Source organism: Oncorhynchus tshawytscha, linkage group LG20 (genome assembly GCF_018296145.1).
Source record: "Oncorhynchus tshawytscha isolate Ot180627B linkage group LG20, Otsh_v2.0, whole genome shotgun sequence".
NCBI classification, from domain to species: Eukaryota; Metazoa; Chordata; class Actinopteri; order Salmoniformes; family Salmonidae; genus Oncorhynchus; species Oncorhynchus tshawytscha.
The window spans coordinates 27600544-27736754 of record NC_056448.1 but is presented as its reverse complement, the minus strand read 5'-3'; the positions used below and the strand labels follow the sequence as shown (position 1 = coordinate 27736754).

Genomic DNA, 136211 nt, shown 5'->3' with positions numbered 1-136211 from the left:
TTCACTTACATTGCTAGCAAATGCAGCTAGCCAACGTTAGTTTAGCCTACTCAAACACTCGGCTCAAACAGAGAGGGATAGTATGTTAGCTAGCTGACTGTGGCTATCCAACACGGGAACTCTTCCAAGTCAAGGTATTCATTTATTTCCACCGGGTCCCGCCGGTGTAACTGCTAAAACTGCTTGCTGACTGTACACTGTACTGCATGATTGTGGCGGGTTTACTAATGCGTTAGTTCTATTAGCTATGTTTACTATGATGTTAGCTAATATGGTGACAACGATGTAGGCTATGTGTAGAGGTTAGCGGTTATGATATGATGGTTTGGCTTGGAAAGGTTTTTTCGCCTGGTCACAGACAGTTGATGTGTTGTGCGCTGAAGTCTACAAACAAAGGGAAAATGTGAGAGCTAGATGTAAGCTAGAGTGTGGAAGGCGGTATTGAATGTGTGCTGTCTGTTACCTGATTACTCAAATTTATCTCGACCTGTACACAAACGTTGTAAACTTGGCTAAGGTTGTAGCAACCTCATGATGTGTATAGGGAAAATGTGAGTATCATATAGTAGCCTAAACCTATCGATGTTATATTGTTGTACATCAATGTTACAATATGCTGTAATAGAAATAAGGCGATGCTCATTAAAAAAAAATGTCCTTCCTAATCTTAAATGGTACCGACTGCCATTGATTTCCAAACATGGCCACATATAGAGAAATCAGATTTGAAAATTCCTAATAAGAAACTTTAGGTACATATTGTATAAACACAAACTCACTTCCTGGACAACTTCCTTGACAACAAACATGGACAACTTTGACAAAAGGCTATCAGAATAAGTTCACAAATAAAAACATTGTTATGAGTTGGAACTCCTGGAAAGAATTTGGGGAGGTATTGGGCGCAGGAGGCCGGTGGCATCTTGATTTGGAGGACGGGCTCATAGTAATGGCTGGAATGGAATGAATGGAATGGTATTGAACACATAAAACACATGGTTTCCATGTGTTTGATGCTGGATTGGCGCACATTCAACAAATCTGATACAATAAAGTGGATATTTGTCAAATCTGTCATGAATGATGTATTGTAACAGGCCCACAATGGGGTTACTAAAATCAGATTTTGATATTTGGCTGTTTTTGCTGCATAACATTTAGAAGTTGTCCCTTTTCAGGTTTAGAGAAAGTGACTGCTAAATGCTAACTCCTGTTCGTATAAGCTGGTAGCATAGCTAGCATACAGAAATCGGTGGTGGTAGTCAAAGTAGTTTTCAATTGTAATGCAGTTGATTGATAACGATGACATTAATATGTATTTGGTTGACATCCATACAAGCATTATACTCCGAATTTTAGCTCAACAGAGTGTGAAATACACATATAAACAATAGCCTAAATGTGGGCAAAGTTTTGCTGGGGGGCAAAGGGGAGATTTGGGATAGAGATTGAGGTTGGAAAATGGTGTAGCCTTTTTAATTTATGTTATCTTGGCTGAGCTACTAAGTCAAGCACCCGGAAAAGGACTCCAACATTTTAAAAGAGGTAAGGTCTTGTCTTTCCTTTAGCCAGTTGCTTGTAATTACCTGGATGGCTATAGCGATTAACCCTGAATCACTACGAGTGGTGCAGTACAGTCCAATTTATTGGATGCAGTATGACAGCTCCTCAAAGCACAAGAAGTATGAGAAATGCTGACTTCTGCAGAGAGGCATTGCAGTTAATGCTTTACAGCCACTGCAGATGTGGATTGACCATGAAGAGTCTTTGAGGCACATGGTAACGCCTTACAGAGCTCGATTTGGCATCCGCAAGCCTCCAGAGGCTCCGCAATTGTCTCACACCCTCAGTATGGAGCCTCCGGACCCCATTTTCAGATCATGCATAAATAGTTTTTTATCCTTCTTCTGCTATCCCGAGTCAATCCTATACATATAATGTATTGTGCTGCAAAAGTGAGTATAATTTCCTAAATAAATGTACTCCACTGTACAAAGGTTTTGTATCCCTACTTGAGTTGTGTTGGTGGTTCTACCACAGGGTAAGTAGTGCGTCAAGTGCATTTTCCAAGGGCCACAGCTTGAAACTAGATGTAGGAAGACTTCCCCTGACAGCAGCCTCTCCACCACCAAGATCCTTGCAGTGCCTCCTCATGGCAAAACATATGGTTACTAGCTTACTTACGAATTAGGCAAAACTACTTGTGATCTTGCAGTAGCAGTGGGTCTTAGAGGAGTAATGTGCATGCTCACTGGAATGTGGTCACGCCCAACCACTGCCCCAACTATGGGTTAATAGCCAGTTAAAGAGCTCCAAGCATCAAAGGGTGGATGGCAACTGTTGCCTTATAGTTTTCCAATTGTAGAAAATATACATTTGATTCTTTATTTGTGTTCTTATATCCATTGATATGTCTGGTTTCTATCAGTTATTCATAGAGTCATGTAGGTAAATAGTCCAGACTCATTAAAGAGTAAGGTTATTGTAAGTACACATGCTGTATAAGGAAATTATTTATCTGCACATTAACATAAAAATATGGTCAACAAATACAATGTCATCAAAGGTCTAGACTTGATTGTATCAATACTAATATGTTGGGGTGTGGCTAAGGCAATGGAACTTAGATGTAAGAAGCATGCGTTGAGCAAGAAATTGGATTTAGGTGCAAGTTTGCTGCCAAGCTGATGTGTGGCAGTAAATTGCTGTTTTCTTCATTTACAAGGACATGATATTCAGAAGATGTTACCCCGCATCTCAATTTTTGTTTTAATCTCTTTTAAGCCATTACTTATTCAGGATTGGTGCGTCCCCCATGGACAGTTGAGCGAATGTAGGCTAATGCGATTAGAATGAGGTTGTACGTAAGTAACAAGAACATTTCCCAGGACATAGACATATCTGATATCTAACTGCACTGTCCAATTTACAGTAGCTATTACAGTGAAAGAATACCATGCTATTGTTTGAGGAGAGTGCACAGTTTTGAACTTGAAAAGTTATTAATAAACAAATTAGGCACATTTGGGCAGTCTTGATACAACATTTTGAACAGTAATGCAATGGTTCATTGGATCAGTCTAAATCGTTGCAGATACCCTGCTGCCATCTAGTGGCCAAAATCTAAATTGCACCTGGGCTGGAATAATACATTATGGCCTTAATCTTGAATTTCAAAGATGATGGTCCAAAAATATACACATTTTTTTTTTCTTTGTCTTTTACCAGATTTAATGTGTTATATTCTCCAGGTTAGATTTGGGTATGTCATTTTGGGCGGAAATTTAAAAAAAGGGTCTGATCCTTCCACAGGGAGGAATACACCTTTTCCCTCAAGAGGGTTTATAGCAAGATAGAGGAAGTGTTTTTTTGCAGCTGACTAGCTCCCTGCAGTGGTGGCCTATGTCCAGCCTCCACCAGCAAATCTTTCAGCAGCAGGTTCTGAAGGACACGTTTTCCTGCGCTGTATGCAGAGGTGAGTGATCTCTGACCTTCTCAATGACTGCCATAATGAAAGCAGTGTGTAGGTCATACTATAGTCTTTTGGAATTTGCGTTTAATTTAGCTGATAGTCCTTGCTCATCCAACAGGACGTGTTACACACAGGTTTTTCAGCATTAGAGACAAGGACAATAGAAAGTACAGTACTTTGCCCTCTGGGGAGCATAAGGCAGCAACAAGCACTTGCCATGCCTAATGGTCCTTGGCAACATTTTCAGCTTCCCCCCAGACAGGCTCTTGGTCTTCATTCCTTTGTGATTGAATCAGAACTAGGGGTTAAGGTTCAAAAATTACATCAAAAACATGTTGTCCTGTCTAATTTGGTAGGGACAAATCATTCACTAAACGCTAAACCTGAACAAAATATTGTAATAATTAAGGTGGAAATTGAGCAAGTTGAGGAGACAACTGCTTGGAGTAACCCTGGATTGTAAACTGTAATGGTCAAAACATAATGATACAACAGTAGCTAAAATGAGGAGAGGTCTGTCCATAAAGCACGGTTCTGCCTTAACGCTATCAACAAGACAGGTCCTACAAGCCCTAGTAGAGAGATTGACTTCATTACTACTTGTATTTGTGAGAAGTATTGACATGTTGAATGCAGCGAGCGGTCGGTTTAAAATTCTAGCACACAGCTCAGACACCCATGCATACCCCACAAGACATGCCACCAGAGGTATCTTCACAGTCCCCCAGTCCAGAACAGACTATGGAAGTCACACAGTACTACATAGTCATGACTACATGGAACTCTATTCCACATCAAGTAACTGATGCAAGCAGTAAAGTTAAACTTAAAAGTCAAATAAAAATACACCTTATGGAACAGCGGGGACTGTGAAGGGACACACACAATAACATACGCACTATACACACACACATGGATTTTATGTTGTAGATATGTGGTCGTAGAGTAGTGGCCTGAGGGCACACAGTGTGTTGTGAAATCTGTTAATGGTTTATAACTGGCTTCATTTTGCTGGACCCCAGAAAGAGTAGCTGCTGCCTCTGCAGCAGCTAATGGGGAGTCGTAATAAATACAAAAGGCCAGTTGAAAGTAGGCTCAGCAAAGTATCCCACTCAGAAACCAGATCATAGACATAGCATTACTTTAATTTATCATTTTATTCATACACATTTATGGGGTGATAAGAGCCAAAGCAAAGTAGCTGTTACTGAAATTATAACACTCGAGGATAAAGTTCTTAAAAGAAAAAGCATGGAAAATATACAAGACAGTCAGCCATCATACCATAGATCACCGGGTGCTTCGCAGGTTCGAGGCTCCACCTTCAACTCCTCCTGTAACACACAGGTCATGTTGGAAACTTAGGGGTTAGTGGTTTCAGTGTAAGGGGCTAGATGAGAGTAGGAGGTAATGGTTGTCCTCCCACACCAGACACCTCTTCTCAAACACTGGCTTATCATCACTCACCTCTGACACACCACCAGGTAAAAAAGGGGAACATTCCTAAGTGTGTGTGTATGTATGCATTTGGGACACGAGAGCTCACATGCACTTGGCCAGGTGCCTAAACAGGATATGTCATCACACAGGGAGAAAGATGGAAGGAGCAGTGTGTCACAGGTTCCCCTTGTGTAGGCCAGGTTACTGTAAAAGCACTGTGACAACTGCTGATGTAAAAAGAAAAAGGCCAAATATAGACTTTTGATTGACTGATTGTATAAGTAGATATCCACTTACCCGTCATGTGGGAAGTAGCAGTGCCAACACTGCCAAGTGGCTGGGATGTCCTCCACTGAGTCCACTGTCCTCTCTATCCCAAACAACTCCACCATCTGCACCCCAGCTCCCTATGACCACAGTTTGACGCATTGGCCCACCAGACTAATCACACAGTTGGGTGGAAGTGTCTGGAAATTAAATCAAAACAACTGAGAGCACATAGAACAGTGAACACACTTACCTCACACACAAAAAAAAACGAGTAGGGCAGAGTGACTAAAACAACTGACACATGGAGGTTGAGATGAGTGTGTCCTGGTGATAGGAAGGTCATGTTTTTCGGGACGCTCTTCTGCAGAGGGAGCAGCATCAGAAGCAGCAGGCTAGAGCTTTCACACACTAACCCCTTCAGAGAGGACAGAGGGTACGACAGTCTGCCTCCTCAGTTCCAACACACACATACAGGTTAGAGCCTTCAGATACATACCCTCTAACAGAGCACATCAGGAAACACTGCCACCTTAACTCACCACACAAACACATGCACACACAAAGAAACCTATGATTCTCAGTGCAGACTTTAAACCTGTCCATGTGAAAATGATTACCATGTGTGTGCTCATCCATTCCTGTGTTTGCGTGTTACCTGTAGGAAGTGGTCTAGCTGCTGCAGCAGCTCCATGTCTATGGATGTTCTTCTCTGCTGAACATGTGTAGGATGTGAGGGATTGGAGTATAATTCTGCATCCAACGTCTCTATGGAGAACAAAGACTCTACAGTTAAATAAAGTGAATTTAGTTAAATCGCACATTACACACAGTCCCTGTCCCTCTAGAAAAATATGTCATTATACTCTAGTATAGGGGTATTCAGGAGTTTCCCCAAACTTTTTATAGGTCCGTACCCCTTCAAACATTCAACCTCCAGCTGCGTACCCCCTCTAGCAGCAGGGTCAGCACACTCTCAAATGAAGTTTTTTGCCATCATTGTAAGCCTGCCACACACACTATACAATACATTTATTAAACATATGAATTAGTGTGAGTTTCTGTCACAACCTGGCTCGTGGGAAGTGACAAAGAGCTCTTATAAGACCAGGGCACAAATAATAATCAATAATTTTGCTCTTTATTTAGCCATCTTACATATAAAACCTTATTTGCTCATCAAAAATTGTGAAAAACTCACTATAGATTAATGAGAAGGGGGTGCTTGAAAGGATGCAGATAACTCTGCAATGTTGGGTTGTATTGGAGAGAGTCTCAGTCTTCAATCATTTTCCACACAGTCTGTGCCTGTATTTAGTTTTCATGCTAGTGAGGGCCAAGAATCCACTCTCACATAGGTACCTGGTTGCAAAGGGCATCAGTGTCTTAACAGCACAATTTGCTAAGGCAGGATACTCTGAGCGCAGCCCAATCCAAAAATCTGGCAGTTGCTTCTGATTAAATTCAATTTTCACAGAACAGCTTGTTGCAATTTCGATGAGGCTCTCTTGTTCAGATATCAGTAAGTGGACTGGAGGCAGGGCATGAAAGGGATAACGAATCCAGTTGTTTGTGTCATCCGTTTCGGAAAAGTTCCTGCAAAATTGTGCATCCACCTCAGGTGCTTCGCTATATCACATTTGACATTGTCCATAAGCTTGAGTTCATTTGCACACAAAGAAAAGACCTGTGTTGTCCTTGTTAATGCAGACAGAGAAAAGCTCCAACTTCTTAATCATAGCCACAATTTTGTCCCTACATTGAATATAGTTGCGGACAGTCCCTGTAATCCTAGATTCAGATCATTGAGGTGAGAAAAAAATAAATCACCCAGATAGGCCAGTCCTGCGTGATCAAATCAAATTTTATTTGTCACATACACATGGTTAGCAGATGTTAATGCGAGTGTAGCGAAATGCTTGTGCTTCTAGTTCCGACAATGCAGTAATAACGAACAAGTAATCTAACTAACAATTCCAAAAAACTACTGTCTTATACACAGTGTAAGGGGATAAAGAATATGTACATAAGGATATATGAATGAGTGATGGTACAGAGCAGCATAGGCAAGATGCAGTAGATGGTATCGAGTACAGTATATACATATAAGATGAGTATGTAAACCAAGTGGCATAGTTAAAGTGGCTAGTGATACATGTATTACATAAGGATGCAGTCGATGATAGAGTACAGTATATACGTATGCATATGAGATGAATAATGTAGGGTAAGTAACATTATATAAAAGGTAGCATTGTTTAAAGTGGCTAGTGATATATTTACATCATTTCCCATCAATTCCCATTATTAAAGTGGCTGGAGTAGAGTCAGTGTCATTGACAGTGTGTTGGCAGTAGCCACTCAATGTTAGTGGTGGCTGTTTAACAGTCTGATGGCCTTGAGATAGAAGCTGTTTTTCAGTCTCTCGGTCCCAGCTTTGATGCACCTGTACTGACCTCGCCTTCTGGATGACAGCGGGGTGAACAGGCAGTGGCTCGGGTGGTTGATGTCCTTGATGATCTTTATGGCCTTCCTGTAGCATCGGGTGGTGTAGGTGTCCTGGAGGGCAGGTAGTTTGCCCCCGGTGATGCGTTGTGCAGACCTCACTACCCTCTGGAGAGCCTTACGGTTGAGGGCGGTGCAGTTGCCATACCAGGCGGTGATACAGCCCGCCAGGATGCTCTCGATTGTGCATCTGTAGAAGTTTGTGAGTGCTTTTGGTGACAAGCCGAATTTCTTCAGCCTCCTGAGGTTGAAGAGGCGCTGTGTGAGTGGACCAATTCAGTTTGTCTGTGATGTGTATGCCGAGGAACTTAAAACTTGCTACCCTCTCCACTACTGTTCCATCGATGTGGATGAGGGGGTGTTCCCTCTGCTGTTTCCTGAAGTCCACAATCATCTCCTTAGTTTTGTTGACGTTGAGTGTGAGGTTATTTTCCTGACACCACACTCCGAGGGCCCTCACCTCCTCCCTGTAGGCCGTCTCGTCGTTGGTAATCAAGCCTACCACTGTTGTGTCGTCTGCAAACTTGATGATTGAGTTGGAGGCGTGCGTGGCCACGCAGTCGTGGGTGAACAGGGAGTACAGGAGAGGGCTCAGAACGCACCCTTGTGGGGCCCCAGTGTTGAGGATCAGCGGGGAGGAGATGTTGTTGCCTACCCTCACCACCTGGGGGCGGCCCGTCAGGAAGTCCAGTACCCAGTTGCACAGGGCGGGGTCGAGACCCAGGGTCTCGAGCTTGATGACGAGCTTGGAGGGTACTATGGTGTTGAATGCCGAGCTGTAGTCGATGAACAGTATTCTCACATAGGTATTCCTCTTGTCCAGATGGGTTAGGGCAGTGTGCAGTGTGGTTGAGATTGCATCGTCTGTGGACCTATTTGGGCGGTAAGCAAATTAGAGTGGGTCTAGGGTGTCAGGTAGGGTGGAGGTGATATGGTCCTTGACTAGTCTCTCAAAGCACTTCATGATGACGGATGTGAGTGCTACGGGGCGGTAGTCGTTTAGCTCAGTTGCCTTAGCTTTCTTGGGAACAGGAACAATGGTGGCCCTCTTGAAGCATGTGGGAACAGCAGACTGGTATAGGGATTGATTGAATATGTCCGTAAATACACCGGCCAGCTGGTCTGCGCATGCTCTGAGGGCGCGGTTGGGGATGCCGTCTGGGCCTGCAGCCTTGCGAGGGTTAACACGTTTAAATGTCTTACTCACCTCGGCTGCAGTGAAGGAGAGACCGCATGTTTTCGTTGCAGGCCGTGTCAGTGGCACTGTATTGTCCTCAAAGCGGGCAAAAAAGTTATTTAGTCTGCCTGGGAGCAAGACATCCTGGTCCGTGACTGGGCTGGATTTCTTCCTGTAGACCCTGCCACATGCCTCTTGTGTCTGAGCCGTTGAATTGAGATTTTACTTTGTCTCTGTACTGACGCTTAGCTTGTTTGATAGCCTTGCGGAGGGAATAGCTGCACTGTTTGTATTCGGTCATGTTACCAGACACCTTGCCCTGATTAAAAGCAGTGGTTCGCGCTTTCAGTTTCACACAAATGCTGCCATCAATCCACGGTTTCTGGTTAGGGAATGTTTTAATCGTTGCTATGGGAATGACATCAACGCACGTTCTAATGAACTCGCACACCGAATCAGCGTATTCGTCAATATTGTTATCTGACGTGCGTGATGACGAGTTTCTCACAAGCAGTCAGACAAGTGAAAATTATGGTCAGTAAAGAAAACTAAGCTCATCTCTAAAAAAAGAATGTGTCAATAAGTTGCCCCTTGATAACCAGCACACATTGTACATTGTAAAAGCATTATATGGTCGCTGCCCATATCATTGCATAGTGCAGAAAATACACAAGAGTTCAGGGGCTGTCATGCCCTGACCGGAGTATTCTTTATTTTCTTTGTATATTTTGGTTAGGTCAGGGTGTGACGAGGGTAATGTGTGTTTTGTCTCATCTAGGGGTTTTGTACTGTCTAGGGGTTTTGTAGGTTTATGGGGTTGTTTACCATCTAGGTGTTTATGTAAGTCTATGGTTGCCTAGATTGGTTCTCAATTAGAGGCAGGTGTTTATCGTCGTCTCTGATTGGGAACCATATTTAGGCAGCCATCCTCTTTGGGTATTTGGTGGGTTATTGTCTGTTATACGTTAGCACATTGTTTCATTAGCAGTCACGTTCGCCTTATCGTTTTGTTGAAGTTTTCTTCGTGTTCTTCCTGCAATAAAGAAGAATGTATTCTAACCACGCTGCGCTTTGGTCTACTCCATGCGACGATTGTGACAGGGGCCTTGCTTTAGCAAAGTTAACCATTTTCAGTGTAGTGTCCAAAACATCTTTCAAGCTGTCAGACATTCCCTTGGCAGCAAGAGCCTCTCGGTGGATGATGCAATGTACCCAAATGGCATCATGAGCAACTGCTTGCACATGCGTTACCACTCCACTACGTCTCCCTGTAAAGGCTTTTGCGCCATTAGTACAGATACCAACATGAGCAGCAGCTGCGTTTGGCTACATTTGAACCGTTAGTGGAATTCCTGCGAGAGAGTAATGGTTAATGTGATTGGATGTTAATTATTTGACTAGGCTACCTGTATTTGACATTGTGTGGTTATTTCACTGAACACCAGCAGGTATATCTCACTGGTCATCCCCAAAGCCAAAACCTCCTTTGGCTGCCTTTCCTTTCAGTTCTCTGCTGCCAATGACTGGAACGAATTTCAAAAATTGCTGAAGCTGGAGACTTATATTTCCCTCACTAACTTTAAAACATCAGCTATCTGAGCAGCTAACCGATCGCTGCAGCTGTACATAGGCCATCTGTAAATAGTAATCTACCTACCTCGTCCCCATACTGTTTTTATTTACTTTTCTGCTCTTTTGCACACCAGTATTTCTACTTGCACATCATCTGCACATCTATCACTCCAGTGTTAATTTGCTAAATTGTAATTACTTCGCTACTATGGCCTATTTATTGCCTTACCTCCTCACGCCATTTGCACACACTGTATATAGACTTTTTCTATTGTGTTATTGACTGTACGCTTGTTTATTCCATGTGTAACTCTGTTGTTGATTGTGTCGCACTGCTTTGCTTTATCTTGGCCAGGTTCCAGTTTTAAATGAGAACTTGTTCTCAACTTGCCTACCTGGTTAAATAAAGGTGAAATTTAAAAAAAAAAAACATTTAAAAAAGATGGTTTAATTTTATTATGGGCAGTGAAACGAAAGCTACTCAGGCGAGAAAAAAACCTCACCCAAATGTATAGCCCTGTTGGAAAATATAAATGGACTGTTTGAAAATGTGAAGCAAAAAAGTTTAAAAAAATAAAATAATAATTAAAGTTAATTTTTTATTTGGGTACCCCTGTTTGGGAATACCTGCTCTAGTATATACGAAGCCATACCATGCAAGACAAGGAATGGCAGTGCCTGCCTGTACATGTGTAGTGTCACCGTCAACCAAACCAGCTTCAATCTCATGCAGTGGTGCAGGTGTAGTAGTGGCCATATGCAGTATGCCCACCTATTGCTCTACAGATATACTCACGAACTACCATTGAGAATGATTGAACGATCCATTGTACTTCCTTAAATCTCTGCCATTATTAGGTGGAGGGAATTACCACCTACATGTACCATACAGAGTAGACAATTGTTGATCATTAATTCATACTCACCTGATGGCAGAGAAAGGGTCATGGTAAAAACTCGGCATGTCAAGCCGTGTTAGTTGGGGCTGGATAGTCTTGAACGAGCTTTGTAACCTACCATAGACAGACATGCATACATACACACACACACACACACACACACACAAGCACACTCACCGGTATGATAGCTAGCTAGTTTTAGCTCAATGCTTGTTGGCTTTTAATATAATCTCCCTGTCTTGTCTGTAAAGCCACCAATAATTGAAGGCAGCTAACTAACTAACGTCAATTATTGGTGACTTTAATTTATAACTAACCTGCGAAAGATAGCTAGCTGGATATGTTCAGGTAATATCAGTAACACAGCCTTTACTTTGAAAACAACTAGCGCCGTAATCATGTTGCAGCCCCTCCTCTCTATGCCCACACCATCTCTGTTCAATCTTGTGAACGAATGAATTACTGCAGTCGAAATGATTATCCGTTTTGGTTGTATAAATTCGAGAAATTGATTGAACGAACAGAACACGGATGACATTTGAACAAACAAATATAAAACGATCATGAGAATATATCATGGGTAGCCATGGAAAAAGTAATTTATCAATAAACCTTGCCATTTACACTATAACGTGTAAACGTTAACGTGAGTATAATAACTGTATAATAGATTAGAATATAATAACTGTTCCCTGAGATTCTTTCAAGCTGCAATAGAACATTTATGCAAAGTTAACCAAGGAGGAAGGATACCCTCCTCTTCCTTCTACGATACGGCAGACTGCAAAAAGAATGTTGTAAACATAATGTGCAGAGTAGTTCACTATCATGAACGAGGTGGAGTGAGTAATTCCACATTCACATGCTAGTACTTACTAGGTAACTCGGAAATGTCCAAAAGACTAGATGGTTGAAGTACACGTGCCGTCAACCAGTTAGCAAGTCGTACATTTCCGAGTTCCAACTAGCACTTGAACGCGGCATAAATTCTGAAAGTCTTCACGCTCTCTCCCAACCAAAATAGTTTCTCCTGGATTTTGCACCGACTCGGATAAATTATTTATTCTCGGGATAACAATAAGATCGTGCAGAAACATGGTAAGCTATTACTCCAAAGTAAATCAAGAAAAGGGAATTGTTTTGTGTTCAAAAACGATTTATTATAATTTGGAATTTAACTTCAGATGCACGGGCTACTTCCACTTTCCTTTTGCCCATGTTGACGGAATAATGTTCTATTACATTACTTTTGAGACTAGGGAGGATTCATATAGAGCCTAGTCTATATTTTATGATAATACAGAATACTTTGTAAACACCATTGACAAGTGGTTAATTAAATGCGTATTTGAAACGCTGCTTTGTTTGAGCATTCACATTGGGTGCATCTCAATAGCTAAAAGTGGGTTCCTCTGCTCGTCCCTCTCCATTCGCCTGTAGTCTAGTGAGTTCAAAGAACATGACAAACAGGTAAGATTAAATTCCACATGCTTATGTCGGGATTTATTTTACAGTTTAGTTTTCAGATATGGCGCAGATGAGAAGGAGAGAGGAAGACAGTATACTTTGAGACATACCCCAGCATATCCTTGCCTAGCTGGAGGTCGTTGACACATTTTATTGCACCTACAGGATAACAATTTAACATAGGCCTATTCATATTTCAGAGGTGTATCATAAGATTGACTTACTGTAAATCAAAAGACAACATATTGTAAAATAGATATTAATTTGAGTTTTCAGAACAACACGGTTCAATCAAATGTGGAATTGATTTGACAAATACATTATATTTGAAAGGGTATCATTTTTCTTCATATTTTGTTGAATAAAAACATCCATGAATACCACCCCATGCATTATTTTGCTGTAGCCAACAATTACAAAAATACATTCCTTGACAGCTGCTTGGTTTACAGTTCTTCCTTTTTAGAGTGCTACATTTCAGCCTTGACCTCAGGGTGAAGTTGCCCCTATAAATGCTGATCTGGGGCCACTTGAATGGTTAAGGTTAGGATTGGGGAGGGGGAACTGATCCTAGATCTGTACCTAGGGGAAACTTCACCCTGTAGCAAAACACATTCTACCTCTTCCACTGGCTAAAAAAGAGAATCTCTTAAATCTCAAGGGATTTTTGTTTCATATTATATTTGTTAGATATTCTGTTCCAGGTGGTTACAGGTTGAGTGACATCTTCAACATTTCTGAGGATGATATAAATATCTTGATTCAATTATGAGATCTTCCTGAAAAGGGGTGACAGTTACAAGCAGGAGGCTCATTATATTTTCAATAAACATGGTGTGGTGTTGTATAATATGCAGTATCCTGTTCATATGTTTTTCAACCCAGTTCATATAAATTTATCAACATTAAATCAACACCAGCGCTTTGACAGAACTGTAGGAAAATATTTTTATTTAATTCACGTACCATCTCTCTCAGCCTGACAAGAACAGTCGGCTGCGTCAGGCTCAGGAAGAGGCGGAGGAGGTGAAGGTCATCATGATGGACAACATGGAGAAGACCGAGGAACGCAAGGCGAAACTGCAGGACCTTGACAAAAGGGCTGAGGAACTGAAGTTAAAAGTGAGACTGGGATTGCTTTTTAATTATTATTATTTACACACACACCATTTTTATTCTGACCTGATCCAATTCAGATATCTTCTTCAGATGCATCACTTTTTAATATAAAAGCTGTTCAGACCTCACTTTGGCCAAGCCTTCCACAACCGGAGGTCCTTTTTGGTGTTCAAGATAGACAGTGGTGTTTTATCAGAACGGTGAATTGACTTTAGTGCTTGATTGGTTTGTTTGTTTAGAGCAAGTCCTTCCACAAGACCTCAATGAAGGTGAAGGAGCAGAAGAAATGTGACAACATCAAGGCCAAATGGAAGCTCATTGCTGTTGTTGCAGCCTCGGCCATAATTGTCATTCTAGTAGCTACCTTCATGTTGGTCAACAGATCAAGCCCTGAAAACACACATGATATAGGCAGTATCCCAATGAACGAAGGAGGCATTACACCAACAACCATTGGGCCTGGGAAGTAGGCTAAAGCCTAGAATCAATAGGGCTGAAGAGGAAACAAATAGTGGGCACTACTTGAAGGATACTAATATCGGTCAAAAGTATTTTCTAGCTTCTGTTGTTGATACTTTACTTGTCCTTGTACACCCATTGGAGACTACTACAGATCCATCAGGGAAGATAAATAACTTATTAGGTGCAAAACTTGTTAAAGAATTGCATTATTCAGAATCTTGTTGGGATTACCAATTATCTGTAAACTATTACATCTGATAATATTGAAATCAGAAACGGTAAGACATTAGGGGTGATGAGAGATTTGATCTATTTCCTTTCAACAGCATTTATAATGCATTACTGTACATCTTGGGATACATAACTAAGGGTAACCTGAACATAAAGTTGTATTTTGTAGTTTATTTGAAAATACCATATTTTCAAATACTCGTGGCAATAATTACTTTTGATATTCAAATACAGGTCTCAGAAAAAAAAAATCTGTATTTTGAATACGTGTTTCAGAAAATACTGCAGAGAAATAGCTATTTTTTGAAGAAAAATATTTTATGGTTGCCAAATATTTTATGAAAAACCAAAAACTACAACAGTTGCATTGAAATATAATGACCATAAGCACATGGTTTGGAGGGCTCCTAGATATGCATCTTAATATAGCCTAGAATTAAATACATGAAGGACATGGAATCCCCTCAACATTAGAGTAGACCACTTTTGCAGCTTAAAAATGACCAACAAATATACAGTATTTTCATAATGATTGAGACAAGGTAATACAGTAACACTTGACATCAAGTTCTTATACATGTGTAGTAATTTTGTGACAATAGCGACATTGTTGTTACATAGGACTTTGGAAATTGCTTTATAATTGCACAATGGAGTTATTACACAAGTGGAATAAGGATAGTCATAATTCCTCGTGTACATGAGTTAAAAATTCAGCTCATTGCTATGCAATTAAAATGCAATTACCAATTATGTAACATGCTAATAAAATTTTGAAGTTTTATTACAGGCACAAGAACAGTTAAGTGGAATGCTAATGGTTACAAAATATGGCTATTAAGTGTCAAAAGGAAACTAAATATCTCAAAACTTAAATAACTATAGCCAAGGTATGTGTCAAATCATGTTAGTTTGTATTCTGAGTAAACTGTCTCTTTAAATATGTTATAGTGTGTGTTTGAAACAACACTTACCCACAGATGGACAAAGAGTTAAGTTGTTTTTGCTAAGCATCCAACTTGCTGTTTGCAGATGGCTTTGAATTTCTCTGCAGTAATTTCAGGTGTCATAAAATTGCAACTTTCTACCTTTTCAGTGGCATGTTGAGTCAGTCGAACGTCAACTGATTTATACTTATCTTTACAAAATATCATTGGTTTGACTTGATTATTTACTCCTATGGCAATGGACATTTACAGAATGTTCAGATGTGTTGTGTATATCAAATATGACTGTCAAACAGATTGGTATAGTATAGGAGATTGTGTGCGAGCGCTATTCATTATTTATATCTTCAACATGCAGTTGCAGATCAACTAACAAACTTTAAGGCAGACAATCCAATAGTTTCTTAAAAAGTAGCCACTTCCTGAGATCGGTATTGAAATATAAAAACAAGGTACTTGCTTTATCAGTTGCGTATTGAAATGGTTTTAGAAAAATAGTCATTTTTTGGGATCTGTATTCAAATACTTTGTCACCTCCAAAGTAAATATGTTCCCCCTTAAATGGTTACCTTCCACAAAGCATAGTTAAAACTAAAGTTATCCCAGATCTGAACCTGAATAACCTCACATTTTCAATGACACCATTCATTTCCCAAAGATATATCCAGACAAAAATGTGTTTATATTTTACTGAAGGTACACACCACCATTTACTCTGTCATTCTTGAAGGACTAGTTGATAGACATCACATGTTGACAAAACAAGGCATTCCATTGTCAAGATCAGGATTTAACTGACAATATAATTCCCTTTAAAATTGGTCTGAGAAATGTATTTCAACATGCAACACAATTTTTAGAAATGAGTGTAACGTCCCTCAATGCTGAACTGATTGATAGTCACATTAAATAGGCAATAGCAAAATGCCCTTGCTTGCTAAACTACGTTTGTAGTGTAAACACAATGGGATTATGTTGTTGACAATGACACCTGTTCAACCCTTTTATAAACAGTCAACAGGAACTCCCCAATAGCCAGCTGTGTCTAGTTCATTGACCAGTTGAATGGACATTCAGTCAAAAATATGTTTTGTTATCTTGCAATTGCATTATTGATTTATTTTATCCAGTAAATTAAAGTTGATTTAAAAAAAAAAAAAGTACATTAACCCTGATTGCTCATTATTTCAACACGATTGGCTGGCAATTACCAATAGGCTATTTTGTCTAAGTGATTTGAATGCATCAACCTTACTGCATTCCAAAGGGGAAATAATCTCCTTTCCCTCATCACAACTCTGCCAGATGGTTTAGAATGTTTAAATTCCCGTAATACATACTTTGACTCTCTCCTTTCAACCTATCCAATCATTTGGAAAAAGTCAAGGACAAACTAAATATAACGTTTTTAAATGGAATTCAGCCTAGGGCACATGGCATTCGTTTTGCATGCCAGTTTACCCCGGTGAAGGGATTTTGCACTTAATTCAAAAACCTGCATCTCCAGGAGTGACATCGAAAGACAACTGTTCCACCCAATGAGATGTATTAACCGTAAATGACTGAACGGGGTGCTCGTTTGAAGAAACTGCGCATCCAGGGGCGTCATTTCAGCAAAACAATTAAGCTAATTTACTGCATTTCTACACAATTTAAAAACAAAAACAAAGACATTATCACCTTGTTTCATTCACATCAATAGGGGACTTGCCTAAGCATCAGTGTAAATGGTGCATGTCCGTGGCAGTGAAGTCAGAGGCGCAGGAAAACAAACTTTGTATTAACACCGTCGTTTATAAGTGCTAATAAAACTCCAAAAATAAGTGGGTACAAAACCCGTCACACATCGACACATGACTTGCACATAACATAAAATAATAAATCTCCGACAAGGACATGAGGGGGAACACACATGTAAAATACACACATGTTAAATACACATGTAATTGATGGGATTGGAACCAGGTGTGAAGGAAGACAAGACAACAAAAAAACAATGGAAAATGGATCAGTGATGGCAGAAGGTCGGTGACGTCGACAGCCGAACACCGCCTGAACAAGGAGAGGGACCGACTTCGGCGGAAGTCGTGACAATCAGACTGTTACCATATAATATTCGGTCTGAAATAAGTATGCCTAAAATAGAAGAAAATCTCTACAAGCCAGAATGTCGAATAAAATGATATTTACAAGTACTTTATCGGTTGCCTGTACCTTTGGTCCTTTTGACGGTAGGTGGAAATAGGGTCTCCACAGGAAAGTGTTTCCCCGACTTTTTAGTAAATTCTGTCTCTTGTATTTTCAATCTCCCAAGGCATTGCAGGTGATGCACAATATGTTAACAGTAGCATAATGTAAAGGAATGTAATCAGCTAGAAGTGTTTGAAATCTACCTTCTGATTGCATGGGCCAACTTTCAGTCTGTGGTGTTTGTCACAGTGCGAATTGCAAACCAATAAACAGACCAGCGTACTGAAGGTCGGGTTGATAACACTTCCCTGTGGATATGTTGTCTCTGATTACCTCCGAAATGGGGACAAATCAGCTGACAACATGTAAAGTAAATTGAAATTAAACATTCTGACTGTTCGACAATGCTGCGCTATATGTTGGAGAGGTGAGTAAGTATTTCACTCTCTGGGTTCTAAAATAGGCTAATAGGTGACTTAATATTCCACAAACTCATGTCATTAAATAATTAACTAGCTCAGCACCGCGATTAAAACGGTTTGATTTGACTAAACTAGCAGTTACCCTACCTTCTCAAAGCCATCTACTACAGCCATTTTACCTCTGCACTGCTTGGAGAAAAAGTCATGCTGTTTCGATGAGATATCCATAAAACCAGTCCGCCCGCCGGCATACAAACAGCCTTCCCTCCCGCTCCCAGGCATCTACATGGTCCTAAAGTCAGTCCTTTTGTATCGCTAAACTGCATTTGCCTTCGGGATTGGAATGATTTTATAATAAACGCAACAATTAACGGTTCTGAGTTACAGTTCATATAAGGAAATCAATCAATTGAAATGAATTCATTAGCCCTAATCTATGGATTTTATATGACTGGGCACAGGTCCAGCCAATCAAAATTCATTTTTCTCTACAAAAAGAGAGAAATAATATTCTACAATGTAGAAAATAGTAAACAATAAAGAAAAACCCTTGTTCCAAACTTCTTCCATTTAAGAATGATGGAGGCCACTGTGTTCTTGGGGACCTTCAATGCTGCAAAAAATGCTTTGATACCTTCCCCAGATCTGTGCCTCGACACAATCCTGTCTTGGAGCTCTACCGAAAATTCATATGACCTAATGGCTTCGTTTTGGCCCTGACATGCACTGTCAACTGTAGACAGGTGTGTGCGTTTCCAAAACATGTTCAATCAATTGAATTTACCACAGGTGGACACCAAGTTGTAGAAACATGTCAAGGATGATCAATGGAAACAGGATCCACCTGAGCTCATTTTCGAGTCTCATAAGCAAAAATGTCTGAATACTTACGTAAATGAGGTATTTCTGTTTTTACATTTTTTTTATACACTACCATTCAAAAGTTTGGGGTCACTTAGAAATGTCCTTGTTTTTGAATGAAAAGCACATTTTTTGTCCATTAAAATAACATCAAATTTATCAGAAGTACAGTGTATACATTTTTAATGTTGTAAATTACTATTGTAGCTGGAAACGGGCTGATTTTTAATGTAATATCTACAGTGCATTTACCAAATTATATTTTGAAAGAGGGAGCAAAATATTTTAAGCATATGTTTTCTTTTCAGTCTCCTCTATTTCTCTTCTATTTCTTTTCAGTCTCCTCTATTTCTCCTCTATTTCTTTTCAGTCTCCTTTATTTCTACTGAATGTAATTCAGGATTTCTTTCCTAGTAATAATAATAATAAGGGAAATTTAACAAATGTACAGAAAGACCAGTGTGAAGGCCAACTTACAGAAGAGGAACTTTTTTTTCAGTCTTTAAAAACACTAGGACTTGATGGTATACCAGTAGAGTTATATCATACCTTTTTTTGATGTACTCAAAGATCCATTATTAGCATGTTTTAATTACTCCTTTAAAAATGGTAGACTTTCAGGTACTCAACAATAAAGTCTGATTTCATTACTACTAAAACAGAACCCAGGTGGTAAGTATAAAGATCCAGTCCATTTAAAAAACTGGAGGCCTCTTACACTTCAATGTTGTGATTTGAAAATCCTGGCGAAATGCATAGCACGTAGAATTAAAAAAGGTTTTACCAGATATTGTTCATCCTGATCAGACAGGTTTTTTACATGGGCGATATATTGGAGATAATATACGACAATTACTTGAAACAATTGAACATTGTGAAGCATCAAAGATACCAGGCCTGGTCTTCATAGCAGATTTTGAGAAGGTGTTTGATAAAGTATGACTAGAATTTATATTTAAATGCTTGGATTACTTTAATTTCGGTGAATGTCTTATACAATGGCTTAAAGTTATGTACAGCAACCTCAGATGTAATATTGTAAATAATGGTTACTTTTCAGAAAGTATTGAGCCTTTACTAGGAGTAAAACAAGGCTGTCCGTTGTCTCCATATCTATTTATTATGGCCATTGAAATACTAGCTATTAAAATGAGATCCAACAGGAACATCAAGGGGTTAGAAATCCAGGGGATAAAAACAAAAGTGTCAATGTATGACGATGACTCTGGATCTGTTGTAACTTTAATGTGTTACAGAGTTAATGTTTAAGTTTATTCTTTGAGCTGTATCTAAAGATATTTCTTTAGATTTATTTGCATATGTAATTGTATTGGGTTGTGTTGAATTACGCTTTTTGACTGCAAGTCCCAGAATGCCTTGCGAGAGGAATGAGTGATAACGCGCCAATTATGTGCAGGTGCTAGTGATTGTGGCTGACTTTCCGACAGCATTTTACCTGCATAGCTCTGTACCAAAACAAAGTTGTTAAACGTAACGTAAACAAGTATTATTACTAAAAGAAGCTTTCGTATCAACGTCCCGAGTCATTACTTTGAAGTTAGTTAATCTAAAAGGATCCCTGCACAGTCTCATTGAAGATCTTGATCACTTTTCTAGCCTCTCTGGACTAAAATCTAATTATGACATATTAATTATGACATATTACGTATTGGATTGTTAAACGACACAGTGTTTACACTACCTTGTAGTTTACTAATAAAATGGGCCGATTGTGAAGTAGACAACTTGGTATTCAGATCTCAAATCATATAAATGAAGTTACCACAATCAATTTCAATAGAAAGTTTGCAAAAATAGATAAGATTCTGCAACCATGGAGAGGTCAATACATGTCTATTTATGGAGAAATTACATTGATTAACTCTTTGATCGTATCACAGTTTACTTACTTACTAATGGCACCGCCTACTCCAGAGGACTCGTTTTTTAAAATTATATGAGCAAAAATGATTTGGAATGCTAAGCCAGACAAAATTAAATGTGCCTATTTATATTGTGAATATGAGTTTGTGGGGATAAAATTATTAAACATTAAAGCTTTAAACCTCTCACTAAAAGCATCACTCATACATAAATTATATTTAAACCCAAAATGGTTCTCCAGTAGATTATTAAGAAAGGGTCATCCATTGTTCAAAAATGGCCTTTTTGCCTTTATACAGATTACAACTTCTCATTTCCAACTAAATGAAAATTAAATGTTGTTGAAAGTATCTTCCTTTTTTATAGAAGCCATATAAAGCTGCTTACAATTTCAGTTTTATCCTCCAGAAATGATAGAACAAACATTACAACAAATGTTATGGTTAAACTCAAATATACTGATGAATAAAAAAACATTCTTTATGGATTTATTTTTATTGTATTATTTTTATTAATGATATTATGAATACAATCGGTGAAGTTATGTCAAATGTGCAGCTATCGAAAATATATGGGAACGTTTGCTCAATCCAAATTTATAACCAACTGATTGGAGCATTAACACAATAATGGAGGAGGCAAGTGAAAAAAGGAGAAGGTGGGGAATTTATTTGCCTGCCATATATTAACAATACAAATTGGCTGAAAGGAATTGGCATAAATAGAAATACATATACCAGTTTTATTTGAGGACAGAAATGTTGACAGCTGCTCCATACAGGTTGCAAAATAAATGAGAAGATATTTTTGATGTACCGATTCCATGGCACATGGTTTATGAACTGGTCCAAAAAACAACACTTGATTCAAATCGCAACATTAATTTAAAATCTACCTTACAAATAGCAGTGTTGGGTGATTTGGAAAGCCATAGTCAGTCAATAAATAATATAATTATACTCGTAGGAAAGTTTTTCATCTTTAGCTCTCAATCTGTGGATACTATACGATTAGAAAGGTTAAAAATGTATGTAAAACATCACAGCACAATTGAAAAATATATGGCACATGGAAACCAAACGAGGGTGGTCTATGGTGATAGGTGGGATGGGCTGAGAGTGGCTGAGGGGTGGGATTAAAGAGCTGAGGTCTATGGTGATAGGTGGGATGGGCTGAGAGTGGCTGAGGGGTGGGATTAAAGAGCTGAGGTCTATGGTGATAGGTGGGATGGGCTGAGAGTGGCTGAGGGGTGGGATTAAAGAGCTGAGGTCTATGGTGATAGGTGGGATGGGCTGAGAGTGGCTGAGGGGTGGGATTAAAGAGCTGAGGTCTATGGTGATAGGTGGGATGGGCTGAGAGTGGCTGAGGGGTGGGATTAAAGAGTTTATGTAATGTATTATTGTTATATGATTGCTTTATATAAAAGTACCATGAATGTAAAATGTATATGTAAAATATATATGTAAAATGTATATGTAAAATGTGTATGTAAAATGTATATGTATATTTAAAATATATGTAGCAGAAAAGCTGTAAAAAACAACAACAAGATATGTGTCCTCCGAAGAGGGGTGGTGGTGCATGGGTTAATAATAAATAAAAAAATTACAACAAAAAAACCATGTTTGGCAAAGCCTCTCCTTGGTGCAATCCAGAATCCTTGCGACTAAACCCTAAACCTTAACCCTTACCCTTACCCTAACCATGACCATAAACCTTACCTAACCCTGACCTTAATCCTAACCTTAACCCTTACCTTAACCATTTTCAATTTCAACTTCATTGGGTAGGGATGTCGCATAGATAGCATAGACCATTGACCAATACATAGCATCAGCAATCCAGGGTTTATACACATCACTGGTTCCACCTGCTTTCAAAAGGAGCGCACCTATTCATGCAGGTTCATATAAACTCTCCACCCTCTCCTACTTCTCCCACTCGATGGTCCGATATACAGTAAAGCATCTGACCAATAGGAACACGGAACATATCAAACACAGGAAACGACTACACTTCTGATTGGGTGATAGAGGAGCTCTCGCATACAGGGACAGAATTTTCGCTCACCGTTTGCAGATGTATTTACTATAAATACATGAAAACTAAACCACTATCGTAAATTGCACCATTCAAAGGTAAGGACTATTCGGTGAAATACCTTATGTGAGCTGAACGATAATTGTCTGATTTAACTGTGCGGTATTGGGGTGTCAGATTTCAACAAAATGAACCGGCTTCTAAAGGGTCGGGCAAACTGTGCGGCTGTTTTCTCTTTTGAAATGAGCATATCAGTTAAAAAGCGTAATTGAGCTGTGCTAAATAAGCCATGAATATAGATTTGCTCATAATTGCTATATCTAATTAATAGTTTCATAATATACAATGCGGATTGATGTTTGAAGTTGTTTTGAATAGGATCAAAATGGGAACCTTGCAAGAACCCAGTGCTTTGACAGCCAGACTGCAAAACACTCTCATGTCTTACCATAGCCTGGATGAGACTGAGTGGAGGGTAGCCAAGAAATCGGTGGGTGATACAGTATTTTCACAGTCTATTTAATCACCTCCTATACTGTAGGCTCAAAAGTTAATTGATTGGAAACGATGTATACCACACACCATATACTGTCTTCACCCACTTACACTTTCAATTCCTCCTAAGCTCATTTTGTTTGTGCAAAACTGCGCTGGCACCAGACTGTTTCTTCTGCTTCTATGGGGTTTCCACTATCTTGATGTTTTTTGTAATCTTACATTGTAGAAAGATGTCACGGTATGGAGAAAGTCATCAGAGGAGTTTCGTGGCTATCTGTAAGTATGGGCCTTCTTTCAGTAATGACCCTGGGCATGAAATCACAAATATCATGCCTATATTTTGTGTTTTAGCCATATTGCAGTCAATGCATTCCCTTTTATTGATGAAAAAGGAACCCACTGGCCACATACATAAATTAAACGTCTATTCCACGTTGGTTCAACATAATTGAATTGAAATGACGTGGAAACAACGTTGATTCAACCATTGTGTACCCAGTGGGAAGGTTTATTTGTCTGATCTGATGTGTGATGGTTTTATCTTGCAGGTATAAATCCCAGGGTATGGTTGACGATAACCCCAATAGAATAGTGGATTACATACGCCCTGGGCCTTATCGATTAGACTGGGATAGTTTGATGACAGCAATGGACATAATAGAAACCCTTGATCAGGTAAACCCATCATCCCTTAAGTTTTCTTTGATAACATGATCAAATGGCAAAAGTACAGTGGGGCAAAAAAGTATTTAGTCAGCCACCAATTGTGCAAGTTCTCCCACTTAAAAAGAAGAGAGAGGCCTGTACTTTTCATCATAGGTACACTTCAACTATGACAGACAAAAATAGAAGAAAAAAAAATCCAGAAAATCACATTGTAGGATTTTTAATTAATTAATTTGCAAATTATGGTGGGAAATAAGTATTTGGTCAATAACAAAAGTTTATCTCAATACTTTGTTATATACCCTTTGTGGGCAATGACAGAGGTCAAATGTTTTCTGTAAGTCTTCACAAGATTTTAACACACTGTTGCTGGTATTTTGGCCCATTCCTCCATGCAGATCTCCTCTAGAGCAGTGATGTTTTGGGGCTGTTGCTGAGCAACACGGACTTTCAACTCCCTCCAAAGATTTTCTATGGGGTTGAGATCTGGAGACTGGCTAGGCCACTCCAGGACCTTGAAATGCTTCTTACGAAGCCACTCCTTCGTTGCCCGGGCGGTGTGTTTGGGATCATTGTCATGCTGAAAGACCCAGCCACGTTTCATCTTCAATGCCCTTGCTGATGGAAGGAGGTTTTCATCTCACGATACATGAACCCATTCATTCTTTCCTTTACACGGATCAGTCGTCCTGGTCCCTTTGCAGAAAAACAGCCCCAAAGCATGATGTTTCCACCCCCATGCTTCACAGTAGGTATGGTATTCTTTGGATGCAACTCAGCATTCTTTGTCCTCCAAACACGACGAGTTGAGTTTTTACCAAAAAGTTATATTTTGGTTTCATCTGACCATATGACATTCTCTCAATCTTCTTCTGGATCATCCAAATGCTCTCTAGCAAACTTCAGACGGGCCTGGACATGTACTGGCTTAAGCAGGGGGACACATCTGGCACTGCAGGATTTGAGTCCCTGGCGATTTCTTCAAACCAAGCTGCTTACCTATTGCAGATTCAGTCTTCCCAGCCTGGTGCAGGTCTACAATTTTGTTTCTGGTGTCCTTTCACAGATCTTTGGTCTTGGCCATAGTGGAGTTTGGAGCGTGACTGTTTCAGGTTGTGGACAGGTGTCTTTTATACTGATAACAAGTTCAAACAGGTGCCATTAATACAGGTAACGAGTGGAGGAAGAAGAGGAGCCACTTAAAGAAGAGGTTACAGGTCTGTGAGAGCCAGAAATCTTGCTTGTTTGTAGGTGACCAAATACTAATTTTCCACCATAATTTGCAAATAAATTCATAAAAAATCCTACAATGTGATTTTCTAGATTTTTTAAAATCATTTTGTCTGTCATAGTTGAAGTGCACCTATGATGAAAATTACAGGCCTCTCTCATCTTTTTAAGTGGGAGAACTTGCACAATTGGTGGCTGACTAAATACTTTTTTTGTCCCACTGTTATCTTATTTCTCTCTTGAAGATACATGTAGACTGCACAGAGGTTTTTTTTGTGTAATTCTTATTTTACCACACTTAAGTAGACCCACTGCCCTAAATATTACTCAATTTGTCAGAATAATGATATTCCATCTTCTTATTAGGTTATATAAAAGAGCTTTGTCACAGTTAGCATGTTATCCCAAATGAATCAATGGCTAAGTTTATCTCTGTCTGTCTGCAGGGCTGTTGTGTGATGAGGTACACAACTGCAGGCCAGCTGTGGAACATCATAGCTCCCAGAGAGTTTATTGATTTCTCCTACACCACAGACTACCAGGATGGACTATTGTCCTGTGGTGAGTAGCAATGTGCAGTGATGGAACCACAAGAGAAGTAGCATAATGAATACAAATGTGTTGTGTGTTTGAAGTCTGGAGTTGCTTTCTTCTAACTACAGTATTAGTATCTAACTAAAATGCTGAATCCCAAACAGCCTCACAGGTTAGATTTTTAAAGATTGTGATCCAGGAAATGTTTTCTGTGTAATAACTCTGTGTCTGTGTCATAGCTCTGTGTAGGTGTGTAATAGCTCTGTGTCTGCGACTCTGTCTATGTGTGTAATAGTTCTGTGTAGGTGTGTAATAGCTCTATGTCTGTGACTCTGTCTATGTGTGTAATAGTTCTGTGTAGGTGTGTAATAGCTCTGTGTCTGCGACTCTGTCTATGTGTGTAATAGTTCTGTGTAGGTGTGTAATAGTTCTGTGTAGGTGTGTAATAGCTCTGTGTCTGTGACTCTGTCTATGTGTGTAATAGTTCTGTGTAGGTGTGTAATAGCTCTGTGTAGGTGTGTAATAGCTCTGTGTAGGTGTTTAATAGCTCTGTGTAGGTGTGTAATAGCTCTGTGTCTGTGTGTAATAGTTCTGTGTAGGTGTGTAATAGTTCTCTGTAGGTGTGTAATATATCTGTGTCTGTGTTTAATAGCTCTGTGTCTGTGTAGGTGTTTCCTTTTCTGTTCAATTTCCAAAAGTGGTGTTTAACTGAAACATTTAAATTGTTCTAAACTTTAGGGAGTACATTTTTTAAATCTTTCCTTTCCACAAGGTCTATATGCAGGGTCAACTTATTTTAGGGAGACCCGGAAGGCCACTCCAGGAAGTTGTCTGACCACAGATTTTGTCTGTCTCCACTATCCACCAGGTATCAGTGTGGAGCATGAGGAGCAGCACCAGAGTTATGTCCGGGGCTTCAACCACCCATGTGGCTGGTTCTGTGTGCCCACCCCAGATAGCACCACCACCCCAGCCCAGAGCCTCCTGACAGGGTACATTCAGACAGACCTCCGGGGTATGATCCCCCAGTCTGCCGTGGACACAGCCATGGCCAGCACCCTCATCAACTTCTACACTGACCTACGCAGGGCTCTGAAGAAAGCCTAACCAGTACTAGCCCGGTTGCCAGATTGGTTTATGCTTTAGCCAACTCTGTCGTATTTGTTGTTATACTGAATGCATGGGATGGCAAGGGAAGTAAGAGGAGTTGGCTAAAACACGTTCAAATCTGGCGACTAGGCTAAACCAGTACATCCTAACAGCACTCCTTTTTCAATACACCAGTCGATTGATCAGTCAGTCTATACTCCACCCTCATAGAGGGCTATAGAGATCCAACTCCAATTCACACCAACTCAGGGCAGGATCCAGTTTAGGTTGAAACAGGGTAGGAGTTAAAGGACATGGTCTGACCTGGTCTGCTGCTCACTGGACTTTGGAGTTGTGACTTGTTATTTGTCTGCTCTTTAAATCATTATATAATACTGAAAATTGCTACGAGATTAAGGTATTACACAAACACTGAAGCACTTGATCATAGTCAATGTTTGCCTTTTTTGTTGATCTTTTTTGCTGATTTTGGACAAACATCGAACATACCCAACAGATTAAATTGTTGGGGGTAGATAGATTTAAAAAATATAGGTAGACAGACAGCCAATACAATCAATGCAATGTTGCTTTTAGTTGAAGTTACAAGTGAAAGTGTTTGCAGGACTATACATTGGAATTTGACTGGTGTGTCACGCCCTGATCTGTTTCACCTGTCCTTGTGCTTGTCTACACCCCCCTCCAGGTGTCACCCATCTTCGCTATTATCCCTGTGTATTTATACCTGTGTTCTCTGTCTGTTTGTTGCCAGTTGGTCTTGTTAGTTCAAGTTAATCAGCGGTTTTCCTGGCAGCGCCTATCGTTTCCCAGCCTCTCTTTCCTCGTCATCCTGGTTTTTGACCTTTGCCTGTCCTGACCCTTTACCCGCCCGTCTGACCTCTCTGCCTGACCCTGAGCCTGTCTGCCGTCCTGTACCTTTGCTCCACCTCTGGATTACTGAACTCTGCCTGTCCCTGACCCTGAGTCCGCCTGCCGTCCTGTACCTTTGCCTTACCCTGGATCTTCGACCCCTGCCTGCCTTGACCTGTCTTTGCCTGCCCCTATTTCTACAATAAACATGGTTACTTCAACAGCCTGCATCTGGGTCTTTCCTTGATCCCTGATATGGTGCTAATATAAATCGTTGATGTCCATCAAATGTCTTCAACGATAGCTACCGATAACAGTATCCAGCCAGACATGCATCTATCTGTTTATGTTTTTATAATAATGATTAACTGTAACTCTTTGGACTATAATAGTAGATATCAGACACTGATTTGACATTCATCCCAAATATTCCTCGGTGAGGAAATAACAAATGTCACTGTCAGACAAAATCCATGATAAAAAGAACTACAACAATATGAGTAGGAAAGCATGGTACTGTACACTAAAAGCCTAATGTAAAAGAGTTTGCAAAACCTTTTTGAATTATTTTCACATCTGATGGATAACCAGCTCAATATCAAGTACAGCATATTATGTACACTGTAGATTGATGCATTCTTTCCAATTTCATGTGTGTTTTTATTTGTATCCCTTCTTGCCTTTCTTAAATTATTGTTCTGTAATCTAACAGAAGGAAGAAATTGGATGCCACACGTACCTTTTTTGATCCTTCACACTTCTCCCTATTGTTCCTTGCCTTAGGACTAAATGAACATGAGAAGACAACTTAACAATTCTATACTGAACCAAAATATAAAAGCAACATACAACAATTTCTAAGATTTTACTGAGTTACAGTTCATATAAGGAAATTAGTCAATTGAAATAAATTCATTAGGCCCTAATCTATGGATGTTTTACTGTTGTTTTATTTCTTTACTTACCTATTGTTCACCTAATACCTTTTTTGCACTTTTGGTTAGAGCCTGTAAGTAAGCATTTCACTGTAAGGTCTACACCTGTACACCTGTTGTAAGGTCTGGGCCTGTACACCTGTTGTATACGGCGCACGTGACAAATAAACTTTGATTTGATTTGATAGGCCATGGGTGAGCCTGGGAGAGCATAGGCCCACCCACTTTGGAGCCAGGCTCACCCACTGGGGAATCAGAATTAGTTTTTCCCCACAAAAGGGCTTTATTACAGACACAGTTTCATCAGCTGTCCTGTTGGCTGGTCTCAGACGATCCTGCAGGTGAAGAAGCCAGATATGGAAGTCCTGGGCTGGCGAGGTTACACTTGGTCTGCGGTTGTGAGGCCAATTGGACGTACTCCCAAATTCTATAAAATTATGTTGGAGGCGGCTTATGGTAGAGAAATGAACATTTAATTCTCTGGCAACAGCTCTGGTGGACATTCAGCATGTAAGAGACATCTGTGGCATTGAGTTGTGTGACAAAACTGCACATTTTTGAGTGGCCTTTTATTGTCCCCAGCATAAGGTGCACCTGTGTAATGATCATGCTGTTTCATCAGCTTCTTCATATGCCACACTTGTCATGTGGATGTATTATATTGGCCAAGGAGAAATGCTCACTAAGGGATTTAAACTAATTTTGACACAAGATTTGAGAGAAATAAGCTTTTTGTGTGTCTGTAAAATTTCAGGGATCTTTTATTTCAGCTCATGAAACATGAACCAACACTTTAAATGTTGCGTTTATATTTTTGTTCAGTATATTTTCTAAGTTTGATAAACAAAAACTAAAAACTAAAATGAAAGATATTCTTTATAGGACAAGCAGCCCCTAGGCAGATATTAGTACGGTTATTTATTTTAAGTTATTGTTAGAGTTTGTTAAGTTATTGTATGCTACTATAAAGGCTGTAATATTTAATCAGGGTTGGGATGTAATGGATCCTTTGTAGTATTTATTTTATAGTACAATACTAAAAAACATGCTCTGCTTTGCCCCTCTTATCATTTTGGAATTCTTCATACATTTTCTCATGTGATTCAAGATGTCCTATGTTATGTATATTAAAGTTAATTAAAGTACGGTCTTCATGTCTCACCCCATCGCCCTTTCTTGGTCTAATGTTGGGTATGAATCTATGTCATTAAAGGTACACTCCTTTTACTTTGGTTTCCACCACTGTAAATCATTTGTTTGTAAAATGGTAAACACAAACGTTATCAGTCAAATCAAATGTATTTTATTTAGCAGTTCTTTACAGATACCTAGCCTTAAACCCCAAAGAGCAAGCAATGCAGAAGCAGAAGCACAGTGGCTAAGAAAAACTCCCTAGAAGAAACCTAGGAGTAGTGGAGGCTGCTGAGGGGAGGATGGCTCATAATAATGGCTGAAATGGAGCAAATGGAATGGCATCAAACAAGGGGGCAACTTTGGTTTTAGAAGTGGGGGAGACATAACTTTTTTATTCAAGTACATCATTGCCTCTGGGGCAAAAATTCAATTTTTGTCCCCTCGGGGGGACATGTTGTGCCCCTGGATATAATTGATAAAATTCCACTAATTCCGCTCCAGTCATTACCATGACCCCATTCTCCCAAATTCAGGTGCCACCAACCTCCTGTGCTAAGAAGAAACCTAGAGAGGAACCAGGCGCCAAGGGGTGGTCAGTCCTCTTCTGGCTGAACCAGTTGGAGATTTAAGAGTATATGAGGTCATTAATGCCAGATCGTTTTTCAAGACGTGTAATTGTTTATAGATGACCAGCAGGATAAAATAATAACTATGATGGCTGTAGATGGTGCTCAACACTTTTTTTTATTTAACCTTTATTTAACCAGGCAAGCTAGTTGAGAACAAGTTCTCATTTACAACTGCAACCTGGCCAAGATAAAGCAAAGCAGAAAAAATGGCATGGCATGAAGAGGTAGGCAATAAATAGGCCATAGTAGCAAAGTAATTACAATTTAGCAGATTAACACTGGAGTGATAAATGAGCCGATGATGATGTGCAAGTAGAGATACTGGTGTACAAAAGAGTAGAAAGTAAATAAAAACAATATGGGGGTGAGGTAGGTAGATTGGGTGGGCTATTTACAGATGGACTATGTACAGGTGCAGCGATCGGTTAGCTGCTCGGATAGCTGATGTTTAAAGTTAGTGAGGGAAATATAAGTCTCCAGCTTCAGCGATTTTTGCAATTCGTTCCAGTCACTGGCAGCAGAGAACTGGAAGGAAAGGCGGCCAAAGGAGATGTTGGCTTTGGGGATGACTAGTGAGTTAAACCTGCTGGAGCGCGTGCTACGGGTGGGTGTTGTTATCGTGACCAGTGAGCTGAGATAAGGTGGAGCTTTACCTAGCATAGACTTATAGATGACCTGGAGCCAGTGGGTCTGGCGAAGAATATGTAGCGAGGGCCAGCCGACTAGAGCATACAGGTCGCAGTGGTGGGTGGTATAAGGGACTTTGGTAACAAAACGGGTGGCACTGTGATAGACTGCATCCAGTTTGCTGAGTAGAGTATTGGAAGCTATTTTGTAAACGACAACGCTGAAGTCGAGGATCGGTAGGATAGTCAGTTTTACTAGGGTAAGTTTGGCAGAGTGAGTGAGGAGGAGGCTTTGTTTGCGAAATAGGAAGCCGATTCTAGATTTGATTTTGGATTGGAGATGTTTAATATGAGTCTGGAAGGAGAGTTACAGTCTAGCCAGACACCTAGGTATTTGTAGTTGTCCACATATTCTAGGTCAGAACCGTCCAGGGTAGTGATGCTAGTCGGGCAGGCAGCGAACGGTTGAAAAGCATGCATTTGGTTTAACTAAGAGCAGTTGGAGGCCACGGAAGGAGTGTTGTATGGCATTGAAGCTCGTTTGGAAGTTAGTTAACACGGTGTCCAAAGAAGGGCCAGATGTATACAGAATGGTGTCGTCTGCGTAGAGTTGGATCAGGGAATCACCCGCAGCAAGAGCGACATGATATATACAGAGAAACGAGTCGGCCCGAGAATTGAACCCTGTGGTACCCCCATAGAGACTGCCAGAGGTCTGGACAACAGGCACACTGAATTGACACACTGAACTCTATCTGAGAAGTAGTTGGTGAATCAGGCGAGGCAGTCATTTGAGAAACCAAGACCTGTTGAGTCTGCCGATAAGAATACGGTGATTGACAGAGTCGAAAGCCTTGGCCAGGTCGATGAAGACAGCTGCACAGTACTCTTTTTTATCGATGGCAGTTATACCTTTAGTACCTTGAGCGTGGCTGAGGTGCACCCGTGACGAGCTCGGAAACCAGTTTGCACAGCGAAGAAGGTACGGTGGAATTTGAAATGGTCAGTGATCTGTTTATTAACTAGGCTTTCGAAGACTTTAGAGAGGCAGGGCAGGGGGGGCAGAGCTGTTGGCTGGGCTTGGGGTAGCCAGGAGGAAAGCGTGGCCAGCCGTAGAGAAATGCTTATTGACATTTTCAAAAATCATGGATTTATTGGTTTTGATCGTGTTACCTAGCCTCAGAGCAATGGGCAGCTGGGAGGAAGTGCTCTTGTTCTCCATGGACTTTACAGTGCCCCAAAACATTTTGGAGTTAGAGCTACAGGGTGAAAATTTATGTTTGAAAAAGCAAGCCTTTGCTTTCCTGACTGACTGCATGTATTGGTACCTGACTTCCCCGAACAGCTGCATATCGCAGGGACTATTCGATGCAATTGCAGTCCGCCTGTCACGTCCTGACCTTAGTTCCTTTTTTATGTCTCTATTTTAGTTTGGTCAGGGCGTGAGTTGGGTTGGGCATTCTATGTTTTGGTTCTATGTTTTGTATTTCTGGTTTTGGCCTGGTATGGTTCCCAATCAGAGGCAGCTGTCAATCGTTGTCTCTGATTGAGAACCATACTTAGGCAGCCTGTTTTCCCACTATGGGTTGTGGGTAGTTGTTTTCTGTTTTGTGTTGCTGCACCTTACAGGACTGTTTAGTTTTTGTTTCACTCTCTTTGTTATTTTGTTTAGTGTTTCTGTTCCAATAAATAACATGAACACCTACCACGCTGCGCATTGGTCCGATCCTTCATACTCCTCGTCAGAAGAGGAAGAAAACCGTTACAGAACTACCCACCAAGAAAGGACCAAGCAGCGTGGTAACGAGAGGCAGCGATATCTGGAGAAATGGACATGGGAGGAGATATTGGACGGCAAGGGACCCTGGGCACAGGCTGGGGAATATCTCCGCGCCCCAAGGAAGAACTGGAGGTAGCGAAAGCTGAGCGGCGGCGATATGAGGTAAGGCAGCGCAACAGGCACTAGAGGCAGGGGGTCACACAGGGAGATTGGCGGAGTCAGGCGATAGACCTGAGCCAACTCCCCGTGCTTACCGGAAGAAGCGTAGTACTGGGCAGGCACCGTGTTATGCGGTCAAGCGCATGGTGTCGCCAGTACGTGCTCACAGCCCGGTGCGCTATAGGCCAGCCCCCCACAAGTGCCATGCGAGAGTGGGCATCCAGCCAGGGCGTATTGTGCTGGCTCAGCGTGTTTGGTCTCCGGTACGCCATTTCGGCCCAGGGTATCCTGTGCCGGCTCTGCGTGCTGTGTCTCCAGGGCGCTGGGAGGGTGCAGTGTGCCCTATGCCTGCGCTCCGCCCGTGCCGGGCGAATATGGGCATTGAGCCTAAGGGAGAGGTGCGAGTGGTATGCACCAGATCTCCAGTGCTCACCCACAGCCCGGTTCAACCTGCGCCTGCACTCTGGAGGGTCCGGGCTGAAGTGGTCATCCAGCCTGGAGGAGAGGTGCCAAGGCTGCGCACCAGAGCTCCAGTGCTCCCCCACAGCCCGGTCCATCCGGTGCCTCCTCCACACACCAGGCCTCCTGTAGGTCTCTCCAGCCTGGTGGGTCCTGTGGCAGCCCCACGCACCAGGCTGTCTCTCAGTCTCCTCCCTCCAGGTTCTCCCGCCTGTCCGGCGCTTCCAGAGCCTCCCTCCCATCCGGAGCTGCCAGAGCCGCCCGTCAGTCAGGAGCTGCCAGAGCCGCCCGCCTGTCCGGCGCTGCCAGAGTCTCCCGCCTATTCAGGGCCCACTGTAAGGGCCCCCAGTCTGGGGTCGGCGGCGAGGGTCGGCGCTCCAAAGGCGCCACTTAAGTGGGCCAAGACTATGGTGGAGTGGGGTCCACGTCCTGTGCCAGAGCCGCCACCACGGACAGACGCCCACCCAGACCCTCCCCTATGGGTTTAGGTTTTGCGGCCGGAGTCCGCCCCTTTGGTCTGATCCTTCATACTCCTCGTCAGAAGAGGAAGAAAACCGTTACACCGCCACAGGATGTTTTTGTGCTGGTCAAGGGCAGTCAGGTCTGGAGTGAACCAAGGGCTATATCTGTTCTTAGTTCTACATTTTTTGAAAGGGGCATGCTTTTTTAAGATGGTGAGGAAATTACTTTTAAAGAACGACAAGGCATCCTCGTCTGACGGGATGAGGTCAATATCCTTCCAGGATACCCAGGTTGTTTGACCGCGGACCCATAGCGGATACAGGCAATAAGGCAGTGATCGCTGAGATCCTGATTGAAAACAGCAGAGGTATATTTGGAGGGCAAGTTGGTCAGGATAATATCTATGAGGGTTAGGGTTAGGGTTGCCCATGTTTACGGATTTAGGGTTGTATCTGGTGGGCTCCTTGATGATTTGTGTGAGATTGAGGGCATCTAGCTTAGATTGTAGGACTGCCGGGGTGTTAAAAGCATATCCCAGTTTAGGTCACCTAACAGAACGAACTCTGAAGATAGATGAGGGGCAATCAACTCACATATGGTGTCCAGCTGGGAGCTGAGGGGGGACTATAACAGGCGGCAACTGTGAGAGACTTATTTCTGGAGAGATTCATTTTTAAAATTAGAAGTTCGAACTGTTTGGGCAATTGACCTGGAAAGTATGACAGAACTTTGCAGGCTATCTCTGCAGTAGATTGCAACTCCTCCCCCTTTAGCAGTTCTATCTTGACGGAAAATGTTGTAGTTGGGTATGGGCTCATTGTGGGTGAAAAGATACATTAATATGACATGACTGTTCTAGTCGTGTGTGTCAGATTAGCCTGAGAAAATGCTCATTACTCTCAATATTCACACACAAATGCTCTATAATGTCTAAAATACAACCTCTTATTGTTTTGTGCAGCATGTTTGCCCCCTGGTGGTCAGCTAATGGATGTTCTGCACTTTTCAGTTGTGCAAGTTCTGTACTTGTCAAATCTCTGCTACTCCATCTGCAATGAATACCTGCAGGTGCGCTTGATTTAATGTATTTGATGTGTGGATGATAGCAATTAAATCGGTAAGTGATACAGTATTTTCACAGCATCTGTGTCGTGATCCCCGTGACCACTGTCAGGGGGTCCTTTAACATCAGTGAGGTGAAGGTTTTTTTCAGTGTTTGATAGTCACGTGCACAGGGTTTCAGGTGTGATTGCAGGGTACAGTGAACATTGTGTGTGTGTGTGTGTGTGTGTGTGTGAGGCAGACAGGCCCCTTCAGACAACCTGTTGCTGTTTAACGGCCTTAACGGCCGCTGCTGCAACCTGGTCCTTATGAGTGTCACATAACAACATTGGTCTGGGTGCTGGTCTTTTTCTGCTTTAGCCAATTTGCTGTTGTCTTTCCAAACTTGCTAAACATAAAGCAAGACAACAATGTGATGTTTTACTGTTGAGTTTAGAAACAATCGGATACCCAGACTATCGCATCAGGGATTATGTTTAATCAGTAACAGATCTTCTACTGGGTTGTGTTGTACTCTGCTGTATTCATTATAATGTGTCCTTTGTCAGTTTATTTGACCTTAGGGAATCACAACATCCCTGCAGAGAGAGAGAGAGAGAGAAAGAGACTGAGAATTAAGGGAAAGAAAAAAAGAGAGAGATAAACAGTGATAGACCACCTCTAGGCTGTGCCTACACTTTCGATACCCAGTCATAAATTAGTCATCAGTATCACTTCCCTGTTGTGATCTTATTTCCACACAGCCCTCTAGTCTAATTGCAGGTGCGCTCGATTTTGCTGATCTGACCTGGCCATTGGGAGGACAGTGCACTTTAGGACTAATACATGGGTCATGCGGTGTGCCGGGAGAGCTAAATCGGCGAGAAGCTACAGGTAGATCGTACTTTTTCGACTGACGTCACTCCCAGGGATGGGCTTGTCACGTGGTTAAAGTCTGCGCTATCTTGTGGAAAACAACCTCTGAGCTTTAAGGGAAAAAACTGGGAGAAAAACTACTGGAGATAACAAGCTAATTTAGCAGGGGCAAAGGTAAGCCCAAACTATTTCAACAAAGCACTCTAATAATCACAATTTTTGTAAATGACCACGTAGACCGAAGTCTATAGCTTTACCATAACATATTCAGAAGCTACTTTTCACTCCAGTGTTGCCGGAGAAGGGAGCCAAGTTTCTAATTCGTCGCAACGACTGCATTCGAATAGCTTATTTCCGATAGCCTTACCAAATGCACAATCCACTATTACGTCCAAGTAGGTTATGAACCTGTCTTTATTATTAAATGCGACAAACTAAATCCAACATTCACAGACAGTGAAAAGGTAGGCTGAACTGCCATTACAGCGAACGTGCCCTTTGAAACAACCGAGTCAGGGGTGCTGGATACAATATAACGTTACTGTATTAAGTTATATTTTGTTTCAAGTCAAGTGATAGTGTAATAAGCAATAATATAAAGATTCGTATGGTAGGCCTAATTATTCCTGTCTTTCAATGGTTGTTTTACTTCACCTGTGAAATACCCTTATGTTTTTGTTAATAGTATTATAGATAATTTGAATGGTTTGCTTTCACAAATTACAGGGCAATTCAAAATGCATTTTGAACAATTAAAATGCATTGTTTTATTTGTTTTATCAGTAGGCTATAATGATATAGTGCTTTAGCCCTGGGCTACTCTTTTCTTTTACCACCTACAGTGGGGCAAAAAAGTATTTAGTCAGCCACCAATTGTGCAAGTTCTCCCACTTAAAAAGATGAGAGGCCTGTAAGTTTCATCATAGGTACACTTCAACCTCGACAGACAAAATGAGAAAAAAAATCCAGAAAATCACATTGTAGGATTTTTAATTAATTAATTTGCAAATTATGGTGGAAAATAAGTATTTGGTCACCTACAAACAAGCAAGATTTCTGGCTCTCACAGACCTGTAACTTCTTTAAGAGGCTCCTCTGTCCTCCACTCGTTACCTGTATTAATGGCACCTGTTTGAACTTGTTATCAGTATAAAAGACACCTGTCCACAACCTGAAACAGTCACGCTCCAAACTCCACTATGGCCAAGACCAAAGAGCTGTCAAAGGACACCAGAAACAAAATTGTAGACCTGCACCAGGCTGGGAAGACTGAATCTGCAATAGGTAAGCAGCTTGGTTTGAAGAAATCAACTGTGGGAGCAATTATTAGGAAATGGAAGACATACAAGACCACTGATAATCTCCCTCGATCTGGGGCTCCATGCAAAATCTCACCCCGTGGGGTCAAAATGATCACAAGAACGGTGAGCAAAAATCCCAGAACTACACGGGGGGACCTAGTGAATGACCTGCAGAGAGCTAGAACCAAAGTAACAAAGCCTACCATCAGTAACACACTACGCCGCCAGGGACTCAAATCCTGCAGTGCCAGACATGTCCCCCTGCTTAAGCCAGTACATGTCCAGGCCCGTCTGAAGTTTGCTAGAGAGCATTTGGATGATCCAGAAGAAGATTGGGAGAATGTCATATGGTCAGATGAAACCAAAATATAACTTTTTGGTAAAAACTCAACTCGTCGTGTTTGGAGGACAAAGAATGCTGAGTTGCATCCAAAGAACACCATACTATATTGTGAAGCATGGGGGTGGAAACATCATGCTTTGGGGCTGTTCTTCTGCAAAGGGACCAGGACGACTGATCCGTGTAAAGGAAAGAATGAATGGGGCCATGTATCGTGAGATTTTGAGTGAAAACCTCCTTCCATCAGCAAGGACATTGAAGATGAAACATGGCTGGGTCTTTCAACATGACAATGATCCCAAACACACTGCCCGGGCAATGAAGGAGTGGCTTTGTAAGAAGCATTTCAAGGTCCTGGAGTGGCCTAGCCAAATCTTTGGAAGGAGTTGAAAGTCCGTGTTGCCCAGCAACAGCCCCAAAACATCACTGCTCTAGAGGAGATCTGCATGGAGGAATGGGCCAAAATACCAGCAACAGTGTGTGAAAACCTTGTGAAGACTTACAGAAAACGTTTGACCTCTGTCATTGCCAACAAAGGGTATATAACAAAGTATTGAGAAACTTTTGTTATTGACCAAATACTTATTTTCCACCATAATTTGCAAATTAATTAATTAAAAATCCTACAATGTGATTTTCTGGATTTTTTTTTCTTCTATTTTTGTCTGTCATAGTTGAAGTGTACCTATGATGAAAATGACAGGCCTCTCTCATCTTTTTAAGTGGGAGAACTTGCACAATTGGTGGCTGACTAAATACTTTTTTGCCCCACTGTATATGATTTTGGAGACTTTAGTCAATTTTTTTAGTCAATTACATTGTAGAATGTGTATCCATTTAATGTGTGTATAAACCCAAATACTAATCTTTTGTGTCTGCAGGTGATTCCTGGATGTATGTATGATCTGTATGTCCAGACAAGGTTTGCACTCTGACCTGCAAGCCAATGTAAGTCGTGCTGAGTGACTGCGTGTGAAAGAGGTATTCCAACACAGTATGTTCATTTATCATAATCTAATAACATAATTTATCCTCTCCAATTGAAGATGGCATGCTGGCTGATGATCATCAATAATATATTTTTGTGTCACTACTGCTAGTAATTAAAGCAACACACTGCTGACTATCCAACCCTTACAAAAAAAGATAGCGGTTTTGAAACTGCAGTAAAAGTGTAGTAACTGCAGTCGACTGTGGTATTTTGGACACAGTATTTGCAGCAGTTGTACTGCACTCTAACTCAAATCGAATGTTATTGGTCACGTGTCAAATACAACGGGTGTAGACCTTACCGTGAAATGCTTACATACAAGCCCTTAACCAACAATGCAGTTCAAGAAATAGAGTTAAGGAAATATTTACTAAATAATGTCAAGTTTAAAATCAAAAAGTAACAGAATAAAATGACATAACAATAACGAGGCTATATACAGGGTGTACCGGTACCAAGTCAATGTGCAGGGGTACAGGTTAGTTGAGGTACTTTGTAAAGGGACTATGCATAGATAATACACATTGAGTAGCAGAAGTGTATAAAAAAACTGCAGTTAGTTATACTGCACTCTGACTGCAATCTTTTTTTGGAAGGGAAATTACTCTAGTACTCAATAGTCCAATGTAGGCTAGCCTATTTGCCCACTTCCTTATTTAGTTGTGGCACAAAAATGTGTTCCTGACTCAACTTCATTCATTGGTACTTTTAGGGTGTTTTCACATATTGTCGTCTTTAAAAGAACTGATTGCCGTCCTCTTTAAAGTGCTAAATAACTCAGTTCACTTCAACTATTTTGTCCTCTTTGCATTGGCATTGCTATGTTTAGAAAGGAACCAAGATATTTCTCCAACATGCACTCTGGATTTTTTTACATAGAGCAGGACAAACCATCTTTTTGGGGGGGGAACCTGAACATCATTAGATTCTCTCTTGTGGCACCTATGTGAGGGTTTAGGGCAGGGAAAAGGTGTTGCAGTAGTCTAGTGTGTGGTACGGGAATAATGACACATGAACCTGGGGAGTGTTGTGTTCACATTGTCCTAAAAATGGGAACCTGACTACGGAATTCAAGCGAACCGGACTCCGATCACCTCTTGATGGTCTCAGTTCGGTTTGCTTCAGGGGATCTTTTGAGGGGTCTGAGTTTCTTTGGCTTGTTCACACTGCACACTGCACACTGCTTAAAAAAATAAGCAAACCGTAAAAAAAAAAAGGCTGAAAGGGACCAAGTGTGAAAACACCCTAAGTGCAGCTACTCCAGTTCTCTACCATTCTTGATGACCTATGGTTTAGGGTTAATCTTCTATGGTGCTTAGGTCAGCATATAGTTTTGGGCTGGTATCTATGGTTTGGTATACCATTACATTGTGCATGTTTGGTTATCAGTGGTGTGCCTGTTTTTTAAGTTTGCGATCTGGGATTTCTGATTGTTTTGACACATTTCCTGCTTCTGCTTTCCTCATTTATTGTGCTCTTGTAATCTCTTCTTGCTGTACTTATTTCATCATCATGCCATTCATCCTAAAAGATTTTTAATACTTTTGTGAAATATAAAAAGTTTTGATATTTAGCTGTTTTGAAAAGGGCACTATAACTTTTGTGTGTGTGTGCAGGGCTCATCTCTTTCCCCATGACCTCTGGAGGAGGTCCCTGCGGCCGCACTGAGCGTGTCCGTCATGAACCCCATTACGACCAGGTCCCGCCAGGCTCCCTACGCCGAAACGACCCCTTTGACCTTCAACCCCTGAGGTACCAGCGGAGCACCGAACTAGCCCTGAGCTCTGATCCCCTTCCGCCCCCTCCCCTGCCCGACCAGCCCCCTGTGGGGCCCGAGTATGACCCCAGCGTCAGTGAGGACAACCCAGACCCTGACCCAGATCCACACCTCGAACTAGACCCTGCACTCGACATCAAACCGGTCCACCGTTTCATCCCTGACTCGTGGAAGAGCTTCTTCCGAGGGACCAGTCTCCGCAGCAGCAAGCCCTGCCCCATGCCTGCCTCCTCCTCCTCCTCTAACAACAACAACAGCACCAGTGGCGGGGTGCGCTGCTCGCCCCCACACTCGCCCTCCCTGCCCAGATCCTACCGGGACCCCTATGGGGGGTCGGGGGGAAGCAGCTACAACTCCCGCAAGGAGCTCCTGGGAGTGGGTGACCACCAAGAGTCAATTTCGGGACGCACACTCCACACGGCGCTCACCTACAGCGAGCGGGTGGAAGAGTACCACGAGCGCTACGGCTACATGAAGTCCTGGGCGGGCCTGCTGAGGATTCTGGGATGCGTGGAGCTGCTGCTGGGTGCAGCGGTGTTCGCCTGCGTGTGCGCGTACGTGCACAAGGACAACGAGTGGTTCAACATGTTTGGCTACTCCTCGCCTGGAAGTGCATACGGAGGCTACGGAGGTGGGATGTACGGAGCGGGCACCGGAGGGTCCTACTACTCGGGTCCTCAGACTCCGTTTGTGTTAGTTGTGGCGGGGCTGGCCTGGATCGTGACTGTGATATTGTTGGTGATAGGGATGACTATGTACTACCGCACCATCCTACTGGATTCCTCCTGGTGGCCCCTGACAGAGTTTACTATAAACCTGGCCATGGCCGTGCTCTACATGGCTGCAGGTGGGTGGGAAGTGAACTACACACTTTAGAGAGAGAATGCAATGCTATGTCAATGTAAACTATGATGATGGTTACTATTATTTGTGGTTCTTCCAACTGCTTAGCTGGTTATAGCATGATACTTGTAACACCAGTGTTGTGGTTGACTCCAGCATGGGCCATACATTTTATAATAATATACAGTAACTGTGTTGACTCGTTGGATAAAAGTATTTACTAAATGACCATACTACTATCATTATTAGCTGTAGTCTACGTCAGGGACACCACGCGGGGCGGTCTCTGCTCCCTTCCCATCTTCAACAATGGCATCAACGGGGCTTTTTGCCGCACCGAGGCCGGGCAGACAGCCGCCATCATCTTTCTGTTCGTCACCATGGTGATCTACCTGATCGGGGCCATTGTGTGTCTGAAGTTGTGGCGGCACGAGCAGGCACGCATGTACCGGGAAAAGTATGGCCTGGAGGTGAGATTGTGGGTGTGTGCCTGAGGCACGAGGTTAAATGTTAGAACTGAGAAAAAAGTTACATTTCTGTGAGGATGTCTAAGTTGCAGGTATTATTTGCATTCATTGGTGTCTGATTCAGAAAATCCAACAGTTGATGCAAGCTTGGCAATGAAAATAAAGCTGTTTGAACCACTACACTAATGAGAAAGGCTGAGAGGGGTGTGAATGAGTGCATGTGCGCGTTCACACTGAGTGATGGTCCATTGAGAGAGCATTGTTCATTAGTGGATGGGGGTTGCCATGGTAGCTTGCTATGTTCTATGTTAATTGCTAGGCGGCTCAGGTACCACTTGTTCTATCGCTTTCATTCAGTTCTCATGTGAGGAAGAAAATCTGTTCTAGTTATGAAAACATTGGAGCAATAGTTTTTGGTAACATTTTATTTGGATAGTCCATCTGTAGATGCTCTACAGACTCATTAACATTTAAACTATCTACTAACCTTAACCCTTATTCTAGAACTAACCTTAACCCTTATTCGAGGACTAACCTGACCCCTTATTTTAGAACTAACCGTAACCTTGCTTATACACAGATAATTTGACCATCTGTACAGCATCTACAGATAGACTTTCCAAATCAAGTGTGACCTTGTCTTTCTGTATGCTGTATACATTGAGTGCGCAAAATATTAAGAATGCCTGATCTTTCCACGACAAACTGACTAGGTGAATCCAGGTGAAAGCTATGATCCCTTATTGACGTGACTTGCTAAATCCACTTTAGTCAGTGTAGATGAAGGGCAGGAGACATGTTAAAGAAGGATTTTTAAGCTTTGAGACAATGGAGACATGGATTGTGTATGTGTGTCATTCAGAGGGTGAATGGGCAAGACAAAATATTTAAGTGCCTTTGAACAGGGTATGGTAGTAGCTGCCAGGCGCACTGGTTGTATCAAGAACTGCAACGAAGCTGGGTTTTTCACGCTCAACAGTTTCTCATGTACATCAAGAATAGTCCACCACCCAAAGGACATCCAGCCAAAGGACACAACTGTGGGAAGCATTGGAGTCAACCTGGCCCAGTATCTGTGTGGAACGCAAAAGGGGGGGTGCAACTCAATATTAGGAATGTGTTCATAATGATTTGTACACTCAGTGTATATGCAGTCTTATATTACATAAATATAAGCTCTTTTTTTGTTGCAGAAGTGTCATTTTAGACTTACACAACTTCTGTTTTGTTATTACGCAGATGCATACGACAGATTTCCCTGCGGTGCGGTCTTTGGTAAGCATTTACTGCTGAGCTTAATGTTTTTATTTATGGCTTAATGCCAACAAAGAAATCTATGGTGTTGATCAGCTCCTTAGTGTTACACATACTCCAGTTACATCCATGGTCTATATTTCTATGGTTCTGTCTTTGTTCTTCTTTCTCCCAGATGCCGGTTCCAGAGCCAATTCAGGGGTCTACTGTGGTTCCCATCCAGGCTGCGGTACCCAAGGCAGGGCCACCGAAGGTTCTACAGGGAGCTATCCCTTCTGGTCACATCCCCAAACCAGTCATCATGCCTGACTATATAGCGTGAGTGGCACCTTCACACACAGGGCAGTGGGAGAGTAGTTGATACAGGGGTTTTATTGATAGAATTCAAGCACCATGTTCAAATCTGAATTTAGTTTATTTGAAAGTTTTCAGGGAATGCACAGAGATTGCATTGGTGCATGGAATTATGCTCAGGATGTTAAATTATTAGGACAAATATCTGCCCTGTAATGTTAAGCGGGTGTAAAAAAAAAAAAAAGTCAATTTTGCACAAAGGTAGAATGTGCAATGCTTACTGAGTCCTCTGGCGGGATTGTAAGTAGAATGTCATGTGGGCTGATTGTACTTCCCACTAAACAAAAACCATGAGCCATATGCAAATTCAAGCTCTGCCTAACCAGTCTAGACAGGAATTGTAATTTTATTTCTCTGGACATTTTGGGGGCAAGTCCTGACTTGTTTGGGGGCAAGTCCTGACTTGTTTGGGGGCAAGTCCTGACTTGTTTGGGGGCAAGTCCTGACTTGTTTGGGGGCAAGTCCTGACTTGTTTGGGGGCAAGTCCTGACTTGTTTGGGGGCAAGTCCTGACTTGTTTGGGGGCAAGTCCTGACTTGTTTGGGGGCAAGTCCTGACTTGTTTGGGGGCAAGTCCTGACTTGTTTGGGGGCAAGTCCTAAGCGTTCAGGAGAAAAATAGCTTCTTTGCTGTTTTTAATTCTACACATTTTCGCCACTCGTAGTGAGCACAGTTTTGAATTTTCGGCCTTCCTGATGTAAATATCCTTTGTTTTTATCACTCCCATAACAATGACCCTGTTTGTTCTTATCCCTCTAATAATCATTAAGCCTGTTTAAGTTTAACACTTTACATTGAGTTGCCCTAATGCCTTGCAACTATTTTAGTACTCAGAATGTAATTACCCAGTTCTGCATGGTATGTACATATTAGGTTACATTGAATAGTAATAAGACAGGAAAATTGTGTTTTAATTAGTAAAGGGTGTAGTAACTGTGTATTTACATTGACAACAATAACTGTATACCTTAATAAATATACATTTTGTAAAGTAAATACATGAATACTTTGCAGTAATACATTTAATTTCTGTAAAGTGTGACTGATCTCTGTTTCACTGTAGTAAGTAGGCTACCCTGTGTTCTTTCTAGACCTGTTTTTGGAAGTAAAGTTACACTGTCTGCCATGGAGGAAGCCCCCTTTGCTTTCTGCCCCTCGTGTTGTAATAATGAATCCTCTGTGCCTCCGCTGCCCACTCTCTTCCCCCCTGCAGTAAGTACCCAACCATCCGTACGGTCGATGAGCGGGACCAGTACCGGGCTGTGTTCAATGACCAGTACTCTGAGTACAAGGAGCTCCACGCCGACGTGCAGGCCACCACCAGGAAGTTTGACGAGCTGGACGCCATGATGCGTGCCCTACCCCAGCACCCCAACAGTCAGATGGTGATTGGCCATGTCCTGCTGTTACGCAACCACACATTCACTTCCTGTTTATTATTTTTTGTTCTTTTCTTGTTGATCGCATCTATTTGGTCTAAGAGTCTTCCTCTCTCTTTGTCTGCTGTAATTAACACTGATATTAAAAGAACTGGATAGGTGACAGGAAATAGCATTATAAAAATCAGCCATATTGCTTTCACCTAGCATGTTTTCAGATCAGTGCCGATGGAGACGATGAGAGGAAGCCATATTGAGAATATCAACACTAAATAGTTGTTCGTTCTGCTCTCATTGTGGTGCTCTGCCTCACCCCCCCCCTCCCACGTCCCCCCGTCCTGAGACTTCCTTGAATCCTCCCCCTCTATTTCCTCTCCCCTGTACTTCTCCTCCACCCTCCACTTCCTCTCAAAGCCATCAAACTGTACTTTCGATTCCTGAAGTTTCCTGATTTTTGAACTCATTACAATCTTGCATGATCTTTTTTTCACCAGGAGTATGACCGCGTGAACAAAATCCTTCAGGAGTACCAGAGGAAGAAAAATGTGAGTTTGTCCCCTGCCTTTCTCTCAATCATTCAGCTGCCCATATTGTAACAGTTGCCAACTCCAATTGGCCCTATATTCAGATTAAAAGACCTAGCCTATCCTTGTAAATTAAGCACCATTAGCAGACAGGGTGTAGTAAGTCACCTGTGTGCCAGTGGTTGTTAATCTATACTGCCACTGTGGGAAAGATGAATCGAGCATGAGTGGGCAGAGAGAGGAAGTGTGTGTGTGTTCTTCTATCCTTGTGGGTCCTTAAAATCACCAAGTAAAACAAGGAAAATTCTCCTTTGTGGGGACATTGGTTATTTTAAATTCAGGGGTTCGGGTTACAATTAGGGTTTGGTTTAGAGTTAGGGAAAATCTTTTGACATTTTTTTTAAGGAAATGTATTTTAGGTCCCTCGAGGATAGAAGAAGATAACGTGTGTGCTTCTGTTCCGGCATGAGGAAGTATTGAATTTCCTTGCAAACCTTCTCACATGAATGGGCTCATTGTGTTTTCTCGAAACCTAGAGGTAGAGGAAACGGCATCACTTCATATTCAGCACAGTGCTGATGGTCTCTTTATTTAAAAGGAGTGGGGTCAGGGAAAACACACAAGCTGAACTTGTATAAAAAAGTAGTACTAAACTTCTTCTCCCTGGCACACTCTGCTAACTCACAATGCTGTTTAATATCACAATTATCCACACTTGAGTTCTACATGTGGCATGTTATTGGCCTTACATTGTCTTTTTGACATTTGACACAGAGCTAATTCATATGCATTATGCTTAGCCCATAAGACGTTTCTGCCATGCAATGATGCATATGCCAGTAACTCTTTAAACTGGATTTCGATTTGCCAGAGCATTGCAGGATAACTGATAGGTTTGGTTAGTTTGAAAATTCAAGAAATCTGAAACTTCTCTTCTCTCTCGCTGTTAGGATCCTACGTTCCAGGAGAAGAGGGAGCGCTGTGAATACCTGAAGAACAAACTGGCCCACATTAAACAGAAGATCCACGAGTACGACAAGGTCATGGAGTGGAACGATGGCTACGGCTAAACCAGCATGGCCTATCTGTTTGGGGAGACCACTGGGAACCAGTAGGAGACCAGTTAAAACTAGTAGGGACCAGTTTAAAATAATGGAAAACATATGGGGACCAGTGCAAACAGATGGGAGCCATTTTTAGTTTAAATTTGATTAGGAATGAAACCGGTTCAGGCTGGTTGGAATGGTGGTTTAAAATGGTTTCCCTTTCCTTTCAGAGACTGCACTTCTTTTTGAACCAGAACATTTTCTTAATTAAACCCCAAAAGAAACTGGAGTGTGTGTGCGACTGTGTGTGTGTGCGCATGATGAATTGACCAAAGGGGCATCTGGAGCAATGCTTTACTTTTTTTTACTGAAAATGACCTTGATATGCAAACAAAGACCAGTATGGTACTGTAACTGGACATACCACTGTATCTAAGGCCTTCTAATCCATTTCACCGTACTCACGCAACACCAGCTGCTCAAGTGTTTCACAAAGGGAGAACAGGATTAGGCTACAATCCTTCAAATGTATCATGGAAATTGTTGCATGTGTTTACATATTACATTTGACATGCTTTTATCAATCACCTTTTTCTACTCCCTCCATTCCTTGACTCCTAGCTCACTGACTCATTGGAACACTAGAGTGATGACGATTGTCATGTTGCAATCCATTTTGTTTTTATTCAATCACTGTGCAAACTTTACAACCACTGTTCAACCACTGTCCAACCACTGTCCAAAGTTAACTTATGAGGTAACTGTGATACTGGCTCACTTTGGGTATGGTTTACTACCTGAACTCTTCAACTGCTATATCTCAAGACTGTCTGTGTTATACACTGACCATCTGGAGGATTTGTGAATTTCCAAATCATCATATTGTGAGAATCAGGTAACATACAGGTGTCCCTCCTGAGTGATGATTATGCTTTTTGGAAAGATCACACACAATTTCTGCTATATTTAATGACCACACTAATTTCTGTGTAGTTTTAGTACCATGTTCTACCATTTCATTAGACAACACTACTTATTTCCTCCACGTGTGTTAGGCTAGCAGTTTGTAGTAGTGAATAACCTTTGCATGTGCCTTGGTGTTTTAATGTAAATAAATGACTGTTATATTTATGTCTTGTCTTCTATCATTTTGTGACTATGAACGAACATATGTTTTATTGCATTTAAATGTTGTCTTCCTGTATTAGACCAAATGTGATATTTAGAAAGGTTCTTTTGAAAGTCATCCATGATGAATTGGTGCTTGCTGTCTTTGAGACTACACCTCTGCTATTGCATGTCTGTTTTTGTATTATTTAGTAGTAGGCCCTACAAGCAGGGCTGTCAGTTTGCCACTGTCCTTAAAAACCTACAGTAAAATGTCAAATTGAAAAACAAGCACTTGTTGTTGATAGCTCACAGGGTCTGCAGTTTACTTTTGTCATTGATGTTACAGTAAAGTATTTTTGCTGATGGAAAATCCATTGGTTAGTCTGCTTTATGCAAACTTGTGTGAAATAGGCCTACTGCATTTGCAGGTATTCAATGACACTTGTAACAAACTAGATGTTTTCCATTATATGTATACCGCAGTTTGTAGTTTCTGGCTTCTGACACTTGTTTACCACCGAACTGAATGGAAGACATACAGGGGAAAGAAAAAGGCTAGCCTAGGCTACTCCCAGAGGAAGCCTCTTGTAGGCCTATCAAGCAACCAAAATAAAACATTAGTGCACGTGCATTTGACTTGGATTATTTTCGTTTTGTTTCACTTCTGTTGACTTTGTTTCGCTTCAATACATTTTTCGTTGTATCAACTCTTCATTGTGGTACAAGCCTGCCTGATGGAGATGAGAGGAGGAAACCAGACACCCTTCACGTTCGGGGGCGGGGAAATGTGTGTGTGTGTGTGTGTGTGTGTGTGGTGGGGTGGGGGTGGGGGGTGAAGGGGCGGGTCATATTTTGACGACGCCACACCTGAACAAGGTGTGGCCTGTTATTGAGAATCGGACGGAATTTCACCAGAAACCACTGGTGTCAGACGCGCTGACTATTTTCCAACAGGTGAGTGGTTCGGCTTTATTTTGTGGAACATTTGTTTCATTGTGAAATCGTGTTTGTGGTAAGATCACATGATCTTTTTTCGCAATGTTATCTTAATTTAAAATGTGTTGTTGGAAACTAAACAAGTTTTTTTTTGTATCAACATTTGTTCAGCCTAGTTCAAACGCTTTACTGATATTATTTTATTGGTTATGAGTAGCCTATGATTTAACAACGATCAACAGCTAGATTAATTCAAGGACCGATTTCGCCCCCCCTAATTACAAATAGTTTGTCGATTGCAAATTGACTTCAAGAATCTATAACATGTTTGCCTAAAACATAATCATTTCAAACCTTGCTTATATTTGTTTTTACAGTCTTATGTCCAACAATAAAACTTGGGGGGGGGGGAAATTAATCCACCCGCAGGTCAAATTCGTCATGTGGCAACCAGTTGGGGAACCCTCATTTAAGAAATCAGTAATGCATGTCAGTTACTGTGTCATTATTCAGGTTCAAAATGTTGCAGATATAAATTTAACCTGGTTGACAAGCCATATGGCTTATGTGGATTAGAGAACAATGCAGATAATTGTCCTCATTATTTAAAGATGAATACCCCACTGAAAACACCTCTTTGTTGACTGTTTTTTTTGTTTTCACACCTGTTCTCACTGTTTCCCATGGGGAGGTAGCCTTGTGTCATTATTCACTGTGTTTTGTAACTCTCCTGTAGACACTGAGGCAGTGAGCTGTATGTTTCTTTGCTTTATTCTAATGTTTTTTCTCCAACAGAGCTTTAAAGAGAGAGAGACCCTTCGGGCACCTGTGGATTCAGGAATGTCTTCCAAACACAACGGGAGTCCGCCTCCCTATGAGTCAGATGGATAGTGAGTCGTAACTTTTACTTTACCCCTACTATATCTTTGTCAAAAGGTTTATGACCTTCCTGACCTGTACATATTTGATATACTTGTTGGGTGGAAAAGGCATGAACTTTTACCTAAAGGTTTGATCTTGTATTATGTTTATCGAAAACCATAGTAGTGCAATAACTCATACTATACGAGGTGTTTGCTCAATAGAGATTATAGCTTGTGTTGTTGGCCCAAGGCAGTTTATAGCTCTCCTCTATATGTGTCTCACACACAATTGTCTTTGCTAACTCGCTCATCCTACAATTTATGTTCCTACACTTGACACACCCACTCTGTTACAATCCACGTTTAATCGGTTGTCTGTCTCCCTCTGCAGTCATGAGCCACCCCAGCCGGCGTACTCCTACTACCCTGACGATGAGTTCCAGCACTTCTACAAATGGACGTCTCCCCCGGGCATCATCAAGCTGATGGCCATCATCGTCATTGTCCTCTGTGTGGCCATATTTGCCTGTGTGGCCTCTACGCTGGCCTGGGACAGCCAGGGGGCCATGTCTGGCTTCGGTGGTTACGGGGGCAGCTCGTATGGGGGCAGCTCGTACGGAGGCGGTGGTTACTCCGGTAGCTTTGGTGGTGCTGCCTATGGTGCCGGTAACAACTATGGCTACGGCGGACTCGGAGGGAACTACAATGACCCTCGCACTGGCAAAGGATTCATCATTGCCATGGCAGCATTCAGCTTCATCACGGCCCTTGTCATTTTCATCATCGTGGTGTCGAGGCATGGCCTGTCGGAGTCTAGAAGGTTCTACCTAGCTGTGGTGATCATCTGTGCTATCCTGGCCCTGCTGATGCTCATAGCGACTATAGTGTACCTGGTGGCGGTGAACCCCATGGCTCAATCTACAGGGTCGATCTATGGGAACCAGCTGGCAGGCCTGTGTGCCCAGTACCAGGTCCCCCAGGTTTCAGGAATGTTGGTCAACCAGTATCTCTACCATTACTGTGTGGTGGAGCCTCAGGAGGTGAGTGTACTTTGTGTGTGTTTGTGAGAGAGGGGATGTATGTATGCCTCCTTTCGCTGCATACTTCCTCTCATCTCTGTGGTGGTGTCTGGGTCTGTGTGTCTCACCCAACTTCCCCATCCTGATCCAGGCCATAGCGATAGTGTTTGGCTTCCTGGTGATGGCGGCTCTGATCATCATGATGGTGTTTGCCTTAAAGACGCGCCAGAAAATCAGGAATTATGGCAAGTCCAACGTCCTGTGGAGGAAGGTGAAGATCATCAACGAGGAGGCCCCGCCCCAGGACGTGGAGGCATGGGTGAGTTAGGGAGTGAATGGGTACACATGGGGGATGAATGTCGAATATAATTTTTAAATTCCTTGTGTCTTCTCCTGTCTTTCACTTGCATTCCACACAAAACCCCAGAGGGAAGCAAGGAGAGGAAATGTGGAAACAATGATCAAAGGAAACACACTTGTAATAAATGAGACAATACGGTTTCATATTGATATCACCTGTTAGGCGCTAACAGATCAGTGATCATGAAGGATAGGACAGAAATGATTGAAGACATTTTACACTATTGAAATGCTCTCAGATTCTATTCAAAGGTAATACTTCCTCTAAACATGTACAGCTAAGGTTAGGAAATCATATCGGCAGAGTTTGTCTGACCCTATAGTTTATTTCCCTTCCTGAAAGCTGTATGAAAGAAGGAAGAAAGGAGGGGACATTTTTTTTAGACTACACAGAATTGCAGCACTTCGTTCACCTTAACCCTTAAGGGTTTTCCGTCTCTGAACAAACTGCTGCGGTCAGAGTTGTTGTTGACCTCTGGTGGTTTCAGTGAAACCAGGTACTGTGTTCTCATGCATGGAGAAGGATTAGTCAGGCCAATATGTCTGCCTGTTGACTGTTTTGTTCTACAGCAGTAGTCTGATAGGTAAAGTAGTAAGACCTGTTCTCCCAGAGTCAGCAGCATTGGAGATTTGAGGAGAGAGCTCTCACACTCAGTTTCTGGGTGTGGTTTGTGTATGGGTGTGGTTTGTGTATGGTGGTTTCACTCCCTGTCAGTAAAATGGTGTGTGGAATAAGACCTTCAAAAACAAAAATGGCAGTTGGGAGGTATATTATTTCAAGAGGTTCTCTGTTGAATGAGGACAGTAAGCAGTTAAGGAAAAACATGGTCAGTGCTCAAAAGTAAAAAGAGGAGTCAACGATGAATCATGGTTTCTGAAACTGTTCTTAGAACACCCGCTTTCCACATACCTAAATCATGATAATGAAGTGGGAGTTAAGTCAAGATAGTAAGTGGCTCATAGTCAAGGTAAGTTTCAGTATGGTCCAACAAAATTATTTAACATTTACACACTGCAGCTTTTTTCACCAAACTCACAACTGGTATTTGAGTTTTGCACTAGAGGAAAATGTGAAAGAGGAAGAGCTGGTCTAACTAGTATTTAAACCCATGCTGACCAATACAAGCAAAGTAGACACATGCACAACATTACAGAACAGCAACATGACCCTGAGAAACTGAAGAGGCAGAGAAGTGCTGTGTGGCTCGTGAAAACCTTTCTGAAATTGCTGAGGCAGTGTTATTGCATGGATGAGTGTGTCTTCCCTGGTCTACTGATTACCCTGATGGGAAAATTCTGTCTGTCTACAAATGACACCTACTTAGTACCTACCCCTTATGCACTTGTGGAGGTCTGAGAGGAGTGGATAGGTGTAAACCATACTGTGAACATTCCACTTAGCCTGTCAGAGGTACTACCAAATTGCTAGCCTTATGCAATTAGCAATTTCAGATCTGAACAAAGTCCCAACACCGACGCTCCAAGCATTACTATAGTGGCTGGCTTTGCTCTGGGAAGTATTTCTGCATATGTTTTTCAGTGTAAATGTGTCTTACTATCAAGTTGGTACAACGTCATCAAATACAGTATGTCATTGTTCTGATGAGGATTCACTCTAAGCATGATGTGGCATTTCACTCCCCAGAGGAAGTATACTTCTATTACTGTACATCTGCATTTCAATTCCCCCTCCACACATATAGGCCTACCTGTTCAGATGACTCTTTTTCAATTTGTATCTCAAGGCGGTTCCGTTGCCACAGTACAAATAGTATGATTATCTTGTCTGCTGTGGCTCTCTCGTCTGCTGTGGCTCTCTCGTCTGCTGTGGCTCTCTCGTCTGCTGTGGCTCTCTCGTCTGCTGTGGCTCTCTCAGCTGCTGTGGCTCTCTCAGCTGCTGTGGTGTCTGCTGTGGCTCTCAGCTGCTGTGGCTCTCTCAGCTGCTGTGGCTCTGCTGTGGCTCTCAGCTGCTGTGGCTCTCTCAGCTGCTGTGGCTCTCTCAGCTGCTGTGGCTCTCTCAGCTGCTGTGGCTCTCTCAGCTGCTGTGGCTCTCTCAGCTGCTGTGAGTTTGATCACTGAAGTATATGTTGTATCCCCTCTGCAGGTGAACAATGTGTCAGGTTTTCCTGATGAAGGTGTGGTGCTGACCGACTACCCAGAGAAGTTTGGAGGATCCAGGAGTCACCTGGACGACACCAGCACCAACTACGACAAACCTCCCTACAATGACAGCCCAGCGTGAGTACAGACAATACAGTACAGTTACAAACAGGCTTACACTACAACTACAGCCCACTTTAGTACAGACGAGATTAGATCTGTGGAATTGATCAAAGAACAATGACCTTATATTGTCTTATCTCATAATGTTATACTGGGAATTAAACAAAGAGAGATTTCCTTTCCTTTGGTAGTTAACATATCTAACACACCAAGACAGTTGTGAAGAGGGCAGGACAAAGCCTATTCCCCCTCAGAAAACTAAAAAGATTTGGTATGGGTCCTGAGATCCTCAAAAGGTTCAACAGCTGCAACATCGAGAGCACTGGTTGCATCACTGCCTGGTACGGCAATTGCTCGGCCTCCGACCGCAAGGCACTACAGAGGGTAGTGATTACGACCCAGTACATCTCTTGGGTTAAGCTGCTTGCCATCCAGGACCTCTACATCAGGCGGTGTCAGAGGAAGGCCCTAAAAATTGTCAAAGACCCCAGCCACCACAGTCATAGACTGTTCTCTACTACCGCATGGCAAGCGGTACCGCAGTGCCAAGTCTAGGACAAAAAGGCTTCTCAACAGTTTTTACCCCCAAGCCATAAGACTCCTGAACAGGTAATCAAATGGCTACCTGGACTATTTACATTGTGTGCCCCCCCCAACCCCTCTCTTTACGCTGCTGCTACTCTCGGTTTATCATATATGCATAGTCACTTTAACTATACATTCATGTACATACTACCTCAATTGGGATGATCAACCAGTGCTCCCGCTCATTGGCTAATTGAGCTATCTGCATTATCCCTCCACCCACCACCTGTCAACCCCTCTTTTACGCTACTGCTACTCTCTGTTCATCATACATGCATAGTAACTTTAACCATATCTACATGTACATACTACCTCAATCAACCTGACTAACCGGTGTCTGTATGTAGCCTCGATACTTTTATAGCCATGCTACTGTATGTAGCCTGTCTTTCTACTGTTGTTTTATTTCTTTAATTACCTATTGTTCACCTAATACCTTTTTTGCACTATTGGTTAAAGCCTGTAAGTAAGCATTTCACTATAAGTTTGTATTCGGTGCACTTGACTGACTTTGATTTGAGAAGATTGTTCTGTTTTCTACATATGTCAGTGCAGACCATTGTAGTGCTTCCACAGTAATGGCAGGTTTGAGGTTGATCCGAATCTTATGGTGTTATTCTACACTGCTGGGAGGGGACGATAGCATGTTAGGGCTTGCTGCAGTACTGAGATGACTGGGCGTGTTTGTGCGGGGTTGTGTGGCCATATGTGATTTTCTGTGCAGAAGATGGAGAATGTTGAAATGGGTGACATCTTCCGTCCATTTTAAGTCCATTTACTGTAAGACACTGCTATGAAAGGACAGTGAGAACGGTAGGTGAGGGCTATAGTGAAGGAAGTGTGACATTCCTTCTTTCCCCGCCATCTGACGATGACATCATCACATTGAACAAGTCTGTATTTCCATTGTTGGAGAGGAGCAACTCTTGTCTTGTGCATCATATTGAAAGTCAGACATAAGCTTGCTTGGCATTTCACCAAGATTGGAATTGTTTTTGAATAAAATTCTTTAAAAAAAGATGTCACCAGACCACTTGCAAAAATGGGCTATCATCCCATGATCAGTTATGTACATTACCTACTCCCAAATAAAAGTCCAGAGTGGTTGTACTATATTTGTAAAAAAGTGTTTATCGCACAACCTGGATGTCAAACAGTTGTTTTTAAGGAACAATAGTGACCGTGTGTCTGTCTCTGGGATGATTATCTTAGATGTAGGAACTTAGAAAGAAATACCACCCCTGGTCTCTGGAATGCAAGACGTGTGGTGTGTGTGATCACACAAATAGCTGGAGAGAATGGTCTCATGTCAGAATCAACCTTTTTTATTATCATTATTTGGCATGAGGAAATCTTTCTGGCAGAACCAAATGTTCATGTTTCCTGTAGTGCAATCATCAGTCATGGATGGTACTGTAGGTCAACTCACAGCTTATCTCACACCAGAAAGTCAAGCAAAACGACACCTTAAGTTTGTAACCTTTACGCAACTCAACCACCAGTATGACTGGTGACTGAAATACACTAATGTACCTTGTCATGCTTTTTTGAAGCAGAAATGTTTTGCTTTTATTTTTAATTCACCATTACACAACATTATTGTCAATTTTTCCCACCCGGTAAGCAAAGTAAAAATGGGCAGTGCAAGTTCGGCACTTTTTATTTATTTCTATTTTTTAAACTTTTGCTTGTGGCAGTAGCTGTAATAGCCTACAACAGTAATCCAACACTAACCTTTAAGTATTAGCAGGTAGACCGCATTATTGATCACTGCTTAGGGGAGGTGAAGCTCCCGCATTAACTGACGAGACGGCCTACAGGGAGGAGGTGAGGGCCCTCGGAGTGTGGTGTCAGGAAAATAACCTCACACTCAATGTCAACAAAACTAAGGAGATGATTGTGGACTTCAGGAAACAGCAGAGGGAACACCCCCTTATCCACATCGATGGAACAGTAGTGGAGAGGGTAGCAAGTTTTAAGTTCCTCGGCATACACATCACAGACAAACTGAATTGGTCCACCCACACAGACAGCATCGAGAAGGCGCATCAGCGCCTCTTCAACCTCAGGAGGCTGAAGAAATTCGGCTTGTCACCAAAAGCACTCACAAACTTCTACAGATGCACAATCGAGAGCATCCTGGCGGGCTGTATCACCGCCTGGTACGGCAACTGCTCCGCCCACAACCGTAAGGCTAAATCAAGACTCCCATCTTTCCTTGTCTGTCTCCAGTCCTCCAGTAGTTTGTGACTTCCCTGTGCACAGTAGCGCCCCCTACAGCAGTGGCTCAGAGATGGCCAGCTCAGCAGCAGGGAAGCCCAAGAAGAGACGGGCCGGTCGTCCTCGCCGTACTGATGGACAGGATACAGACTACGCTTCCTCTGGGGACGAGCTGGACGACGACAATGACTTCGACAGGTACAGAGAGAGACAGAATTACAGTTGTAGTGATAATGGTTGTATGTATTTTAGTTGACAGCTACTATTAATACTACAAGATTGAAATTGCTGTTCTGTGCCACAAAGTCTGAAAACATATTGCCGTCTAGGTTTCCACAATAAAATTTTCAGGTGTATTCTGACACATCCTCTCTCCCCCTTTCTCTCTCTCCTCAGTGAGTTCCCCACCATTGCCAATGAGCAGGAACGTGTGGACTACAAGCGTGAGTTTGACCGGGATCACCAGGAGTACAAGGACCTGCAGGGAGAGCTGGACATCATCAACAAGAGCCTGTCAGAGGTGGACAGAGAGCTGGATGAGCTGCAGGAGGGAAGCCCCCAGTTCCTGGTGAGTTTGATGGAATCATTTTGGTGAGGAATGGGCTAATCTTGATCACATGATGACTAGTTATTTGGGAAGCAAGGTGATTTTGTTGATCAGTGATTCTGTGCAGTCTGAATGTAGTCAATCTCAAACGTGCACTTTAGAGGACCCTAGCTAGCTAGTTAAAGGTTTTCCTGGTCAGGTCATGTGGCCAGTAAAAATTCTGGTCTCAATTTATAACATTGAGAAAATATCCATGATATGTTGCATTGTTTCCCAATCACATGCTAACTTTAGGGTGTGGAAGAAAGGGGTCATGAGAGGAATAGTTGTTTGAGAAGTATATTTGTTTGCATTTTCAGTAATCTTTCTTTCCCCTACAGGATGCTATGGAAAAGTACAACAGGCTAAAGGACATAAAGAAGGTAGGTATCCACAACATTTAAGCAACGCCTCTTTGTTTGATCTACTTCCTTATGTACTCCCTCTTGTGTCTCTTCTGAGTACTACACCCCAGTCCCACATTGTCATGAAGTTTGAGAAAGTACATGTGGTTATCATGTCCCTTGTGAACTGATTTAGAACCAGATTTCTATACACTTGTACTTACCACACTTATTATAGTCATAAAACAAAACTGACCAGCTACAGAAGACGATGTACCTTCATTGGCCCATTCTTCCTGGTCTACAGTCAGCAGATTACCAGTTGAAGAAGCGCAGGAGTAAATACCTGAAGGCCAAACTGTCCCACATCAAGAGGATGGTCGCTGACTACGATCGCAGGGCCTGAACTTCCTGTCACCTGACGTCAGCCAGGATACTTCTTCCGGTTCAGAGTTGATGCCAGATGTAACACTGGTGGTTTGAGTCAGATTCTACTTATTTCTTTGGCTCTGCTCTAGTAACACTAGCATATCACATATCACAGAATTAAGCAATGTATTGAGCATTTATTCTAAGTGGTATGCTTGTGTAGATATAAGAACGTAACCTTTGTAATTAGGTTTGTGGTTGCCGTATACTGAGCATCTTCACTGAGAAGGATCTCCACTGTGATTGGATGGATGTGCTAGGGATCAGCCAATCCACAGTATACTACAAAGCTGTTAAAAATGAAGTTCTCGCACATACTTCCCGAGACAATGGCTGTAGAAATATGTGTGGGTTTTGTGACATTTTTTGTTTTTTAAATGGGTAAATTGAATGTGCAGAAATAATATATTTATATGACTGCATTAAGTTATTAGTGTTCAAAGGCTTGTGTTAACTCTTGTTTCGTATAATGAATGGTACTTAGTGCAGTTTATCCTCTGTCTGTTGCTAATGTTGGGATGGGACAAAATGACAACCTCAAACTGTGATGTTGTGAGACTGATTTCACTCTGATACATTAGATGTTTTTACAGCTTCCTCTTTTAGATAAGATGTTCACTTTTTATTCTTTCACTTTCTATTTTCTCTTAACCTCATTGTCAGGTTTTGATACTTGTACTTATGAAAGGTTTGCCATTTGTAAATATGTGAATATACTTGTGGTCTCTTTATGTACTGATGCGTTGTACCCTCTCCTGTAATTGTTTTGTCAGTTGCTAAAGACTTTGAAACTGTTATACTTTGTAAATCATTATGCATTTGATTCATGTTCTGTTTACTTTTTTGACCTAAATGGAATATATTCAAGGTCACCTTTTTAAAACTGATAATTCAATTAAGATTTGCATAACAGTTGAAATCAACCTGATCAATTTTGTTCTATATGGTCTCTTAAAGCCATTCTCAGGTTTTTCAATGTGTGAATATACTGTTATATACTTAGTTATATTATATTGATGTAATATGGTCTGCTCTCTTTTGTCAGTTGCTAAAGACTTTGAAACTTTTTTTTATCAAGATGCCTTAAGGTCTTTTTAAATAAAATAATTAAACCGCACTTTTTTTGCAATGACTTATCTTTAATACCAGTACTTTTCATTGTCAGTCTACTGCGAACACTACTAATCATAGCTAAACAGCAATTAACACTTATAACAGGGTCAAATTATTACTTCAGGTCGGAAAGTCAGTGCTCTAGAAAGATGCCAGAGTTTCCGACTTGGAGATTTTGAAGTGTCTGTCCTATATCTAGGAGGTACTGCATAAGAATGCTTAGAAAATATATTTTTGTTTTTTGAACACATTTAACCACTTATTTTTGTTGGCACAAAGATACCTTGTCTTTTTTTCACCTAACTATTAATCTAATTCCAATGACAGACTTTTTTGGGTTGATTTCATTTTGAATTCACGTTAGTTGACAATCAAATTGAGCCTAAATCAAAACTAGATGTTGAACTGAAAGCTGTGCCCAGTTGGAAAATATAGATTGCACTTCTAAAATCATATTTCACACCATAGCCTGCTGAATTTGTAAAATAACTTTTTTCATTTTTATTTCGGCACAAATTCAAATGTGGCACTGACGCGCTCATAGACTGTTTCAGCATTGTCTCATTGAAAAGTTTGGCATTCGACTAGTGCTAGCCATGTGGGACATCATGCACATGCAGTTAGAAGCCTGCTGAGTTGGCAGTAGGCAGACGAGCAATATCCACCTTCGTAGTATGGATGAAGCCTAAACTGCAATGTGAAACTGAATCTGGTTATCTTTAGAAAACCCTGAGTAGATCGAGTTTGCAAACACCAATCCGGTGTGTTTTTTGCATTAACATTTGTGTAATTGTCCTGCTGAAAAAAATAACTATCCCAGGGTTAGGGTTTCAGAAGACAGGTGGGTTTTCCTCTAACTTTTTACCTGGACTTTGCTCCTTTCATATTTTTTTGATCCTGACATACAGTGCCTTTAGAAAGTATTCATAACCTTGACTTATTCCACTTTTGTTGTTACAGCCTGAACTCAAAATTGAGTCATTTTTTTCTTTCATCCAGCTACACACAATACCCCAATACCCAATAATGACAAAGTGAAAACATGTTTTCAGAACATTTAGCAAATTTCAAATTTACATAAGTATTCACACCCCTTAGTCAATATTTTGTGGAAGCACCTTTGGCAGCTTCCTTGCAGATTTTCTCAAGGTCTGTTAAGTTAGATGAGGATCAAATCAAATTTATTTATATAGCCCTTCATACATCAGCTGATATCTCAATGTGCTGTACAGAAACCCAGCCTAAAACCCCAAACAGCAAGCAATGCAGGTGTAGAAGCACGGTGGCTAGGAAAAACTCCCTAGAAAGGCCAAAACCTAGAGAGGGACCAGGCTATGTGGGGTGGCCAGTCCTCTTCTGGCTGTGCCGGGTGGAGATTATAACAGAACATGGACAAGATGTTCAAATGTTCATAAATGACCAGCATGGTCGTATAATAAGGCAGAACAGTTGAAACTGGAGCAGCAGCACGGTCAGGTGGACTGGGGACAGCAAGGAGTCATCATGTCAGGTAGTCCTGGGTCATGGTCCTAGGGCTCAGGTCCTCCGAGAGAGAGAGAAAGAGAGAATTAGAGAACGCACACTTAGATTCACACAGGACACCGAATAGGACAGGAGAGGTACTCCAGATATAACAAACGGACCCTAGCCCCCCGACACATGAACTACTGCAGCATAAATACTGGAGGCTGAGACAGGAGGGGTCAGGAGACACTGTGGCCCCATCCGAGGACACCCCCAGACAAGGCCAAACAGGAAGGATATAACCCCACCCACTTTGCCAAAGCACAGCCCCCACACCACTAGAGGGATATCTTCAACCACCAACTTACCATCCTGAGACAAGGCTGAGTATAGCCCACAAAGATCTCCGCCATGGCACAACCCAAGGGGGGGCGCCAACCCAGACAGGATGACCACATCAGTGAATCAACCCACTCAGGTGACGCACCCCTTCCAGGGACAGCATGAGAGAGCCCCAGTAAGCCAGTGACTCAGCCCCTGTAATAGGGTTAGAGGCAGAGAATCCCAGTGGGAAGAGGGGAACCGGCCAGGCAGAGACAGCAAGGGCGGTTCGTTGCTCCAGAGCTTTTCCGTTCACCTTCCCACTCCTGGGCCAGACTACACTCAATCATATGACCCACTGAAGAGATGAGTCTTCAGTAAAGACTTAAAGGTTGAGACCGAGTTTGCGTCTCTGACATGGGTAGGCAGACCGTTCCATAAAAATGGAGCTCTATAGGAGAAAGCCCTGCCTCCAGCTGTTTGCTTAGAAATTCTAGGGACAATTAGGATCTGCGGTGAACAGCAATCTTCAAGTCTTTCTACAGATTTTCAATAGGATTAAAGTCCGGGCCACTCAAGGACTTTCATATTCTTGTTCTGAAGCCATTCCAGCATTGCTTTTGCTGTATGTTTGGGGTCATTGTCCTGTTGGAACGTAAATCTTCGCCCCAGTCTGGAATCTACAATCTGAAGATGGTTTTCATCAACGATTTGCCTGTATTTAGCTCCATTCATTGTTCTCTCTATCCTCACCAGATTTCCAGTCCCTGCCGCTGAAAAGCATCCCCATAGCTTGATGCTGCCACCCCCATGCTTATCGTAGGGATGGTGCTAGATGGATGATGAGCTGTGCCTGGTTTTCTCCAGACATAACACTTTGCGTTCCTGCCAAATAGTTAGATTTTTGTCTAATCAGACCACAATCTTTTGCCTTATGTTCAGTCTTTCACATGCCTTTTTGCAAACTCCAGGCATGCTGTCATGTGCCTTTTTCTCAGGAGTGGCTTCCTTCTGGCCACTGATAAAACCCAGATTGGTGAAGTGCTGTAGAGACTGTTGTCCTTCTGGCAGGTTCTCCCATCTCAGGCAAGGAACTCTGTAGTTCTGTCAGAGTGGTCATTGGGTTCTTGGTCATCTCCCTGACTAAGGTCCTTCTTGCCCGATTGCTCAGTTTGATCGGACGGATAGTTCTAGGCAGAGTCTGGGTAGTTTCATATTTTTTAAATTTCCCAATGATGGAGACCACTGTGTTCTTGGAAACATTCAACATGAGACATGATTGAATATCCTTCCCCAGATACATGCCTCATCAAATTCTATCTCGGCGATCTTTGAACAGTTCCTTGGACTTAGTATAGTTTCTGCTCTGACATGCACTTCTTCAGTGAGGTTTAACAGCGGTTGGCATCCAATATGTTGCATTACTGTCCCCAACTGAACTATAGTACAGATCCATTACACTTTATGATACAAAATGGGAAATGGGAACCAAAAACATAATTTTCAATTTGAAAAAAGTATACATATTTTAATATTTTTATGACCCTTCCAACTATCCCTACACTATCCCTACACTCATGGGGCTCCCGAGTGGCGCAGTGGTCCAAGGCACTGTGCTTGAGGTGTCACTACAGACAGGTTCAAATCCAGGCTGTATCACAACTGGCTGTGATTGGGAGTGCCATAGGGCGACACACAATTGGCCCAGCATCGTCCGGGTTTGGCCGGTGTAGGCCGTCATTGTAAATAAAAACGTGTTCTTAATTGACTTGCCTAGTTTTAAAAAAACCAAAGTAAATCACATCACCTTATTTCATTATTAACCCTTTCTGATCCTACCCCAGGCCAACGACCCGAGAGGACCGGACACCACCACTCGACACATGCTGTAACTCTTCTGAAGGCAAATTTCATACCCCCAAATGCTTCTCTGCAGCTGCCACCACAACATATATTTTCTGTGACTCACGTTCCATTTCTGCAGTACAGGTGATAACAATTGCTATGAACGCTTAGAAGCCAACCTTACTGAAGCATATACTGTATCACTCATTGGCCTATCCCTTTGTGCTGGCACAGATCTAATTTCCATAGGGATCCTCTCAGAATCCCTCATCCTTGACCCATCCTCCTCTACTTTCTTCACTGCCTCAGCATACGGCATCTTCTGCACTACTCTGACTCTAGCCACCTCAACCTGCCTCTCGCACCAGACACTTCCGATCCCCAGCAACATGTGTACCCCTACAGTTGACGCACACACAACTTAATCCACCGAAACTACACAATCCTCTATCCCATGCCCTCCTGCTCTGTTTCACCATGCTCACAACAGGGTCAGCATCGCACCAAACGGCGGCCATCACAAACACCAGGAATCTTCAACTTCAATTGCTCCACCTTCACACTACCCCAGAAATCACTCCTTTCAATGATGCCCTGTTCCTAGGAGTAAAGTAAGAAATAGATCTTGACTCAAGTTGCGTGATCTGACATGAACTGTCAACTTTGGGACCTCATATAGACAGGTGTGTTGCTTTCTTATGTCCAAACAATTGAAACAAGTTGTAGTGACATCTCAAGGATGCACCTGAGCTCAATCTGGAGTGTCACCACAAAGGGGTGTGAATAATTAATGTAAATTTAATATTTATGTATTTAATTTTCAATACATTTGCAACAATTTCTAAAAACATGTTTTCACTTTGCCATTATGGGGTATTGTGTGTAGATGGGTGAAATCAAAATCAATTTAATCAATTTTGAATTCAGGCTGTAACACAACAAAATGTGGAATAATTCAAGGGGTATGAATAATTTCTGAAGGCACTTTCAAGGTAGCTGGGAACTCTGAAGAAAACGATCTTCAGTGATCTGCAGGTAGGAAAGTCAAAGCTCTAGAAAGATGCCTGAGTTTCCGACTTGAAATTCTGAGTTGGTTGACCGGTTAAAATGATTTTTCCTTGTCGGAGCTTGTTTTTTTCAGAGTTCCCAGTTGTCTTGAACGCACTGAATTCTCTGACTTCCGACTTCAGTGCGTTCAAGAAAACTCGGAACTTGGGAAAAAACAAGCTCCGACTGGATGTTTTTTGGGGAACTGTCATCTAACTCAGGAACTCAGGCATCTTTCTAGTGCTCTGACTTTCCGATCTGAAGATCACTGAAGTCATGATTTGACCTTGTTTTTTTCCCCTGAGGTCCCAGTTGTCTTGACCTCCGTGGCGGAGATCTTTGTGGGCTATACTCAGCCTTGTCTCAGGATGGTAAGTTGGTGGTTGAAGATATCCCTCTAGTGGTGTGGGGGCTGTGCTTTGGCAAAGTGGGTGGGGTTATATCCTTCCTGTTTGGCCCTGTCCGGGGGTGCCCTCGGATGGGGCCACAGTGTCTCCTGACCCCTCCTGTCTCAGCCTCCAGTATTATATCTGGAGTACTTCTCCTGTCCTATTCGGTGTCCTGTGTGAATTTAAGTGTGCTAACCCTTTGCTCTGGAAATCCATTAGACCTGCAGAAATGTTACATTGTTTGTCTGGTTCATTACTGCATTTAACTAATGCTGGATGAGTGTCCCCAAAATATAAAGTTAATCTTTATCACTAAGATCATCTTAAATCCATTGTTGGGAAATGGATGAACCATGATCTTAATGCCAAAGATAACCTATATGTTTTTCTGGGGGAAACTTAACGTTATTAGTTTAAAAAATAAGTAGTTCAGATTAAACAAATTCCTGTTGATGTTAAAGGCCTAGTGCAGTCAAAATTATGTTTTACATCATCAGTGGTGTAAAGTACTTAAGTAAAAAAAAAAAAGTACTACTTAAGTAGTTTTTATGGGTATCTGTACTTTACTATTTATATTTTGTACTACTCTTAGTTTTACTTCACTACATTCCTTAAGAAAAGATTTTACTTTTTACTCCATACATTTACCTTGACACCCAAAATAACTAATTACAGTTTGAATACTTAGCAGGACAGGAAAATAGTCAAATTCATGCACTTATCAACCGAACATCCTTGTTCATGCCTACTGCCTCTGATCTGGCGGACTCACTAAACACACATTCTTCATTTGTAAGTTACGTCTCAATGTTGGAGTGTGCCCGCGGCTTTCTGTAAATTTTTAAAAAACGAAAAAATGGTGCCATCTGGTTTGCTTAATATAAGGAATATGAAATTATTTATACTTTTACTTTTAATACTTAAGTATAATTTAAACCGAATACTTTTAGACTTTTACTCAAGTAGAATTTTACTGGGTGACTTTTACTTTTACTTAAGTAATTTTCTATTAAGGTATCTTTACTTTTACTCAAGTATGACAGTTGGGTACATTTTCCACCACTGTATATCATATTGTAGAACAGCTGAGGAAAGTGTGAAAAAGTTGCTGATAGTTGCTGATTCAAAACACAGTCTACAAAGGACCTTCTAATCAGCAGGTTTGCATGGATGGGAGTTTTGTCTTTCCATGGTAACATCACTATGTGGTAAAAGCTAGTTTTCAGTTTCCCCTCCCCACTCAGACTACTCCCAGACAGTCTTAGCAAAATTCTTCCTTGAGAAGAGGAGGGTACTTAATTGTTACCCAGAAATGATTTGATATTGATATAAAAATTGTTGCATTGGGCCTTTAATTAATAATTAGCAGTTTAAGATGTACAGTTGAATTCGGAAGGTTACATACACTTAGGTTGGAGTCATTAAAACTTATTTTTCAACGACTCCACACATTTCTTTTTAACAAACTATAGTTTTGGCAAGTCGGTTAGGACATCTACTTTATGCATGACACAAGTCATTTTTCCAACAACTGTTTACAGACAGATTATTTCACTTATAATTCACTGTATTACAATTCCAGTGGGTCAGAAGTTTACATACACTAAGTTGATTGTGCCATTAAACAGCTTGGAAAATTCCATAAAATGATGTCATGACTTTAGAAGCTTCTGATAGGCTAGTTGACATCATTTGGGTCAATTGGAGGTGTACCTGTGGATGTATTTCAAGGCCTACCTTCAAACCCAGTGCCTCTTTGTTTGACATCATGGGAAAATCAAAAGAAATCAGGCAAGACCTCAGAAAAAAAATTGTAGACCTCCACAAGTCTGGTTCTTTCTTGGGAGCAATTTCCAAATGCCTGAAGGTATCATGTTCATCTGTACAAACAATAGTATGCAAGTCTAAACACCATGGAACCACGCAGCCGTAATTCCGCTCTGGAAGAAGACTCGTTCTGTCTCCTAGAGATCAGCGTACTTTGGTGTGAAAAGTGCAAATCAATCCCAGAACAACAGCAAAAGACCTTGTGAAGATGCTGGAGGAAACAGGTACAAAAGTATCTATATCCACAGTAAAATGAGTCGTATATCGACATAACCTGAAAGGCCGCTCAGCAAGGAAGAAGCCACTGCTCCAAAACCGCCATAAAAAAGCCAGACTACGGTTTGCAACTGCACATGGGGACAAAGATCGTACGTTTTGGAGAAATGTCCTCTAGAAAATTTGTGGGCAGAACTGAAAAAGCACTTGTGAGCAAGAAGGCCTACAAACCTGACTCAGTTACACCAGCTCTGTCAGGAGGAATGGGCCAAAATTCATCCAATGTATTGTGGGAAGCTTGTGGAAGGCTACCCGAAATGTTTGACCCAAGTTAAACAATTTAAAGGCAATGCTACCAAATACTAATTGATTGTATGTAAACTTCTGACCCACTGGGAACGTGATGAAATAAATAAAAGCTGAAATAAATAATTCTCTCTGCTATTATTCTGACATTTCACATTCTTAAAATAAAGTGGTGATCCTAACTGACCTAAGACAGGGAACTTTTACTAGAATGAAATGTCAGGAATTGAGAAAAAACTGAGTTTAAATGTATTTGGCTAAGGTGTATGCAAACTTCCGACTTCAACTGTATCTAAATGTCGTCATTTTCGCGATGTTAAAAATGAATGGAATACATTGCAAATGGACAAGGCTGTTTCTCGACCTGAGAACCTTTTAGAGCCACATAACTCACCGTGCACTACCGACTTAAACTCTAGAACAGGTTTATAAACTTTCAGAGCCTGGGACTGATGGTTTTTTGATTGTGCGAATGCCAGTAACTATTGCAGGCCCTGCTGTCTGTAAGCCCCACACTGTGTCACTCCTTCTTGGCTGTGTGTGTGTGTGTGTGTGAGTACAGAAAATCACAGAAATCACATAGCCTCAACGGATTCGCTTTAACACGCCTCAACTGGATCTATAACTTTAAAAAAACAAAAAAACATTTGCTTTAGCATCATGAAATGGATGTTGTACGATTTCTCGTATACTACGATAGATAAATGGCTGGTTCTATTTTTCCTTACAACGTAGATTTATGTACTTTGATGTGAAGAGGTCAAATTAGTACTGTATTACAGTTTTCTACCTTTAATCCCACAAAATGTGTATTAATTCAAAGAGTGCAGTGGCCTCGACGCCATCTTGTTCCTGGACTAAAAAGCACATTTGACCATCCCTGTGCTCACAGAGTTTCGTCTTTGAAGTCTGTTCCATTTACGAGAAACGGCCATGCCCATTTGATTATGAAATGTCTATTTGCCATATACAGTCGGTCATCATCTGGAGTAATTTTCCGATACAGCAGAAAAATTTAAATAAATATATATATGTATTATATCTCAGATACCGAGTGTTCCATGTCCGTTGGTCTTGTGAGTACCTGTGCTCTGTTGAATCGACTTGCGTTTTAGTTTAGCTCTTGTTATTATGGGTCTCGTCCCGTGTATTTATTAGAGGTTACACCTTGCTCTTTGTTTGGGTTACAGCCCTGTGTTATATATATTAAGTGTTTGTTTTGGGCTTTGCAAATAAATTTATAACATTTTTGACATGCGTTTTTCAGGATTTTTTTGTTGTTATTCTGTCTCTCACTGTTCAAATAAACCTACCATTAAAATTATAGACGGATCATTTCTTTGTCAGTGGGCAAACATACAAAATAAGCAGTGGATCAAATAATTTTTTGCCTCACTGTATATGTCACTCCCTTTGGTTCCTTCCCCAGACGTCATTGTTTCTGTTTCGTGTCTGTGTGCTATTAGTGTTTCTTGTCTGTGTGCTGTTAGTGTTTCTTGTTTTATATTATGTTCTGTTTATTTTCGTAAAACACTCAATCACTGAACTTGCTTCCCGACTCTCAGCGTTACAGAATGACGCCTCCCCTAAGGGAAGCATCGGGTAGTGTTTTTAAAAAAAACATTTTTTGGTGGGAATGACGTCGGGTCCGGGAGCCGCTATAGGCTCTCATGCCTGAGACAGATCGCCAGGCTCACCTGCCTCCGCCGATTCGTCAAGCTCTCATGCCTCAGCCTGATCGCCAGGCTCCCCTGCTACAGCTAGCTTGATGGGTCTTTCATGCTTTCACCGGATCGCCATGCTCCCCTCCTTCCTCCAGCTCATCGGGCTCTCATGCCTCAGCCAGATTGCCAGGCTCTCCTGCCTCAGCTGGTCTGTGGGGTTCCCGTGCATCAGCAGGTTTGACCGGTTCGCTCCTGATCCCCGGGATCGTCCCTTTGGTTGGCGTCCTGCGGCTGGAGCAGAACGTGCTGGAGAGGGGGTACCCTCACGTATCCTCTCTCCGGCGCTCTAGGTCGCCATGCTCCCGCATCTCAGCCAGACTGACAGGTTTCCCGCGCCTCAGCAGAGGTGACTGGTCCAATCCTGATCCCCGGGATCTTCATTTTGGTCGGAGTCGTGCGGCTGGAACACTGTCCTGTGTGCTCCCTCTCTGGCCTCTAGGTCACCAGGCTGCTCATTTTAGCGCACACCTGTTACCATCGTTACTCTCACCTGGACTCTATCACTTCCCTGATTACCTTCCCTATATATGTCACTCCCTTTGGTTCCTTCCCCAGGTGTCATTGTTTTTGATTCTTGTCTCTGTGCTGTTTGTGTTTATTGTTTTGTTTTATGTTCTGTTTATTTTATTAGAACACTCACTCCCAACTCTCAGCGCACAGCGTTACAGAAGTTCCATGCAATAAGGACTCTATATAATACTGTACACTTTCTTGAATTTGTGGGGACTGTGAAAAGACCACTGGTGGCATGTCTGGTTGGATAAGTATGTGTCTCAGAGCTGTGTGTAAATTGATTATGCAAACAATTTGGGATTTTCAACACATTAATGTTTCTTATAAAATGAAGTGATGCAGTCAGTCCCTCCTCAACTCTTAGCCAAGAGAGACTGGCATGCACAGTATTTATGTCAGCCCTCTGATTACAATGAAGAGCAGAAGTGCCGCTCTGTTCTGGGCCAGCTGCAGCTTAACTAGGTCTTTCTTTGCAGCACTGGACCACACGACTGGTGAATAATCAAGATTAGACAAAACTAGACCCTGCAGAACTTGCTTTTTGGAGTGTGGTGCATCTCTTTATTATGGCCAGACCTCTCCCCATCTTTACAACCATTGAATCTATACCATTGAATCTATATGTTTTGACCATGACAGTTTACAATCTAAGGTAATGCCAAGTAATTTAGTCTCCTCAACTTGTTCAACAGCCACACCATTCATTACCAGATTCAGCTGAGGTCTAGAACTTAAGGAATAATTTGTACCAAATACAATGCTCTTAGTTTTAGAGATGTTCAGGGCCAGTTTATTACTGGTCACCCATTCCAAAACAGACTGCAACTCTTTGTTAAGGGTTTCAGTGACTTCATTAGCTGTGGTTGATGATGCGTACGTGTATATGGTGGAATCATCAGCATACGTGGACACACGTGCTGTGTTTAATGCCAGTGGCAGTGTAATGGTCGTCGTATGAAGAAGGTGGTAAGTGTTCATGTTATTTTTTATTTAAACTGAACACAAAACAAAATAACAAGAGAATGAGCGAAAACGAAACAGTCCTGTCAGGTGCAGAAACACAAAACAGAAAACAACTACCCACAACCCATAGTGGGAAAACAGGCTGCCTAAGTATGGTTAGCTGCAAAATCTGGACCCCTACAAATCAGCCTAGCTAGACAATCTGGACCCTCTCTTTCTAAAATTATCTGCTGAAATTGTTGCAACCCCTATTACTAGCCTGTTCAACCTCTCTTTCGTATCGTCTGAGATTTCCAAAGATTGGAAAGCTGTCGCGGTCATCTCCCTCTTCAAAGGGGGTGACACTCTAGACCCAAACTGCTACAGACCTATATCTATCCTACCCTGTCTTTCTAAGGTCTTCGAAAGCCAAGTTAACAAACAGATTACTGACCATTTCGAATCCCACCATACCTTCTCCACTATGCAATCTGCTTTCAGAGCTGGTCATGGGTGCACCTCAGCCACGCTCAAGGTTCTAAACGACATCATAACCGCCATCAATAAGAGACATTACTGTGCAGCCGTATTCATCGACCTGGCCAAGGCTTTCAACTCTGTCAATCACAACATTCTTATTGGCAGACTCGACAGCCTTGGTTTCTCAAATGATTGCCTCGCCTGGTTTACCAACTACTTCTCTGATAGAGTTCAGTGTCTCAAATCGGAGGGCCTGTTGTCCGGACCTCTGACAGTCTCTATGGGTGTGCCACAGGGTTCAATTCTCGGGCCGACTCTCTTTTCTGTATACATCAATGATGTTGCTCTTGCTGCTGGTGATTCTCTGATCCACCTCTACGCAGACGACACCATTCTGTATACTTCTGGCCCCTCCTTGGACACTGTGTTAACTAACATCCAGATGAGCTTCAATGCCATACAACTCTCCTTCAGTGGCCTCCAACTGCTCTTAAACGCAAGTAAAACTAAATGCATGCTATTCAATCGATCACTGCCCGCACCTGCTCGCCCGTCCAGCATCACTACTCTAGACGGCTCTGACTTAGAATACGTGGACAACTACAAATACCTGGGTGTCTGGTTAGACTGTAAATTCTCCTTCCAGACTCACATTAAGCATCTCCAATCCAAAATTAAATCTAGAATTGGCTTCCTATATCGTAACAAAGCATCCTTCACTCATGCTGCCAAACATACCCTCGTAAAACTGACCACCCTACCGATCCTCAACTTCGGTGATGTCATCTATAAAATAGCCTCCAACACTCTACTCAACAAATTGGATGCAGCCTTCTTACGGCGGCGGCTCGGGTGCGGGACGTGGACCCCGCTACACCTCAGTCTTGGCCCACTTCGGTGGCGCCTTTGGAGCGGCGACCCTCGCCACCGACCCCGGACTGGGGACCCTTTCAGCGGACCAAAAATCAGTTAACCACCTAACCAAGGATCTACACTTAACCTTGTGTAACCTAGATGCAGTCTCATCTCTAAAAACAAAAAACAACTGTCACAAGAAATGAGATATTTTAAACTCTATCAAAACATAAATGCTATCTCTAGGTCCCAAGAAAGAAAGATCTGCTGTTTGATCTGACAATTAATCTTGAATAAAAATGTGAAGGACCTCTGTGTTACTCTGGACCCTGATCTCTCTTTTTACAAGCCCATAAAAAATATTTAATGGGTAGCTATTTTCCATTTTCATAATCACAAAGTCTTTGTCCAGAAATTCTGCAGAAAAGCTCATCCATGCTTTTGCCACTTCTAGATTAGAGTACAGCAATGCTCTGCTCTACTCTTTGGCTACCCGGATAAAGCACTAAATAAACTTCAGTTAATGCTAAATACGGCTTCTAGAATCTTGACTAGAACCCAAACTTTTGATCATATTACTCATATTCCAGTGCTTGCCTCTACACTGGTTTCCTGTCAAGGCTAGGACTGATTTGAAGATTTTACTGCTAACCTAAAAAGCATCACATGGACTTGCTCCTACCTATCTCTCCGATTTGATCCTGCCGTACATACCTACATGTACGCTATGGTTGCAAGACGCAAGCCTCCTTATTGTTCCTAGAATTTCAAAGCAAACAGCTGGAGGCAGGGCTTTCTCCTATAGAGCTACATTTTTATGGAATGGTCTGCCTATCCATGTGAGAGACACAGACTAGGTCTCGACCTTTAAGTCTTTACTGAAGACTCATCTCTTCAGTAGGTCCTATGTTTGAGTGTAGTCTGGCCCAGGGGTGTGAAGGTTAAAGGCAAGGCACTGGAGTATCAACTCGCCCTTGATGTCTCTGTCTGGCTGGCTCCCCTCTCTCCACTGAGATTCTTTGCATCTGACCCTATTACGGGTGTCACTGGCTTACTAGTGCTCTCCCATGCCTTCCCTAGGAGCGGTGCTTCCCTTCCTGACAGGCTTTTTTCGCTACTTAATTTGAGTGGGTTTAGTCACTGACGTGATCCTCCTGTCCGATTTTGCACCCCCTTGGGCTTTTGCTGTGGGGGAGATCTTCCTGGGCTATACTCAACCTTGTCATGGGGTAGTAGGTTATTTGATATCCCTTCGATGGTGTGGGAGCGTTACTTTGGGAAAGTGAGTGGGGTTATATCCTGCCTAGTTCGCCCTGTCCGGGGATATCGTCGTCGGACATGGCCATAGTTACTATGTCTGTGATATGTGGTTGTCCCACCTAGCTATCTTAATTAAGATGAATGCACTAACTGTACATTGCTCTGGATAAGATAATCTGCTAAATGACTAAAATGTCAATGTAAAATGGGTGTGTGAATACTTATGTAAATTAGATATTTATTTAATTTGAAATAAATTTGCAAAAAGGTCTATAAACATGCTTTCACTTTGTTATTATGGGGTATTTTGTGTAGATGGTGATTTAAAAAAAATGTTTTATTCCTTTTGAATTCACGCTGTAGGACAACAAAATGTGTAATAAGTCTAGGGGTATGAATACTTTTTGAAGGTACTGTAGGCCTAACCATACATAATAAACATCATTGCGTTACATTCCAGTCAAAAAGCTTGGCTGAGGCAGCAGCATCACGTGGTGGCTTCTCAATCTCTTCTGGCTCCCCCATTTCAATCTCATTCTCGTCTTCACTAAGTAGCACGTAAAACAAGGAACCATGACTGGAAGGGAATTGTGTAGCTATTGTGTAATTATCAATCGGCTTTTCAATCTACATTTTGAGAAAACATGTAAAATGATTTCATATTTAATAAATAACTATCTCTACTTTGTTCAAATGTGTTTGTGTCTGCCTATTCGACACACGATGGCGGCATTTAGCAACTGCCCTGTGCCATGATGAAATTATGGGAAAGAAGTAGCGAGGAAGGGATAATAAGGAAAGGGGGGAGTAAATTAGAAACTAAACGAGGCGGGGGTGTAAGTGAAGGCTTTATTTATATTGTCCTGAAATAAAGTGATTAATGTCAGCGCAGTGCCATGTTTGGTTGCCACCAGATCAACCCAACCCCTCTTCCATGCCCTACCTCCACATAGTGTCCCGAGTATCGAACGATCTTCCCAAATTTAACCCCTCCTTGGCGTAGGACGGAGTCACTGCCAAAGTTTTTTCTACGGAGAAAGGGAACCGTTAAGGAAAGCGAATCCAGGCTGTCCCTCACGAGATGGTACTTATGACCGAACAACCGGACAGAGATCTAACTCCGTTATCTACGCCAGAACAAGTTGTAAAGTCTGTCAAACCGGTCAGAAAAGATCCGAGGGGGATCCAATCGACGTAAGTTTGTATGTTTTCAGTTCAGCACAGCGCAGGGCCGGGGGCCTAGTAAGCTTGCAAGTTAGCCAACTTTGCTAGCTATGTAACCACTTTTGTTGTTGATGCATAGCTAGCTAACGTTAGTCCTTGCTTTCCCAAGCTCTCTCGATAAAGTTTGCGTTTAATTTGGAAGCAACCTCACACGAAGTTATGATATGTTGTGTATTTTTATGCAGTTATTTCTATAACGCTAACGTTAGCAAGCGAATAGTGTTTTCAACTTTAAAGACATGGAATTGGAGAATTAAAGTTGACCTCGTCCCAATGGATTTTCCTTCATTGTTTGTCTACCTAGTTAGATAAGTTTTGCAAATGCACAATCAAGGTTATTTGTCGTCATTCTGATGGGATAACGTTATTTGACGCGTGGCACTGTTTGGTCTTAAAAAACGTATAACACTCAGCCAGTTAAGTATGTCCAATCAGTTCATTGCGCCAATTCTGTTGCAAAACGTTTTTTAACAAAAATAGTTTACTCCAAATATAAAACGTTTTGCAATGATAACGAGAGTTTCTATTGGACAAATTCAGGTAGTTCTCTCGCTGTTTCGTACTGTTTTCTCTGGGGTGTATTCATAACGGTTAAGAACTAAACCGAAGCGAACAGCGCAAACGAAACGGGGAGGGACCTACCTGAATTTGTCCAACAGAAACGCTTGTTTGTGTTTTCCATTTGCAATAAACGGTTTATGTTGCAAAACGTATTTGCAACCGAATCAGCATAATGATTACACATCTGTTTGCTTCCATTTGATTCTTGAACAGTACATGTTTCCATTGCAAGACGTGAGCGGGTTGCTGATGTCAACGTTGTGAACAGAGTACCCCGTGGTGGTGTGGTTATGGTATGGGCAGGCGTAAGCTACTGACAACACAAACAATTGCATTTTATCAATGGCAATTTGAATGCACAGAGATACCGTGAAGAGATCCTGAGGCCCATTGTCATGCCATTAATCCGCTGCCATCACCTCATGTTCCAGCATGATAATGCACAGCCCCATGTCGCAAGGATCTCTACACAATTCCTGGAAGCTGAAAATGTCCGTTCTTCTATGGCCTGCATACTCATCAGACATGTCACCAATTGAGCATGTTTGAGATGCTCTGGATCGTCATATCTGACAGAGTGTTCCAGTTCCCGCCAATATCCAGCAACTTCGCACAGCCATTGAAGAGTGGAGCTACAGTCCACAATCAACAGCCGGATCAACTCTATGAGCTGTAAATCAGTACAGTCTTTCTAATTGATGCATGTTGCACTTTATATTTTTGTTCAGTGTAGCTTGCTAGCTAAGGTTGACCGCAGTGATAATGGTTGATTGCATTTTAATGTATGGTTTTCAAAGGTTAATAAAGAGTGTGACTTCAGTAACTAAAGTTGACTGCGATTTCCAAAAACTACAGGCTACATTGGTAAATGTGCAATATCAATGCTCAGCCAGATTTGATCCTCTTTTTGAAAGAGTTTGAATGGGGATTTTGTTAAATGATTTCCCAATGATAGGTAGCTAGTTGAATCAATGTCCATGTTCATAAAGAAGGAAAACCTCTTGTACTGACTGTTGTCCCACATCAAAAGGTGCTGGATCTTTGTATTACTTCTGCCCTGCTGTTTTCAACCCCATCATTTGAGGCTAAACGTTTTAATAAAATATCTCTACAGGTCTGAATGGAGAAACAACACGAGTTTAGCTAGCTACAACATATCATGTTTGACTGTCACACTACTGTGTCCAGGTCGGAGGCAGCGAATGGAGGAGAGGACAAGCCCAGGAGGAGTGCCAGTGGGAGGTCTGCTGGGGACATTCAGGTGTCAATGGACACTGAGTCAGACCTCTCAGAGAGCAGGAAGAAACCACCCCTCATGAAGTGAGACTTACAGATACCATAAATCATGTATTATGTGAATATGTGGTAAAATGGTCAACTGTCTGCTCTAGCACACAGGGTGCACATGTTTTGTTTTAGCCCATCACTGACATATTTGATTAAACTAATCTCCAAGCCCCTTCTTAGTTTAGTGTCTGTAGATCAAGTGAGTTTGTGCTGGTCCAGAACAAAATGTGCACCACCTGTGGATACCCTAGGGATGGAGAAACCATGCTTTAGCCATTGTTGTCATACCAATTTGTTGTGATAACATACATGTGAGGTTTTGGAACATGGATATATCCACTTCTTTTTAAAAGTTTGGGGTGACTTAAGAAATTTCCTTGTTTTTGAAAGAAAAGCTATTTCTTTTTGTCCATTTAAAATAACATCAAATTGATCAGAAATGTAGACATAGTTAATGTTATAAATTACCATTGTTGCTGGAAACGGCAGATTTTTAAATGGGAAATCTACGTAGGCGTACAGAGGCCCATTATCAGCAACCATCACTCCTGTGTTCCAATGGCACGTTGTGTTAGCTAATCCAAGTTTATAATTTTAAAAGGCTAATTGATCATTAGACAATGGGTGTCTGTACGCCTATGTAGATATTCCATTAAATATCAGCCGTTTCCAGCTACAATAGTAATTTACAACATTAACAATGTCTATGCTGTATTTCTGATCAATTTGATGTTATTTTAATTGAAAAATGTGCTTTTCTTTCAAAAACAAGGGACATTTCTAAGTGACCCCAAACCTTTGAAAGGTAGTGTAGATTACAAACTCTCTAATGCTTGACCACATTCGATGGCACTAGAACACAGTTTTATGTTATTGATTAATACATCAGACTGCACTGTCTGGGGCTGTTGTGTGATTCACACCTGGGTCGAGTTCATTAGGCACAAATCAGGAGAAACTGTTTTGAAACACGAGGTTCTTCTTTTGCTTGACTAATAAGAAAAGCCCATTTGTTTTCCATTTCAAAACATTTTGGCCTGTTTTGTGACCTACAAAGCTTGGCTGAGTATTGTGTTGACGAACCTTGATGTTGCTGTATAAACAACACACTTTACATAACCATGCTGCAAGGGATGTGGCTGGCTGTCCTCATGGGAGTTGCTTGTCTTTTTGACTGCTGTAGATCTAGGGAAAACAATATTTAATTTCAATTGGAGTCAAAGTGGATGTGTCATTGACAGTAAGAACTTAGCCAAGTCAACTTGTTTTGGACCATTCTATTGAAGTTGTCTGTCTACATTATTGTTTTTGTACCAATCACTTGCAATATTGGTTGCTACTGTGCTTATGTGTTAATCTTGTCCCCTTTTTCAGATTTAAGGCTGTGGAGCTGCCTTCCCCGATGCAAACTCCAAGTGACGGTGAAACTAAGTTTGAAGGAAGAAAGAAATCCCAGTCCAGCCAGGTGTGTTTATACTGTATATCAGGCCACCCACACAATCACATTTTCCATTGGTCTCCACAATGTGTGTATGTTTGTTTGGAATTAGCATAATGGCTGAGCAGCTGACTTGCAAAACTAGAGTTTTGTGAGTAAAGTATCTTGTTAAAGGTGCAATATGCAGAACTCACTCTGCCATTTCCTGGTTGAAAACATTCTAATAGTGCGCCAAATGTCAGTTTGTGACAAAACAAGCAGTCATTGTGTAGAGAATCATTGTACCATCTAAACCGCTGTGAAATATCTGTTCCATAACCAAAAGTATTGTATTTTCAGCTGTGAAACTGAAAGTAAAAGATCCAAAAAACTAAACTTAAAACATGGGAAGCATAGAAATAGTACACACAGCCTTGCTTTCAATAAGAATGACAGATCTCTAACTTAAATTTCTATGTGAATTTGGTCGAGTTGACCAAAAAGTTACATTGTAGCTTTAAGTCTACACAACCCTAATGATCTGTAAATGGATGCTTGTATTTGACATGACCTAGTTGCACCTCAATATCAATACGTTTGGTCATTGGAAAGGGAGGTTAAGAAAGTAATACATTTCAAAAGGTCACATTTATCAACATTTATTGTCTTCTCTTGCAGATATCCAAGACAAATGCCCAGTACCATAAAATATTCAAAGAAATCAGCAAGGATGAGTTACTGAAACAAAGTAAGTGGCGTAGTCTTCAATTTAAATGAAAGTTAAAAAGCCATAGGGTGACTTTCTCCATTTTCCTCTTGTTTTTAAAAATACACAAGATTTGCATTATTCTTTCACTTGAAAATAAGCCACAGAGTCTTGTCATTTGTGCAGAATAGATTTTGCCTGACATCCTCTGCTATGTCTCTTCTCAGGTTACACCTGTGCACTGCAGAAAGACATGCTGTATCAGGGCAAAATGTTTGTGTCTGATAACTGGATATGTTTCCACTCCAAAGTCTTCGGCAGAGATACTAAGGTACAGTATAACAATGGAATACTATAGTCATTACTCCTCCAGTCTAGATTTAATTACATTGTTGTTCCTGATAACTGCAAGCCCCAGTTTAGTACACACACTATCATTACAATTCTGAGTTCTTACATTTATCAGGAGTTGACTTTCCTAGTAATGAACTGAAGGTTGTAGACCAGGAGTTGACTTTCCTACTAATGAACTGAAGGTTGTAGACCAGGAGTTGTGTGTCACTGACTTAATGTCAACAGATTTGCTATAAATGTTTTTAATAATACTTTTGATTGACTTTTTCTCCTTGGTAGTACTTTGCCTGATCTCTCTAGGAAAAGAGGTTCAAACAAGACAATCACTGAAATATAGTTGAAGTGAAATAATGTTTGCTTTCCCATTCCCAGATTGCTATTCCTGTACTCTCTGTGACTCTTATCAAGAAGACAAAAACTGCCATTTTGGTTCCAAACGCACTCGTTATCACATCCACAAACAAGCGGGTATGACCAGTTTTATTTGTAGATATTCAATTGTCAAGTTTGGTCTTAATTAAAAACACTTATTTTTTTATTATTGTCATTATAATTCATGATTTAAAATATGTTTTCCAGCACGTATTTGCATCATTCCTATCCCGAGATACAACCTATAAACTTCTGAAATCTGTCTGCGTTCATCTGGATGTAAGTTCTTCCTCCTTGTCCTCTTTTCTTTAATGCATTGTTGTGACATTTTACATAGTCTTATTTTGTGTTGTATTACAGATGACATTCGCACTGAGGTTAAACATGTTCTTTCTGTTGTCATAATACTGTGTTATACTGCAACAGGGACTTTTCCATAGGGCTGTGACGATACCAGTATCAAAGTTTATTTTTGCCACGGAAAAAAAATAAACACGAAGCAGACCACACTCTTTGGTCCTTTACCAACTTCCTCTATGTAAAATATTGTGTGGGAAATAAATACATGTGACTGGATGATGTTTGTTTACAACATTAGGGCTGTTTTCCTAAAGAAATTGAATACGCTTTTTGTTTCCTTGCCACGGTACTAATGAGTATTGCGATACTGGTATCGTCCCGGCCTTACTTTTCAAGTCTTAACTCATTGAACACCATTGTAGGGGGACAATACAGGGAGCAGCCTCATTACTTCCTCTGCTGAGAATAGCTTCATAGCCGATTGTCCCTCCTCACTTCCTCTGGTCAGTACTAAGACAGTTGCCTTTTTCCCAACTCTTCTTCTTATATGACCATACAGTAAAGGGTGTGTGTGTGTGTGTGTAATGTAATGGTTCTACTGTACCCTCTGTGTCTGGTCAAAGTTTCATTTATATTCAATAATGTTTTCAATGGGATCATCTGTATGGACAAAATGAACGTAAATATTCTGTGTGTAGGATTTCTCTGGAGACTTCTCAGACCTGGATGGGGTTGTGTGCCAGAGGAGGCAAGACATGCTGGAGACCAGCAGCTCAGGCTCCCAGACCCCAGACTATGAGAAAATGACGGGTGGGTTCTCCCTTTATGATGTCAGGGGAGTCCAACCCCCCCTTGTGAAAAACAAGACCGATGCAACATCATAGAGACAGAAATAAACCCTGAGAGATGGTGATTAGACACTTTATACCCTTCCATGAGTGGAGAGAAAGGAATTGCCCCTGAGTATGGAGTCTTATCTATACAGCTTAGAAAAGAGCAGTACTCTCACAGCTTCTAATAACCTAATAGATTAGTTATTACTGAGTCATGAGTTGGACTGGGAGGTGCAATCAGAGGCTTTCAGTTAGTTCAGCTTCTCTGCCCAGACACAGCAGTCGCCAAACTTGTACTGTACAGGCTCACTTTTTATTGTAGTCCGTAGGCTTGAGTTCAGTTGTATTTCAACAGACATGGTTTACTTTTTACATGTTGATACAGTCATGATTTTATGGTTTGTTTAAGAAAATCTTTTTTTTTAAAGTAATTGGGATTAGTTGGCTGTAGACAAATCGGTCTTATTACATACATCAATGAGAGAGCTGTATCTCCTTTCACCTGTTGACTGCATATGCTTATTGGAAGGCTGAGTATAACACAGATGGTTCGGTGAACCACGCGCACATGAAGAGTAATCTTGCCTGAGACCTGAAGACTCATCTTAGCTCCCCGAGCGAATGCCTTGGCTTTAGCTCAGTGGGCTAACATGGTTTAGTTTGCGCTCAGGCGACCCGGCCTTGATACCAATTAACAAGACCACATCTGATAATGTTGGTAGTTAGGCATGTTGAATTGAAAGGAAATTAGTTCAAATATTTAACGACCAGCGGTGTTCAGAGAGCAATCTGTGTTTGTTTTTGCAGAGTTCCCCAGCATCCCAGACACGTTCCTGAGCGCGGTGAAGAACGTAGAGGTGGCGGTGCACGCAGACATCCACCTCCAGACCCCCAACCAAAAACACGGAGCCGCTCACCAGAACGGTGAGGCCTCCTTATGCATGAGCGTGGTGCAATGGAAACAGCAAGACTCTGTTAAATACTTCTGCATTCTCTCTCCCTGGTTTCCTAAGGGTTGGCTTCTATCATTCTCCAGAGGGAATGGAATCTGAAAAGTAGAACAGATTGTAATATAAACATTAAGAGAAGGATAAGATCTTAAAGATGTAGTTCTGCAAGTGTTAATTAATATTTGTTTAGCTTCGTCATTTTGGATTTAAGTCCGGCCCTCTGTGTTGCTGACCTGTGCACTAATCCTGTCTTATATTTAGGGCCGACCAAGCCTGCCCAGGGTGTTGTACACAAAGTGAAATCGCTACAGCCAGTGTCGTTGAACACCCTTCTACTCATCTATTTGTTCCTGTGAGTATCCTCTCATTATGAGTCATAAGGGGGTGTCGAGGCCATCTAACAAGTTTTGTAGCTAATCTAATAATTTCACTTGTCGCCAGGCATGTCAAAACAAGTTAAGTGAACTGGGTGTTTTGTCCTGCCTTGGGTGTTAACGTGGTTGTGGAATTGTGACTGTTTGTGTCATGTAGGAGATGATTCAACAATGGGAGTTGAATTGGAAATACTTGTTTCTTATTGAAAGCCAATGGGTTCCTGTAGATTCCAGCCCTCATCGGGGTGCGTGACGTGTTTGTGTTGTCTTTGCAGAGTTAGTGTCCTTGTCTTGTCTTCGTGTTACATGGCCTTCAAGATTATGGCTCTTGAGAAGCGGCTGAACTCGTTGAGTTCCGTGGGGGAGTATGCACACAACGAGTAAGAGCTGCCACTAAACACTCACAACAGCTTTGTCTGAGATAACAGAGCATCAATAGGAATTAGTTAACAGATTAACAATTGCAATACAATGAGAATCCAGTCCTAGTATCTGTGGTATACAGTAGATAGTGTTATAATGAATGATAAACCTGACATTTGACATTACAAATTGTTGGAAAACCCAAAGAATGACTGGGTCAGTCAAGAAACTGTAATTCTTTATCATGTTATAAATAGGTGTAATATGCATGTTTTGATGTCATTTTTCCAAACATTTCCTGACTTTTCCATAGAAAATTATAAACCCACTTGTTAAAAATCCATACAATTTAAATGTTAATTTCTTTAGGTGTTCAATTTAAAGGCTATTTTACAATACGTACATGTATTCTAACGATGGGATACAGTAAAATGGCCCTTTTGCATTTGTGGTCTTTCATTTGCATCTTGCTATAGGAATGAGCTGAAACTGAATACACCTGAATTCATACGACGGCTAATTCAGAGCATATTTTGTTTCAGAAACGTTGTGCATCACAGATCGCAGGTCGACTTCAATGCCGAAATCTATGGGGAGCTGTCTACAAACCTGTTCAAGCTAGAAAAGGTTTGTCGCCTTACCAGCGAAGACAGTGTCAATATCTGCCCACTGTTTGCTACTCCCAAAAGTTGTTTAATCTGCTTCATTAAAGTTCACTTTTTGGGAGTAGCTTATAGTTACTAGTCTAGCTTGTCCGAGTTTTCCCAGCTCCTGTGTCATGCTTGAGTGTGTGTGTGTGATACTCTTTCATTGTCACCTCGCCACTCTCCATGGAACAGCTCAAACATGCCATGCAGTCAGCTCCATGGAACGGCTCAAACATGCCATGCAGTCAGCTCCATGGAACAGCTCAAACATGCCATGCAAGTCAGCTCTGTCACTGAGCTAACAACTACTCATTAAGTGGGACAATAGCTCTGCTTTCCCAATAACATATTTTGTATGAACCATTCCCCACTTGGTTACATAATGTGAGCTTGTTGGGGATTGTGAATAGGCCAATGTGGGAGTGTTCTCTGCTCATCAGCCTCTCATGCATGCTATTGTTTTGCGGTGTGTTTTTATTAATTCAGTGCATGTTTTAACCTGTCAAAAATCCTACCAAACCAGATTCAGAGAAATCTCCGTAAGCTACTTGAAGAGACCTGACTTAAGGACCCGTTGGTCGCCTCGCTGGACGGAAGTGGCGCCTTCATAAAACGCTGGTGAAAACACTGCAGATCTGATCGGCAATCTGTTACCAAATAACAGACTGCCACTTTGGAAAAGAGACCATTTCTTAATTGTGCAATAGCAGTATCTTCCTTCTCTTTCTACTCAGGACAAAACCCATTATTTTGTGTCTGATAGCATGCCAGTGTAATCAAGACATTTCAGCAACTGTAGCTAGTTTGGGCTGAATCCTAACTTGAAACTCACACGCTTAATAATGCAGAATTCTGCTTTTAGGGGCAATCTGCAGTTGCTACATAAATTTTTGGACTGAATTAATGATATTCCTCAAGAATCAATGGGTACATAACTTATAATTGCTTAGTTCAACTGTCGTACCCTACTAGAACCCAAAATATAACCTGTTTTTACTCCAATATTTGAAAACAAAGTTAATGTAAACAAACACTATATAGCCTAAAACATGGTTAAAATTATGACTGACATCATTGGTCAGTCTTTGCATCCATAGCTTTGTCTATTCATTTAAGTGGTTACATTTCCCCAGCCCCATGTGTTTCTTTACCGAAGCCGGGGTGGGAAAATGCATTGTTTCAACTGCTGATTGCCGCATTAAATCATGCCTCGATGCCAATGGGAGATTTCTGTGGAAATTTGAGTTAAGTGTTCAGGTTTCAAGGTATAGGATACAAACCTTAGCAAAGAGAAGCCATAAGCTTTAGCCTATGTAGTACTGTACCTGAGAAGCTTTTCAATATTAATGGGATGTTTTCAGGTATGAGTAGGTCCCAAGGACCCACCTATTTCAATGTTTTTCTATTAACATTTCAAAAAGGGTCAGTCTTGTAATGCCTACTGTTCATGTGCCCATTTTGTTACAGGTATGAATTGCCAATAAAATATTTATAGTTCTTGCTTCATTTTTTTTGTCTCAAATTGTCATCCAACATGCCTAAATGCTGTTTTCAACCACTCAGTAAATAGGCTCCATTTTCTCAATTTTCATTAAGCACTGAATGATTCACACAATGTATAACTGAAGTGAATGCCATCTATAAGATGTGACAAGTCTATGGCTTCTACTGCATCATGGATGTGTATATCGTTAAAGGAACATGACTCTCTCACCTTGTCTGACAGTGCGGTCCAACACTGGTCCACTACTTTGAGTAAGATTTGCATTCAGGTAAAACAGCATGAATTTGAGTGCCCCATTCAGCCTCGTACCACAGAACAGACTGCTCTTTCAGTGCGTTCTGCCATTGTCAAGTGAATTAATGATTTGCATTCACTTTGAGTGTTCATCATACATACAGATTACACTGTTGATATATTTTTCATGCTTTTCACATCTGAACATAATATCTGCATTTTATTCTAATGAATGAGGGAGGGAAGTTATTTTGCTAGTAGTGACAGCTACTAGCCTATTATCGAGCCTCAATTGATGTCTTGTCAATCATTATAAACTCACCTATTCGGAGGTATGCTGTAAACATGAAAATTATGAGACAACTCAATTATGCACAACTAACCTATATAATTTGTCCAAGTGCCTATATTTTCATTATTTTAAATGTAGTCATATGAAACCATTAGCAATGGAATATCGTTAGGAAGCACCCCCTTTACATTTGGCCTGTCTGTCAACCCATGTTAAGGCTGCACATGACGTAACACCCACACTGCAAAGTGCAATGGCGAAATTGAACAATAACAGCCATCGCTTCTCGGTACCATATGTATTATGTCATTAACATTAAAGAAAACAGAATCATTCTCCTGGAGAGTCACATCATGCAACATCTGTAAATTTAACGCGCGCGGGGCTGCGACTAGGAGTATTCTACTGTCTCTGCAAGCGATGACAGTTTAAAACGCGGGTAAGTTTCATGTAATTGCAATACCGTCCATTTTCAATGCCAAACCATTTTCGCAACAAACTGGTTTGTGCACCTGCTTTTAAAGGGGCGTGGCGGCTGGAATGCAGGGTACCCCATCTCCAGCTAAAGATGCTGATAGCTTAGCAACTACGATAGGGGAAAGCAGACGAGAGCAACAACAATGGATTTACCATTTGTAAGCATCTTTCGCAATGTCTGACTATGCACGGAGCATTTTTGTGTGATGACCCGACCATCAACTGTTCTGACACGACTGTAGAGCGAGCTACACGGTGCTATGACTGCTGACTCGAAATGTAAACAAAGGGAGACGGGCCTTTTGCTATTTCTCACAATGCCTGGCTAGCTGCATTGAAGTTGTCGTTGATAGTGTCAATAACTGTTTTTATTTATGCACGATGCATGTATTAGTACAAGCAGACCGTAGATCCATGTGGTCGATGGTGTCTGCTAAACCATAATGTTTCAAACTATAGAAAAAGACGTACTGAACAAAAATATAAACGCAACATGTAAAGTGTTGGTCCCATGTTTCATGAGCTGAAATAAACATTTCCCGAAATTCTCTTTAAGCACAAAAATATTATTTCTCTCAAATGTTGTGCAGACATTTTTTTACATCTCAGTTCAGTGAGTATTTATCCTTTTCCAAGATAATCCATCCACCTGACTGTGGCATATCAAGAAGCTGATTAAACCGCACACAGGTGCACCTTGTGCTGAGGACAATACAAGGCCACTCTAAAATGTGCACTTTTCTCACACAACACAATGCCCCAGATGTCTCAAGTTTTGAGGAAATGTGCAATTGGCATGCTGACTGTAGGAATGTCCACCAGAGTTGTTGCCAGATAATTTATGTTAATTTCTCTACTGTAAGTGGCCTCCAACGTTGTTTTAGAGAATTTGACAGTACGTCCAACCGTCCTCACAACCGCAGACCATGTGTAACCACGCCAGCCCAGGACCTCCACATCTGGCTTCTTCATCTGCGGGATTATCTGAGACCAGCCATGAAATTGAGGAGTATTTCTGTCTGTAGTAAAGCCCTTTTGTGGGGAAAACAAATTATGTTTGGCTGGGCCTGGCTCCTCAATTTCAAATCCATTACCTTTACAAAAATATTAAAATAAAACAAACAGAAATAACCATGGTTTTCAAGCGCCCCTGCCCAGTCGTGTGAAATCCATAGATTAGGGCCAAATACATTTATTTCAATTGACTGATTTCCTTATATGAACTGCAACTCAGTAAAATTGTTGAAATTGTCGAATGTTGCGTTCTTATTTTTGTTCAGTATAATTATTTTCTCTTCTAATACAATGACAAGCTTTTTTGAATGCAAAATGATCAGGCTAGATGCCATACCATGCCAATTGTTTATTATGGGCATTGGGCTATAATGCCACCACCTAAACAAGAAATACATACTGGAAAATGCATCAGATCTGCCAAATTGTCTATCTCTCTGACCTGACTGACGTAGTATTGTATTAGTGTCATATCCAGAAAAAGCAGTGGCCTACTGTCTGCAGTACCTTTCTCTCAGTCTTTATTAAATAGTAGTATAGTTTGGTTTCCAAAAGATATTCAGATGGAGACCTGCACTCACTGATAATCTAGCTTTACCATGTCATCAACACATCAGAAAAATATGCCTTCATAGTAAACTTTTCAAGTTAATTTGGACTCTGACGTTGTTGTTGCCAGGTCTTAGGCGTACTGAGGGAATCATGGCCACGGAAGAACCATCCCCTCCGTCGTCCATGGAGAGCAACAAACCCGGCTTCCCCAAACAGATCCTGGCCAACAAGCTGGAAGATAAACACCTGTGTAACTGCTGTCAGAAGCTGCTGCGGAGGCCCTTCCAAGCCCAGTGTGGACACCGCTTCTGTTCCTACTGCTTCAATAGGACTGTCAGGTGGGAGTTCAAAGACTGTATCTCAACTGTATACAATCATCTGTATTTTCTCCTTTACCTGTAATGTGTAAGTACTGGTCTGGTAAAACCTAAGGAAGAAACTTTAGACTATTGAAATGCACCCCCAGGTTATGATGCCTGATGAATATATTACACATTTGACAATATGACACACTGTACTGTTATTTTGTACTGTTTGTTGACATAATATTCCCATTACAGAGATGGACCTCAGAAATGCAGTGCTTGTATCAAAGAGGACATTTTTGAAGAGCCCACGTCGATTCTAAAACAAGGCTGTGTAAGTTTCTACAAAATGCGTCTTTCATTACAGTGTCACTTTATCCTCTCAAAGAACAAGTAAGATCAAAATGTACCCTTCAAATAATATGTGTCCATGTTATTTGGAGCGAGTGCGCACACACACACACACACACACACACACACACACACACACACACACACACACACACACACACACACACACACACACACACACACACACACACACACACACACACACACACACACACCTCTCAATCATAAATGGAGCATTCGGAAACAGTACAGACTCACTGTAAAGGAAAAAGCCTTGGCAAATGTTAGTTTGCTCTCACTTCTGCAGGCTTTTCCTGACAACGCAGCTCGACGAGAGGTCGAAAACCTCTCTGTTGTCTGCATCAACGAAGGCTGTACCTGGAAAGGCAATATTAAAGAATATGAGGTTAGTTGAGCGTGGTTTTAGACTGATTATAAACATTTTCATCATTCAAACGAAGCATTTAGACTGACATTTTTGCTGAAAAAAGAAATGGTGCCACAGATGGTTATAAGCAATGCACCTCAATTCTGTATTTGCTTTGCTGTGTTCTTGCTTCATGATCAGTTTGACCGAAGATCCTTGTTTAGGCTGTTCTGAACATATACTAAAGCCAAATGAATCCTAACTTTATTTTCTGTCACTTACAGTTGAGCCATGAGGGGAAGTGTGACTACATGATCATCCCCTGCCCCTCCTGTAAAGAGCAGATCCGCTTCAACGAACAGGAACGCCACAACGAGCGAGAGTGCCCTGAGAGAACTCTCAACTGCAAGTACTGCAAGGAGCCATTCCATTTCAAAAACATCAAGGTGAGAAATAATGCATGCTCTGAGAGAGAACGTCCGTCCATCTGTTTATTTGTGAAATCTTTCAAATGGCTGGCTTACGATCGTATCAATTTTGCAAGGAACATTAGGCTCAATATTTGTAAGAAGCTATACAAGAACACGTCCTTTATTTAGGCCCACGACGAGATCTGCCCCAAGTACCCCATGATCTGTGAAGGCTGTGCCAAGAAGAAAATACCCAGGGAGAAGGTGAGTTCTCAAAGTTTCAACATACACAATATAGCCAATTATAGCCAAACGCGACTGAATGCGTTTGGAAAATGCATCACGGAAAAGGAAGCTCAATATTGAGAGAAAATAATCCACTCTCTTTTAAGAAGGTTGTTGTTCGAAATAGCTGTAGAACTTGTCAAATCATTGTGTATTGTTTCGTCTTTGGCTCTTTCCCTAGTACGTGGACCACATTAAGTTCTGCAGCAAATTCAGAACTCCATGCAGATTCCATGTTGTTGGGTGTGATATGTCAGTAAGTAGCTTTCTTATCTCTTCAGAGCTATGTTTTTAATGAATCCTAATTAAACAAACGAGGTTGTTACTGTGTAATTACTATTTATCATGTTATTTCTTAAATAATACCTGGTAATAGTTCAGTGCTACTGCTAGAACAGCTCTCCTCTCCCCCTCTCTCTGTACAGGTGGAGAAGGAGAGGATCCATGACCACGAGAGGGCCTGCGCCTATGAGCACCTCAACTTGCTGCTGCACTACATTATGGGGATGAAGGTGAGGATGAGTATGGATGTAGTGGAGCGTAAGTGCCCATTACACACACTAAAGCAGTGGTATTCAAAGTCAGGGTTGCAGGGGAACTGCAATGGGGTCGCCCCAAAAATTATTATAAAAGTACAAGATATTATATGGGACTATATAAAAAAGTTGTTGAGAAAGATAATGAAATACAGTTGTATTTAGTAGATGTATTTATTGGTTTCCTTTTGTTTTGTTAAGAGATGAAAGCATAATGAATTGAAGGTTATGTGCTGATGTAAAAATCGAAATGTACCTATTTTATGGTTGGTTTGGGATGAGTTGGATTTGGGGTGGGGTCGTGAGAAATTAATGCAAAAAAAATGGGGTCCCCAGAAATTCTGGTGGAAAAAATGGGGTCCCTGCTGAAAAAGTTTGAATAACACTGTGCTAAAAGATGGTTGTTTGCATTAGCATTTACTTACTCTGTGTTTACTTTACCTACCTTATTTTCTTCCTCTCCATCCATGAAGGTGAGCATGGAGGGCCTGCAGCCGCAAGGCCTGGAGCTGGCTGGAAACAAGCTCCTGGAGCTCCACCATTCCCTCAGGGAGCTGGAGGCACGCGTCTCCCAACTCAGCACTACCTCCACTGGGCCTCCCGTGCAGGGGGCCACCAACTCTTCTTCCTCCCCGGGCCTCTCCGGGCCTCCCGCCCTAGCTCTTCCCTTGCCTCCACCTCCCGCCCTGGCCCCCACCCTGACTGTGTCCACCTCCTTCACCCCCTTGCCCAGCTCGGTGGGGGCGGCCCTGGAGCTACAGCTCCACAGCGAGAAGACCAAGGTGGCGGAGCTGGGACGCAGGTGCACCGACCTGGAGGTGAAGGCTGGGATGTTTGAGAATGTGGTTTGCGTGTTGAACCGAGAGGTGGAGCGCTTTGCCACAACCATGGAGGCCAGTAACAGACAGCATCGCCTAGACCAGGATAAGATTGAGGCCCTGAGCAACAAGGTAATAAGGCCCTGAAGCAGAAATTAAATTCAGTCATTTAATTTATACATCCCTATCCAACATTTTAATTCAATGGCATGACTTACTGGGGTATAAAGCTGGAGGTTCTGAGGCTTGTGGTGGCATTTTTCTGCTTTACCAAATTACCAGAGTTACAAACTACACACCAGTCAGAGTTACACTTAAACTACATATATTTTATTAAGAGCTTTGCAATAGCCCTTTTTGACTTTCAATTATGCGCTATCTCTAATGAACCATTGAAAAGTACCACCAGAAAAGTACAAAGATCTTTTATAGCCAAGATACACCCCTCTCAACTTACATGACGAACCACAGATCTTAGGAACAGTTCACAAAGGTTCAGATTTGTATGAAAGATATCTTTAAAACATAGCAGACAGTTATTGCTGTGTCAACAGTTCTCATTGTAAAGACCAGTGTCTGGCCCCCTCCTACTCCAAACTGGAACCCGTCTCACCCTGGTACGGTATAGCACAAAAACATTACCTTTACTATCTGGAATGCTCTTTAGGCTTTATTACCCAAAGACATCGTAAATCTCCTCTGTCAGTGCTATCTCATAGAGGCCCATCCTCAGTGGAACACACACACAATACTCTATTCTGTCTAATGTAACAACTATTCTTATAACAATCTTACAAGCATTAAAACATAATCTTGCAATTTTCCACGACAGGTTATTGACTTCATAGAAGCTAACACATATTTGTGTGTGTGTGTCTCAGGTGCGGCAGCTGGAGAGGACGATGGGGCTGAAGGACCTGACGGTAGCAGAGATGGAAGGCAGGCTGAGGGAGATATCAGGCACCACATTCGACGGCGTCTTCATTTGGAGGATCTCTGACTTTACCAAAAAAAGACAGGATGCCATCGCTGGCCGAGCTCCTGCCATGTTCTCCCCAGGTAAACCAGAACTATTGCAGTGTTAAGACAGAGACCAAAGGGGCTTTGAGACCGAGTCAAGGCCGAAACCAGAACAACCATATCGAGACTATATTATACCGTAGTAGTGCAAGTCATAATGACAGTGCAAAACGTAGGCTATTGTGTTTCCATAATAATATTTAAATCACAGTTTTTCAGCCTTCTACACCAGTAAATATGGCTATAAAATATGTCTGTTTTTCCCCAACAGCCTTCTACACCAGTAAATACGGCTATAAGATGTGTCTGCGGATCTACCTGAACGGGGACGGGACAGGGCGTGGCAGCCACCTGTCTCTGTTCTTTGTGGTGATGAGGGGACTGAGTGATGCTCTACTCAAATGGCCCTTCAACCAGAAGGTAAGGACCAGGGGACTCATTTAGAAAATGCATAGAAAATGCATTAGAAGGTCATACATTTTACATGCTGTATATTGAAATCCACAAGAATCCTGTAATTTATACAGTACCAGTCAAACGTTTGGACACACATACTCATTCAAGGGTTTTTCTTTATTTTTATTATTTTCTACATTGTAGAATAATAGTGATGACACCAACACTATGAAATAACACATATGGAATTATGTAGTAACCAAACAAGTGTTACTGCATATTGCTTTGTGCTTGTGTTTCCCAATAGGTAATATAGTTTTGTTTTGATTGTGTTGTAATTTGGTTTATTCTGATTGATTGGATGTTTTGGTCCTGAGGCTTCAGTGTGTTAGTAGAACAGGTTTGTGAATTCAGCCCCAGGACCAGCTGGATGAGGGGACTCTTTTCTTTGCTCAGCTCTTGGTATTGCAGGGCTTGGTAATGATATGAGAGGGGGTCACTGTATTTTAGATGTTTCCAAAACGTAATTGCTCTTTTGTTTGTTATTATTTTTTATTATTAGTGGATATTGGCCTAATTCTGCCCTGCATGCAGTGTTTGTAGTTTTCCTCTGGACACGTAGGAGGATCTTACAGAACTCTGCATGCAGGGTTTCAATTGGGTGTTTGTCCTATTGGGTGATGTCTTGTTTTACAAGTGTACCCCATACCTGCTGCCATAAAGTGCAATTGGTTCAATGACCCATTCAATTAGTTTTAGCCAAATTGTTATAGGTATTTCAATTTGAATTTGTTTTTTAATGGCGTAGAATGCCCTGCATGCTTTCTCTGTCAGTTCATTCACTGCCTTATTAAGGTGTCCAGTTGAGCTTATTTTTCAATCTATGTAATTGTAGTGTGTGCAGTACTCTATATATTTTGTACCAATTGAGAACTCACTCTCTCTCTCTGAATGCTGGGAATTGTATGAGTGAGTGTGAGTGTTGTGTAGAGTTAGATATCCTGGTTTTTCTTTTACGTTTCCTTTTCTTGGTGGTATCTTTTTTTCTTCCTCTGCATGATTACGGTTATCATTATTTTTATTTAGTTGTTGTGGTAGAATTAAGTACAGTGCCTTGCGAAAGTATTCGGCCCCCTTGAACTTTGCAACCTTTTGCCACATTTCAGGCTTCAAACATAAAGATATAAAACTGTATTTTTTTGTGAAGAATCAACAACAAGTGGGACACAATCATGAAGTGGAACGACATTTATTGGATATTTCAAACTTTTTTAACAAATCAAAAATTGAAAAATTGGGCGTGCAAAATTATTCAGCCCCCTTAAGTTAATACTTTGTAGCGCCACCTTTTGCTGCGATTACAGCTGTAAGTCGCTTGGGGTATGTCTCTATCAGTTTTGCACATCGAGAGACTAAAATTTTTTCCCATTCCTCCTTGCAAAACAGCTCGAGCTCAGTGAGGTTGGATGGAGAGCATTTGTGAACAGCAGTTTTCAGTTCTTTCCACAGATTCTCGATTGGATTCAGGTCTGGACTTCGACTTGGCCATTCTAACGCCTGGATATGTTTATTTTTGAACCATTCCATTGTAGATTTTGCTTTATGTTTTGGATCATTGTCTTGTTGGAAGACAAATCTCCGTCCCAGTCTCAGGTCTTTTGCAGACTCCATCAGGTTTTCTTCCAGAATGGTCCTGTATTTGGCTCCATCCATCTTCCCATCAATTTTAACCATCTTCCCTGTCCCTGCTGAAGAAAAGCAGGCCCAAACCATGATGCTGCCACCACCATGTTTGACAGTGGGGATGGTGTGTTCAGGGTGATGAGCTGTGTTGCTTTTACGCCAAACATAACGTTTTGCATTGTTGCCAAAAAGTTCAATTTTGGGTTCATCTGACCAGAGCACCTTCTTCCACATGTTTGGTGTGTCTCCCAGGTGGCTTGTGGCAAACTTTAAACGACACTTTTTATGGATATCTTTAAGAAATGGCTTTCTTCTTGCCACTCTTCCATAAAGGCCAGATTTGTGCAATATACGACTGATTGTCCATAGGACAACAGAGTCTCCCACCTCAGCTGTAGATCTCTGCAGTTCATCCAGAGTGATCATGGGCCTCTTGGCTGCATCTCTGATCAGTCTTCTCCTTGTATGAGCTGAAAGTTTAGAGGGACGGCCAGGTCTTGGTAGATTTGCAGTGGTCTGATACTCCTTCCATTTCAATATTATCGCTTGCACAGTGCTCCTTGGGATGTTTAAAGCTTGGGAAATATTTTTGTATCCAAACCGGCTTTAAACTTCTTCACAACAGTATCTCGGACCTGCCTGGTGTGTTCCTTGTTCTTCATGATGCTCTTTGCGCTTTTAACGGACCTCTGAGACTATCACAGTGCAGGTGCATTTATACAGAGACTTGATTACACACAGGTGGATTGTATTTATCATCATTAGTCATTTAGGTCAACATTGGATCATTCAGAGATCCTCACTGAACTTCTGGAGAGAGTTTGCTGCACTGAAAGTAAAGGGGCTGAATAATTTTGTACGCCCATTTTTTCAGTTTTTGATTTGTTAAAAAAGTTTGAAATATCCAATAAATGTCGTTCCACTTCATGATTGTGTCCCACTTGTTGTTGATTCTTCACAAAAAAAATACAGTTTTATATCTTTATGTTTGAAGCCTGAAATGTGGCAAAAGGTCGCAAAGTTCAAGGGGGCCGAATACTTTCGCAAGGCACTGTATATTGTTGTTCGTGTCGAAATTACCCTGGCTTTGGCGTGGGGACGCCGTCTCTGTCACTTCGGCACGGCTTTAGGTGTGTTGCTGAAGCTACTGTCACTGGAGGAGTTTTTGGTCGTGGAGGAGTTTTTGGTCGAGAGAAGGCATGCTATGAGAATGTTGCTTATGCGTCATGGATGAATAAAGCGGTGGTGGTTTTTCTTAAAGAAGAGTGTCTTGTTGATCGTATGGTTGAGAATGGCGTACTTCTTAAAGAAGAGCGTCTTGTTGATCGGATGATTGAGCATGGCGTACTTCTTAAAGAAGAGAGTCTTGTAGATTGTATGGTTGAGCATGGTGTACTTCTTAAAGAAGAGCGTCTTGTTGATCGTATGGTTGAGCATGGCGTACTTCTTAAAGAAGAGCGTCTTGTTGATCGTATGGTTGAGCATGGCGTACTTCTTAAAGAAGAGCGTCTTGTTGATCGGATGGTTGAGCATGGTGTACTTCTTAAAGAAGAGCGTCTTGTTGATCGTATGGTTGAGCATGGTGTACTTCTTAAAGAAGAGCGTCTTGTTGATCGTATGGTTGAGCATGGTGTACTTCTTAAAGAAGAGCGTCTTGTTGATCGTATGGTTGAGCATGGTGTACTTCTTAAAGAAGAGCGTCTTGTTGATCGTATGGTTGAGCATGGTGTACTTCTTAAAGAAGAGCGTCTTGTTGATCGTATGGTTGAGCATGGTGTACTTCTTAAAGAAGAGCGTCTTGTTGATCGTATGGTTGAGCATGGTGTACTTCTTAAAGAAGAGCGTCTTGTTGATCGTATGGTTGAGCATGGCGTACTTCTTAAAGGTATGTTTATTCTAGTTACGCCACTTTTTTTCTCTGTCAACAAAGGTAACGATTTCAAATATACCACCGTTTATTCCCATTGAGCTATTGCCATAAGCAATATGCTTGCCCGAAAAGGGAGAAGGCGGAGGGAGGGGCGCAGGTGGTCCTCGTAACGCCTGGGCCCCGTGATGTAGGGAGAAGTGGGTCGACAGTGGTTGAGCAGCCACACACACCTGTTTCTGAGGAATAAGTTGTCAGTGTTGAGGGCACAGAGTTGCAACTTGTACCAGAGGAGAATGCTATGCAGCAGAAAAATATTGTTGTAGAAGGTAAGGACAGATCTGAAGAATCATTTCCAGACTGGAGTTGCCCAGTACGAGTGCTGGGGTACAGGAGGGGGGTCATGTGGAGCTAGGCTCCCAGGTAGTGGAGGAGATGCCCACTACGAGTAATGGGGTACATGAGGGGGCTCAGGTGGGGGCTCAGGTGGGGCTAGTCTCCTAGGTAGTGGAGGAGATGACTGGTATGAGTGATGGGTTGCAAGTGGGGAGTGTTGAGAGGGATGTGGTAGAGGGGAGTCAGTGGTCTGTGGGCTCAGTTGAGGAGGATGATATGGATATCTCTCCTGATACGATAGCAGCTGATGAAGACTCAATTTACAGTCTAGAGGAGGTAAATGGGTTCCTAGATGAGACTTTTGGGAAATCTGTGAAATTGGCAGATTTTTTTTATGTTGATAAGTTTGTGAGGTCAGCTGTGGTGTTACAGAAGACAGTGGGGTTAGACAAGCTGAGTGAGGAGAAGCGTTTTCGCTTGAGGACATTTACTACTGCTGTCACTGCAGCAAAAGGTAGTGGGAAACGTGGTCAGCTTCTTAGGGCTGCAATCCCGTTAACGGGATTGATATGACAACAGCCAGTGAAAGTGCAGTGCGCCAAATTCAAACAACAGAAATCTCATAATTAAAATTCCTCAAACATACATGTATCTTATACCATTTTAGAGGTAATTTTGTTGTTAATCCCACCAAAGTGTCCGATTTCAAATAGGCTTTACAGCGAAAGCACCACAAACGATTATGTTAGGTCACCGCCAAGTCACAGAAAAAAATCTGCAATTTTTTCAGCCAAAGAGAGGCTAACTAAAAAGTACAAATAGAGATATTATTAATCACTAACCTTTTGACGATCTTCATTAGCTGACACTCATAGGACTTCATGTTACACAATACATATATGTTTTGTTCGACAAAGTGCATATTTATATAAAACAATCTCACTATACATTGGCGCGTTATGTTCACTAGTTCCAAAAACATCCGGTGATATTGCAGAGAGCCACATCATTTTACAGAAATACTCATTCTAAATGTTGATGAAAATACAATTGTTAGACATGGAAATATAGATACACTTCTCCTTAATGAAACCGCTGTGTCAGATTTCAAAACAGATTTACGGAAAAAGCAAACCATGCAATAAACTGAGTACAGCTTTCAGACAACAAAGCAGCCAAAAAGATATCCGCCATATTGGGTAGTCAACATTAGTCATAAATAGAATTATAAATATTCACTTACCTTTGTTGATCTTCATCAGAATGCACTCCCAGGAATCCCAGTTCCACATTAAATGTTTGATTTAGTTTGATAATGTCCATCATTTATGTCCAAGAGCTACTTTTGTTAGCACGTTTGGTAAACAAATCCAAAGTCATGAAGCGCGTTCCCTAGTTGCAGACGAAATGTCAAAAAGTTCCATTACTGTCTGTAGAAACATGTCAAACGATGTATGGAATCAATCTTTAGGATGTTTTTAACATTAAACTTCAATAATATTCCAACCGGAGAATTCCTTTGTCTTCAGAAAAGCAAAGGAACGGGAGATACCTCTCATGTGAAATGTGCATGACCAGCGGATGACTGTTGGCAGACCTCTGACTCATTCCTCTCTCATTCGGTCCCACTTCACAGTAGAATCCTCAAACAAGTTTCTAAAAAAGGTTGACATCTAGTGGAAGCCTTAGGAAGTGCAACATAACCAATATCCCACTGTGTATTCAATAGGGGCTGGGTTGAAAATCGACCAACCTCAGGTATCCCACTTCCTGTTTGGATTTCTTCTCAGGTTTATGCCTGCCATATGAGTTCTGTTATACTCACAGACATCATTCAAACAGTTTTAGAAACTTCAGAGTGATAATAATAATATACATATATTAGCAACTGGGACTGAGGAGCAGGCAGTTTACTCTGGGCACCTTTCATCCAAGCTACTCAATACTGCCCCTGCAGCCATAAGAAGTTAAGAGAAAAATAAAACAATGATGATGATCATGCCTCATATGGTGTTTTTTTCTCCTTGTCTGGTTTCTTTGTGGTGGTGTTCTCCTTTTCCTTTCTTTTTTCTATATGGAGGTAATAAGTAGAGTTTGACCGATTAATCGAAATGGCCGATTACTTAGGGCCGATTTCAAGTTTTCATAACAGTCGGAAATCTGTACTTTTGTGCGCCAATTTTAAATTTGTTATTTTTTAAAATGTATTTTATATACCTTTATGTAACTAGGCAAGTCAGTTAAGAACACATTCTTATTTTCAATGACGGCCTAGGAATGGTGGGTTAATTGCCTCGTTCAGGGGCAGAACGACAGATTTTCACCTTGTCAGCTCTGGGGATCCAATCTGGCAACCTTACAGTTAACTAGTCCAACGCAATAACGACCTGCCTCTCTCTCGTTGCACTCCACGAGGAGACTGCCTGTTACGCGAATGCAGTAAGCCAAGGTAAGTTGCTAGCTAGCATTAAACGTATCTTATAAAAAACAATCAATCATAATCATTAGTTAACTACACAAGGTTGATGATATTACAAGATATTATCTAGCGTGTCCTGCGTTGCATATAATCTGACTGAGCATACAAGTATCTAAGTATCTGACTGAGCGGTGGTAGGCAGAAGCAGGCGCGCAAACATTCATTCAAACAGCACTTTCGTGCGTTTTGCCAGCAGCTCTTCGTTGTGCGTCAAGCATTGCGCTGTTTATGACTTCAAGCCTATCAACTCCCGAGATGAGGCTGGTGTAACCGAAGTGAAATGGTAAACTAGTTAGCGATCGCTAAAAGCGTTTCAAGTGTCACTCACTCTGAGCCTTCTAGTAGTTGTTCCCCTTGCTCTGCATGGGTAACGCTGCTTCGATGGTGGCTGTTGTCGTTGAGTTGCTGGTTCGAGCCCAGGGAGGAGCGAGGAGAGAGACGGAAGCTATACTGTTACACTGGTAATACTAAAGTGCCTATAAGAACATCCAATAGTCAAAGGTTAATGAAATACAAATTGTATAGAGGGAAATAGTCCTATAATTCCAATAATAACTACAACCTAAAACTTCTTACCTGGGAATATTGAAGACTCATGTTAAAAGGAACCACCAGCTTTCATATGTTCTCATGTTCTGAGCAAGGAACTGAAACGTTAGCTTTCTTACATAGCACATATTGCACTTTTACTTTCTCCAACACTTTGTTTTTGCATTATTTAAACCAAATTGAACATGTTTCATTATTTACTTGAGGCTAAATTGATTTTATTGATGTATTATATTAAGTTAAAATAAAAGTGTTCATTGTTCATTCAGTATTGTTGTAATTGTCATTATTACAAATATATATATATATATATAAAGATCGGCCGATTAATCGGTATCGGCGTTGAAAAATCATAATCGGTCGACCTCTAGCTCAGATACATACAACCTGTCTAACCTTACTTTTGTGTATTGACATTGCAACGTAAACAGATGGTCTGCCTTTGTCTCCCTGATGGGAAGGTGACCACGGATGAAATGCGCCAACATGCCGTGGATTTCTACTCTGCCCTCTAGAAGGCGGAGGATTGTGATTCTCTGAGTACTGATCAGTTGTTACAAGGTCTTCCTCAATTGGGCCCTGAGCAGAGAGTTGCTTTGGATTCTGACATTACTCTGCAGGAGCTGTCCACAGCAGTTATGCAGCTCTCATCAGGCCGAGCCCCTGGCATCGATGGTTTACCATCTGAGTTCTATAAGCACTTTTGGGGGTTTATTGGGGAGGAATTTTAAGACGTGGTGTGTGAATCTTTTCCTGGGGGTTGTCTTCCTGTATCTTGTCAACTTGTTGTGCTTTCATTGTTGCCAAAGGGGGGGGGATTTGGCTCTCATAGAAAATTGGCGACCTGTTGCGTTGCTGTGTGCAGAATATAAAATTTGATCTAAATGTCTCTCAAACAGGTTGAAAGAATATCTGGGGCTGTTGGTCCACAAGGACCAGTCTGACTGTGTACCTGACCGCACTATTGTTGATAATTTGTTTCTAATAAGAGATGTGTTAGACATTAGTAAACTGTCTGATGTGAATGTGGGTTTACTTTCAATGGATCAGGAGAAGGCTTTTGACCATGTGGACCACCAGTACTTGTTCAAAACAATGAAAGCCTTTGGGTTTGGGGATGTGTTTTTGTCTTGGATGAGTTTACTGTATGCTGTGGCCTCATGTATGGTGAAGGTGGGGGTGGTTTGAGTTGCCACATCCCCGTCCAAAGGGGTATCAGGCAGGGATGCCCAATTTCGGGACAGTAATATTGTCTGGCAATTGAACCAATGCTTTGTTTTTTAAGAGCGAGGCTTACTGGTTTTTCTGTGCCAGGAGTAATGAAGGGTCCCACGATAGCACTGTCTGCGTATGCAGATGATGTGACAGTTTTTATTACAGGGGATGAGGATGTTAAGGTTCTCTCAAATGCTTTAAAAGTGTATGAGAGGGCCTCCTCAGCTAGAGTCAATTGGGAAAAGAGTGAATCGCTGTGGGCAGGTCAGCTTCACGGTTACCAGAGGGGCTTCAGTGGGGAAGAGATGGGATGAAGACTGGGGTTTCTTCTAGGCTCTGATGTAATTTCAGAAAAATAACTGGGAGGGTGTAGTGGAGAAAGTGTGTGTCAGACTGTCAAGGTGGAAGTGGGTGCTACCCCAGCTGTCTTATAGGGGAAGGGTCCTGGTAGCTAATAATCTTGCTGCCTCTACCCTGTGGCATAGACTAATGATTTTACAGCCACTGTGGGTCTGATACAAGAGCTTCAGAGGACCCTTATCAATTTATTTTGGTCAGGACAACATTGGATTAAAGCTACAGCCCTGTACCTGCAACTGCATTAGGGTGGGTAAGGTCTGGTGGACATTTCTTCCAGGATCATGGCTTTTCGGCTTCAAAAAAGCAGCCCAGAGACTGTTGCACAGTGACGGTTTTAGCTGGGTTGACACAGTCTACACATTGATGAGGAGAGAGGGCTGTTTGGGCTTAGACAAGCATCTTTTCCTCTTAAAGTTAGAGGGAGGTGATTTGTCTGATTTTTGTCTCCATTTTATGAGTCTGTTATGCAGGCTTGGAGAGTTTTTGTCATGTCCCGTAAGGCCGTCACGCCACCAGGGATGTGGCTTTTTGAAGAGCCTCTTTTTTTATAACACTGCCTTCCAGTCCCGTACTATGGTTTCAGCCAGCCTACGTTCATGCCTGTTAGGTGTGGGGTGTACTAAGCTGGGTCATCCGATGCGGAGCAGGAGCAGATCGTTGGAGGAGCTGGGAGAAGGAGCAGGGATCCGATCATCTCTTCTACTGAGGAAGGTCGTAGATGAGGTCTGTAATTCTTTGCCAGTACTTCATCGACAATATGTGACTGACACTTCCAATTCTGATCGGTGGAAGGACGGTCTGGATTATGTGTTCCCTGCACTGATTGTAAGTGCTGCGGCGGGGGATTTCGAGAAGGACGTGGGGATGCTGCTTTCCTTCGAGACCCCGGAGCTGGAGGAGTTCAAGTTGTTGGGAAAGAAGGCCATGTATAAAATCTGTGTAAAAGTGTCCTTTGCCTTTTCCCTGGATGGGGTAAAATCGACGAGGTGGGCGGGTGTGTTTGGTGCAGGTGCCTCCCCCAAAAGGCTGTTGGTCTTTATACAAACTGCCTATTGAAAAGAGGACGGCTGACCTACAATGGAGGATAATACATGGAGCCATAGCCACCTTGCATCTGGTACATCTGGATCCGACAGTTGAGGAAGGGTGTCCATTTTGTGCTGAGTCTGAAACTCTGGCACATTTTGTTTTTACAATGTCCCAGGTTGGTCGTGATGATTGACCTGATCACTAATTGGTTCTCAGCTCTGGGAGAGGTTTTCTCTTCCCAACTGTTTATATTTGGGCTAAAGTACAGGTTTAGTCAAAGGGGTGTAGTTACTTTGCTTAATTTTGTGTCAGGGGCAGCCAAATTAGCAATATGGAAGACCTGAAAGAACAGTATTCGGGGACAGGGGTCTGTGGATGGGTGGGAATGCTGGAGGGAATGTTGGCAGCGAGACAGAGTTGAGTTTGCCTATTACAAACTGGTTAACAATATTGAACTGTTTGAGTATATGGGGTATTTAGAGGCTGTTATGTTTAGTTACTGTGGATGAGAATTTGGTGTTGTTTTTAATTGATGTGTAACTATGGTTTTGTATGAGTGTATATAGTGTTGTGAGCTCCCAGACCCAATAAAGATGATTTAAAATTCAAACTCTCTCTCTCTCACCAGGTGACTCTGATGCTGCTGGACCAGAGTAACAGGGAGCACATCATCGATGCCTTCCGGCCCGACGTCACTTCCTCCTCCTTCCAGAGGCCTGTAAGTGAGATGAACATCGCCAGCGGCTGCCCGCTCTTCTGCCCGCTCTCCAAGCTCGACGCCAAGAACTCCTACATCCGCGACGACACCATTTTCATTAAGGCCATCGTGGATCTCACAGGCCTTTAGGATGCACCCTTTGAAGTGGAAGTGCAAGACAACCGAGCAGCAATGTGGCCATTCAGGCTTAATTTTGGCTGCTTTTGAGCACCATTTCGGCTCCATTTTGGTTCCGTTCGGGCCTATTTCAGTCCCCTTCATTAGTAGGGAGACTGACATGCTTGCTACCGTGTGCTGCATGTGGCTCCAGTTTGCCCAGCTCAGGAGGCCCTTGCACTGTTGTAGCTCTACCATCTCTTAATGCCACAATACTGGTTCCTCATGGTGCTTGAACCCCAGTTGTTGTGTAGCTTTATTATTTGTATCCATGGAAATAACTCCAGAATATAGTCTCAATATTTAGTAGGACAGAACCTGTGGTATTTAAATGGGGATATGTGGCAATTGAATTGATTTGGAGGGCATCTTTTTCTCTTTGTTTTTCATAAGACTTCATTGGGTCTCAGAGTGAATTGTAGCTGTTAGAGAATAGCAAAAAGAGGGATATGAACCTTTTCCTTGTCAGTGTAGAAAACTGCCCCATTGCTTATTGCAGAAGTAGAGCTTATCGTGGCTTGGTGCAGCAGGGTATTCACTTTATCTCTTGTTTCCGATCTCAACCCGAGTCATTTTGATTGTGGATATCGTGAGCTTCTCAATGCCATTGTTGAGTAGATTTGCATAGACAAACGTGGAGTTATGTTATGAATAAGAATATGGGCATTTGTTTGCCTTTTTGCGCAAATTGCATGCGGGCTATCTTTTATTGGCCTTGGTGTTGAAGTGCTCGCTCTTTTCATTGGGCTGCTGAAGGGATCCTTCCTTGTTCGTTATTACACCTGTTAGTGAGTTAAACCATCTGTGATGGTGGACATTGCCTGCATGTCTTGGATCCAGGCATATACTTTTACATATACTTGTTGGTGTTGCGTTTCTTGTTCCTCTTTAGGGGTTGAGGCTTATGGGATTGGTGGTTCGGTACATCTGTGGAAGATACAGTGGAGTTATCAGGGTGTTATAAGGCAGCTTGCCAATCAAAGCCTGAGGCATACAAGTGTATTTCTATCACTGGTAAATACATCAAGCTGGAAGAGCTTTCCCCTCCAGAATATGCTCATTACAGTAGCTCATATATCAACACATAGTACTGTGCCCCACCACAGATGTTAATACAGGTTCCATGAACTGAAGGAAGGGTGTGTTCCTTGTTTTCTGTTCATATTACAGTGTGGTACATTTGTATGTAGTTTTGCTGCTATGTCAGATATGTTGGTGATGTAAAACAAATGTGTTGCGATCAATGCGAAATTTAGCAGAGACAGTTGAAGGTGTAAAGTGGAAGGATAAAGAGAGATGTAACCACGAAGTGAAAACAAGTGAATGTGATGGTATACTTTGCCATTGGACCATAGTGGTTGATCATTGATGTTTGATGTAACTCTAGATAAATCCCATTAACCTGTGGGTGACAGTGAAACCTCTTAGCCTAGGTGGTAGTATTATGATTCATGAAGCCCCACAAATGACACTGACCAAAATGCTAAATCTGAGGAAATCCTATAGATCTGAAATATATCTGTAGGTTGTGTGCTTGTCCATTAGGGGGTGCTGTTTTACTTGGTACGCCTGTGTGCGTCCCCAATAGCCTTCCCCCTCTGGACTTGTGTAGGGGTTTTCACCTGCCTGTTTTGAAACCAGTCTTGACCTGTTTTGAAACCTCTCTGTGCATGGGAGGGTTCAATTCATATTCAGTATCGCAGTTCGTGGTTGGCTTACCTCGTAGACCAATGGCGAATGCATTTATTTGCATTTATTTGGAGGAGTATAAATAAAGATGTTAGAGTTATTATTATGTCATATCTCGCACAGCTTCTGTTCAACACAAGCAGATGCCTATATATATATATATTCATAAGAATTTATAAATATAATATCATAATGTTGAACAATTCAATATATTGATGTTACTATACCCATATTTTTATTAATAAATATAGTATAGTTGAATATATTATTAATGATATAAATAATACCTACTTTTTGTTTGTCGAGGTGGTTTAAGACAAGTCTGGAAAACCCCTTAAAGTAACCCAAATACATCAAATGCTGTGCCACATAATACCAACCATGGCACCCCATTCTCCTGAGTTAACTGAGGGTTAAAAACCAAAATATGAAGTGGTTGTGTTTACATTCCCCAAAATGACCCTTTCAAGGTTCCCACAGTAATTCTGTGTCATATAACTGTGCTTCTCAACCTTTTCTGTACCACTGGGGCCGGAAAACAATGGTCCCTCGGGTACCAAGAACCGTCAAGTTGCTATGGTCCTTCCTCCTCGAAGGACTCCTTAGGCCTATACCAAAACAGCACTTGAGATCTGGCTACATTATTGTCAGCTAACCATCTGATGGACCGGTCAGCAGCATCCCTGGGACTGGTGCCAGTCCACAGGCCAGAGGTTGAGGACCACTGATTTTTTGTCTTCTGAGAAAGGGTGCGTTGGTTGTTATTATAGGTAGTATTTGCGCTCTGAACATCATATTTGTGCAGTCAGTGAATATGGTGTTTGGTCCTTTGATGGTTATAGACAGGGTTTGGTTCTGCAGGAGTTGATTCTGACTATGTTCATTATAGGGCGAATCCCTCCTGCAGAGGTAGCTTTTTTAGCATCAAACTGGAGAAGTTGTTCAGTCAGTTTACAGCCCTCAACGAAAAGGAATTCATATATATTCTTTCCTTTCCATAAATACTTATTCTTGTGTTGTGCCAGAATGTTATATTACCTCCAAATTATTGCAAAAGCTGTGTTATACATTGTACTTGTATTCTATGCTAAAAAATGGTGCCAAATATGCTTAGAGAAAAAATAGATATTATGTACATATGAAGGTTTATGGTTTGTATTTTAGTTTCATTCCAATGTAATGCATGGGTCACTTTTGGAACCACCTAGACTGATGGAGTACTTTCAGCAAAATATCTCCTCATAATCCAATAATATACCTTTTCTTTAGGTCTCTGAATGTAAAGCTTTAATGCAGTGGTCCTTTACTCTTTCTGGGAGAGAAAACCAGTTCTGTTTTAACAGTTGTTGATGAAGTTGAATTTAATGAACTTTAATTGTGCACTTTGTATTATTTAAATGTGAAACAGGGTACTACTTTGTTCTGTGATTTGTATACTGTGAAGTCAGAGCTATATACATTCTGATTTGTTGATCATGTATGTTCTCTATACGCTGTACAGGCTGTAACAGGACATGTAGTATGCAATAAATTTGTCATTGGATTCCTGGGTTTTGTTTGTCTCATACCAAGTCTCTGTTTGTGTCGCAAATGGCACCCTATTCCCTATATTGTGCACTACTTTTGACCAGGACCCATGGAATATGGTGGACATTTGGGACACTGCCTCTGACTTCCATCTCTTTCCTGCTGGCTAGAGTGAGGGAGTCATTGGTTTTTGTTGTTCCTGTATTCACCCAGAAGATGGTGCTGCTCACCATTGTTTTACACTGGTTGCCATCAGTACAGTTACCATGTATGATCTTCAAACAGGGATTATTCCACTCCTTTTAATGAGATTTGGCCATCTGCCAGAGATAAAGATCTAATACAGATTCTGGTTTCTGAGAATCACGGATTTACTCTCTGAGTCAAATACCCCCTTGACCGTATTCTGCGCCTTTTAAGGAGGGACGAGTCATAGGCGAAGCAACTGAACCATGGACAGATTTATGTAACGGGCTCTTCATCGAGAAGACTAAAACAGACATGAATCATTGGAATATAGCAAATGGAAATAATAAATTATTCTATGTGGAGTAGATGTTATAGTGTGATTTGGCTCCTTGAATAGTTTCTATGTGTCTTTCAAATGCATGATTGAGCCCTAGACTGATACCCACAATCCTTCTGTCAAGGATTCCATAATTTTATGTTTTGTGTGTACAAGAAATAGCCAAGGACCCACGTTTCAGCAATCTACTGGCAAGTCTGCTTGGCAAACTTGTACTTTTGTCATGCTACAATACAAAAAATTCAACTGCACAATTGCAGTCAAACAAATGATTTCCCTGACAGTGTTGGGACAATGAATAAAAACCTAATGACCCACATTTCACCATTGCATCTTGTGCTTAACATTACAATACAATATCCACCTCCCACAAATTCCAGTGAAACAAATTCCTTCCCAGACAGTCTTAGAGTGTTGGGACTCTAACTGGAAGTTTCACTCTAACATCCCAGAGAGGGGTACTCTAGTATAGTAGTGGTTGGGTGAGTCATGATTCATGATGGGACAGTGGAACTGAATTGGCAGTACCAAGGCTTTTCTACAGGAAGTGGTGGGAAGGGAAGACGACTGGCCCACACAGCCGTTGAGGTTCCTGTAGCTAGGGTTGCCGACCCTGCCCATTGGGCCTGGACTGGAAGCTCCTGGAGGATGGAGAAATCGGCCTTTGAATCCCAGGGAGCAGTACATTTCTTACATGTCTAATTGAAATGAATGACTTAGTGTTAAAACTGCCAAAGGATTTCTACAATCTCCCAGATTGAGTTTGTTCTGACTTGGCAACCGACTTGGCTGTAGTTGTCACTAGCAGGATATGCTAGAAAGTATGACTGGGGCGGCAGGGTAGCCTAGTGGTTAGAGCGTTGGACTAGTAACCGGAAGGTTGCAAGTTCAAACCCCGAGCTGACAAGGTACACATCTGTCGTTCTGCCCCTGAACAGGCAGTTAACCCACTGTTCCTAGGCCGTCAATGAAAATAAGAATTTGTTCTTAACTGACTTGTCTGGTTAAATAAAGGTAAAATAAAAAATAAAAAATAAAATTAAGCACAACTGTGGTCTTGGTCTTGTTGATTAAGTCTAACAATGTTCAATTGTGCCACTTCTGTACATTATAGCATGGTCTGTCTGTTTGGCCTGAACGGAAACCCCTGGATAGGAGGAGAGTCCTCTGACATGGTGATGATTGGTAGGATAACACAGACCCAATACAGTGTTGCCAGTCTGCCCTCTAAAAAGAGATTAGAGGTTGCTGATGATAATTGATTAACTCTGGAAGAGTTAATTAACTCTGACCTGGCATCTGTCTGTAGTGGGCACCAACCCACTACAAGTGAAATGTAATTTAGATATACAGAATGTGGCTCTATGCTAATGATAATAAGCAGATCTAGTTTCCCTACTCTGGTCAGAGGGCATTCTACCAGCATATACAGCATATACGGATTGCTGTGGGCAGAGGCCATATGCCATTATGCCATGATATCATTCAGGTGTATGTCTGTGTGTGAGTGTCAGAGGAGGCTGGTGGGAGGAGCTATAGGAGGATGGGCTCATTGTAATGACTGGAATGGAATTAATGGAATGGAGTCAAACATGTGGTTTCCAAATGTTTGATATGTTTGATATGTTTGATACAGTTCCATTTAGTCCATTCCAGCAATTACAATGAGCCCATCCTCCTATTGCTCATCCCACCAGCCTCCTCTGGTGTGTGTATGTGTGTGCTTGCACACGTTTTTTATGTGCGTGCGTGTGTGTGTGCGAGCGTGTGGGTGTGATTGTGTGTGTGTGAGAGCCATTATGACGTGATTTCATTTGGGTCCTTGCTTATACTCACAATGTGGTGTTTTCAGTAACAGGCTACCAGTGAGTCACTTCCTCTGTGCAGCCTGGAACCTCTTCATCACATGCTAGTGGAACATTATACTGGTCCAGTATGGCTGGGGAATGGAGCTTTCATTTCCATAGAGATGTAACTGGAGATGATTCTCCTTGTGATTTGTGGTGGCTATTGTTTGTGAAATTGTTCCATTCCATTACTTATTGTCCATATTCAGATCTACACATATTCATCTTTCGATTAACATCGGGCCAAAACAATATACTGAAACTTACCGTAAGTCACCAACCCTGTCTTCCTGCCATAGGAAATGAACCTGTGTTATATCAAGGTGTGTTCAGATATCTTGAGAAGATCTAATGTTGCAATGCTGCAGTTGCCAGCCAACAGCTTTTATTGTTTGTTTCTGGGCAAACATGAAAGGAGTTAGTCTGACCATCTGTCATGTTCACTTTTATATGACAGCATTTTATTCAAGACCATGAGAAGAAGCTGGGGTGCTTAATCATACTTGGAGAGGCTGGAATCAGAAGGATACATCTTCGTGCTGTTTGGATAGAGGATTGGAATGGTGGAACCTTTTCAGCTAGTTGTGCCTGTTATAAAGATCATGGGAAAAGTGTGTGTGTGTGTGTGTGTGTGTGTGTGTGTGTGTGTGTGTGTGTGTGTGTGTGTGTGTGTGTGTGTGTGTGTGTGTGTGTGTGTGTGTGTGTGTGTGTGTGTGTGTGTGTGTGTGTGTGTGGAAAGGCAGATGAATAAGTGTGGAATTGATGTGTCTGGTTTAAATCTTTGAGGTGAACCATGCATTGTAAAGTTCAAATAAGTTCATAATGCCTGCAGTAACTCTTCAAGACTATCTTCCTCTTAAAAAGTGACATTTTAAATCAGACACGAAGACAGGAAGGTGAGGCAGAGAGAGAGAGAGAAAGAGAGCGAGAGCGAGAAAACGGCGAAAGAGAGTTCACCCACATAGAGTACACACAATAAGAGACTGTATTGAAGAGGCAACAACTACACTGCTAATGGGACACTAACATGTAATCACACTGAAGACAGTTGCTTCAAGTTGTCTAAGAAAATAAGGCTCCACACAAAATGTTCAGTCTCAAATCCCCTTATTATGCAACACCCTCAGTTGCCATGTCCCCCGCTAGCTTTATTAGGGCAATAACCAGCCCCAGGCATGCCAATTAACAGGCAGCGGCTCCCTCTGACAAGCACTCTTATTGGCGTTCAGAGAAGATGTGATGTCACAGACGGCCCTCTATATTCTGGGTCACAGGTTCGCCATGAAAATGGGATCCAGTACGTACAACTGAGTTTTCAGTTTAAAAGAGGTATTTGTTTCAGGAGTTCCCCTGGAGTTGAGAGACTTTGGTTTTGGGGTTAGGAAAGCTACCTAGTCATTTTAGAGGACCAGTCTTTTAAGAGAGGGAGACGAATGGGAAATTGGGGAGAATACATTGGCTATCAAAATACTGTAGATCTAGAGGCTACTACCTTTGATCAGGCAAGTTTGAATGGTTGTGTTCACTGGGGACCAAATGGAAGAAAAAATACTGAAACAGGGAGGGACTACTGGATTTTTCCAATTAGAAACACAATTTTTTTTAATTTCTGTTGCAAAATGTTTTTAAAATGTTCCGTTGCATGCCCCAATGAACACGACCATGGTGACGGCTTGTTGGGTTTCCCTCTCTGTTCACTCAAGAGAAACCACAGCTTTCAGGAGCCAAGTCTTTGAATGACACGTTGCATAGGGAAAACTCTTTCAAAGCCACATTTTTCATGAAATCTATATGGAAACGGTTAGCAGATAAATCAAAACGAGGGATATCTGTAAAGTTTGCCATATGTCATCATAGTGAGGCAGTAGGGAAATGGAAAAACGAAGAGTATGCAAGTCCCCAGTTTGATAATGATCCCATGGTACCTACAGTACCCGTCAAAAGTTTGGACCTACTTTGTCTTTATTTTTACTATTTTCTACATTGTAGAATAATAGTGAAGACATCAAAACTATGAAATAACACATATGGAATCATGTAGTAACCAAAAAAATATATATTTTATGTTTTAGATTCTTCAAAGTAGCCACCCTTTGCCTTGATGACAGCTTTGCACACTCTAAAATGTGTTTTGATTTGTTTAACACTTTTTTGGTTACTACATGATTCCATGTTTTATTTCATAGTTTTTATGTCTTCACTATTATTCTACAATGTAGAAAATAGTAAAAATAAAGAAAAACCCTAGAATGAGTAGGTGTGTCCAAACTTTTGACTGGTACTGTATATGCTTCCACAATGCAGGGGCTGGGTGAGAAACCCCAGTTTTCACCCAGGCCTACAGGCCGTCCTCAAATGAGTGAGTTGACCACTGGGGTAATAGGCCCTGACACACTCCCCCATCTCCCCTGAAATAAACACAAGGCTACCCACAGGAGCCACTTTTACAAGCCCCCGTCCCAAACTGCGGGTCAATCACTCATATCAGAGGATCCTGGACCAACACGTCACAGGCGATAAAGCATGAGTGCCCCACCGGGATAATAGGTACTTCAGATTCAGGCACCATATGTAGTATACTGAGGTGAGGGCTATAGACGGTACATTGCTGATCTATTTCCCAGCATTTCTAAATTGGTTTCACTGTATATTAATCATACGTGGCTATGTTCATGTCAGTGTAGGTGATTATTTGAGAAATAGTCATTGTTTCTGCCTGAATTTTCAATAAAAGTAGCTATGGTTTTTGTTGTTGCCTGAATTTCCCCACTCAGCAGGGACTTATTCAATTATTCTAGTGCTTCAAGGGTCACAGTATACAGCTCATTGAAACAATCACCCTAAAATGCTTACTCCATAAGGGCCCGTGCTCTGATGCTCATTTGAAAATGTGAAAAGATGAGGTGGTATGACCCTCACAGAGATTGTGTTGCAGTGCGGTATTGCCAAACAACAGTGGAAAAATAGCAGTCACTTAGTTTGCATCAATACTCAAGTACAGTCCATCCATAGAATCAATATCGTGCCATTTCTGGAATTAAAAGCAAAAATTCTGGAGAGTACTGAAGCTGTCTCCCTCTGGGCACAGACGTCAATTCTATATTGGTCCCACGTCATTTCAGACGTGGAAACAACGTTGATTCAACCGGTGTGCCCAGTGGGCTTTGTATGACCACTGACTCATGAATCTTTTATGAGAAGATAAGGAATGACTCTTATTGACTGAGGGATATAATGACTTAAGTTACACTGTGGCTGATTTGATAGAAATTGCCCTCTTAAGAGAGTTTTCCGATGCTGATTCAAAGTATTTCACTCTCGAGGTACTCAAACCAATAAATACAACACACTGAGTGGAAATCTGCATTGTTGAGAAACTATGTCTGTCCAACTGTCGTAGGCTTGAGCTATTAGCTTCCCCCAGTGTGCTTTTACACAGTTGGGTGCGATAGGTGAAAACATAGCAAAGAAACAGGGCTTCAGCAGATGGAACATTTATGAAATACTGACATAATAGTACTCCACTTGTCTCTGTTTTCCCCTGTTGCAGAGGAAAGGCGGTGGAAATTGGTTATGGGGGTGAAAGTGGTGGAGGAGAGAGTTTGTTTTCCCCTGTTGATGAGTAAAGTCTGTGGAAATTAGTTATGGGGGTGAAAGTGATGGTTGGGGGGGATGTGAGGGTTGTCTTACAAACACCAGCGGTTTGGCCCTGGTGGTGACAAGGCTGGGGCTGACAGCCAACAGTCATTTTGCGGGATCCTTTTGAATTAGAGCTCGTGGGTATAAAGCCCTCAGTGTCTGTGTATTCTTTTTTGACTTCCACATACTGTAATTAGGTTTTCCTATGAGAGCTTCTCAATCCAGATATACTGATATGGTCCTCCAATAAAGATCAGGCTCCAGTAATGAAGAAGTGTCCTGCGGAAAAGAGGGAGAAGGGTGTGTTTTATATACTGTAACTGCAAACCTGTAAAAGGGACTTGATCAAGCTATGTTGAAGGCTATAGGAGGGCCTGTTGCCTTATGTTAGGGTTGTCAAACTCATTTTGCCCCCAGAGGGCTGCACTCGGTCTTCAACGAGGTCCGGAGGGCCGCACTCGATCTTCAACGAGGTCCGGATGGCCGCACTCAATCTTCAACGAGATCCGGAGGGACGCAATTGGTCTTCAACAAGGTCAGGAGGGCCACACTCGATCTTCAACGAGATCCGGAGGGACGCAATTGGTCTTCAACAAGGTCAGGAGGGCCGCACTCGATCTTCAACGAGGTCCGGAGGGACGCAATTGGTCTTCAACAAGGTCAGGAGGCCCGCACACGATCTTCAACGAGGTCCGGAGGGACGCAATTGGTCTTCAACAAGGTCAGGAGGGCCGCACTCGATCTTCAACGAGATCCGGAGGGACGCAATTGGTCTTCAACAAGGTCAGGAGGGCCGCACTCGATCTTCAACGAGGTCCGGAGGGACGCAATTGGTCTTCAACAAGGTCAGGAGGGCCGCACTCGATCTTCAATGAGGTCCGGAGGGACGCAATTGGTCTTTAACGAGGTCCAGAGGGAAGCACTGAAAATATGTTATATTTCCTCGCCGTGGAAACTATCCATTGTTTGGGGGAATTTTTTATACTCCCTGACTGTCTGGCTTTAATTTAGGTGATTATTAATGAGCTGGACACAGTCAAGAAACTGTATAAATGTAGGTCCATGATCATTTCTACACAGTTTTCAGTTTTCAGTTGGTTTTAGTCATTTTCAAGTATATTAAGTTTGTTTCCCCCCCCAGAGCGTCTGCTAAATGACTTTAAATCTGACCAGACTAATCACAGCATTACCTATTGCCCATGCGGCTCCTCTTGCTCCATGCATAAAGAGTAATGGCGCTTCAGTCTTATTCTGTAGATGGCCATAAAAACCAGGAGAGAGAGATGGATATTCCTTAGTCATGACTGGATGGAAAGCTCTATAAGATCTGAGACGATATTATCTAGGGTCTCCCCACACACACTGCCAGATGAAGGTGAGACAATAGTGATGTCATGAGCAGTGGTAGGTCTACTACAGTGCTAGAGTACCATTTAAAGTTGAATAATTTAAAATCCAGTCCTCTATTTTGATTTAAAAACTGTGTGTGTGTGTACATTTGTGTGCATTTGTCTGTGTGTGTGTGTATATGTATGCTTGTGTGTGTGTACTATAAGTGTGTTTGTTCCTCCTGACCTAAATGACCAACCAAATTAAATTGTTAGGCCTATCCATGCTTTGTTCACATGCGGTTTATGAGTAGAGCCTGTAAAATGACCAACCAAATTAAATTGTTAGGCCTATCCATGCTTTGTTCACATGCGGTTTATGAGTAGAGCCTGTAAAATGGCAGCAATGGCACCGCTTACCATTCAAATTCACCACTGTGCCTTTGACTTGTCAACAGTATAATTCAAACAACGTGGTCCAGAGGTGCTCAACTATAGAGACAGCTGTATGTCATGTTTGAGGTTCCCAAATCGTATTTCTGATGGACAAAGGCGTCAGATGGCAGTGAAGTAAGGGGACTGTCACGGTTTTGTGGGGGGTTTGGACTGGAGGCTGTGAAAACTACATACCAAGTGCAACAGGACTCAGGAGACACACTATATGTGTGTGATCTGGACTCCTAGCAAAGGTTTTGACGAGAGGGAGAGAGTAGTACGCCTGCATAGTATTCAGTTCTGTTCACTTTTCCTCACCTCTTACTCACTGTCTTTCTGTGTGTGCACTGTGTGTGTATGTGTTTGTGTGACCTATATTCACTCCGAGGCCGATTCCAACCCGAGTTAAGAGTGTGTAAATGGAATGTAATTCCCTTTTTATGCACTTTTCTCTCTATGTGTATTCAGACCTGAACTTAATAGCATTCTATTCACCCGCTATTCATTTGTGGTGGAGATCTTAAAATGAAGGTGTGGCAGAGGTGTGTCTACAGCTGTTTTCTGACCTTGAATGAATTCCTTCATAATTCCGCCACCTTTACGAGCGATGAAATGATGAATTAGGTCGAGAAACCTGAATCAACCACTGTATTTTTGATTCACCAATATAATTTGTGCGTAAAGGCTCTCCAAACCATTTTTTTTCCCATAAATGTCTTCCTAACCTTAATTAATATACAAGATCAGAGTATTTTTTATATACCAATTGTTGCAGAAAAGGAGATGAATATGCATGATTTACATGGCCCAGACCTAATATTCTGCACCTTTAACTTCAGAAAATTAAAGGTACACCAAATTTAAAGGAAGGGCTTTACATAAATGTACTGAAAACTCTATTGAATGAAAACTTGACGAGAAATTCCGTTGACCAGCAAGTGGGAGGGTTTTCAGTGGTTGAATTAATTGTATTCAAAGCACCAAGGGATCCACGCCTGCAAAGTCCGTTACGCACTAGCATAAGGTAAATCTGAATACCAACTACTGAGACTTGTGTAGAAAAGACGTATATTTCCTATGTCTGAATCGGGCCCTCAGACCTTTATTTACCCACATGAACATTAACAGTCCCTTGACTTATGTCCTGTCCAACCCTGTCTAAGACCTAAATTCAATACCGGCTCAGTTTAATGGTTTGTATGCTACTTCATGCCCAAGGCTATATCATATGTACTGTTTTAAGCACATATTCCCTTTTAAGCACAAGACTTCTGATATGTCACACAAACACACTCATTATGGCAGACTAGTATGTACAGTAGTGAAGGCTGCAACTGAGAGAAAAGCCTGATGTGTGTGTGTGATGAACACCCCTGACTCACTGGTCTCAGCCTCTGTTTCTAGCTGAGGCTAGGAAGGGACAGCCGGTGATGACAAGGCAGCACATGACCCCGTCCTCCCCCAGGCCCACAGACTGAAAATGAGATCACCGTCTTCTATAGTCTGCGCTCCACCACCTTTGTGCTCTGCATTCTAAATCATCATCCCTATTTACTGATGCCAACAGATTCCATTTAGACAAAACAGATAGCATAATGGTTGCGTTATTTTGTCTAGACCTCTGCTCTGACCCCGTAAATAGGGATATACAGTATGTAATGCACTTAGTCCCAGCTTCAGACTCTGTTGAATGCTTTTACACGGAACTCCCCAATCAGTCATTCAAAGGTGATTACGGCAGAGCACTTACTGTAGTGACTGATGTGGATGTTCTTCGGCACTTCGGTTTTAAGGACACTTGATATCCAACAAACCATTGAAAGTGTCTTTGGTAAGTTGGGAGACATGGATATAGGACACATGTACTATATCATACAATCATCTTTGGAACATGGTTGTTAAAGTTGTTAAATGTTGTGTGACACATGATGCTACTATATCAGATTGTCTAGCTAAGCATCTACTGTGGACTGCATCTATATAATGCCCCAACAGTGAAACCATAGCCTCAGATAATAACTTGAATGCTCTTATTTAGAACAAGCAGCTTTGTGGTAGAATGTCACCTTCCCATATGGTAAATATCAGAGAAAGACATTTTCTAAATCAATGTACACCTTAGAACCCTTGATTGCCGTCACCAGCGTCTTGGACTATTTCATTGCCTCTAAGAGTTGCAAAACAACTCTTTACATTATATGCTGAGTTGTGACCCACACAGTAGCAGCAGTAGTAGGTGTACTGTAGACTACGTGTCTCTTTACTGTTCCCCTAACAAGATACGTCAACATGTTAATGGTCTCAGTGCTTGTTTTGACAGCTAGGGGCTGAATACTAACGATGATGTCAAGTTTTTCCAGGATTCCCGAGCTCTGTGTAATAGGACTTACTTTGAACAGGCACGAGGATGGAGGATTAGAGTGTTTCGGCTCTCTTCCCAGACGTTTCCCGGGTGTTTGAAAGATTGTGGCTGGTGAGGAATCGTAACATTGATTTTAAAGTGCCTTTAATGAAAATAAAATGGGGATTTGTCAGAATGACCCACAGCCTGTCTAGCTGGTAAGGAATGTTGATGAGCAAAACCTTTCCGATAAATAGACCTAAGGGGTTGCAGTTGTTCATTCACAACCCTCCATGTCAATGTCTTACAATGGCAACGTCTTTGTTAACTGCTGCTCATTCGGAAAGTATTCAGACCCCTTGACTTTTTCCACATTTTGTTAAGTTAAAGCCTTATTCTAAAATGTATTAAATAGATTTTCCCTCTTCAATCTACACACTATACCCCATAATGACAAAGCAAAAACGTTTTTTTACATTTTTGCAAATGTATAATCCCCCCCCGGAAATAACACATTTACATAAGTATTCAGATCCTTTACTCAGTACTTTTTTGAAGCACCTTTGGCAGTGATTACAGCCTTGATCTTCTTGGGTATGACTATACAAGCTTGGCACACCTGTATTTGGTGAGTTTCTCTCATCCTTCTCCGCATATTCTCTCAAGCTTTGTCAGGTTGGTTGGGGTGCGTATCTTCACATCTAGAAGCCACTCCTGCGTTGTCTTGGCTGAGTGCTTAGGGTCATTGTCCTGTTGGAAGGTGAACCTTCACCAGAGTCTGAGGTCCTGAGCGCTCTGGAGCAGGATCTCTCTGTACTTTGCCCCGTTCATCTTAACCTTGATCCTGACTAATCTCCCAGTCCCTGCCGCTGAAAAACATCCCCACAGCATGATGCTGCCACCACCAGTACTGCAGAGATGGTTGTCCTTCTGGAAGGTTCTTCTATCTCCACAGAGGAACTCTGGAGCTCTGTCAGAGTGACCATCGGGTTCTTGGTCACCTCCCTGACCAAGGCCCCTTCTCCCCGATTGCTCTAGGAAGTGTCTTGGTGGTTACAAACTTCTTCCATTTAAGAATGATGGAGGCCAGTGTGTTCTTGGGGACCCTTAAATGCTGCAGAAATGTTATGGTACTCTTCCCCAGATCTGTGCCTCGACACAATCCTGTCTCGGAACGCTACAGACAATTCCTTCGACCTCATGGCTTGGTTTTTGCTCTGACATACACTGTCAACTGTGAGACCTTTTACAGACAGGTGTGTGCCTTTCCAAATCATGTCCAATCAATTGAATTTCCCACAGGTGGACTCCAATCAAGTTGTAGAAATATCTCAAGGATGATTCATGGAAACAGGATGCACCTGAGCTCAATTTTGAGTCTCATATCAAAGGGTCTGAATATTTATGTAAATAAGGTATTTATGTTTTCGCTTTGTCATTATGAGGGTATTGATGATGATTTTTTTGTATTTAAACAATTTTAGAATAAGGCTGTAATGTAACAAAATGTGGAAAAAGTCAAGGGTTCTGAATACTTTCTAAATGCACTGTATATAATTCTGAAAAACTTAAATAATTTACCTGTGAGAGGAGTCTAGAGTAGTAGTAGTAGAAGTGTTTCTTCATTCGAACTATACAAAACTGCATGATGTTTAGTTGCTAGCGGTACTAGTTAAAGTAGGTTTTTACAGTACACTCTTAGAAAAAAGGTTCCATCTAGAACCTAAAAGGGTTATTTGGCTGTCTCCATAGGATAACCTTTTTGAAGAACCATATCCACAGAGGGTTCTACATGGAACCTAAAAGGGTATCATATGGGGACAACCGAAAAAACCCTTTTGGGTGAATTTACTTTACCTTTGAGAGCTAGTGTGTAAATAGGGCTGTTCTATTGAGTCCTATGATTATCTTTACCTACTGTATGAAAAAACTCCCACAGTTAGTTTCCAAGAATACTATGGTTACTCCAAAACTATGTGTGGAAATCTTGAAAATGTATTGGCAGATGTCGCAAAAGACAAGAGAAGTCACATTCCATTTGTAAAATTGCTGTCTATCAGCTGTCTATCATACTAAATAGTTGTTTTCCCAATATGTACATGGTTTATTGTCACGCTCTGATCTGTTCCACCTGTCTTTGTGATTGTCTCCACCCCCCTCCAGGAGTCGCCCATCTTCCCCATTATCCCCTGTGTATTTATACCTGTGTTCTCTGTTTGTCTGTGCCAGTTTGTTTTGTTCGTAGAACTTACCAGTGTTTGTTTCCCTGCTCCTGCCTGTTTATTGCTCCTGTTTTCCAGACTTTCCCAGTTTTGACCCCTGCCTTCCCTGACCCTGAGACTGCCTGCCATTCTAGACCCTTACACCCTTTCTGGATTACTGACCCCTGCCTGCCTTGACCTGTCAATTGCCTGCCCCTGTGGTTGTAATAAACTCTTGTTACTTCTACACCTTCTGCATCTGGGTCATACCTTTAAATGTGATAATTTATGGCACATAGTAAACTGCAATCCATGGGGTGTCTACTCCAAGAATGTTGAGTTGGCTCCAGTCAGCACTTATACAAATATGTAATCATTCTGTCATATATTTACTTGAGATGTCGTAGCCGAATGCTCAGCTTTTTAAACAGAGTAATTGAGGTGCGTGTATTGCTTGACTCTCGCCATGACGTTCCTGTTTTCTGAGGTTTGTTGGTATCAATCATGTCACCGACTGGAATGAACACTCACGTAGACCCTGACTGCAGCCTGATTTCACACTCCTCTTGTTCAGTGGGAACTCTGAGCCAGTAACCATGCAGAACTGGGACAGGAAGTTGTGTGCATATTGAGGAGAATGCAGTTCATGGGCATATCTCAAATCAATCAACCCATCAATCCATCCATCAATCCCTCAATTAAATAAAACCAATTCTATAAATCTGAATTTGATCAAATAACTTTTGTTGCTAAGAAATTGAGATGGAAAGACAGTGGGTTTGTAGCTAAAGTCGCTGGGTGAGATTCGTACCTTAGCTCAGAGTTGGCTTCCCTACCCAGGACCAGACTCTGGCTCATTGGCAGTTTCATAATATTGACTTCGGCTCATTGGCAATTTCATTATATTAGTTGTGTAACAACAGTCATTATCCATAATTTATTCACAGTCACACAGGCAGGATTTTAGAGCAGAAATGAACACTGTTTTGTCTTTTCTCTTTGTAGATGAGCATTGGGGTTTGGACAGTGCTTCTGGTTTCCCAGCCAAATTCCCATGCTTCATTTCAGAATATTATCGTTCACATCTAAGAGTTGCCAGGTCTTCTGCACCCAATCGCCATAAAACACTGGCTTTCCTGTACGGAGTACATGTACACTAAGCACGACTAGCGGAGAAGCAGTATGTCACATTAAGGAGAAGTACACAGTTCTGAAACTTCACTCAGGGGGTAGAAACAGGGCTACGAGGTGACTTCATGGTAAATGGGAAAAAGCAGTAAACAGCGTCACACTTCCAATGTAGTGATGCTTCAACACTATGAATTTTACAGGAGCTGTGATTTCCCAGGGCTGAATGAATGTAAAAGGCCCCTGGTTTGTTTCCAGCCGCGGGGCCTTTGCGAGACAGTTTTACCGCCAGTGGAATGGCAAAACAAGGGATTAGTTGCTAGGCATATCATGAAAGATGTTATTGTTCTGATCAGGGCAGTGAAATGCCTGGACTGAGGTGATGCCAGTTTGAAATGAAGGGTTGCATTTCTCTTCTACCACCTCTCAGGACCGCTGTTGAGTACAAGTTCAGGGATTACCAAATATAGTATATTATACCTTTATGTCCTTTTACCTGTTTGTTATTTAATGATATGGGTTCTAACCAATAGTAATCCCCTAAGGGTATTATTCAATTTGATGTGCGACAGGATGTAGTCAGGGTTGGATAGGTTACTTTCTAAATGTAATCTGTTACAGTTACTAGTTACCTGTCCAAAATTGTAATCAGTAACATAACTTTTGGATTACCCAAACACTGATTACATTTCGTTACTTTTAGATTACTTTCTTTTTAAGAGGCATTAGATGAAGACAACAATTTATGTTACCAATTGAATGACATCTATTGCAGGATAAATCAATGTTAAAATTTACATAGCTGGCCATATATCGATGCTACATTTCACTTAATGGATTAGTTATGTAGACTTCTTCTAACCCATCGCTTTCTACTACATATAATAATACAATTAAATTATATGTTTACATTAAAAACCAAAGTCTATCAGAATTCCAGTCATTCCAATAAATGTTATACCCCTTGATCTTCAAGAATAGGACTTGGAAATATGGATGTATAAATTAGTCACGTTGTGTTACTTGAGCATGACCCCAAAACGAAGGACTTATTAGCCAGCCCTCTGTTCTTTATTATTTTGTTGTAATGGAGGACTTATTGGGCTCATTGATTCGAGTTGAAAAATAAGTGCTGCGCTCGTGGAATGGCATACTTTGAGTACTACTAAAAAGTGCTATTTACATGTGAAAAATGAATGCCATATGCTGCATTTGCTATAGGTCTATTGTTTACCTTTTTGTTGGTGACACTTTGACATCTTGATAATATGCAGCTGTTTAAAGGGAAAATCCACAGATGAAACAATAACAAAACGGTCGCCCCAACTCTGTTTAGGAATAAAACTGAGGGATGGGCCTGGAGAAATGTAACCACTCTCAGATTACTAGACAGAGCTATGGATGCAATAAAATAATTGTTTTAACTATGTTATGAGGCTGTACAGTGTTTGTTTATATTTACAATGTTTACAAACATTGGAGTAAAACAAGCTTACATTTTGGGTTGTCATGGAGTGTGACAGTTCATGCTCATGACTCATTTATAAGGTATATTCTTCAAGAATCAATGGATATACAGTATCAGTCAAGATTTTGGACACACCTACTCGTTCAAGGGTTTTTCTTTATTTTGACTATGTTCTATATTGTAGAATAATAGTGAAGACATCAAAACTATGAAATAACACAAAGAATCATGTAGTAACCAAAAAGTGTTAAACAAATTTTAAAATATTTTATGTTTTAGATTCTTCAAAGTAGCCACTCTTTGCCTTGATGACAGCTTTGCACAGTCTTGGCATTCTCTCAACCTGCTTCACCTGGAATGCTTTTCCAACAGTCTTGAAGGAGTTCCCACATATGCTGAGCACTTGTTGGCTGCTTTTCGTTCATTCTGTGGTACAACTCATCCCAAACCATCTCAATTGGGTTGAGGCGGGTGATTGTGGAGGCCAGGTCATCTGATGCAGCATTCCATCACTTTCCTTCTAGGTCAAATAGCCCTTACACAATCTGGAGGTGTGTTGGGTCATTGTCCTGTTGAAGAACAAATGATAGTCCCACTAAGAGCAAACCAGATGGGATGGCGTATCGCTGCAGAATGCTGTGGTAGCCATGCTGGTTAAGTGCGTCTTAAATTCTAAATACATCACAGAGAGTGTCACCAGCAAAGCACCCCCACACCATCACACCTCCTCCTCCATGCTTCACGGTGGGAACTACACATACGGAGATATATCCGTTCACCTACTCAGTCTCACAAAGACACGGCAATTTGACCATGAAGGCCTGATTAACGCAGTCTCCTCTGAACAGTTGATGTTGAGATGTGTCTGCGAAGCATCTATTTGGGCTGCAATTTCTAAATGAACTTATCCTCTGCAGCAGAGGTAACTCTGGGTCTTCCTTTCCTGTGACGATCCTCATGAGAGACAGTTTCATCATAGCGCTTGATGGTTTTTGCAACTACACTTGAAGAAACTTGAAAAGTTCTTGAAATTTTCCGTATTGACTGACCTTCATGTCTTAAAGTAATGATGGACTGTTGTTTCTCTTTGCTTATTTGAACTGTTCTTGCCATAATATGGACTTGGTCTTTTACCATTTAGGGCTGTCTTCTGTACACCAACCCCTACCTTGTCACAACACAACTGATTGGCTCAAACACATTAAGAAAGAAAGAAATTCCACAAATTAACTTTTAAGAAGGCACACCTGTTCATTGAATTGCATTCCAGTGTGCAAAGCTGTCATCAAGGCAAAGGGTGGCTACTTTGAAGAATCACAAATATAACATATATTTTGATTTGTTTAACATGTTTTTGCTTTCTACATCATTCCATATGTGTTATTTCATAGTTTGGATGTCTTCAGTATTATTCTACAATGTAGAAAATAGCAAAAATGAAGAAAAACCCTTGAATGAGTAGGTGTGTCCAAACTTTTGACTGGTACTGTATATACATATACACACACACTGTAAATGGACACATCTTCGAAAAGGGATGTAGCAACTAAAGATTGCCCCTTTAAGTCTATCAAAAGTTTGCATGTTTGAAGATGTGCCCATTAGGCCTATGGATTTTCTTTTTTATCAACATGAATTAGTTAGAGCAATAAAAGCCCCAATTTTATTCCGTAGGCTTGGATCAACACTATGCAGCTGTTGCAAAAGCATATTTTTCATTGGCTGCACACTGGTTTCAAAAACAATGATTGATAGGCAGCTTAAACTTCTTGAATTCAACCATTATTGGGTTCAAATACACACTTAGACTTGTGAACAGCCATCCATAGCAACCACAATCCGTAAGGCGTAAATAGCTAAATGAGAGAGTAGTAGTGTGATTCACATCAATGCGCTATGTAGATATCAATACATGATATCTGTATGGCCGTAGACTACACCACTACTGTCATCCTTACCTCCAAGCGTTTATTCAAGTTGGATAATCTTTGGATGCCGACTGCAGTCACACCATTGGAAGACATAGCTTGGACTGTAGCCTACAAAAGCCTAATTCTGCTCTTTTCCCGCAATCCATCAAACATATTTGGTGTATCATCATAGTGGTCTCTGACTTGTGTTCAGACTCGCTCAGGTGGAACAAACTTAAACTTGCAACCTTTTTCAATGCTGATTTGAATGTCATTGAGAAAACAGAGAAGTCTCAAAGATTTTTTTTCTCGCAAACATCCTTTCTGAATTTAAAAGTAATCCTTGAACTAATCATGTTGTTTTTAAAAGTATCTGTAATCTGATTACAATATTTTAGCTGGTAATGTAACGGATTACAGTTACCGTTTTTTGTAACCCTTTACATGTAATTGATTAAATGTAATCGGTTACTCCCCAACCCTGGATGCGGTGATACACCAAGAGAAAAACAGAAGTATGAAATGATCACAATTGATTGAGGTCAGTTAATAATGAGGCAACATGACAAATCCAAAGATGCAGTATCAGAGGAAATAGTATCTATTTTGTGATATCTAACATAAAACTGTACATATGAAACTCCCATCTTACTGTTCAATGAAATATTTTGGCCCAAATCAAATTGAAAATAGTTTATGACAGAATTCCTTCAAAACCTGAATTCCTCATTACATTTCACATGAATACTGCCATAGTTTATCCTGCTTTATTCCATTGTGTCTTTCTACAATGACACAGTGAAATGTCAGGACATTTGCTAAACAGCAGAATCAAGTCATTCCCTGAGGCCCTGTCAATACATGATTAAACAGACAGGATACAGATACACCCCTTGTTTGCCCTCTCCCTTCTGCTTCTTAATGAACCACAGTCCCTAAATAGTAAGCTACAGTGTTAACTGGTAACACTATTTACACTGAACAAAATATAAACCCAACATGTAAAGTATTGGTCTCATGTTTCATGAGCTGAAATAAAAGATCCCAGAAATTTTCCAAACACACAAAAATATGATTTATCTCAAATTTTGAGCACATATTTGTTTATATCTTTGTTAGTAAGCATTTCTCCTTTGCCAAGATAATCCATCCACTTGACAGGTGTGGCATATCAAGAAGCTTGTGCTGGGGATAATAAAAGGCCACTCTAAAATGTGCAGTTTTGTCACACAACATAATGCCACAGATATCTCAATTTCGGAGGGAGTATGCAATTGGCATGCTAACTGCAGGAATGTCCACCAGAGCTGTTGCCAGAGAATTTCATGTTCATTTCTCTATCATAAGCCGCCAATGTTGTTTTAGAGGATTTTTCAGTACGCCCAACCGGCCTCACAACAACAGACCACAAGTAACCACGCCAGCCCAGGACCTCCACATCCAGCTTCATCACCTGGGGGATAATCTGAGACCAGCCATCCGCACAACTGAAGAATTTCTGCACAAACTGTCAGAAACCGTCTCAGGGAAGCTCATCTACGTGCTTGTCGTCCTCACCGGGGTCTTGACCTTTCTGCAGTTCGGCTTTGTAACCAACTTTAGTGGGAAAATGCTCACCTTTGATGGCTATTGGTACGCTGGAGAAGTTAGCTCTTCATGGATGAATCCCTCGGTTCATCCCACAGCGCCAGATCTGCTTACCAACAGTGGCTCACTAGGGTGAGCGGTTTGCTGATGTCAATGTTGTGAACAGAGTGCCCAATGGTGGCGGTGGGGTTGTGGTTTGGGCTAGCATAAACTACAGACAATGAACACAATTGTATTTTATTGATGGCAATTTCAATGCCCAGAGATACCGTGACCAGATTCTGAGGACCCCTGTCGTGCCATTCATCCACCAACCATCACCCCATGTTTCAGCATGATAATGCACGGCCCCATGTTGCAAGGATCTGTACACAATTCCTGGAAGCTGTCACAGTTCTTCCATGGCCTGCATACTCACCAGGCATGTCACCCACATTGATCATAATTGGGATAGAGACCTTTTCCATAATCCGAGGACTGACAACATGACACATCAAAACTGATTGTTCTAAAACTGATTGTTCTATCCTGCTCTTGTGAGCTTTTCATCACAAAGATATCTCTCTAGAAGAACATTCTAGACTTGCCTGAAAAATGTTTAGATTTTTTGTATGAGCCTTGAGTATATACACAACCAGCAAATTTCAATGGAAACGTCTTCTCGGATCAGATGAAGAGTATCCCTTCTGTTCAGAGTCAAAACAGATACACTCAATGATCCAGAACATTCCCAGTAATCCCGTACCATTAATCCACTTTTTACCCAGGATGAATGGACACATTCGAGATGGTAATCCTTCAATTTAAAAGATCCTTCAAATCTTTAGAATTATGTCTCAATATTGCACAATAGAGAACAATCCTTTGGTGCACACTTTGAGAGGTACAGTACTGCACAAAACCGCTGAGGCTTCAACAGTCATGTCATTAGCTGATACCTAAAACAGCATACCCGATGAGAAGTGTGTTGTTATGATCTGCTACCTTGGCGGTTGTAAAGTGACTTTAAAATCAAGCCTGTAGCCATCTTACCAGATTTAACGCTTCAACACTATTTGCGGATGGCGGATTATGTAGCTCTTACCTGGCCTCAAATGAGGAGTAACAAGATGATACGTGTCCAGAAATCACCTCTCTTTCTCATGTGTTCAATCTGATCCGTTTCCATGTATCCAAACATGGTCCCACTTCATTGATATACACTGAGCGTACAAAACCCTAAGGACACCTGCTCTTCTGTAGCGGTCTTTATATGTACCACAGAAGACCCAAGAAATTAAGAGTGACACCACGGCCTTCTTTTTGGTCTTTTATGTAGATCTGCAATAATGTTATGAAAAGACGGGAATACATCAGTCTCCAATGCACCATCTGACAAGTTGTTGTTTCTCTCTCAGTGTTTGCTCAGACTGTACAACTGAATGCATTATCCACATTTAACCAAACCCCTCTGAATCAGAGAGGTGCAGGGGGCTGCCATAATCAATATCCACAGCACCAAGGGAACAGTGGGTTAACTGCCTTGCTCAAAAAAACAGATTTTTACCTTGTCAGCTCGGGGATTCAATCCAGCAACCTTTCGGTTATTGGCCCAACGCTCTAACCACTAGGCTACCTGCCGCCTGAGGTAATCATATTCATACATAAAGCCATAATATATAGAATAAAATAGTCAACAATCTTCAATACAAAGACTGTATAATAGTAGTTCTTAGACAAACTATAGCTTTGGCAAGTCGGTTAGGACATCAAACTTTGTGCATGACAAGTACTTTTTCCAGCAATTGTTTACAGACAGATTATTTCACTTATAATTCACTGTATCGCATTCCCAGTGGGTCAGAAGTTTACATACACTAAATTGACTGTGCCTTTAAACAGCTTGGAAAATTCCAGAAAATGATGTCATGGCTTTAGAAGCTTCCAATAGGCCAATTGACATCATTTGAGTCAATTGGACGTGCACCTGTGGATGTATTTCAAGGCCTACCTTCAAACTCAGTGCCTCTTTGCTTGACATCATGGGAAAATAAAACAAAATCAGCCAAGGTGCACGTCAGGAAGAAAATTGTAGACCTCCACAAGTCTGGTTCATCCTTGGGAGCAATTTCCAAACATCTGAAGGTACCACGTTCATCTGTACAAATAATAGCACGCAGGTATAAACATCATGGGACCACGCAGCCGTCATACCACTCAGGACGGAGACGTGTTCTGTCTCCTAGAGATTAACGTGTTTTGGTGCGAAAAGTGCAAATCAATCTCAGAACAACAGCAAAGGACTTTGTGAAGATGCTGGAGGAAGAAGGTACAAAGGTATCTATATCCACGGTATATCAACATAACCTGAACGGCCACTCAGCAATGAAGAAGCTACTGCTCCAAAACCACCATAAAAAAGCCCGACTATGGTTTGCAACTGCACATGGGGACTAAGATTGTACTTTTTGGAGAAATGTTCTCTGGTCTGATGAAACAAAATAGAACTGTTTGGCCATAATGACCAAGGGTGAGGCTTGCAAGCCGAAGAACACCATCCCAACCGTGAAGCACGGGGGTGGCAGCATCATGTTGTGGGGGTGCTTTGCTGCAGGATGGACTGGTGCACTTCAGAAAACAGATGGCATCATGAGGCGGGAAAATTATGTGGATATATTGAAGCAACATCAAGACATCAGTCAGGAAGTTCAAGCTTGGTCACAAATGGGTCTTCCAAATGGACAATGATCCCAAGCATACTTCCAAAGTTGTGGCAAAATGGCTTAAGGACAACAAAGTCAAGGTATTGGAGTGGCCATCACAAAGCCCAGACCTCAATCCCATAGACAATTTGTGGGCAGAACTGAAAAAGCTTGTGCGTACAATCCAGCCTGAGTTACACCAGCTCTGTCAAGAGGAATGGGCCAAAATACACCCAATTTATTGTGGGAAGCTTGCGGAAGGCTACCCAAAACGTTTGATCCAAGTTAAACAATTTAAAGGCAATGCTACCAAATACTAATTGAGTGTATGTAAACTTCTGACCCACTGGGAATGTGATGAAATAAATAAAAGCTGAAATAAATAATTCTCTCTACTATTATTCTGACATTTAACATCCTTAAAAGAAAGTGGTGATCCTAACTGACCTAAGACATGGAATTTATACTAGTATTAAATGTCAGGAAAAACTGAGATTAAATGTATTTGGCTAAGGTGTATGCAAACTTTCGACTAAGGTGTATGTAAACCTTCGATACAACTTTCAGCTGTATCCTGTCTCACATCTCCTATACATTGCTTGGTGCTTTCAGTGTTGACAGTATTAAAATACAACAACTCATGTACAAAAACACCGTAATACAAACAAGCTACAACGTGAAATCGCATTTATCCCATTCAGACCCTAGAAAGCTAAAACTACATCGCCCACAATGCAACGCCAGCATACGTTGGCAGCTCAGCTAACTATCTGCAACTTAATATTAAGAAGGTGTTCTTAATGTTTTGTACACTCAGTGTAGATCAAATGTTTTCTGTAATTCATCTGGCAGGTATAGTATATAATAGATCAGCAGACTTTTCACTGCCAAGACGAACCTGTCCTTATAAGGCTTACTGACCTTTAAGTATGCTGCTTCAGAGAGAGAGCGTTGTGTGTTTTATGGGGGACCTTGGACCAGGGAGCCATGTTCAACAACTTCCTGACAGGAAATGGGGACATCCAGGGTCCCCTTGGAAGACCTCACTTCCTCCCGAAGTTGTTCTTGGAATAAGAACAGAGACAGAGGAATGTTTTTACTCTGAGGTTTTATATCAGCTGTGCTATTTGTGAGATTACACTGTGAAGTCCATGGAGAACAAGAGCACCTCCTCCCAGCTGCCCACTGCACTGAGGCTAGGTAACACGGTCACCACCGATAAATCCATGATTATCGAAAACTTCAATAAGCATTTCTCAACGGCTGGCCATGCCTTCCGCCTGGCTACTCCAACCTCGGCCAACAGCTCCACCCCCCCGGCAGCTCCTCGCCCAAGCCTCTCCAGGTTCTCCTTTACCCAAATCCAGATAGCAGATGTTCTGAAAGAGCTGCAAAACCTGGACCCGTACAAATCAGCTGGGCTTGACAATCTGGACCCCCTATTTCTGAAACTTTCCGCCGCCATTGTCGCAACCCCTATTACCAGCCTGTTCAACCTCTCTTTCATATCGTCTGAGATCCCCAAGGATTGAAAGCTGCCGCAGTCATCCCCCTCTTCAAAGGGGGAGACACCCTGGACCCAAACTGTTACAGACCTATATCCATCCTGCCCTGCCTATCTAAGGTCTTCGAAAGCCAAGTCAGCAAACAGGTCACTGACCATCTCGAATCCCACCGTACCTTCTCCGCTGTGCAATCTGGTTTCCGAGCCGGTCACGGGTGCACCTCAGCCACACTCAAGGTACTAAACGATATCATAACCGCCATCGATAAAAGACAGTACTGTGCAGCCGTCTTCATTGTCCTTGCCAAGGCTTTCGACTCTGTCAATCACCATATTCTTATCGGCAGACTCAGTAGCCTCGGTTTTTCGGATGACTGCCTTGCCTGGTTCACCAATTACTTTGCAGACAGAGTTCAGTGTGTCAAATCGGAGGGCATGCTGTCCGGTCCTCTGGCAGTCTCTATGGGGGTGCCACAGGGTTCAATTCTCGGGCCGACTCTTTTCTCTGTATATATCAATGATGTTGCTCTTGCTGCGGGCGATTCCCTGATCCACCTCTACGCAGACGACACCATTCTACATACTTTCGGCCCGTCATTGGACACTGTGCTATCTAACCTCCAAACAAGCTTCAATGCCATACAACACTCCTTCCGTGTTCTCCAACTGCTCTTAAACGCTAGTAAAACCAAATGCATGCTTTTCAACCGATCGCTGCCTGCACCCGCATGCCCGACTAGCATCACCACCCTGGATGGTTCCGACCTTGAATATGTGGACATCTATAAGTACCTAGGTGTCTGGCTAGACTGCAAACTCTCCTTCCAGACTCATATCAAACATCTCCAATCGAAAATCAAATCAAGAGTCGGCTTTCTATTCCGCAACAAAGCCTCCTTCACTCACGCTGCCAAGCTTACCCTAGTAAAACTGACTATCCTACCGATCCTCGACTTCGGCGATGTCATCTACAAAATGGCTTCCAACACTCTACTCAGCAAACTGGATGCAGTCTATCACAGTGCCATCCGTTTTGTCACTAAAGCACCTTATACCACCCACCACTGCGACCTGTATGCTCTAGTCGGCTGGCCCTCGTTACATATTCGTCGCCAGACCCACCGGCTCCAGGTCATCTACAAGTCCATGCTAGGTAAAGCTCCGCCTTATCTCAGTTCACTGGTCACGATGGCAACACCCATCCGTAGCACGCGCTCCAGCAGGTGTATCTCACTGATCATCCCTAAAGCCAACACCTCATTTGGCCGCCTTTCGTTCCAGTACTCTGCTGCCTGTGACTGGAACGAATTGCAAAAATCGCTGAAGTTGGAGACTTTTATCTCCCTCACCAACTTCAAACATCAGCTATCTGAGCAGCTAACCGATCGCTGCAGCTGTACATAGTCTATTGGTAAATAGCCCACCCATTTTCACCTACCTCATCCCCATACTGTTTTTATTTATTTACTTTTCTGCTCTTTTGCACACCAATATCTCTACCTGTACATGACCATCTGATCATTTATCACTCCAGTGTTAATCTGCAAAATTGTAATTATTCGCCTACCTCCTCATGCCTTTTGCACACATTGTATATAGACTCCCCCCTTTGTTTTCTACTGTGTTATTGACTTGTTAATTGTTTATTCCATGTGTAACTCTGTGTTGTCTGCTCACACTGCTATGCTTTATCTTGGCCAGGTCGCAGTTGCAAATGAGAACTTGTTCTCAACTAGCCTACCTGGTTAAATAAAGGTGAAATTAAAAAATTTAAAAAATTACCATCTGATATCAGGAGTGCGAGATGGTTTAGGCATGATAAGAGGATGTAACTTCAGAATAGCTATTATCTTTAATTGAGAATTGGGATCAATGAATGAAGTCAAAGTGGAAAGCCTGCAGGCCTGAATCCTAACTTGACAGTAAGTCAAATATCCCATGCAAACCACCCATTGGCTTCAAGATTTACGCAAAAGTTGGAAAGTACATACATAAAACTCAAGTCAGGATTCAACCTGTATAGCGTAATGTACAAAATAAACTAAATGTTGTTTAAAAAAAGAACTACTGTGTTTGCACCATGATTCCACCATCAACCCAGCCAGTGTATGTCACAGACATACTAAAGATGCAACATTTACACTGTGACCATGGGATCATATTTATGTTGGGGAGCTGGTTTGAAGGCTGTGGTATTTTGTGATAACTGTAGATAGAGGCTTCCATCAAATCATGCATGGCTGATGATCGCTTTAATCTCAGCAATCACTGTTTACATCAAGATGAAGCAAAGAGGAATTCCCAAAACATGTCTACAAATGTGGTAGTACATGTAATAACACCATTTGTTATATTGATACTATATAATTCAAATGCTTACATGTAGGCTATTGCAAATGTAAGCACTATCATCTTCATGTGCTTAGTATTATTTAGATGCGTTGTACTCAGTCTGGACAGTCTATGACCACTGCTGTGATACATTGTCTTCCTCCCAGTGGGACAGAGTTCTACAACAGGACACCCTGACTCCTACTCCTTATTATCTTGCCTATCCATCATGGTGGTCCTCCAGTTGGCCCAGACCGATGTCAATGAGCCCATTTCAGCTCGCTCTCGGTAGATAGCGATGATATCATAGCTTCCAGACTTGTGTGCTGATTCATTAACATGAGACGGAGGTTTGTTTTGGTCTAGTTCCACTGGGCTGATTACACACTGGTCTGGCCTTGTTTGGGGTTGTCCCTCGGGGGTCTTTTGGGTTCACATCGGACAGATCATCTTTGTAGCCTGACATTATGCCTAATTCCCAATCAAACACCTACCCTCTCAGTTTGTGTCTTTTGGATAAATGTCAAAGGTCAGTGAGTTTGTGAGATCATGTTGCGCCCCTATCCATACTGACACATCTTAGAAGTCGGGGGAGATATTAGCAACACAGGGCTATGCTAGGTGGGCTTTTGCAATATTGGTAACAACATCCAAATGCTGGGCACAATGTTATCTCCTCCCAACGTCTTAACGTCTTCATCTCCTGTGCATCCCATCCTAATGTCTTCAACTCCTCTGGAACAGATGGCACTGTCACCACTGAGGGTTAAAGTAGTTTTGTGATTTGCCAAGGAATGCTGTTTTGGAGAACCCCTGGAGAACTTTGTCTGCCTCTCCAGTGACCTCCCCACCTTGGAGAACGGATGCCGTGTGGACGGGTTCCCCTGGTAACCAAATATTGAAATCAGCAGTGCTAAAACATGGAAATTTGCCTGGAATCCCCTAGGAGCCATACTTCATGCGTTTCGGATGGACAAAGTCAAAAAACGTCTATGGACCAGTGGTGTCTCAACAAGGGAGGCAGAGAAATAACTTCTGATAGGATTTGCGGAATCAGGGAATACACTTAATCTAGGTATCTATGGTCTTAAAAACACACTGGGACTTTGTTTTATGATAAACACAGCTTAGATGGATAGCTACCATTATGCACACTTATGCACAGTAATTATGCATTGCTCCATCAACATTCATGATACAAAATCTGAAATGTGTGTGATAAGCAATAAATACTGTTCAGGAATTTGAACATTGGGATTCTGGTCAAAATACCAAAGGCACTGGTTTCATTACGGGACATGGTCTGTCAGATGTTGATGTTCTGCATGGTGTGAAACAGGAAGCATGTGAGCCAGGTTGTACAGGATAGATGAGACCCAAAAGTCTTGAATGAAGTACCTCTTCTACAGTTTACATCAATGGCAGAAGGAGCAGTTGATGACAAGTCTTAATATATATTTTATTTCAATCATTCCCTACAGACTTATTCGTTATCAAAAGCCCTGGGGAGAGTCTGTTAGGCACGGACTAAGTCTCAGACATGAAACAGTTTTATATATAGAAAGGGAAATCCTGTTTTTCATTTCAGGCTTGGATACGTGTTGGTATTGGCACTAGTTGAGGATTGCCCAATCGCTTTCCTCTTTCATGCGGTCGTAAATCAGCGAGCCAATGATTAGCTTTCCCTGGATGCCTCCGAGGCAGCCCTGTTAGAAACAGGATCAAAGAACCCCAAGAAGCTTTCCATTTCAGTCTCTGACCTGGGAACCATTAAGAAAACCACCAATATTTACAACAAGTGTTACACTGGCCATTATTGACATATATTTCAAACTCTCTTCTTCCTATCATAAAGATGAAAGTCTTTCTTCATTTTTGTTGTATTAGGGTTTTGGTTGGACTGTTGTGCAGCCTTGAAGTAACCTTGGGGGCTGGACGATGTAAAAACTCTAAATAATTTTGAGAGCTGTGGTCTGTGTTTGAGCGGGTGACGACTCCCACACTGTAATAATCGCTTTAGACGCATTTTAATACATGAAAGGATTCAGCCTGGCAATGTGGGAAAAGAGGTTTAAAATACTTTTGTATGGTTATTCAAACTCTAAAAATGTCTTCCTGCAAATAGAAATGTGGAGTAGTGAGCCAAAACGATCTAATGTGTCTTTCTCTGGACAGGTCAAGGTGAATTTATGTGACTTCTGGTTAATTGGTTCCAGGCCTTTTGAGGATATGCTCTACTGTACTCAATTGACCCTTCACTAAGCCCCGCCCCAGCCATCTGGGAAACCAATCGCAGCACTCCAATGGATAGCGACACGGTCATAACTAGTTACTACAACCACAAAGTCATAAATCCTACTTATTTCTACAATTCCTCTTTTTAAAATCTAATTTTAAACCTAACCCTAATATTAACCACACTGCTAACCCTATGCCTAACCCTACGCTTAATTGAAGATCAAAAATCAAATTTTTGTTTTCATGAATTTGTACACTATAGCTAAGTCATACTTTGTGGCTGTGGTAACTAGTGGAATCATTGCAACAGAGTGATGAGAAAGATCGTTTCGGAAATTATTTAGCCATTCATTATAGAGTTTTTTCATGTTAATTAACTTGTGACATTCCTGGATTACTCATTGTATAAATGTTTATAAAGTCAGATTTAATCAACAAATACAATAGTCAGTTAAAAAAGAATTAAGAGTAGTATATACTGTGTAAATACAGTACCTTCGGAAAGCATTCACACCCGTTGACTTTTTCCACATTTTGTTACTTTACAGCCTTATTCTAAAATGGATAAAATGAAAAGTGAAAACAAAGTGAAAACAGGTTTTTAGAAATGTTTGCTAATTTATAAAAAATTAAAAACAGAAATATCTTATTTACATAAGTATTCAGAGCCTTTGCTATGAAATTGAGCTCAGGTGCATCCTGTTTCCATTTATCATCCTTGAGATGTTTCTACAACTTGATTGGAGTCCATCTGTGGTAAATTCAATTGATTGGACATGAATTGGAAAGGCACACATCCGTCTATATATGGTCCCACAGTTGACAATGCATGTCAGAGAAAAAAACAAGCCATGAGGTTGAAAGAATTGTCTGTAAAGCTCGGAGACAGGATTGTGTCGAGGCACAGATCTGGGGAAGAGTACCAACATTTTTGCAGCATTGAAGGTCCTCAAGAACACAGTGGCCTCCATCATTCTTAAACGGAAGAAGTTTGGAATCACCAAGACTCTTCCTAGAGCTGGACACACGGCCAAACTGAGCAATCGGGGGAGAAGAGCCTTGGTCAGAGAGGTGACCAAGAACCCAGTGGTCACTCTGACAGAGCTCAAGATTTCCTATGTGGAGATGGGAAAACCTTCCAGAAGGACAGCCATCTCTGCAGTACTCTACCAATCAGGCCTTTATGGTAGAGTGGCCAGATGGAAGACACTCCTCAGTAAAAGGCACAGGACAGCCCTCTCGCTTGCAAAAAGGCACCTAAAGACTCTCAGACCATGAGAAAAAAGATTCTCCGGTATGATGAAACCAAGATTGAACTATTTGGCCTGAAAGCCAAGCATACGCTAGGTTGCCTAAAGCCAGTAGGCAACCTGGCACCATCCTTACAGTGAACAATGCAGTCATGCTGTGGGGATGTTTTTCAGCAGTGGGGACTGGGAGACTAGTCAGGATTGAGGCAAAGATGAACAGATCCTTGATGAAAACCTGCTCCAGAGCCCTCAAGGACCTCGAGCTTAGGTTCACCTTCCAACAGGACAACGACCCTAAGCACACAGCCAAGACAACGCAGGAGTGGCTTTGGGACAAATCTCTGAATGTCCTTGAGTGGCCCAGCCAGAGCCCAGACTTGAACCCGATCGACCATCTCTGGAGAGACCTGAAAGTAGCTGTGCAGCAACACTCCCCATCAAACCTGACAGAGCTTGAGAGGATCTGCAGAGCGGAATGGGAGAAACTCCCCAAATACAGGTGTGCCAAGCTTGTAGCGTCATACCCAAAAATACTTGAGGCTGTAATTGCTGCCATAGGTGCTTCAGCAAAGTACTGAGTAATGATAGAGGAATTCTAAATTCCTTTTCTGCCCCTCCTAATAATTCCAATCTTCAACCCTTTATGTTAATTTCTCTTCATTGGAATCCTTATTTACTTACGCCTAGTAATTCCAATATTTAACACTTTATGGTTAATATCTCTTTTATTGGAATCCTCATCTACTAAAGTCTGACATTAAGTCTCACCCGTATACAATACATTACTGTTCCTTTAGGACTTTTGCTAAGATTGTCGCTCCAAATCAGCCTACTTGTAGGGTTGACCGAAGACAAATAGACCAAGTCTCAAGAGTCTCCGTCCACTCGTCGTTCAATCTGATACTAGTTTTCACCCGTATACAGCGATCACTGTTCTTATAGGACTTTGAACTAAAATATCGCCCCAAATATAGCTTAATCTGTAGAGTTGATTGAAAATGACCAACGGAAAAGCAACTCAATTGTTCCCCATAATCTAAATAAAGACCACCAACCTGCAGTGTCTATTACCAAGACTACTGTCTCTCCGCTGGATACTTTGTTCAATCTGACATTTAACTCACCCACACGATCACTTTTCACTATCAAGAACACTGACTACTAAAAACCGGGAAAGACCCCCCATACATACATCGCTCGATCTCCCGTCAGTTCTGGGGCTTCTTTCGAGGCATTTCTCCCCATTCTTAATCCTTACCGTTACTAGTAGCTATGGTCTTTAAACACTTATCTATGCCCTTCTATATAATTTAAAATTCTATGTGCGTGCAGTTCTATAAATTTGTAATTTACCGTTACTTAGTTACTTCTAGTTACTATTCTGTCTGCCTATGTGTGTGTCCCTTTAAAAATAATCAGTATGTATTTTCCATCCTGTGAACCGCGTCCATAGAAGACTTTTGATCGGACATCACATTTCACCCATAGGATATTCCTTTTGGGACTTTCAACGTTAATATCTCGAATCTCACTACTCTAGACTAAGTTAACCTCTCCTGTGAACCACGTCTATAGAAGACTTTTGATCGGACATCACATTTCACCCATAGGATATTCTTTTTGGGACTTTCAACGTTAATGTCTCAAATCTCACTACTCTAGACTAATCACTTATCATTTGATATTAATTTCTTTCAGCATTGTACAGGTTCAATTATTCTGTTTGCCTAGAATTACCCTGCCTTCTCACCAAGCCTAATTTATCCTCACCTGTTTTAACATATCTATCTGCTACTTTCCACAGTCCGTTTCCCATATACAGATAGACTATTAGGTAAAAACTTTATTTAGGTATGTTTATTGAATTATTGGCCACCCTATTTGTACGGAACAAGCGTCCTAATTCTCCAATGCGTACTATATCACTCCTTAATAATCCTTCTGGTTTGCAAGACCAGGCTTTATTAAGCTCTAGTTTATTTGTTGGTAGCGCACCTTACCTCAGGTCAATTTCGGACCTGCTTCCATTTTATCGATATCATTTTATTTGTTCGGAATATTCAAGCACCTATTATTGATCAAATTCAACTCCTTCATAACATTTTAATCAATAAATATCCTAAATAATCCCTCCCAAATTCGAGAATAAAAGCTACTTTACCTGTTGCCGACTGGGATAAGCATTGTTCGTTTGAATCTAGTCACCCTCTCTGTCCTCTGTGATAATACGCAGGCCTGTTTCAATTTTAACCTCAATTCAGAGGTCAGGTCTTTAGTAAAACGAGTCAAAAACTCGTCCGTGCACGATTTTCAGCGTATTACCTTCAGATAACAGGTAGAGATATTTAGATCCGGCTCGAAGGACCAAATTGATAGAGGAATTCTAAATTCCTTTTCTGTTTTAATTGCCAAAACCAATTTCGCACTCGTCTCTAATTCATTAATGATGTGTAAGTTCATTAATTATGCATGAAGTAGATCGAGACCAGTCTTAAAAGCCAGGTAAGAGCGTTTAATTCCAGAGAGTACTGAAGCATACACATTTTTCCACAGGTTATAAACTGAACATGACATCATCAGTTTATCCCCCCCTCTCTCCGATTCTCACAAGAGCCCATTGTTCATTAGGCCTGGAACGTCTCCCAGACATTTCTTATCTGTCTGACAAGCCATAGCCTCGCTCCTCCGTTAACTTCCCAAGAGGCCCAGACAATTAATTCGTTCTGCTTACATTTTCAGTAACAGCTTAACCAATAACTTTTACTTTTCATACCATAACATAATAGTATTAGAATAAATGGTTCTAATCAATAATGTATACATAATTAATCATCTAAACTATAATTTCCTCTAACAGTAAAGGGTCTGAATACTTACGTAAATGATGTATTTCAGTTTTTTACGTTGAATAAATTTGCATTGTGTGTAGATCGATGAGGTAAAAAAATTTGATTTGATGGCACCTGGGTCAGCACTCCATACTCGTCCTGAGGTGCGTGTTAGTCGGCTGGTGAAGAGTGTGCCAGCCTCACGCACTAGGCCTCCTGTGTCCCTACCTAGCCTTGCACGTCCTATGCCAGTCCTGCTCTCAGGCTCTCCAGTACACCTTCACGGTCCGGTGCACCCATCCTGTGCCACCTTCACACACCAGTCCTCCGGTGGCAGCTCCTCGCACCAGGCTTCCTGTGCGTGTCCTCAGCCCAGTACCACCAGTGCCAGCACCACGCACCAGGCCTTCAGTGCGCCTCGCCTGTTCAGCGCTGCCAGAGCCTTTCTCCTCTCCAGCGCTGTCGGAGTCTCCCGCCTGTTTAGCGCTACCAGAGCCTTCCTCCTCTCCAGCGCTGCCGGAGTCTCCCGCCTGTTTAGCGCTGCCAGAGCCTTCCTCCTCTCCAGCGCTGCCGGAGTCTCCCGCCTGTCTAGCTCTATCAGAGCCTTCCTCCTCTCCAGCGCTGCCAGAGTCTCCCGCCTGTTTAGCGCTGCCAGAGCCTTCCTTCTCTCCAGCGCTGCCGGAGTCTCCTGCCTGTTCAACGCAGCCAGAGCTGCTAATCTGCATGGAGAAGCTAGAGCTGCCAGTCTGCATGGAGCAGCCAGAGCTTTCAGTCTGCATGGAGCTGCCAGTCTGCATGGAGCAGCCAGAGCTGCCAGTCTGCATGGAGCAGCCAGAGCTGCCAGTCTGCATGGAGCAGCCAGAGCTGCCAGTCTGCATGGAGCAGCCAGAGCTGCCAGTCTGCATGGAGCAGCCAGAGCTTCCAGTCTGCATGGAGCTGCCAGTCTGCATGGAGCAGCCAGACCTGTCAGTCTGCATGGAGCAGCCAGAGCTTCCAGTTTGCATGGAGCAGCCAGAGCCACCAGTCTGCATGGAGCAGCCAGAGCTGCCAGTCTGCATGGAGCAGCCAGAGCTGCCAGTCTGCATGGAGCAGCCAGAGCTGCCAGAGCTGCCAGTCTGCATGGAGCAGCCAGAGCTGCCAGTCTGCATGGAGCAGCCAGAGCTGCCAGTCTGCATGGAGCAGCCAGAGCTGCCAGTCTGTATGGAGCAGCCAGAGCTGCCAGTCTGTATGGAGCAGCCAGAGCTGCCAGTCAGCGCTGCCGGAGTCTCCCGCCTGTCTAACGCTATCAGAGCCTTCCTCCTCCAGCGCTGCCGGAGTCTCCCGCCTGTTTAGCGCTGCCAGAGCCTTCCTTCTCTCCAGCGCTGCCGGAGTCTCCTGCCTGTTCAACGCAGCCAGAGCTGCTAATCTGCATGGAGAAGCCAGAGCTGCCAGTCTGCATGGAGCAGCCAGAGCTTCCAGTCTGCATGGAGCTGCCAGTCTGCATGGAGCAGCCAGACCTGTCAGTCTGCATGGAGCAGCCAGAGCTTCCAGTTTGCATGGAGCAGCCAGAGCCACCAGTCTGCATGGAGCAGCCAGAGCTGCCAGTCTGCATGGAGCAGCCAGAGCTTCCAGTCTGCATGGAGCTGCCAGTCTGCATGGAGCAGCCAGACCTGTCAGTCTGCATGGAGCAGCCAGAGCTTCCAGTTTGCATGGAGCAGCCAGAGCCACCAGTCTGCATGGAGCAGCCAGAGCTGCCAGTCTGCATGGAGCAGCCAGAGCTGCCAGTCTGCATGGAGCAGCCAGAGCTGCCAGAGCTGCCAGTCTGCATGGAGCAGCCAGAGCTGCCAGTCTGCATGGAGCAGCCAGAGCTGCCAGTCTGCATGGAGCAGCCAGAGCTGCCAGAGCTGCCAGTCTGCATGGAGCAGCCAGAGCTGCCAGTCTGCATGGAGCAGCCAGAGCTGCCAGTCTGCATGGAGCAGCCAGAGCTGCCAGTCTGCATGGAGCAGCCAGAGCTGCCAGTCTGTATGGAGCAGCCAGAGCTGCCAGTCAGCGCTGCCGGAGTCTCCCGCCTGTCTAACGCTATCAGAGCCTTCCTCCTCTCCAGCGCTGCCGGAGTCTCCCGCCTGTTTAGCGCTGCCAGAGCCTTCCTTCTCTCCAGCGCTGCGGAGTCTCCTGCCTGTTCAACGCAGCCAGAGCTAATCTGCATGGAGAAGCCAGAGCTGCCAGTCTGCATGGAGCA

General features: G+C 41.9%; 5 protein-coding genes across 5 annotated transcripts; all 5 read left to right on the top strand.

Moving 5' to 3' along the window:
• Nucleotides 1-12199: 12199 nt before the first annotated feature.
• LOC112220308 lies at nt 12200-17710 on the top strand. Its single transcript, XM_024382084.2, has 3 exons — nt 12200-12430; nt 13778-13921; nt 14158-17710. Exons 1-3 carry the CDS (start codon nt 12428-12430, stop codon nt 14386-14388), a joined length of 378 nt encoding a protein of 125 aa, XP_024237852.1. The 5' UTR covers nt 12200-12427; the 3' UTR covers nt 14389-17710.
• Nucleotides 17711-22903: 5193 nt separating this feature from the next.
• Nucleotides 22904-28065, top strand: stard4 (StAR-related lipid transfer (START) domain containing 4). Its single transcript, XM_024382085.2, has 6 exons — nt 22904-23053; nt 23334-23445; nt 23680-23729; nt 24002-24128; nt 25796-25910; nt 26752-28065. The coding sequence occupies exons 2-6, from the start codon at nt 23341-23343 to the stop codon at nt 26988-26990; spliced, it is 636 nt and encodes a 211-aa protein (XP_024237853.1). The 5' UTR covers nt 22904-23053; nt 23334-23340; the 3' UTR covers nt 26991-28065.
• A 7849-nt stretch (nt 28066-35914) lies between these two features.
• Nucleotides 35915-58009, top strand: LOC112220311. Its single transcript, XM_024382091.2, has 18 exons — nt 35915-36117; nt 38466-38532; nt 40192-41199; nt 41445-41665; nt 42902-42937; nt 43092-43234; nt 44482-44653; nt 45142-45192; nt 46122-46236; nt 48166-48281; nt 49059-49153; nt 49518-50166; nt 50297-50464; nt 52610-52743; nt 55546-55731; nt 55930-56101; nt 56461-56502; nt 56771-58009. The coding sequence occupies exons 3-18, from the start codon at nt 40209-40211 to the stop codon at nt 56867-56869; spliced, it is 3390 nt and encodes a 1129-aa protein (XP_024237859.2). The 5' UTR covers nt 35915-36117; nt 38466-38532; nt 40192-40208; the 3' UTR covers nt 56870-58009.
• Nucleotides 58010-71997: 13988 nt separating this feature from the next.
• On the top strand, nt 71998-82079 carry LOC112220312 (GRAM domain-containing protein 2B). Its single transcript, XM_024382092.2, has 14 exons — nt 71998-72388; nt 74168-74299; nt 75641-75731; nt 76362-76431; nt 76617-76720; nt 77116-77211; nt 77323-77394; nt 77838-77918; nt 78114-78225; nt 79056-79172; nt 79460-79550; nt 79848-79952; nt 80478-80562; nt 81106-82079. Exons 1-14 carry the CDS (start codon nt 72276-72278, stop codon nt 81142-81144), a joined length of 1308 nt encoding a protein of 435 aa, XP_024237860.1. The 5' UTR covers nt 71998-72275; the 3' UTR covers nt 81145-82079.
• Nucleotides 82080-82847: 768 nt separating this feature from the next.
• On the top strand, nt 82848-102767 carry LOC112220313 (TNF receptor-associated factor 2-like). The gene is made up of 12 exons (XM_024382093.1): nt 82848-83051; nt 84783-84993; nt 85216-85294; nt 85619-85717; nt 85963-86124; nt 86278-86352; nt 86555-86629; nt 86799-86885; nt 87383-87859; nt 88609-88786; nt 89019-89167; nt 99290-102767. The coding sequence occupies exons 2-12, from the start codon at nt 84806-84808 to the stop codon at nt 99506-99508; spliced, it is 1788 nt and encodes a 595-aa protein (XP_024237861.1). The 5' UTR covers nt 82848-83051; nt 84783-84805; the 3' UTR covers nt 99509-102767.
• Nucleotides 102768-136211: the final 33444 nt, after the last annotated feature.

Excerpts from the sequence above, each read along its gene's own strand:
- LOC112220308 (XM_024382084.2), top strand. Across the intron at positions 13,922-14,157 it reads CTGAGGAACTGAAGTTAAAA|AGCAAGTCCTTCCACAAGAC; the intron begins GTGAGACTGGGA and ends TTGTTTGTTTAG.
- stard4 (XM_024382085.2), top strand. The coding sequence starts at position 23,341 with ATGGGAACCTTGCAAGAACCCAGTGCTTTGACAGCCAGACTGCAAAAC. Across the intron at positions 23,730-24,001 it reads GAGGAGTTTCGTGGCTATCT|GTATAAATCCCAGGGTATGG; the intron begins GTAAGTATGGGC and ends TTTATCTTGCAG. Across the intron at positions 24,129-25,795 it reads TAATAGAAACCCTTGATCAG|GGCTGTTGTGTGATGAGGTA; the intron begins GTAAACCCATCA and ends GTCTGTCTGCAG.
- LOC112220311 (XM_024382091.2), top strand. The coding sequence starts at position 40,209 with ATGACCTCTGGAGGAGGTCCCTGCGGCCGCACTGAGCGTGTCCGTCAT. Across the intron at positions 45,193-46,121 it reads AGTACCAGAGGAAGAAAAAT|GATCCTACGTTCCAGGAGAA; the intron begins GTGAGTTTGTCC and ends TCTCGCTGTTAG. Across the intron at positions 52,744-55,545 it reads CCCTACAATGACAGCCCAGC|TCCTCCAGTAGTTTGTGACT; the intron begins GTGAGTACAGAC and ends GTCTGTCTCCAG.
- LOC112220312 (XM_024382092.2), top strand. The coding sequence starts at position 72,276 with ATGGTACTTATGACCGAACAACCGGACAGAGATCTAACTCCGTTATCT. Across the intron at positions 76,721-77,115 it reads TCTTCGGCAGAGATACTAAG|ATTGCTATTCCTGTACTCTC; the intron begins GTACAGTATAAC and ends TCCCATTCCCAG. Across the intron at positions 79,551-79,847 it reads CTACTCATCTATTTGTTCCT|AGTTAGTGTCCTTGTCTTGT; the intron begins GTGAGTATCCTC and ends TTGTCTTTGCAG.
- LOC112220313 (XM_024382093.1), top strand. The coding sequence starts at position 84,806 with ATGGCCACGGAAGAACCATCCCCTCCGTCGTCCATGGAGAGCAACAAA. Across the intron at positions 87,860-88,608 it reads TTGAGGCCCTGAGCAACAAG|GTGCGGCAGCTGGAGAGGAC; the intron begins GTAATAAGGCCC and ends TGTGTGTCTCAG. Across the intron at positions 88,787-89,018 it reads TCCTGCCATGTTCTCCCCAG|CCTTCTACACCAGTAAATAC; the intron begins GTAAACCAGAAC and ends TTTCCCCAACAG.